Consider the following 144179-nt stretch of genomic DNA (forward strand, 5'->3'; position numbering starts at 1 on the left):
GCGCGTGTGCTGCTGAATGTGCTGTGTTTATCTCTCTTCCCTATCTTTCATCTCCCTCTCCCATGCACAGGGTAGCAAACCGGCTGCCTAAAGGCTGGTTAACCTCCCTGCCGTTCTTTTCCTCCTATTTCCCTTCCTTACTGGGAGGCACAGCACGTTGCGGTGTCCAGGGATTTGCAAATGCATGTGGTGCAGATAACGCAGTAGCAACCCCTGCCTAAGCTCAATGTGGTTACAAGCGCGCGAGATGGAGGTGTGGAATGTCTTATTATTAGCATAGCTGGCCCTATGGGGTGGTTTGAGGAGGGAGGGTGGTGACAGCAGTCTTTTTCCGCAGTGACCCCCCCCCCCCCCCTTAGTTTATCGAGTTCACGGCGTAAAGAAAACAATTTTTTTTTTTACATCGTGTCCCAAACTTTCCAAATAACACGGGCCGAAAAAAATCACGCATTCCGAAATCCACTAATATTTATTCGCTTTACAACACATATATTACACAATATTACAACACACATATATTAACACACATATTACAACACATATATTATTCGCTTTACAAGCGTCATGAAAATTCATTAGGATAAAGAGCCCTGCATGTTTCCATGACCTCTTATGATAGTCAGAAGAGTTCGCATGTCCCTTGGCATGATGGTGACGCGACGCGCGCTGTGCGCTATCGTGTTCGTGCCCTCTAGGAGCTGCACGAGGACCGCTTCGCTGGCTTCGTGTAGAGCTTCGAGCGCCAGTGTCTGCATGGCGAAATCGTGACCGTCCGTCGCGTGACGTTGCAGGATCTCGCGCACAACTCTGGCGAAAGCCCGTCTCGGTATGAGCTTGCGTGTTTTCGACTGAAGCCGCACTATTTCTCGGTACACTCGGTAGCCCGGTGGTACTCTCGCCTTCTTCATCGCACCTTGCTGCGGCCCTGGTTGGCCCGATGGCCGCGACGCGGACCGTTCCAGTATCTCCGAGGTGCCACCGACATCGGTATTTGCCTTGGTAACGTCGGACATCCTCGCCGGAGAAGTGGACGCACGGTTATCGCGGGGCTCTTTGGGGCGCGGGCTCCTAACATTTTCCGTCGATCGACTAGACCGCTGCGGACTAGCTTCTGGCTGTCGTGCACCGCTTGGCTCGTTGGATTCAGGCACTGAACTGGGCGCACTTGCCTTGGCACTGGGAGCGACGCCCTGTTGCGAAGAAGACGACGGCGACCGACGCCACGGACTGTCCTCACGAGGATAAGGCGCAGCCTCGAGTGACTGGCGTCCTGATGGACCTGGACTGTCAATGGGACCGGCGTGCATCGGACTGTCATCCCGAGGATGAGAGGCAGTCCGGAAAGACTGGCCTCCCGTTGACGCAGGACTGGAGACGCGGCCGAGGGGCCTCATGCCGTGCTCACCGCGAAGGTACGGACGACTCCAAAATGAACCTTGTCTCGTTGACCCCTGCGGTTCACCGGTAGGAGCGGCAGGCGAAGGTGCTGTTGATTCGGACGACCCACCGTGCTCGCGATGAGGCGTCTTCTTTGCCGGCCCAGCTTCCGACGACGAGCCGTCTCCTCTCCGTCGATTCAACTCCGCACTTTCGCGTCGACGCGCGCTGAAGCTTCCGTCGTCGCCTCTTTTAGGCTTACTTGTCCGTAATCGTCGCCGGCTTCTTGCATCCGGCTCTGAAGGGCCACCACACGTTCCGTCGGGTTCTTGGTCACTCGTTTTCAATATTGTTGAACTGAGCGACGTTTCCGTGGACGACGATCTATTCGCAGCCCATTGCGCTAGAGTGAACCACTGTGCCTTTTTAGGCTGCCCCGACGAAGACGAACTTGTGCCCGAGTGGTTGTCTGGTGATCGCCGAAAGGACATCTCAGCTGAGCACGCCACTGTCGAAGTCTCGGGCGAAGAATCAACTGTCAAAAACACTTTTCACTTCCAATGTAGGGAAACGTGTCAAAAACACTTTACACTTCCAATGTAGGGAAACGCAACTTCGGCGCGCTCAGCTACGTTCGTGGAGTTAGCGCCTATAACATTGTTGCCAGGTGCCAAGTGGTGACCCGATTAACGCAACGGAGCAACTCAACGTCGTTTGTTTACACGGCTTGCACTTCAAGTCGTCTTGCAGTCGCAGACAGACAACATGATGCTTCCCGAAGGCCGCGTGATACAGCCACTTTCGTTTGATGTAAAGTAATAACACGAAAGCAGCCGCTTTACACTTCCCAGCTGTGTAATGGAAGCGGTACCGAATGTACGGGTTTCCAGTTCAAAACTTCCGGTTTTCTTTAGTGCCCACGGCAAGGAATTCATGAATCGCTGCGAGCCTCTTTATTCCTGCCTCTTTCTAGACGCTTCTAGATATCTCAATCATGAAACCTCAACAAGAGAAGCGCGCATATTTTTTTGTGAAAACATTGTGCACGCATTCCCATCGAACTCGAAATCGCAGCGATGGCTCTTTCGGCATAGTTCAACAAACAGAGGAAGAAAAACATTTGGCTCACAAGCAGTAAGCGCTCATCTTACTTGTTATCATAGTTTCAATCACAGCCAGTCCAGCATTTGCGCAATAAACAACTCGCGTTATCGAGCAGGAATCGTACTTCGTCCAACGCCGCTGCATCTATATCGTCGCTGACCAATTCGATAAGCAGTGCCGAACGACTGAAGAAGAAAAGAACTTTTTGCGTACGCATGCAATGTTAATAATTGATATTCCAGCCAGAACTGCGCCCCAAACAATGCGATCGTTGTCACTCCCCTTTCCCTTACTTTTTGCCAAAATCACTGACATAAAAAAAGCTTGAAAGCAAATAACATATGCGTGCATAGCAATTGATCCCCTGTTACAAACGGCGCTTAGTTGGTAGAGGTAAAGGAATAGGTAATTTAGACGCGACTATCGTGCCGAACCCAAAACCTCCTTGGCAGAACCGTAGCAGACGACTACACAAACATTTCGCTAGTGTCGATCCTAGCAACAATAATCTAGCAACCTTAACGTATATATTTACATTTGTTTTAAGCTTGCGCTAAATACATTTTTTATTAGAAAGTATTTGTAGTAAAACGAAGAACACAAATATTAAAAATACGTTTTGCAGCCTTTTTGTGATGTTGGCAGCCAGCGCTACGGTGACGAAAAAACGCAACCGGTGACTGGCCTCACTGGCCGGCACAGGATTATGTTTTGAACGTGATTTTGGCTGCTGTTATCGGCGTAGAGTGCAGAGCGTGGCTGTTCAATCGTCGTAGCTGCCGTCAGGTCCGTTCGATTCACCTGCACCGGTCGGAACCGGTTCACGGCTGTGCACGCGAAGTTCAGAAATTGTGCAGTGTGAGTTCAGCGGTGCAGGCACAGCACGACACCCGAAACGAATGATGATGTGCCGACAAGGTGTTGGCCTTATTTCTTTTCGGTTAATTTACACCATTCAGCAAACACCGACCTATGGCGAAACTCACATGCGGACAGTTTATGAGGCGCTAACATCTTGGCAAAACACACCGCATTTGTAGAGGCGAGTACGGCGCCTAAGCCACCTACGTTTAAGTGCTGCGTCGTCTGCTCAGCTGCACGCGCGCCTGCACCAAGCCGGCACCGTCAGCAAAGGAGGTGCAAGAAAATTGTGAACCGGTGCTGCACCTCCTCTGCACCTTTCAAAACGAATGGCAGGGTTCAGCGGTCGTCAATGCTGCACCGCTGAAACGAATGGTAAGGTGCAGCACCTCGTGAACTGGTTCACGTGGTGCAGGTGAATCGAACGGACCTAAAATGATCGGTGGCGGCGGCACCGGTGGCGTGGAAAGTGAAACTACAATATCAAAAAAAAAAAAAGCTACTTTACTGTGTTTTCTTTGCCTATTTGGCCGTAAGTCAGTACTTTTGAGAGTAATGCATGAGAGAACTGCATGGAGATGTACGAGGACTGGCGAACGCGCTCCGTAGATGATTTCTTTTTCAGCATACATATTGAATATACGCTCTCTCAGCGCGCCCCGTTTATTCACATAGCTAGCACTGTATCACAAGAAATTTCATTTCTTTTCATTCTCACAGCGATGCTGTTATATGCGCTAGGTATTATTTCTTATTAACTTACACCTATTGTTTTTACTTCCAAGTAACTGTAATCTTTTATTTATTATCAAATGTACAACATGCCTCTGTAATGCATTCTGGCCTTGAGGCTACTAATAAAGAAATGAATAATGGAAGAGCTTCTTTTCAAAGAGTGAGTAGGGGCAAGTGGAACTCGCAGTCTTCGTGCGTAACGTACTGCTTTTTTTTTTTTTTGAGTAACAGACAGGTGGGCAATTTATATAGGTCACGATGGCATGTAGTGATTCCTGAAACACACGAGAAAGGCATTGATTCGTCTCCAATAAGGGGGCTCTGCTCAGCGACTTATGATGCAACTGCTACAACGCAACGAATACAAAAAGAACAAAATCAATATAAGACTGCATGCGCTTTTTTTTTCTTTGTTTCTATTTTCAAAGACTTCATTCTTGTAAGACGCAACGAGGTGCGCGAGTGGAGTGGGGTGAAGATCAGTGCTTGAGTCTCGGTTGTTTGTGAGACCCCTCTTTATCTACATACCAGCCCATACTCCCTCCCCCTTTCTTTCCCTTAAAAGGAGTACTGAAACAAAATTTTGAAAGCGAGATAACCTGTCAAATAGATTTGGGTAGATACACACATCATGAAATGTAAACAAATATTGTCACCCAGAACATATTCACAATTAACTTTGAATCGCGTGTCGTCCAACAGCATACTAATCGTGCCTTCGTCATTCGGGTAAACAAACAACCTCCTTTGCGTCACGTGTTTTGTGTTGGCTGCTGCTGGCAAACCATTTCAAGAGGGGCAGACTTGTACGGGAATACAAAGGCTGGTGTTGGAGCTTCAGCAGCGTTTTGCAAGGGGTCACGTATTTTTACAACGCCCGAGAGGAGATCACAGGAGCGGCAACAAAACCTTCGTTGAAAAGACTTGTCGGCATTGTGATTCACGTGCACGCGGTTTTCTGCGTCCACCTAGCCAGCTATAGGGGAGACCCGCTCCAGTTTGCCCGGCGACGCCAGCGCTTGCCTTTCCCCTGCCAGAAAAAGCGCACAATAGGAGAGTCTTCCGACACTTCCGCTCCCCTTGGCTTCCACACATTTGCGAAGCGCGCGATGCACGTGAAACGTCCCTCGTTCCGCGATGTCACCCCAACAGAAAAGGGGGAACTATTGCTGCGTCGTCAACTGTCACAATAGCCGTGCAAACACAAAGGGGTCGACTCCACCAGTGAAATTCTACCGATTCCCAAACCGATGGTACGAAACAAGCAGACGACAGGAATGGGTTAAAGCAGTGCGCCGAAGAAAGGAAGTAATCAATTTTTTCATGAAAATTTGCAGGCGCACAATGCATTCAAAATAATGGGTGTTAACTCCTTCGTCACCGTTCCTCTGATCTATCGAGTTACTGGGAGATGCACGTCCCCATCTTAAAAGTATAAATTTTCAAATCCCGTCTTTGGAGCACTGTAAAAAATAGCGAACAAATCTTTTATGCTGCTACTATTATTCGATATTGTTGGGGACGTAGTAGTTGAAGCTGTGTACACATGTGGTATTGGTGATGTGTTGTTATATATATTTTTATCTACGCAGAGCCGACGGAAGTGTGTGGTTGCCAAAATCTTGGACAATCATTTGTAGCAGACATTTTGTGGGAAACTGCAAAAGTGACTCAAGTCTGCACCTGTCGTATGTGCCGACAGTGTTTCCAGCGGCTTACAAGAAACGGGCACCTTACGCGGAAACGGCGCAGAGGTATGATAGGCAGTGAAGCGCATAGCTATCTATACATTTTAAAGCATTTTCTGAGGACCCTTGATTTCTGATTTCAAGCTCAGCGTGAATTCGTTCCGCGTATGCACAATTATCAAGTAAAGCGAAAATAGAAGGGATTTGATCAAACATGGCACTTTCGCGCCGTTACATTTTAAGGGTAAGATTGGAACGTGGTTAGTAACAAGCACAATTGTAACGAGTACAATTTGCTTCACATCGGCTACATGGCTGAGCAGACGCTGCCCTTTTAGCAAATTGCTCCTACGAAAAAAATCCTCAATTGCGGCGATCCTCTTAAACGTGGACAGAAGCGTGTACATCGTAACCGCACGCGACGCGAAACTCTCAAAAACACGTGCAGAACGCGTGCAGCGCGCGAGCAAAGAAACGCGTTTTCAAGGCAGGTTGAATGGGACAGCGGGGGTAGAGTGTACTAAAAGCTCTAGTACACTCTAGCGGAGGGGCGAAGACTCGAGTAACCAGTTTTCTCCCCGCATTGACTGACAGCGCCACGCTCCGCAGCGCCTCCTCCTCGGCGTGGGTCTCCTCAATGGCTTTGCACGAAAACCCAGGATTCCTTTCCTGCCAGCGAAAAACCCCCTCTGGGTCCCGACTCACTGAGGAAACAAGACTTCAACAATTAACATCGTGCACTCAAGCAAACGAGCTTTCCAGCCATGGGTTGCAAAAGAAAAAAAGCGACATTTTTAGCGTAAGTGCTCCTTTGCTCATAGACTTCTAAAGTAGGGACTATTTATGACGTGCAACAGTCTTTTCTCTTATCACAGTGCGTTGGGGACGGGGGGATAGAGCATTAATGTACGACTGGAAGTGGGGATGGTCGTAAACTAAATGGCTCCCTAAAAGGCTTTAGCAATCCTTCATTGCGCAAAAGATCCTCTCTTTTCATCTTGCTGTGCTATCTCCGTGCCTTCTCATGCCCCTCCCCCCCTTCAAGCTTTGTTGTGTGCTTGCCAGCTGTGGGTGAGGCGAGTTTTAACTAATCCCACCAGCCTCCCAGATCAGTTACTGCTAGCTTTCCTTGAAAAGCAACCATACACGCACAAAAATGTTCGAAATCACCTTTCTCGGGCAACAATAAAGTCTGAACAAACGTGAAAGCTCCAATCAAGATAACCAATCATCCAATCACCACTACAGTCACCACAGTGGTGGAAGGGAGAAAATAATCCGTGACCTGGGCACCAACGGGTATTTACAAAGGCGTTTATTCGCAGAGCCCTCCGTAAGATAAAAGAAGGGGGAAATACGTGACACCAACCGTGCCACAACAACGCCATGTGTCGATCTCCTACATCGTATGCGCCAGCGAAGGCAAGAGTCGACGTTGCCACCAGCCTTCCAACCCCGTCGGCAGTTTCATCCGCTGGTCCAAAAGACCTTGCACCTGCGGGAAGAGCGCAACGCGCCGTGTGCAGGATCACGTGCGCTGGCTAAACCAGGAACTTCCATGAAAAAATCAGGCCGCACCGGAAGGACTTCGGTCAAATGAACAGTGAACGGAGCACAGAGGCAGGCCATAGTGGGTTGGCCACCATACCCGTCCCAACAGCACGGTAATCCTCTAAACAGAAAGAAACTTTCGTTGGCGGCTCCCCGTTGAATCCTGGCACACTCAGCAGACAGTGCGAGACAACACCTGCACCACTGAGGACACTGCCCTCCCTCTACTTCCAGGGCCTGCAATGAATCGTGGAAAACATCTCGGACCTTCTCACCCCCCAAGAAAAAAAGACGATCAGGCTTCAAAACATTGGGTTTCTTAGTATAAATATTGACCGGGGTTTTCTGTTTTTCTATTTTTCTGTTATCCCAACCAAGCAGACTTCTGCCGAAGGCTCGCCTTTGAAGTAATACAGATATCTGTGCTGCACGTCCTAAACCCCGAGACTAGAACTCATTGCTGCGTTTTGTAGCCTGTCTGCATTCCTTTGGGCGTACAAAGAACGCAAAAGCTCAGGTATGAGTAACTTGAGCCTGAGAAAAGCCTGTGTCGTCAAGCTTTTCGCGGAATGGACTGGGCGAGCACAATGACGGGTGAGGAACCGCCGAAATTGCTTCCGCGTGTTAAACCTGACTATGAATAAAAAGGAGTTTGAATAAGAAAAAACGAAAAAATAAAACGGGCGCTGCTATGCTGTGTCGATACGAAGTCCTGAACTGCAGGCGCGCTGGCAAAATGTTCAGAAGCTCCTCAAGTTTTCAGGGGGTCACAAAAATCTGACAGCATTACAGTTTGGAGGAATTTGTCTTTGCCAGTGACAAGCGTCGCGCACGGCAGGAGCGGTGTGTTGATTCCTGCCCCCTTCCTTCTTGGAATCCACTCGGAAAGCTTTCAACGTGTCACAAGGCAGGCAATGATATCAAAGCTGATAGCACGTGTTGCCACTACATTTACAAAACTTGCGATTCGTCGAGATGTAAACTTGTTTGGCGTAAAATATTACATTGAAAGGGCATTCACTAGCACCCATCCCGTATCTCTTGTTCTTGCGAATATTTTGTTTCGCGCTCCACAGTTTTCCAATCGCCACATTTATTCATGAAAAAAAAAAAAAACAGAAGCGACATCTGAGGACAAGCAGTTCAATGCAGGAAAGAGCGTAGGGGCGCTCGATGCTCGCGAATCGTGCCGCTCTGTCGCCTTGGAAGCCGCATGATTTATGAAGGTGGAACACAGTGCTCGTTCTCCGTTGATTTGGTACATAATTGTAAATAAAACTCCCGGAGTTGCACATGTGCCAGAACATGCTGCACAACCCACTTCCATGCCCTCTTAAAGCCATGTTCATTTATTTCGACCAGTTGTGAATTATACTAGATACACAATAATGTAGTTACGGATAATTATTCAGTTTTTCCTTTCGTTATCATCGCAATCGAATATGCGTTATTCTCTCATCTGGGAAAAGATCATACGAGTTTTGTAGCACGCTGCGCATAATTTACTCATTCTACTTTGTCATAGTCTGCGAACGGTGTACTCTATAAACGCACTACCTCTTAGCACTAAAGTTGTAGCCAGTGCGATGCATAAAATCACTATAACATCACCAAAAATTAGGGTTTTTTTAGAAGAAACTCATAACGACCTGTTGTCAATTCTAACTTCAAATTGTGAAATCACGCCGACGCGAACGGCATTAGCTCCATGACACTGCAAACAAATTTATAAATAGTTGTTCACCTTCGAAGTAGGCAGTATACATTCGCTTCTTAGTCGTGTTAGCATTTTAGTGTTGATATCTCATCTCAGTGGTGCATTTTATGTCGCCATTTTATTCCGTGCCATTTTTATTCGAAAATATGAGCAAATCATTTTTATCAAGGACCTTCACTGGAACGAGTTCCAACAGTGTGGGGAATAGACAGATTTACAATTTGGAAAATCAATTGTGTGGCTTAATTAAAACTCAGCCGGATTCACTCAGACTCTGATTCACGCCTCCATCAGAGTCTTTCAATTCCTATGATAGACTCATCAGGGACTTTGCCGACTTATAATGGGAATACATCTCTCGTTCACGTCATGCGTTGATGAAGACTTTTACTGTGCGCTCACGATGGTGAAATATGGGACAATGAGGAAGGGTGAAAGTGTGGTTGCCATGCCCACATGACGATAATATATAGGGATGAACTCTACCGATCTACGTAAGAAGAAGCCAATGAAAAACCCGAATGAAGCATTGGAACCAGGAAAGACAAGTGCTGGACTTAAAACAAAATGTTATTAAAAAAAGCCCCTACAAAAATTAACCACAAGCACATGCTTCAAAAAGCTATCTAAAGCCCAGTTGCACAATTAACCGTAGATTTTTTTCCAACAAATGGTTCAAGCTGGTATGAAGCAGCCGATATCCATGACACACCAAATTATCAACGCCAAGTTTATCTGTGAAGAAAGCTGGGGGATCACTCACACATGAGACTTCGCTCTGTTTTCATTTTGAAGCCTTCACGGGTTTCACGTTCAACTGTTTTTTTTCCATTGCAAATGACATTCCATGATTTGAAAGAAATTCCTTTGTCAGTCGGCCTTGTCTACTGAAATCAGACAGGTCGACACTCTTCAGGCACAAAACTGACCTCTTCGCTAGTCTTTGCATCCCCAATATATCAGTGTCACCGGCAAAGGAAAAAATATAACGTGGACGTGAAGTGCAACGCATTTACAAGTGATCCTTCAGTTGTCCTTGCTACTATATAAGGGATTCGCGTTGCTAGATAGTGGGTGCACGGGGCGTTGATCATGAAAGTGTGCTGTTTGTACCATTTTGACACGCTTCTTGCCTTTGTAGTGCTAGGTGTGCAGCTGTGGAACGCCTCAGCCTATGTTTCATGAATGCGCTTCTGGTACATGGGTTTGTGGACTTTCCGCCATAAACATTTCTCTCGATGTCCTGCCAGGTTTAGCTCCTTAGTTTGTTCTTCCAAAAATATCATAAACCAACTCGCAGGGCAAGCTACATATGTGGTGTCCATTTTGAAACACGGTTGTGACAAATTGGCATCTATAAGTTGAATGAAGTCCGAGATAAAAACTGGTGAATGAAAGGTAGATTACTTGATTTGATAACGCGGCATGTAGCATCGCATGGTGGGCAGGACAAAACACGTTGAATATACAAGCCCACGCTTCAGTGTTTTGTCCGCATTCATATTTTGTGCGTTACTTCACAGTTCACACAAACTAAATTTATAGTAATCACCATTTTGTCCAATATTGTTGATCTTGCTCAACCTGCTCCACAATGGTGATTGTTTCTGTTTGATAGAGCATTTCGTATAGTAATTGTAATTTTACCCTTATTTGTTCATTAAAGGCCATGCATGTGGTCCAGTTTCTTAACTGTTTTTTTTTCGTAAATATGCCCTAAACCGCATATCCAACTAGCCCAAATTTCGATTCTGTTACCATGCCCTAAACAGCTTGCCCTTCGTCAGTCATAACATCTTCCATACGCATCGCGCTTCTACCCTGCCCGTCCCCAGTTCTGGCCCAACCCTTCGCATTAGAAGTGCCTTTGTTCTTCGTCTTGCTTGCGCAGTCATAATTACGAATATTGCAGTACTAACTTTCCACACCTTTACAACATTTTTCAAAGCCCGCCTCACAAATTGCATATTCTCGTCAGCTAGAATATGTCAACTGTCATTGCCAAACACCACCGTTGGCGCTGTCACTGACTGGGATCCGCTGAAATACAATGAACTCAAAAGTATTTTAAAATTCACGTTTTAATCTAATCCAACATCATTAGGAGCACTGGACAAGTTTTTGTTTTATATAGTACACTTATTTAACTTGAAATGACAGGTGAACCAGTTACGATGCCTGGACAGAATTAAGGTTTGATTGGTGACAGAAGGTGCAAAATAAACGTGGGTTAGCAGAAAAAAAAAATCTATTTAATTGGCGCGCTGAAAAAACACGTTGGCGGCGGCGGCGGCGCACCGATAGGTTGGCGTCGATGGCGGCGACGTAGCAGAAACACTTGGCGGCGGCGCGCCGCCCCTTCGGTGCACATTTTTCTCTCTTTCTCTCTCTGACGTGGCAACATACAAACACGAGCCAAATCCATCGACAGCCGAAGCGCCAAAGGCAAATTTGATTCCATGTCGTCTAGTAGTGCCTGGTCTCGTGTCGGTGACAACTTTCGAGGCAAAAAAAAAAAAAAACATTATTGAAGTGATCAAGCGCCGTCGCTGCCTGGTATTTTGCGTCATGCAACGATTGTGCGCGGTTCCCGTGCCCCTTGGAACGTCGGTCAAAGGAATCTGGCTTACAACACTCCACAGTTGATGGCCCTCGCCCGTCACAAACTACTGGCACTGCGAAAAAAACAACGGTAAGTGGCACAGGCTATTCGCACAGAGTATGCAACTCGGCAGAAAGCTGTTACCGCACTTGGTGGGCGCATTTAAAGGTGCAGGCTCATCTAAGCCTTAGCTAGCGCTGGACAATGTGCGCGTGATCGATTCGCTTTGTCTGCGCTCAGAGACATGGCCCGTCAGTTTCAGACCCTACCTTACGAAAAAAAAAAGCAAAAATGAATCCTCCATAGTGAACCTCGACAGGGACGGAGAACGGAGACACGCGCACGCAGAGCGCCGTGTGTGTGTCTTCTCTGTCCCTGTCGTGGTGCGCTACGCCTTATGAATGATGAACGCCAATCGACTAGCCTGCAACGTACCTTAGCGAAAAAAAAAAAAAACGATTCCGGACTCTCGAGGACGCGAGTTCGATTTCTGGCTACGTTCATCCTGGCTACGTTCATCCGTGACCTTAAATCTTGTATGCTTAGGTGCAGGTGCATGCGCTGGGGCAGGCCTCAGCGTGCCCGGAAACAGCCAGCCCAGCGTGCATGACATGTCACGTGAAATAATGAGGATAGTTAGTACTGAAGCTTTACCAACAGCTGAGTCGGGCTCCTTTTAACCGCGCACGTTGTATCCGTGGTGTGGCCCAAGTTATGTGGTGCGCATGGGGGTTATGTAAACGGGGGTGTGGGATGTGCATGTTAAGGTTTGTTGCATGTGCGTGGTCGGGCTCAAGCGCTACACAATGTGCTTGTGTGTGTTGACATTTTGTGGTCCCTGTATCGGAAGTTTGCGTTAAAGTATCGAGAATTCGTGCCCGGTTATTGCGTATGTGTGTATTTATACGCGGTTATCATGTGTTTTTGTGTATGAATTGTTTTTTTTAAGTTACGTGCTCCTTCGGCTGATGTTAGCTGGAGTGCGCGTATGGACGCAGCAAGTGTGTCTGACCTTCTAAATATTTCTTTGCGTGTCTTTCTTGTCCGTCTGAAGGAATCCACACAGGAAAGTAATGTCAGCCTGGCTATAACCACACCTTGCTATCCAGATTGTCCACGTCCTGCTGGTTTGGCCATTCTGAATTGTGAGGACTGCGCCGATTTGGAATGTATTCCTCTTTGAGCGGCTGAAGAGTTAAAAGCTGCTTTTTACTTGCTGGCAGTGTGAAATGATCAACAGAGTGATGGCTGAGACGGCACTGTTAGTAAAACAGCAGGCCGACGACTACACTCTGTTTGGAGGCATGTTTATAGATTGGGAGATGAGCATCAATGAGATCGAGTGTGAGCCATTGAGATTGGTGCTCTAGTCGGAGATGGAGAAGCACCAGGTTGTTTTGAGGCATGTCACCTGAAGGAGTTGGAGACGAGAAATGGGGAGGGTTAACGCTGAAACAGTTGCTTTTGGAGGAGTGGAAACAGTGTGAAGTCCTATGGGATGAAGTAGTGTACAAGCCCAGCCTGAGCTTTCAGAAGGAAAGTGCCTGCTGGATGGGAGTTGTGCTATTTCGAATAGCGAAGTCGTCTTGGGTAGACAGCACAACTTTTGTGTGATGTGTAGAGCACTGAGTGCGAAAAAAGAATGAGAAGAGACCCTGATATTTGTGCATTTACTGTATGAAAGAGGAGGTGGCAGAGGTGCACGAAAATAGTCTTGCCCATCAGCTGGACTGAAAAGGAGAGGACAGGACACTCTTTTGGAGTAGGAACCAGGCAGGGTCGTTCTTTCAAGCTATTCACCAATGCGAGGCCCCTTCTCCTGGGTGGTAAAGAACAAGGCTTGGTGGAGCGGGGGGCACAGATAGTGCTTCTACCACTGACCTGCCGCCTGGAAATGCTGGGTGTGTCAGCCGAGCAAGGTTAGTGCACCTTCATGTATGGACAGGAAAATGCCGTAAGTGTGCAGCACTAATGGGCCTTTCCGGGGTAAGTAGTCTCATGCTTGTCGGCCTCAAGGAGGCGCATGCCATGATTTTTGGTGGCCAAAACTTGATGAGTTGCGCGGACCAAGTGACGTGTGATGCCACAAACACGCAGATGTTTCCCCCAAAGAGAGGCGCAAATGCAGGGCTTTGAGGTTGCCTGCCGCCACGCAGCAGACGGAGTCGAAGGGCCATTAGTTTTGATTTTGGCGGTCCCCACTTCAGGTGCTGTTCTGACAAAGAAAAGGCCCATTGCTTTCGGCAGGAACGGAAATGTTTTGTTCCAGCTGATGGAAGGGCAGCTTTACGAGGGCTGTGCTCGGCAATGGATTTGGAGGACAACATCCGGCAGTCCCTGGAAGTCGTAGTAGTGCCCATGCTGACTCTTTGGAGATACCCAACGGCAGTCTTACCATAGAAAGCCCTATGGCGCAGCTTTGCGGCCTGTTGGCTTAGCGGCTGCTGAAATCACTGTGGTATTGTTTCTTTTTTCTTATGCATGCCTTCACGGATGGAGAATCTGGCAGCCAAACTCTCATTATAGGGTGTAGGGCATCTGATGGAGACAAATGGACAATAAGGCCAAAAAATGAATAAGGGACATTATTACTAGTAATCATGATATAAATATGAAGAAGTTAAAGTGGTCAAAAAGAGACAGCTTGCCATTGGTACAACCTTTAGACAATGCATCCAATGCTTTGCAAAGTGAGCTACACTGGCATTCGTCCCGCTGTTCATCGTATGAGGCATTTTTGTGCCTCTCGAGGGGGGAGGGTTAGCCAGTGGCACTGACTAAGACTCCCTGACAGAACTGTACATAGTAGAAGAATTGGGCTCATGGAGCACCTCCTGTGCAGTGCAGGGCAGAAGGTGGCGTACCTATGCATGTGTAGTTTAGGGTGTCTGTGTAAGACAGCATATGCATATGTGCAAAAACTTCTTTTATTAAGTGTACTGTTTTGTCCCGATGACTACTCAAAACACAGCAAGTGTGAAAGTTTGGAGAGCACCCGGAGATGGCACAATGCAGAGCCAGATTTCTTCCCTGCTTCTGGCGAAAATTGTTGTCGTGCTTCATGAGATGAGTGTTGAGGCATCGACCACTCTTGCTGATGTGCGTTCTCCTATAGGACATAGGGGACTTCATACACAACACTAACAGTACACTTTACAAATTGATGAGTGCGTCTTGTGCTGCACAGAGCATTTTCATGTCTTTCCGTATTCACAAGGTCACACAATTGCCATGGGTGCCGAAAATGCCACAGTTAGTTATGCTTGCATAACAATCTTCTTGAGGCCGAATGTGCAGACTTGGGATATAAATAGGACAAAGCATTCATCCTATTCCTGCTGTAGAACTTCCGCTTGGAATCTAAACGTCACGGCATTGGTGAGATTAGCTATTAGTTTTATTAAGGTCCTTGTTGGGTACACATATACATACCAATGTTGATCTCTGCTGATGGTTATCTCTCTTTTTAAAAATCTATGGCATTGAAGCTGTAGCATGGAAAATGTGTGAAGCCAAGTCTACTCTCATTTTTTGACAATTTATTTGGGAACATATGGGATTTCATAAGCTTTGTTTTGACTTTCAAGATAACACTATTGCTGTCTATTTTCCACATTGTAGATGCATGCTCCTAGTGTGCCAGAAAAATGTTTCATGTAGGAGTGTTATGGCTTTTTTTGCTGGTCATCACCACAGAGCAAGTTTTTGGCTCTGTGGTGACTAATTCAGACTTTACTTGTTGAATTGAAGGGCATATACACATATAACGGGTCATTTCCAATCACTTCACTTTTGCGTCAAATCATCTGCTCTTGCGCTAAGGCTCGTATTCGGGCAGAAGTAGCCTGCATCACATGTATTGTGTATTGTGCCAGGCATAGCTTCTGGTACCGGCTTGTGTCATGTGTTTGCGCACTGCCTTGAGCTTGAGGAGTGCAAAAGTGCCTGCTGGTAATAATAAAAAGCTTCTGTTTTGTGGGTGTTCAGATGCGCATGCCCTTGACAGGTAACATGATTCTCGTATCAGGAGTGTGAAATAGGCTCTTTGTCCTTTACAAATGTGGCGCGTGCATGTGACAGTAGGCGGGGTGCCGGGCCACATCTCCTTTCCTTAAGCGACTACCCTGTTACAGTTGGGCGCAAAGACTCTATGGTTAGAAGGGGTGGCTGGAGCCCTCGATGATGTCTGCAGTGAAGCATCGTCGCTAGCATGCGTAGTGAGTTATTGCTGTCGGTTCCGTACAGGTCACCTCATTAGCACGTAGCTCCATTGTAGAGGGCATCTTGCGGTTCTGCTACTCTCGACATCTCGAAATCTTTATCGTCAGTGTTGAAGAGTAATGTGAAGGGAGGTAGTTGTGTTTTCTTTTCTGAGGCCGGCAATGGAACGAGCATGTTTCTGTGACAACTCTTGTGTCCGTGTTGTGTTCGAATCCAGTGAGAGAGCAGGATGACGGCTCAAGAATTAAGAAAGTTTATTTCCAGCAGTAGTTGCTGGGGGTGAGCCTAGGCAAAAATAGGTGAAAGTGCAGCTTGAATGAATGTGCCTGGTGCCCAAACACAAGGCAGTTTTCACATAAATTTTTGTCTATGTGTACGTACATAATGAAGCTTATTTTGACTAACATAACAAACAAATTAAGGAGGCAAGAATACAGGTTATTGTGTTAAAACATATATATCATAGTGTATATTTAAACATACTTGCTTTTAACATTGCTACGTAAACTTATAGCGCATGTATTTAGAAGTTATTACGCTATACAGTGAATGAAATGTCTAGTGGTAGGAACTGATAATTCTGCTTAGTGTAGGTAAGGCGCCAAAAAAATCTTGAAACTTCTTTTTTTACCAGTGTTGCAAAAATAAGTACCTTGTTTCTGATATTTGTTTAAAAGATACGATACATTAAAGGCTGTGATTGTTTGCCATAAGTTGCGTGTCATGGCGGTACCAACCATTTCTTGTGGCTTCTGGTTCTAGAATTGCCAAATGCTTTTTTTTTAACTGCAGTTACTTCTTAAAAAGCTCTTGATGATTTCATTTGAAAAGAAAGATGAGGATAATAGCTGCTACTGATAAAACAGTGTGGCTTTTATTACTTGATAGCAAAGAAAGAATTCTGAAGGGGGATGAGTATCGGAAATGTGAGCGACGCATTGTAATGCTTTGACCTGTAACATAGAATTATGCACAGATTTGTCAACGTAGTTCTTCCGAATACACATGTGCGGTAGTTGTTGAGTTATCCCCACCGCGCATTTGAAGTCTGGCGCCCAGACATGGGTGTTTGGAGAGAGAGCTGGTAGCTCTTTGGCTGCATGATGATGGTTGAAATTTCGTCTCTGACATATTTTCACTTGGAGGTTCCTTTTCATTGCTTGTTGTTGAAATTCCCGGGAACGAGGAGGGTGGAAAATGTAAGAACTTGAGAGCATAGCTGGCATCTAATGAGCAATTTAGCTGGACTGAAGCCTGTCTGCCCCGGCGTGTCTCGTTAAGCCAGCAGGGCAGGTATGGATCGTTTTTCTGCAGCTGATGTTTCACTGCTCTAATGGTGTTTTCAGCGTCCTAAATGGTGTGTGGGTGACGAGGGATGCTTGTGGTGTGGTTGAAGCAGCATGATTTTGTGAATTATGTGAATACCGAATTTGAGAACTGCAGGTCGTTGTTGGATACCACTGTCACGTAGATGCCATGACAAGTGGAAATACTTTTGAGCTGGTTGATAATGGCATTTGCAAATGTAGAAGCCAGGTGTGTGACCTGAGGGTACCTTGAGTGATAGTTTGTACACATCAGCTAATTATTTCCCAGAAGTTGAAAGGAGTCGATCTCCACACTGCCATGGTGTAGTGGTCTGCAGCAGCAGTTTGGCTTTTTGGGTCAGTTCCTAGCACAGGTTCCTAGCGCAGCTGGAAACCATTGGCTCGATTTTCGATAAATATACAGGCCACTACACAGACTTTTTTGTCTGGTCTACAGCGTTCCATGCCTTGGTGATCCTCATGTAGGCAAGTGAGAATTTCGCTTCTCAGAGAATGACAAATCTGTAGATGCATTCTGTACAGCAGGTTGCGACCGATTTCAGACAGACCTGTTCCGTACTGCCAAAATGGAGTGAGGGGGGCTGGGACACTGTGTTTTTTCAGCCATCTGTGGAGGCACAAAAGGTGCTGACAGGCCTCATCTTCCTTTTGAGCTGTCTTCACGAAACTGATGTGTGCAAGCCCACGAGTACACTCTGTACATAGTTGTTCACTTCATCACACACGTGAGAGTTCCTACTGTCGAACTGATTTTTGCGGTTGCTGCTCTCGAGGGAGTGTCGGTAGTTGCAATGCTTTTTTTACCTTAGAGAAAAAGTGTGCCACACTCGCCGCCATGGCTACTGGTGGCTCTTTCTGATACTCCCACGTTTAATGCACATATATACCTGATAAAGTGTACGGGAGGATAGCCCCTGTGGTAGCTCAGTTGATAAAGCATCGCACACATTATTCAAAGGTCGCAGATTCGGTTCCTGGCCACGGCAAGGTATCTTTTCACCCACTTTTCTTTCTTCAGATTTAATTTACAATTAAATCTAGTAACATCTCCTATACTTTCTTTAGTGTGATTGTCTGTAAGATCCTATTAATATTGTGTCTAACAAAGAAAACGAGTCCTTAAATGTACGCTTTTCTTCATAATTTAGTCAAAGTGCACAAGGCGTGTGCAGAAGCATTTAATGTACGGTGGCAGCAGATCAAGAGCTTGCAAGAAGGGGATCAAAAGTTGATCTGTTCGAAAGGTTGGCATGAGGCCTCAAAGGTATTCTTCGAACTGTTAGGCTCCCAAGGTAAGAGTCAATGCTTCTTTTTTTATCTTAGCATACCGTGTTTTGCCTGGTGTTAGGGATCTTGAGGCGTAGGCTACTGGGCGGTTGTACTTGTAGCATTACTGTGCTAAATGCATAGGCTAATGCATCTGCTGAAGGTGTAATGGTATTTTCTGAATAGTATTTTGCCTAGCACTGGTCCAAACAGATGAAGTTTTGATGTTTTTGAAAACTTTTTCCTAAATGGGGCACCCTGTCTACTCCAATGTTTTCTTAAGAAGGATGCAAAGCGCAGCTGTCCTTTTGACGAGATTTGGCCGGAACCTTGCCAGATGGTCCACCATTCCTAAGACCCGGCAGACTGCGGCAGTGTCTGTAAGGGGTGGGGGAAACTTGATGGTGATTGTAGTTTCGTGCGGCACACGCACCGCACAGAGAACACAGGGCACGGCGCGGAAGCGCCGGCTGACACGAGGTACGCAGCAGCCAGTAGCCAAGCAGGAACTCCCTTTATGTACACATGCATGCTATTATATACACATGTACAATGCCCCATGGGGGCAAGCCGACCAGTTCCAAAAACGGAACCACGACACCACATCATTTCCGCCTTGAAGTTGCGGGTTCCTCCACACAACCAATTCACAATAATACAATGCACAGAATACACAGAAGAGTAAGAGATTTTGCAACATAACGCATGAAGAATTACACACGAAAATACAAAGGTCATGCACACTTGAGAAGGAATCGCTAGCACACACTGCACCTAGCACAATGTAAGATACGAATGTACGGCCGGCACACAACATGAAAGCACGCAACACGAAAGCAAGGCACAGTGCGCAATATATGGCCCATCATCCCCTCCCCCGAGAGAGGATGTCCGCATAGTCGCTGTCCTGTTTGTGTCTACGGCGCCGACGCCTGTACCGGTGCCATTCCCACAGGAGGTGGCTGGACTGTCGTCGCCCACAGCAGTCCGGTGGAGCGCGAGAATAGGCCCATGAACTCTGCATCCAGGGTACTTTCGGCATAGTAGGGGCCGGAACAAGCAGGTAACGATGCTCCGATGGAGCCTGGCTCGGCCCCACCGATGCAGAAGCCGTGCAGGGAGTAGGAACGGGCATGGTTGGCCTGGACGCGACCAGCGGAAGCACCTCCTCAGCAGCAATAGGGACTGACTCCGGAATCACGGCTGGAATGCTTGACGGATGCACTTCCGGTGGACACTGAATTGAAACAGTCTCGCTAAGATGATCGTTAGTCTGAAGAAGTACTGCCGGAGCAGCATGCAGAACAGCAGCAGGCACAAGCGAAGGATAGACAGCTGATGCAGGAAGAGTATAATCAGCAGCGGCAGACCGGATCAAAACAGCCATCCTCGCAAGAGCACTCTCAGTCAAATCAGGTGAAACCATGGTACGCTCAACTGCCGGCAACACGACAGGAGCAGGCGCCTCAGAAGCACGACGAGCTGGGACGCTAACAGGTGCAGCACAAGTGAGCACACTCTCAGTCCGAGCAGGCATCGTTGCTGCATGTGAAGTTGAAGTATGGCCCTGTAGAATTTGTGAAATTTCCGCAGACATCGGAGGGGCTGATGGCACAGCAGAGTTGGTAGCGCAACATTGTAGCAGTATGGGTTGAGGACGAACTCTGCGGCGTTGATGCTCGCATCGCGTAATCGAGTCGACCTGCATAGCAGCCAGCTGCTTCAACGCGCGGTCGACGCGCTCCTTTTCCTTGGCTTGTTCCAACGCTGCCTGGACTATGAAAGCGTTCCCAAGGGCATTGCGAGAATGAAGGTGGTGGAATCGGGGGAAACATGCTGCCGAGACAGACCAGATGCGGAAATAAATGTAGAGCCGCCCTACATATAAAGGTCCGCAGTCCCGTCAATCCGCCGAAATATCCTTAGGTAGCATCATGAATGTGAGCCGCACAGCAGAAAGTAGAACGAAGAATGGCTCACATTTCGGCAGGATAGACGCGGAGCAATGCAGGTATGGTCTCGGTGCGTCACAAGCATGTAATCTTCAGGAAATACTGCATCGGTGGGGTAGCTTGCACGGGTGCTGAGTTGATGGCATGAGGAAGAAGGCTCGATGCTCACCTTATTCGCATGATGCTTGTGGATTGCAGATCCTCATCGATAAAACGTAGTATCGTGCGGCAAACGCGCCGCACGGAGAACACAGGGCACGACGCTGAAGCGCCGGCCGACACGAAGTACGCAGCAGCCGATAGTCAAGCAGGAACTCACTTTATGTACACAAGCATACTATTATATACACATGTACAACGCCCCCTAGGGGCCAGCCAACCGGTTCCAAAACCGGAACCGAAACCACGACACTACAGTGATGGCCTTCACATTTTTAAGAGTTGAGATGTATGCCTTGAAAACTGATGACACAGCATAGGCAGGTCACCTCCTTCATGCTGAAAGCAGATTTAGAGAGGTTGAGGTTGATTCCAGAGGAAGCAAGCTGCTTGAAAGTCATGTCAAGGTTTCTATCGTGCTCGGCTTGATCGTGGCAAAAGACGAGGATGTCATTCATGAGAGTTGACAACTCCCATTAGTCTGCTCAGGATACCAGACATGTGTTCTTGGAAACATATGGTGCTGATGTTATGCCGAACGGAAGTCATGTGAAACAAAACATCCTACTGGCATTATGAGTGTTGTCAACTCTTGGCATGACATGGGGAAAGCAATTTGGCGAAAGCCCGAATTCGCATATAGTCTCGAGAAAACGGTTGCCTCACCCCACAAAGTGAGCATCTGTTCGGCTGACGAGAGAGAAGTCTTTCATGAGGAGTGAAGATTAAAGGCAGGTGAAGTCCACGCATATTCGGAAACCTCCTGAGGGTTTCACTACTGGATTAATTCTAGCGCACCAGTTTGTTGGGCCTTCTTGGGCGGATCACTCTTTATTAAATTCTGATGATCTCTTGCGTGGCTGCTTTTTTGTAGGGGCACAGGAATGCACCTTGCCATGGTCACAGAGTACAGCACAGCTGTAGGTTTGAGAGGAGGGCTGTATGCACCCAGCACCGCCGAAGAGTTTGGGGTGTTGTTCAACATGCTCTGTGGCACAAAGAAACTTAAGTAGTTTCAACTTTCTATGGCAGGTAATCAGAGGAGTTGATGTTTCAGCTGTTGCACTACACAGATCACCTTTAAGACCTCCACGTGATCATCGTATCAAATTTTCCAATGATCTGAAGTACTTTGCCACTCGGTCCTATGAGGGTATTTCTTGCCAGTCCAAGATATTCAGGAATTCTCGTAAAGATAGTCAGGACAACAAAGACTTGAGCATCGGTGTACATCTTTGTGATCAAATTATTCAGGTAGCCATTCAGGTCTATTTCGACAAGTCTAGAGTCGCGCTAAGTCTTAACAATTTGGTTTCTGACACCAAGAAACATAGCTGAGGTTCCTTGCTCGAGTGTTGAGATGTCTCTTGAGGAAACTTTTCCGCAGACACGCGTGAAATCGCAAATGTTGTTGCAATTAAAGCACTTATCTGTCTTTGGTGGGCACAGAGAACAAAAATGAGACAGTCCATTGCAGTAGCCACACAATTTAATACACCTATTTCATGGGGTTTTATGTGGGCATGGGAAGTTTGTGCCTTTGCTTCGATGATTGTAAGAGACTGTGTCATGCGAGCCCTGTGTATTCTGACTTGAGAGAGAATGGTCTCTGAGAGGCCTCGAGGAGGTGCTGCCACTGATGGTGTTTGGACTCCTTTTAGCATGCCTTAGTGAGTGCCATGGCTAGTGTGAGGTTAGTGTCCTGCTGTAGAGCTTGAAGGGTTTTTTTTTTTCTTTGTGGAATGCAAGTGCGAACCAGTCGCAGATGAGATGATGCTGCAAGTCACTGTAGTCGCATGCTTGTCTCTCTGCCACGTTGCATATGGCAATGAAGTACTGGTTGACTGCCTCAAAGGGGTTTTGTTCATGTCATTCGAAGTACGCCAACTCGTAGATGACCTATCTAACTTAGACAAAGTGCAACTGAAACTTTGTCGTGACAAGGATGAAGTTTCTGACGTCTTTCGTGGAGAGTGAAAATGTGTTGAAACTTTGTCTCGCTTTACAGCCCATTATGTAGAGCTGAGTTAGCACCTGCATTTCTTGCTCTCATTGGACAAGTCCAGATTGATAGCGGCAGTCGTCATCCACGCAGGTCACTAGGAGGCACGTTCAAACCGGAATGGTTGTGGATTTAGAGGGATGCCTGTTGTGGCGCTCATAGCTGTCATAGTAGAGTCTGTCATCATCCCCGCAGGGGCGCCTGCGCAAGTAGGCGTTTGGTGTGTAGCGACACCACGGACCCGAGCTAACGGGGGAGTTTCGATTCCCTCCCACGCCTAGCCGTGCGTGGCTTTGCCGTGTCCGGGGAAAAGGGGATCCTGGGGGTTGAGCCGACGCTGGGTGATTGGACCTTTAAGGCCCCCTGGCAGAGGCAACACACCCCTTTGGCCCCGGCTTCACGTAGACGGCACCCCTGGGCTGACCCACCCAGGGGAAATCGGCAGTCGCCTTTTCCTATCTCTCTCTCCCTACATCTTAGTCTTTATCTCTCAGTTTTTATCTGTCCTGTCTTCTCCTCTCTTCTGTTTACTTCCAAACTTCCTGGCGGCTAGGGTTAACCCTGTGCAAATAGCCTACCTTGGTCTAGGCGCATTGGGTTATAGTTGCGTTGTACGGCTGGCGTCTGCAGGTTTTAGCATCCACAAACATGTAGCGTCCCCTCGTTGGGCTCCATGGTGGGTGGCCGCCAACGCTTCTGAAGAAAATTAAACTGGCATGCATAGAGCATTTCCCTTATTAAATGATCGTACCGCCTTAAAGCGTGTACGCACAGAAGACTTAGGCTTTTTCAACCGATCAAGTGAAAACTTCCCTCATTTTCATGTTATACATAGTGAGATAAGCAGCAAGCAAGCCAGAACCGTATCACCCTTTGTAGTAGCCAGATGTCTCACAGAAACTCTTGGAGCCGGGTACAAAGTTACCAAAATGGCCAGTGGAGACCTCCTCCTTGAAGTTCGAGAAAAAGAACAGTTTGAAAAGCTACAGAGTCTATCTACTTTTGGTGACACTCCCATCACTGTAACGCCACACAGATCGATGAACACAACCCGTGGAGTAGTTTCTGATGCTGATTTGCTCGGCTTGACTGAAGAGGAACTTCTGGAGGGGTGGAAGAGTCAGAATGTGACCAATGTACAAAGGATCACCATTAGAAGAGACAACAAGGTAACACCAACGAAACACCTGATACTCACGTTCGCTTCCAGTAATCTGCCAGAAAGTATTCAAACAGGCTACACAAAGACGTCGATCAGACCATACATACCTAACCCACGTCGTTGTTTCAAATGCCAGAAGTATGGCCACGGCTCACAAAGCTGTCGTGGTCACCAAACTTGTGCACAATGTGGAGTGTCAGGCCACAACTCTGACAATTGCGAAGAACCATCACACTGTGTGAACTGTGGCGGAAATCATGCCGCATACTCACGGTCTTGCTCATTTTGGAAAAAAGAAAAAGAAATTATCACATTGAAAATTAAAGAAAACATCACATTCAAGGAAGCAAGACGAAGAGTGTCGCCATTTTATGGCGCTACATATGCTGATGCGGCGCGTCAGGGGGCAACGCCGCACCAGCCCTCGTCACTCCTTCGGCCAGCGCAGAGCGAGCCGACGGTTGTGGCACCTGCCCCCAAGGCGGCAGTAGTACAGTCTACTCCGCCGCCTAGCGAATTGAGGCCGGAGACTCCAGGGTCCTCTGGTCTCAAGGCCTCCCCTCACCAGGCGAGGCCTAAAATCCGAACCACCAGCTCGCATGTGCGGGCAACCAGTGCCTCTGGGGAGGCAATGGATACAACGGTACCCTTGGTACCAAAAGAGCGGCGCGCCTCCTTGGACCGCGTTAAGAAAAATAAAAAACCAATAACGGGGCCGGACGACCGTCCTGCCACCTGAATTAACGAGCTCACTCCAACACAGGATACTCTCTGTACACACAGCAGTATCTCTCTTGTTTAAATATGCAGACAGAAATATTACAGTGGAACATCCGAGGCCTTCTTCGAAACCTCGATGACTTACAAGAACTCCTCCATGAACACAATCCAAGAGTGCTGTGTGTACAGGAGACACACTTAAAACGAACTAACACAAACTTTTTACGTAACTACATAATCTTCCGAAAGGATAGAGATGGTGCCATGCTACCATCCGGTGGTGTAGCGGTTATAGTAAGTCAAGGTATAGCATGCACACAATTACCCCTTCAAACTTCTCTCGAGGCGGTGGCTGTCCGAGCAGTTATTCTAAACAAACTTGTCACTGTTTGCTCTTTGTACATACCACCGCACCACCGTCTCGAAAAACTTCAATTCCAGTCTTTAATCGACGAACTACTTGAACCTTATCTGGTCCTTGGGGACCTGAACGCACATAATGGTCTGTGGGGTGACTCTCGCTGTGATGCCCGAGGTCGTCTCATTGAACAATTCCTCATTTCATCGGGTGCTTGTCTGTTGAATAGGAAAGAGGCAACATACTATAACCTTGCCAACAAAACTTACTCTTCCATAGACCTCAGTATCGCATCTCCTTCACTTGTACCATTACTTCAGTGGAAAGTCATAAATAATCCATACGGATGTGACCATTTCCCTTTAGTTTTGAGTACACCAATAATAAATGAATGTCCTCCACATGTTCCCAAATGGCTGGTAAACAAAGCCAACTGGGAACGATTTCAAAAGCTTACTCACCTAAATTGGACTGACATATGCGGGTTAGGCATAGATGAAGCAGTGCAGTACCTCACGGCTTTTCTTACTGACGCAGCAACCAAGTGCATTCCACAAACATCTGGACTGCCCGGCAAACGACACGTTCCGTGGTGGAACACTGAGTGCCAGAATGCGCGAAAGGAACAGAACAGGGCATGGAGGTTGCTGCGGAACTCGCCGACAGCGGAAAACCTTGAGAGCTTTAGGAAAATAAAATCTCGAGGCAGGAGAACGCGTCGGCAGGCCGGCAAAGAAAGCTGGCACAAGTTTTTATCAGGGATAAATTCATATACACAAGAGGCTAAAGTCTGGAACATGGTTCGTAGGGTAGCAGGAAGACAAGTACACTCACTCCCACTCGTAAACACACAGGGTGATAGCCTGGAAGATCAAGCGAACTTCCTCGGTGCACACTACGAGCAGGTGTCTAGCTCGTCACACTACACTGAAGCTTTCCAAAGACACAAAGCAAAGATAGAAAAGCAGAAACTAGAATCCAAGTGCACAAATTACGAGGAATACAACCAACCTTTCAACTTAGCTGAGCTACAAACATCACTAAACTCTTGCAATAATTCCGCTCCAGGCTACGACCGTGTCACATATGAAATGTTGAAAAACTTGCCGCTCGAAACGCGAAAAACTTTACTCTCTCTATACAATGCTATCTGGCTTTCAGGCACCATCCCTGCTTCCTGGAAAGAGGCTATTGTTATCCCTATTTTGAAACAGGGCAAGGACCCTTCCTCAGTTTCAAGTTATAGGCCCATTGCACTAACCAGCTGCGTTTGTAAACTTTTTTGAAAAAATGATAAACCGCCGACTTTTACATTTCCTTGAAACACACAATTTGCTCGACCAATTTCAGTGTGGGTTTCGGGAGGGTAGATCCACCACCGACCATCTGGTGCGTATCGAGGCACAGATCCGAGAAGCTTTTGTCCACAAACAATACTTCCTCTCAGTGTTTCTCGATATCGAGAAGGCTTACGACACAACATGGCGTTTTGGGATATTAAGAGACTTGTCTTACCTGGGTGTGCGCGGTAGAATGCTTTCCATAATCGAGAGTTACTTGTCCAATCGGAAATTCCGCGTCCGTGTGGGCAGTACTCTCTCCCAAATATTTGTGCAAGAAACGGGAGTACCGCAAGGTGGTGTACTTAGTTGTACACTTTTTATTATTAAAATGAATTCCTTGCACCTGTCCATCCCCCGCAACATGTTCTATTCCACATATGTCGATGACGTCCAGCTTGGCTTTAAGTCATGCAACCTAGCAATGTGTGAGCGACAGGTTCAGTTAGGTTTAAACAAGGTCTCCAAATGGGCAGAGGAAAACGGCTTCCGGCTGAACCCAGGAAAAAGCACGTGTATCTTGTTCTCTCGAAAGAGAGGCATGCACTCGGAACCTGACATTCGGCTGAACGGGCAACGTCTGTCCGTCAAAGCCGAGCATAAATTCTTAGGCTTAATCTTGGACAACAAGTTGACCTTCGTACCGCACTTCAAGTATTTAAAAACAAAATGTTTAAAAGCCATGAATGTTATAAAAGTGTTGTCACGTACTACGTGGGGTAGTGATAGGCAATGCCTCATGAACCTCTATAGAAGCCTTATTCGTACCCGCTTAGATTATGGGGCCGTTGTCTATCAGTCTGCCACTCAAAGTGCCTTGAAGATGCTGAACCTCGTGCACCATTTGGGCATCCGCCTTTCTACGGGTGTTTTTTGCACCAGCCCCGTAGAAAGCCTTTATGTTGAGTCAAATGAGTGGTCGCTTCATCTGCAGAGAACTTACATGTCCTTTGTTTATTTCCTTAAGGTGAAAGCAGACAAGAAGCACCCCTCATACTCTACAATTAATGATTTGTCGAGCTCAACTCTTTTTAAAAACAGGCCTTCGATGAGGCAGCCCTTCTCAGTTCGCCTGAAGTGTCTAGCTGAAGAAACTGAAGTGTCACTTGAACACAGTTTAATGGCTCCTGTAGCATACCCGCCACCGTGGCAGTGGCAGACTATAGACTGCGATGTGTCTTTCCTAGAGGTTACAAAACATGCACCTATTGCCCATATCCGAACATACTTTCTGGAACTTCAACACAAATACACATGTCCTGACTTCTTCACAGATGCCTCCAAGACTAACTCCTCTGTGTCCTACGCTGCTGTCGGCCCATCCTTTTCGGATGCTGGCCCTCTACATCCACGCACAAGTATCTTCACAGCGGAAGCTTACGCGATACTGGTGGCAGCTAAACACATCAAACAATTACAAATACAAAAAGCAGTAATTTATACAGACTCCCTCAGTGTGGTAACGGCTCTGCACAGTCTTAAAAAACAAAAAAACCCAGTCCTTGTCTCACTTTACTCCATTTTGTGCACACTCTACACGCACAAACAACATGTTGCAGTGTGCTGGGTGCCAGGGCACCGTGAGATCCAAGGCAACGTGAGGGCGGATCAGCTCGCTGCATCCGTCCATGAGAGCACCGCCATTACATCCATATCAATCCCGGCCCTTGATCTTAAGCCGTCTCTCAAACTAAACCTCAGGGACTACTGGCAGAGCAAGTGGGATACACACACACAAAACAAACTACACGTTATCAAGCCACACCTTGGCCATTGGCCACCAGTATCAAAATCACGTCTAACAGAGGTAACACTAACAAGACTCAGGATAGGTCACACATACACGACACACACACATCTTTTATCCGGTGGTGATCCACCATTGTGTGATAAATGTGGTGAGGCTTTAACAGTTCTTCACGTTTTAATCCAATGTAAACAGTTAGAAACTCTAAGAAAACAACACTTCCCATTACCCTACCGACAACATATACCTTTACACCCTGCAATGTTTGTCGGTAGGGAACCACTTTTCACCCATAAATCATTGTTAGCTTTTTTAAGAGATGTTAATTTTTACCATGTAATATACCCAGGCATTGCGTAGCGTGACCTCTCAAGAGAGGTCGCTGCTGCTGTGATTACATTTAAAAGCACTTGCCTTGCAGCCCTTGGACACAAGGGCACTGATGAGGCAAGTGTGCTAATGCCAAATATTTTTACATGTTTTTATTATCAAAACCTTTGTCACCCTTTTTAATATGCATATCACGCCACTGTCATGTCTTTAATACTTATGTTTTTACCCGCATTATCGCGAGGAATTTTAAGGCCCCTATACAGCCACGCAACATATCATTGTCCACATCTCTATACTCATTGAAATGGCGCTCTTTGGCCATCAATTGGCCCTTGCGCCATAAAACACCACACATCATCATCAGAGTCTGTCATCATGGTTGTTGGAGACCGTTTTGGGTAAGAGCAGTGGCTAGAAGGGACAGCAAAAGTAATTCAAAGCAGAGAGGCGAGCGAGTTGGTTCTGATTTATTATATCGTAAAAGAGCTTGTGGTGTTCACTTTCTTGTCCTCGTCATTTTTTGGGCTAAATTTATGCTGTAATGAAGTATTGCACTTTCAACACCATGATGCGAGCTCGAGGAGCACAAAAAGAAGTGAATCTCCTCAAGGCTTGGTAACAAAAAGCGTTTATTTCACAGGTGCCGAGACACGGCTGCTTACAAAGTGTCATGCGAGCTATGCACCGAGAGGGTGCACTAGGCTCTTCGTTGTTTACACTTTGCAACTCACGTGCGTTAGAGTAGACGAGGCACCATGGAGACCGTTTTGGGTAAGAGCAGTGGCTAGAAGGGACAGCAAAAGTAATTCAAAGCAGAGAGGCGAGCGAGTTGGTTCTGATTTATTATATCGTAAAAGAGCTTGTGGTGTTCACTTTCTTGTCCTCGTCATTTTTTGGGCTAAACTTATGCTGTAATGAAGTATTGCACTTTCAACACCATGATGCGAGCTCGAGGAGCACAAAAAGAAGTGAATCTCCTCAAGGCTTGGTAACAAAAAGCGTTTATTTCACAGGTGCCGAGACACGGCTGCTTACAAAGTGTCATGCGAGCTATGCACCGAGAGGGTGCACTAGGCTCTTCGTTGTTTACACTTTGCAACTCACGTGCGTTAGAGTAGACGAGGCACCATGCCACATAGACTTTCTGTGAACTTCTCTTTGGCGCATTCTTGCTTTCTGCTGGTACATTCGGATTTGCACAATTCAAGTACTCGTTTCAGGGATCGCTCCAGATCAACCAACGAAAAATTGCACTAAGCAAGCACTGGAACTGTACAAGGGGCATGGCATACGTTGACAATACTTCACAGATAATGAAGGTAATAATACAGTGTCTTCTTTCATTTGGAGCGTTGAAGCCTGTTTTTATCACTGCATTTGGCACATATTTAACGAGATGCAGAAAATTTGACACGAAGTGCAGTAGTATCACTAGGATGCATTGTGTTGCACATTTTTGAAATTGTCTTGTAGGCCAAAGGCATTCTACATTAGTGGTTGCCAGGTAGCACCATCAGAGCAGATCGAATCTACATGAAGTGCCCTTTTATGCAGGATTGATACTTCTTAAAGAATTCTTGCTAGCACTCTGCTTTTCCCATTTCCACGAAATGGAAATACAGCACTGCAAAAATAGTGAAGGAAACCAGTTAACTTCTTCTACTCTGACAGCTTAATTGAACGCTCTATAGCTATAACTTAAGTCCATTTGCCTATAAATGGCTGCAGCATGACAACCAATTCACGATTTGCTTTGGTGTGCTTGCTGCAGTCGTCAGTAAACTTTCCTAAATCCACAAATCCTTCAATATAACTGAAATATCTGGTGTCAAGATGTGTAGAAAGTTTCGTTTTGTTTCCCTGCGAGGCCTCCGTGCCTTTTCATTCCATGTATTTCTCAATTTTACTTTAATCATCTTCAAAAGCCAATTGAAGCTTTAAATATCTGTGAGCAAAACAAATAATAACAATAAATCAGCTAGTTTTCATTGTATATGCCAACATATGCTATCAAATATCTTAATATACTTTCACAGGTAGGCATTGCTAGGGAAAATTTTGTGGGCTCACCGTTGTTCATTAGCCAAAGGCTTTTCATATGTTTAATTATGTACTTCAGAAGCCATGCACTATAGTAGTGGTATCCTCACAAGCGTCTCTGCTTATCAGCATCAAGAGAGGCCCTATAGCAGTTTGTTGCTTCCTTGGAAAGCAATTTAAACTCATGACGTTCGTTTGGGAAATAACCAGCTGCCACGATTTCACTCCATTTCCTACTTTCACTGTAATGAGGAAATCACGATTTCACTCCATTTCCTACTTTCACTGTAACGAGGAAATGTGACATTTCTGTTTCAAGAAGTTTATATGCTGTATCAATGCAGATGATTTCAGGGTAGTCGTCCAAACTTCTCTCTCCATGCCAATCTTCAACACCAGTGCTCTGACCCATCTGGCACGACACAAACGGTGCTGCTGTAATTATGTTGAAGTGACTTTGCCATCACCAGCAAGTCACTGTGGGAGCATCATTTATTGTTTCCTGCAGCATGGTTTCACAGGTATGATAGTGTTACAGCTATAATTAACTCTCCATCTTTTAGTAAGTGTCTGCATGAAGTTGAAGGATTGATTTTGATTTTGATAATCCACACTTGGCAGTGCAAGAGATGACAACATGAGTGGAAGAGAAAGGAGGAATGGTATTGTCTGTGACCGCTGCCTCCAAATGGAGACAGAGAAAGTTCTTCGCGGGTTCAATCAATCACGGTAGGACAAGATTGCAAGCAGTCTCATCCCAAGATCATGGCACGAGAGCAGCGAGGCAGAACGTTGAGCTCAATGTGGTAAAAAATGGCGTCTGCGAAAACATGAACCCAAACATGTTCCCAAACGATCGATGAGCTCTGCACTGGCTGTATATAATGAAAGCGCAGAAAACAGGTTCTGGAGTTTGCAGAGCTTAAGGCAAAGCTGGTTGGAATCACTGGTAGCTCTGCTGCCATATGTACAAGCACATGAACGGCAATATTTTCGGCATAAACTATAATTACATTCACGGGGAATAAATGAGGTTTTGAGCCATTCATAGAGAGGAAGTTCTTGCCTCTTAAACTGAATTTGTCAGTTTTCCCCTTGTGGAGCTTCAGTTCAGCGGATGAGAGGAGACTGAGAACGCCGAGGACGGGATAGAGATCGCCGTGTGCTGAAAGCTTGGGAAGCAGCAAGCATGACGCCGAAGTGCTGGGCGTCATTACCAGAGTGGAAGGCGTAGTTCGGACCATTGCTTTGTGGCCATGCACAGTCGGGAGACTTCTCTGCGTGACGGCGGCAAAACCATGCTACGTGGCCAGCGCTTCCGCATGGGAAACAGATGGGCCGGTTTTCAGGTGTGCACCACGGGTTGAAAACGGGCCACAGGCAGAGCGAACTATTGCTGAGCTGAGCAAAGAGGCTGCAGTAGTGGACCATAGTTTCTTGGTGTATGTTTGTAGACGAGGGAACAAGGGAAGGGAAGGTGGACGTAGGTGCGTATGACACAGGCAGAAACAGTGGTCTTGGCTACGATGGCACTATAAGTAACTGGAGCTGTTACAGGAACCGGTTGATGAGCAAGGAGTATGATGTCAGCCACTTGCTCTCGTATCACCTGCCAGACCTCGGGAGTCAAGAGCGACTTGGACGCCTAGGAGACTGGCAGAAGAAACAGTTGGGGTGCGACTTCTTGAACAAATTGCTTGACTTGATTGAGAAACGATGGGTCGGAGGGGGCAGCACAGGAACTGATGCCGTGTGCCAAAAGCGCGCCATGTGGTGCGAGATCTCAGTGCGTTGAAATGCGTTGCTTACGTTTTTCTTCGTAGCTGTTACAAATAGTCGTTACTTCGATAATCATCTCGGGGTTCCTCACCAAGAGCATTTGGAAGGCATCGTCCTCTATGCTCTTCATAATGTTCTTTATTTTCTCTTTTTAGGTCATGTTGGAGTTTATGTGATAGCAACTGTCCACTACATATTCAATGTAGTTGGTGAAGTTTTCAGCTCTATGTGGAGCACAGGTGCGAAGCTGATGCTCTGCCCGAAGCTTGCGGACTGCAAAGTGTCCAAATACATCTTGAAGTCTAGTAGTCTTGAGTGCCGCTCATGTGGAAACCTCTGATTCATGCACGTGGAACCACGTATTGGTGATTCCTGAGAGGTAGAAGGTGATGTAGTTGAGCTTATCTGGTTCATTCCACTTATTAGTCACACTAACTTTGTTGTACAATGACAACCAATTGTCGACGTCTTGATCTTCGGCTCCACTGAACATGGTAGGATCTCGGCGTAGTGTACCTGAACAGGTGGCCGCAGGCGACGCCTGTGGAGGCTTGCTCGGGGCAGTGTTTTCAGGCATGACAGGCAAGGGGGGAAGCGTCCGGTTTTGGAGTTCCAGGTCTGGAAATACCCAGCTCAACCACCAAATGTCACCAGGCGCTCTAGGTGACAAAGTCGTCAGATGGTAAAGTTGAGCAACGAGAAGTAACACGCAGGACAGCACCAGAACAGTGGCTTTATAACCAACCCGCTGGCCTCTTCTTCTGGAGCCACATCCCCACTGCCAATTTCTGTACAGTACATTTATACTGATTTCTAACAGTTATGATCCTTATTAAATTTGTGAATACCCTAATGTCCACACTATCATATCCAGCCGTTAGCTTAATCGATTTCACCCATTTTATATTTTTAAAAATTTTTATCAGGGTCTTTGGACAACTTCCACTGGCACAAGACAAGGTAGTCTGAAAGAGGGCATGGAGTGTCACTTGTTGCTTGTGGCACTAATAGGGGAATAAATTCTTGTTATCAGGCTGCTTACAAGGCAGGGCTAGATTACTTTGCTATTCTTCAGCAAGTACATGACATGATAACATTGTCTGATTCCAACTTCTTCATGGCAACACTGTCATGATTTTTAGGGTTGGTCCATGCGACAGACTAAGATAAGTTTGGCATAAAAGCACAAACTGTTTATCTACACTAAAAGCTGTCCTATTTCGCTGTTTTTTTTTTCTTTGAACGCAATACTACATCATCTATTTAGCTATGCTCATTGGAGGGAGTTGAGGCCTCTCCCATGTTTTGCCACCCTACCTGGCCCTACGCCTTTTATGGCCATGTTATTCCTACAAACCTCTTAATCTGATCTGCCCATCTGACTTTCTGCCTCGCCCTAGCACACTTGGCTTCTTTTGGTATCTAATCTTTTACTCTTAATGATGAGTGCTTATCTTGCCTTCTTGGTGCATGCACTACCAATGCCCATTTCTTGTTCTTGATTCTAAGTGAGACGTCTTACTCGAAATCAAGAACCGTTTGCTACTTGACTTACTTCGCTCTCTTTTTGTCTATCTCTTTTCTCTGTGTGGCATGCTGCATCTTCAATATAAGATGATCCCTTTTTGTAAGCCTCCAGGTTTCAGTCCTGTAAGTACCGGTGATATGCAACTGTTATCCCTTTCTCTTGAAGTATAGTGGTGAACTACATCTCGCAATCCGAGAATGCCTGCCTAGAGTACTCGATCTCTTTCTTAATCATCTAGTTACTTCACAAGAGCATCGATTTTTGGTTGGGTGTGTTTTGCATAGAAGAGAACTTAAGCACACACAAACAATGAAAAAGGGAAGTGATCAGTACACAAGCATCGTTTTAATGTGCTCGTGTCATAATTATCTCCATGTTCTTGTTTGTGTGTGCTCTCAAGTGTTCTGCTAGTTACTTCAGACCAGTGGTTCAGATCTGCGGCCACTGTTTCAAGAGGACAAACTTTAACTCAACAGACGAATTACAAACCATGATTATTGTATTGAATGGGAACAGCAGACCAGCAAATCAGGAAATTGGTGTACAGATAACTCAAGCAGTCTTTAACACTATTGGAAGATAGCAGTGCTTTGTGATACTTAGTGAGGCACTGGTAGGGGTAAAGGAGTGCTCTGCGTAGTTGGTTAACCCTGACATTAGAACCACCGATACAACGGGTTGATCTTGCCTGCTTCTGTCAACTTGATTGATAGCAACCTCAACATGCCCAAGGCTGCTGTCCACAATGATATTGAGATCTTGTGGTCCTTGCCACAGTTTAATGGATTGATTGTCTTTCATACTTTAAGTGTGGTATGTTGATGTGGTGTGTGGGCCCGTTAGGTCCGACGTTTTGACACTGCTTGGCCTATTGAGGTGCTCCACTGCTCCCAAGGCACTCTGAGGATTACCTACAGTGTTGCTGTGTGGATCCTTCAGGAGGTAGACTGTGTTGGTCGTGCCTGTACTCGGTTTGAGGGGCTGCTGCATCATCAAAAGACCTCTCTCTGAATTGCACCTGAATGTGCAATTCTAATCACCAGTGCGCAACTACCTTCTTCTGCCGAGCCTCGTAGACAATGACAGCTCAAATGATTTATTTATTTTTTGTCTTCACATATCGGGTCACACCTCTTGGTCCCCTTGTATCTCACCTGTGGACTATTACTCTTGTCGGCTCTTCCAAAGCACGACCTAAACACTGTTCAGCTAAGACTGCTCTCAAGAGAAGAGCTCTCTGAGCTTTTCAATGCACTGATAGTGTGAACAGTAATTATCATTATTGTGGAGCGGTACTCATTCACTTCATCCTCTTCAATTTCTGCCTTGCTCCTACAACATGTGCATCGATTTGTCGGGTATGAAATACAAGAACTATGATAGCTGAGTTTTCTATGTGACTAACAAATTGTGTAACATCATGTAACAACTAGTCAGGGTACTGAAATTGCGTAACTAGTCATGTGATTAAATATCATGCAATACTCATGGGACTGAAATCGGTCAACTAGTTACGCAACTAGAATAATGCAACTTTGTGTTACCAGTTCCTGGAGAAAGATCGCATAACATCACACACCATCTAGTCACATAACTAAATATTACGTAACATGCAGTCGTGTGACTAAAACTGTGCAACATCACGTAATAGGTAGTGTTCCTGCCGTACACTGAGGTCACTGAAAGCAATGTATTGGAGCACCAGCATGTAGGGACACAAGGTTTCTGATGTCAAATAGATGTTTGTACCATGTTTTGCCATCGATTCAGTTTGTTTGTCTTCAAAGCCGCCATAGTGTAGTCCCTGTTTTTTTTTTTTTTTCTTTTCAGAACCTGTGTTCATGACATCATGGCCAAGCCATCCATGAATCACGTAACAGATGGTCATGTGACATGCTCTCACCTACAACCGTGTAACAACTAGTCACATGACCAAAATCCCAACATCACATAGCAGGCAGTCATGTGACATGTCCAGCCTAGTTTGGCCATGCTTAGTACGACTAGTATAAACTTGGGGTCTCTACCAAAGACTTGACATTACTAACAAAGCCTTGCTAGGTTGAACTCTAGCTCTGCTGATGGTTACAGCCTTGTGCCCCTAGTGCAAGCGATGCACTCCTGTTTCCCAGCGTGTTCAGTGAACTCGATTGCAGCTCAGTAATCGGCAGTTATGTCATTGCTGATAATGGCACAGCGACTGATTTATCATGGGTATAAAAATTAACATTCGGACTGAAACATGCACTGCTATTTGCATTATGCAAAATATTATTGTACAAGGAAATGTTGAATGCTCCATTACAGTTCTCATCTCTCTGAAGCCATCTCGAATACAACATGTGTGGTGCTCTCCAATAGTAAACATCCAAAAAGAGAAAGCGTATGGGGTGTTCTTGCATGAATAAATTAAACAAAGTTAATTAATTAACCATGGTTGTACTAGGACCAGAGATACTTTTTTAGAGCGAAAGCTGCTACGAGATCACAAGAACTGATTTTGACGCTGTAGTTGTCTGCCTTTGCCAGTGTCTATAATGACTGTCGTGTGAAATAAAAAGAAATAAGTATACTGAGGACAGAATAGGAATCGAACCCAGGCCCCCTGCATAGCGAGCCAGTACTCTTACCGCTGAGCTACACTGATGCTTGAAACTCTATTGCAAACTTCATGGTTCAACAAACAGCACATTACTCAGTTCAACAATATTGAGGTATCCCCTCGGCAATCAGCATTCTCTTTTTAAGGAAGTGTTTGCTATTGTACAGTGTTACTTGCAATGTTGGCAGTGTCGTGAAGGCACTATTTGTGAGCAGTTTATCTGATCCTTAAATCTGCCTTCTTGCGAGTTTTGTCGTTTTCTGAATCAAGAGGTACATCACGTAAAGCTCACTGGTGGGCTGGGCAACTCAATTGGCATTCATGAGGACATGCCCAACAAAAATTCATCCACAAGTGTTACCGTTTTCAACTGCTGGCATTTACTCAAGCAATTGCTTACAGTTTGTACCATGATACACAACACCATTACCAGCACAGTATTGCCATGCAAAGTTATCTGCATTTGTACGCGCTTGCTGTGTCTCTACACCACGGGTCTAATGTTGTACCCTAATGGCAGAGTCGGAGCAGACGATGGACTCTGCGAGCAAGCGTGCGACTATGGCGTAGAGCGATGCCCCTGGATATGTGATTGGAACAGAATACGTGCCACTGGTGCAAGGCAGAAAGGGAAGATTTATCTTTCGAGTGATGAGTTGTCTAGAGTACTTCGCATACAGTTATTTTATTGGTTGCCGATTTCCTGCTTATACGCAGTAGATTCAACATTTCTGTCACTATTTGATGAATCGCATGCGTAAGAATTTTTTTACATGAAACTGTCGCTATTGAGCAGCGCAAGCAATGCCGCACAATTTGTCGACTCAATCATTCTTGTTGTCCACCATTACCACCAAAAGAAGCGACTACCGCGGTGCTCCCAAGAAGGCAAATGTGTTAAAGGAACTACGTTACGCCGAGTTTCAGTCCATTCTACAAATTTCGACGGGGTAGCTTCTCATTCTCCACAGAGTGACTCCCGCTCTGCATCTACACTGATTCTCTCCTTGGAACTCCTGACTTCCACGTTCACTCTGCCGTTGGTACACACATAGCCTAAAAGTAACGAAAAATCTTGCTTTGACCATGCCATTGAAATTCAACACAAGCTCATGGCGTCGGACACCTTCAAGCATAGATGTGTGCACGGGGGTGAGAAGGGGGCAGTGGCATAGCCAGGAGGTGGCACACCAGGCTCGTGACCCCCGTTGTAATGATTATTATTATTATTATTATTATTATTATTATTATTATTATTATTATTATTATTATTATTATTATTATTATTTTTGCAGTGGCATACAGAGCCCAAAATGACACTCGACCACATCTGCTGGGCCACCCCCACTTCAGATGAAGGGTGTTCGTCCCCCCGAAAATTTCTGTCTACATTCCTGGGGGAGGGGGGGGTCTGGGATAAATCTTAACTTCTATCTCCCTGAAGGGAAACCCTGCACATGCGTATGCCCTCTAGCCTATGTTTGCATGAATGAACTTCATCCAAGCAAAATGAAATTCTAGTAGTTGAAATGATGCCCGGGATCAGAAGCTCTGAAGCACCTCAACAGCGTCTATTCGGAATTTCGGCTTCTCAATGACGGCACAATTGCGGCAGTAAGAGTTGCGGCAGTAAGTAGCGGTAAATGTCTCAATGCAACTCGTTGCACTGTAGATTGGCTATAGTGTGTTGCATAGTTGGCAACGCACTGGGATAAATTGAAAGCATTCTTTCCAGCATGCATGCCACATTGTCAGAGATGACAAGAGAAGTGAAGAAAGGAGAGCAAGACAAGAAACTGAATGGGTGAGATCCCAAAAGAGAAAAGCTGCGAGGGGAAGGACGAAGTGCACGCGGGGACGCCATATTGGACGAGTGCGTGCGCGAGAAAAATGTTGGCACGACGGAGAAGAGAATGGCGAGTGATAGAGACAGCCTGTGTCCTGTGCCAGGACTGCAACGCGTCGAGATTCGCCCGAGTTGCCACTTCGGCGAGCTACAGTCTTTGCGCTCTTGTCGTCCAGCTGGCGGGCGGTGCATTGAGTGGCTGGGACAGGTCAGCGTCACGCCACCGACCTTCAATGGGTTCGGGTTGGCAGACACCCGTTGGAACCGTCAACCGCGCACGGGCCAGAGGGTCCTGGAACACACATCTTTAGGCGACACACATCTTTAGGCAACACACATCTGGACACCCATCTTTAGGCAAAAGTGGAAGACAAGCAATATTTATATTAATTGGCTTATAAAGCAGAAAAAACAATCAACACAATGTTCTGTTTATAACTTTGATAGTGCAAAATTCAGATGCACTACAAAACTGCACTTCATGTAGAAGCGATATTGGTAAGCCAAGAAATTTTGCTTATTGGTAACCATTTGAACCTTTCTTTTTTAGGGGAAACCATCAAATCCTCGGGGACAATTAGTGTTCGAAGGAGGGCATTGTCACAAATCCTAAGTGTTTAGTTTGTTGTCTTTTTGATTACGTGATGTTACTTTATGCAGCTGGCTGTATTTCGTAGTCATCTTGCATTTCTTCAATCTTTGCTTAGAATTCAAACTAAGTTTATCTTTTGTATTGTGTACATGTATGTGTTATCTCTGGGCTCTAGCATATTCACTTTGCAGAGATTCTATTGTTCAGGGACTTGATGGGAGTGGTGCTGGCTGTGTTTTAATATTCATGTATTGCAAGCATCATTCATTATTCAGGGTACTGCTTCAATTGAGATAAACCTCTGAAAAGCGTCTTTTATTAGGTATTTCTCAAATTCTTTTTTATTCTTATCTTTCCTTAGTTATCTTTGGTGCCCCTTGAAGCATGGAGAAAGTAAAGTGATGAATCAATGTAGACAGATAAATCACATTATGGAAGCTTTATTATCATTAATCTTGGCATAATAGCTTTATTAACTATATTAAAACGGATAATGAAGGTCAAAGTGTCATTTTTAAATTACACGCCAAAATCTTAGCCTGCCGATGCCAGCGTGGCCTCGCTGATTTCGAAGTGTTTCTTTATTTTCCTGCCTTGTTGGCTAAAAAGTATGCTGAAACTCCATGGATTTGCTTCTGGCCCTCTCATTGTTCAACTTGCTTAGTTTTCACTGATTAAGGACTGCATAAGCTTATCGTAGGTGCTGCCCAAATGTACGACGTTGTAGCGAGCAAGTGTGGGAATCACGAGGTAGCATTGTAATTTTGGCATTACGTTTCCAGATTTCCTTCTTTACCAAGCATATTTTCAATGCTATTGTTGTGACTTCGTTATTGTCAAAAGGTGATTTACAAAGATGAGAAAAGTAGTTTTTCTCTCCAGTGTTCCTTCAATGCAGGCATCCCTTTGCCATTTCAGCATCACCACTGAAGAAGTAGGAATTTATATTTCTGTTACCACCATTTAAGCTATTCAGAGTGGCATAGTTTTTGTTACAGCATTTTTTAGGGTATGCTTGCATGTGTAAAGATATGTAAAAAATATTTTTATACAGTTGCAAGGAAGTAGAAAGTGAGCGATTTCGTTGAATGTATATTTTTGGTAACTGCAAACGTATTTAAATAACCTGGCATTGTTTCAATCCCAGATGGGCACAGAGTAAATCTAAAAGGCAGATCGGTGCCGCTTTGGCTCTTAAATTGCCCTGATGACTTTTTTACTGCGGAATTTATTAATAGGTGTCAGTCTCCATTAATTTCTTTGCCATTTCGAATTATGACTCCAGTGGCTGAGTTTTTATAGGAATGAAACACTTGGGACATCATTTAACCATGCATTATGTTAGCAGCTATTATAAGCATTACAAATGGATCACTTAGCTCTAACATGATGCTGTGCATTCCAAAGCACTGTACATTTTCTAATATCTTTAGTTTTTTCACTGTCTTTTAAAAGTACAGCATTTGACCTTTTTTTTTTTGATGAAATAACTAGTGTACCAGTGTTTTGGTTAACTAGATCAGTTCAATTTTTTTTTAGGATGCTAATTTCTTCTGATTACTTATTTGAATGTTTGTTCTAATGATGTATCAAATCATATTCATTTCAGGCACTTTCAAGCTGTATGGTGCAGCTTTGGACCTGATGGACCACCAACAATTTCGTTGAAAAATTGATTTTATTTGCTTTTATTGAATTCTCACATGGAGCCTGATTGATGTTCATTTATTGTTTTGATTAAATGTAGTTGCTATGACAAATTGTTACCATTGCATTATGAGCTAGGTTAACTGCCGCACGCAGGTGGACATTAATAAACATCGATCTGAGTTTTCCAATTTAGGATCAGCTTCTTCAATGACCATATATCGAGCAAGTGTATAAGGTTCACCTGCCGTTCCTTGTTTCATAAATTGCCCTTGAAGCATTTTCAAGAAATATTTAGTGTTGAATAGCATTAGTCTCATTTTGTTTCCCTGGTCTTTTATAATAAGAGCTAGTCACTAGATTTAAATAAGGGTGAAATTCTGAAACACTTGTTGGATTTAAGTATACATATAAGAACCCTAGGTAGGTCTAAGTTTACCCACATTTTTTCGCTTAGACGTGGCATAACTGTGTAGTGACTAGTAAAACTCCATAATTTAATTGGAGTCACCTATCTTGTTTCCCTTGTGCAGCAATGATGGCCAGCATTCCAGCTACTACAGATGGTGGGAAGAAGCCACGTCAGCAAGGCTGCCACCAGTGTTACATGTGTGACTATAGCACTTGTTATATAGGTAACCTAAACAAACATATTCTGGTTCACACTGGTGAGCGGCCTTATAAATGCCACCTATGCCCCCAGAGCTTTACATGCTCTGGGTGCACTGAAAATCCACCTGCTCACTCATATAGGCAAACGGCCATTTTAGTGCCCTTTATACCATCAGAAGTTCCGGCGCAAAGACCACCTCAAAAGACATCAGCAAGGTCAGCATGAATGTCAGTGAACATTTCAAGAACAACTCTCCTGTTGGATCCTTTCTTTTGTTGTTGTAAGAGAACGATTTACTGATTTTCGGGAGCTCTGTAGCATTGCCAAGCTTCGTAGGGCTGCAAAAGACATGAATGGAGTAGTCCTTGCACTGCTTCAGTATTGTCGCCAGGGCATCAAGGTGCCCGCAATTAAATTCTTTGACCACGTTGATATCCTTCTTAATTGCCTCCTTTGCAGAGTTCTTGATCGATCATTCAAACACAATGTGTGCTACGAGCATATGCTCTCCAAAAAAGTTAGGTTCATGATGTTTAGCTGGCACTCCTCTACATGGTCAACTTCAAATCTTTTGTTTGCCGATTACTGTGGCATACTGCAATTTGGTTCTGTGGAATCTCACAAAGAGGTGGAAAGAGCAAGAAAGGGGAACTGACAACCACCTCTTTGTAGCGTATAGCGTCAAGGCCATACAGATTTCTCAGAAACAAAGCATCTCAATTGCCAAAGAATTTATTTCATTCCTGGATCGGGACACTAGGACAGGCACCGACTCTCAAGTGAACATTTTATTGAAGAAACGAAGCATATGTAGATACAGGAAAGCATTAAAAAGATTGGGTTACAATTCTAATCATTTGCGCGACGTGAGATAGTGGATTTTCTTGTCTAACAGATCAAGTGACGGAATGCACGCACATTGCTTGGCTCTCTGGCAGAGAGCAAAGGCCTCGTACATCTCTCTTGGATCTCTTTGACAAAAGTTGACAAGGACCCATAAAAGTTTTTCGTGCACACCTTTCATGAGAAACTTGTATGGGATTCCTTTTGGCTTGGGTACTACATATGGGTCGTTTTTAATTTCTTAAGGTTTCTGCATATATGAACTTTTCTTTGTATTAAGAAACGTTGTCGTGAGCTTGAGAAAGGTTATTGCATATTATTTTTTTTAAAGTGCTTGTATGCTTGCTGGTGAAAGACCTCTTTGTCTAGAGTCAAAGGAAGACTTAAGTGCTTTCTTGTGTGTGAGCTTACAGGAAGGAGTCGGTGTTTTCAAAGGACTGCAAGTTGATGGCTGTGCAAATTGAGGCACCAGTTTGACTGCGAATGGGGGTATTTTTCATGCTCCTTGAGCTTTCATTGAAGTTAATATTGAAATGCAGTTGGTGCCTCCCATCGTCTTGTATAATATTTCTCATGGTATTTTTATTAGAAACCCATCAGAACACTGACCTGTCATGTGTTGTTCATTTAAGATTTGTCTTTCTTATGGAACAACACAGTAGTTTGGTCACACTTGCACAACATTCTGGTGAGGACAGTATGAAATCAGAATCTCAATAAGAATTGCACTTCATTGCACCTTAGGATGCCCAGTTTTAACAGTGCTTTCACAACACTCATACGAGTTCATTCAACCTAGCTTGAGACAGACTTGTTGCCTGCCTATTGACATCCAGTAGATTGCAGCGTAGTTTCCCATAAGCACACACATGGAATGCTTGCCCCATTGTAACGGAAGCTACAATGCATGACACTTAGCCAGGATGGCAATGATTGGTAGTAGTATAAAGATTTGTCTAGACTTTGTCTAGGCTTGCATTCACTCTGTTGCAAGACTAAATTCAACGCAGAAGTTACACTTCACCTTGACCTTTGCCGGCTCACTAATTTAAATCTGCTCGTTAAGTTCACAGCAATCCATTGTTTTATCTGAAACAAATTCTATCTGTGAATATCTGTGAAGAGTGTTGCATTGCATTAAATGAATTTTTTTTTACTTCTTTTTCAAGTTGTTCTGCTTCTGCGTTGCCGCAAATGCCTAGTCGTGATTTTTTACCCATGTATCCTGTTACCGTTGATGCCGTTGGAGTGCAAAATTTAATTCACAAGCTTAAGTTATCCTCTTCTTGTGGCGTAGATGAAATCAACTCAAAGTTTCTAAAAAACACTGCATTGTATTCATCAATTTACTTGTCCTTAATCTTTTCGCAATCTATTCAGACCTCCACTTTGCCGCTTGACTGGAAGGTGGGGAAGGTGGTCCCTCTGCACAAATCTGGTAACACACAGTCTCCTCTCAATTACAGACCAATTTCCCTAACCAGTGTTCCTTGTAAAATGTTAGAACATATAATTTACTCCAACCTTGTCTCATTCCTAGAATCAAATTCTTTTTTTACTCCCTACCAGCACGGATTCCGAAAAAGTTACTCATGTGAAACCCAACTTCTTTATTTTACTAATGACATAGCATCGGCTTTAGATCGCGGCTCACTTGTGCATTGCATTTTTCTTGACTTTCAAAAAAGCTTTCGATAAAGTACCTCACCAATTACTCCTCCTGAAAATTAGTGCCTTAAACATTGACCCGAACATACTTAAATGGATTGAATGCTTTCTGACTAATCGCACTCAGTTTGTAACAACTAATGGCTATAACTCGCCTCTTTCTAAAGTAACATCCGGCGTACCCCAAGGTTCCGTATTAGGCCCTTTACTTTTTTTTATATATATTAATGATCTCCCAGACAGCATTAACTCCGCTATAAGGTTATTTGCAGATGATTGTGTAATTTACCGCGAAATAAACAATGAATATGATAACCAATTTCTACAGTCAGACCTTGACACTGTCTCAACCTGTTGCAATAAATGACTTATGACTCTCAACTCTAACAAATCTAAATGCATGTCAATAACCCGGCGATCTATTTCTCCCCCCTGTACCTACAGAATTAACTCCGTTCCCCTCCAGCATGTCTCTTCATATAAGTACCTCGGCGTTTACATTACCAACAATCTATCTTGGCACACGCATGTTACCTACATCTGTAATAACGCTAACCGAACGCTAGGATACTTACGCCGCAACTTTTCTCGCGCTCCGCTGTCCCTCAAAATTCTATTATACCGATCACTAATTCGCCCAAAGCTTGAGTACGCGTCCGCTAAATGGGATCCCGTGCAGCAAAATTTAATTAACGCGTTAGAGTCTGTTCAGAACCGCTCAGTTCGGTTCATTTGTTCTAAATATTCCCGTACTGCTAGCATATCAGAAATGAAATCTAACCTTGACCTACCCAATTTAACTGTCCGGAGGAAACTGGCGCGACTGCATTTTTTTCATAAGATATTTTTTCACAATCCATCAATGAAGCGAGACCTCATTTCACAACCGTCATACCACTCATCGCGCATTGATCATCAGCATAAGGTTGCCATTCCGTTTTGCCGCACCAAATTCTTTTCAGCAGCCTTCTTACCAAAAACAGCCGCCGATTGGAACCACCTTCCCTCTTCCGTTGTATCAATAACAGACCCTTTGTTATTCAAGACTGCAATTTCTCAGCAATGCTTGTAACTATACGCAGTTTCCATTATCTATCTTTGTCTTGTATGTGCTTGAATTCTTATACATTTTTAGTTGACTTATGTTGCCTTCCTGATTTGCGCATCTGTTACTTGTTTCTTTATTTTGTCTTTTTTTCTTGTGTGTTATATATGTTGTACCCACCCCCTCTGTAATGCCCTACGGGCCCTGAGGGTATTCTAATAAATAAATAAATAAATAAATAAATAAATAAATAAATAAATAAATAAATAAATAAATAAATTCCAAAGCAAAACAATAAACGAAGCCACAAGTGTGTTTGAAGCCGCCTGCACGAAGACTAGGCAAGTCCGTGTACTACCCATCAGTCTCATGGTGACTCAACGATCGTGGCACCATATTTTCCTCTATTAAGTATTGTAGGAAACTGTGCTTTGCAGTGCTGATCAGACTCAAGTAAGCCTTCTCACAATGAGAATAATCATCTCTAGAATTGCATTTTGACATTGACAGCTAATTCGCTTGAGATATATGTGAATTAACATCAATGTAGTTGCATTCCATTAGTGCCTGTCTTTTTCTTTTGTTTTTGCACAGGAGTTGTATTGCGACACTGTTGTAGGTCATTATTTGGTAAAATAGAGTACAGATATATAATGCTTGTATGTGCAGCTATTGTTGTGAGAATTGAGGCAAAAAGTATAGTACCTTTTTCAGAGTTCTGAAATATTGTATTTACCCAAAAAATGACAAAGTGCATATTGTACGTTTATTTTTTGGGGCATTTCAACTTATACAAATGTGGGAAATCCGAAGGGACATGACAATATACTCAGATGCAACCATTTAGGTTTCTTTCTGTCCTTGTGTTCACTGCAGTGTTTTGTGCAACATATATGTGATGCTCTTGAGACAGCATACCTGTTGGTTTCAACTGTGGTGTTTTTGGATATATTGCACGCTTGTAACTCAGAGTCCCAGCTCCTTGTGCGATTTTTGAACCACCTCAAAGGCAATGTGCTGCGGAGACTCTTTGACGTATATTGATGCTCATACACTCATTGGTGGTCGCCCAAGTGTCGTTGAAAATTCACTGTCAGGGTAAACTGATTCGTGTAGTCCCAGCTGCAGGAACTGAATATTCTATAATGTTCTGAAGGCTACAATTTTAGCTGCTAATGTTATTCATGTTCATGTTGCAGTTGCCACAATAGCACTTGTTGATACTGGGGCTATTGTTTCTGTCATTTACGAGAATATTTGCTGTAAGCTAGAAAAAGTGACTACCTGTATTTATGATGTGGTGCCTTCTACTGCTAGCGCGCAGCATATAACCTCTGGCTGTGTGTACATCATGTGTTCTCATCCAATACCTACCGTACATTATAGAGTTTTTTGTGCTGCCGTCATGTGTTCATGACCTTGTTCCAAGTTGAAACTTTCTGTCGCATTATAACACTCATTGACTGCTCCGAGAACGAAGTATTGCTTTTCTCCTGTAACTTTTTATTTTTATTTGTATGACTCCCTCACTCATTATTGATACAATCACAATAAGATGGCAGTTGTTACCATGTCGTGATGCTGCTTTAGTGTTTGCACCATGTGGCATGTTTGTTCAGGGCAAGTCTCTTTACTGTTGGACTGTGTAAACCAATGTGCTGCTCACTAACTTGTGCCTGTACACAGCACATTCACTGATTGCAACAGTGTTTGTCGCCGTTAACCCTTTACGGTCTGTTGTCGGGCCCACCTGACACTGCAGCGCGGCCGCAGCAATTCGTGCTCGGGCATTGCTGGACAAATTTTTTTCATAATTAGTTCACGCATATATTTGCAGTACATGTATATAAAAGTAAGTAAACTAATTTTATTTGAGCTCCGAGTCTGTTACTTCTATATCAGACTAGACGGTAGGGCGGTAAAGGTTTCGGACCACGAAAGGCTAAAGAATAATTGACACAAAAATTTGATGTCTTAGTTTTTAAGTTGCTATATTTAGCTAGCAACCGACTTATCACAGCGGAAAACTTCATTTGCTTGAGCGTGGAATGGCGAATTATTATGGCACCCAGTTATAACTTTGGTTTTAGAGAGCACCTAGAGAGGGTGGGACTCGGTGTAGTTTTTGTTTAAACACTTCTGGCCTTGTGTGCACACAATGCAGTGATACACTCGCCACACATATCGTGTACACGTGAGCACCACGTTAACAACTGCAGGATGGCATGTGCAAGGAGAATGGCAGCCGACACGCACTCGTGTTTAAATTGTAACCAAGTTGGACTTTACATCTTGAAAGGCTCCATGTCGTACGCACTTAAATGGCACTGATCACTTTAAAATTAATTTTAAACGTGTTGTAGGCAATACTAGTCACAGATATTTTGTAGGTGGCATGTGTGTGTTCACAGAAATCTATTCCACTAGTCGGTCTCACCTTCAAGATTTTGTCAGTAGTCCTTTAATGACATAAGGTCTAGCACTGCAGTGACTGTCGGCAAGACTCAATCATTCTCGCTAGCGATTGCGGCATGACCCTTTGTCTTGATCTTCCAGGTGCTCATGCAGGGGCACATTTGCTCCATGATAGAGCTAATAAGTTATGCATTCCAATGATAAAATTAATTGGAATGTCTCTTATAAAATTTTTGGCACAATTGAAATCCCTAAAGAATGTGATATACATTAGATTTTGATGTTTAGGTGCTCAGAGGTACTAGAATTAATGTTTATTTTCTGTACTGTATGCATCAACAGTTGGTACATTTTCGATTAGGGGACTTATCATGACAATAGAAATGGTGCTGGTTGTATTTGTAGTGTTTCTTATTGTCTTTTCAGACTTTTGCTTGATTTCACTTAGTAAACAGTTCTGCCTATTTTGTCTGTGCAATCACAGCTATGCTAATGAATTTTAATTCAATTTTTTTTAAAATTAAATTTTGGGAAAATCAGGTTTCATTGTAAAACTAGTATTTTACAGCACTGTAATATTGGTGTTTGTATTGTGTGTATCTCATTTCATCTATCTGTGTTTTCAAAAACTTAAATTTTGCACTGACAATTGACAAGTTTTCTCATTCGTAGCACAATTTTCTGTCATATTTTTCATAATGAGTGGCGTTAAATGTTTTGATAACATGGTATGTTGTAGGAGGAGGTGAGGATTGAACTTTATTCGCAGAAACCAGCAAGTTGGGGTGGCTGGGCCTGGGCTTCCCACGAGGGGGACACCCTGTGCTTCCCTTGACGCCACCGCATGAGCATGCTGAAAAGGCAAATTTTTTACAGCATGCACACAAAACTTACAAACGAAGACTTGAAGACAGAGAGCCTTTGTATTAAGGGGCTCTCAGGGAAAGAAATTCTTCACACATTTAGTGTGATGAATTACATCGAAGTTGTCTGATTTCAGTGGCAATTAGAGTTAAACTAGAAAATGTGGAAGCATGTTTTGGCAGCTGGACTCCTCTGGAGAAGGTTGGTCAACGAATGGTGCCTGTGGATAAGCCAGCAATGGCTTACCGTACATTCACGGCTCCATTGCACTGCCCAATCCTTGCAGTACAAATGCTCAGATTTAAGCATTTAAGTCGTTTAAATGTACACATCTTATTTAAAGCATAGTTTCTTCGTGCTTGTAAAGAGGCCAGCTGAAAAATAATATACTTTCAGGTTTTTCATGAACAAATTGTTTAGCATTGGCCAATGAGATGAACATGAGCTGTGCGTAAAGGGAAAATAAATGCCGATGCTTTAAGCAGTGCTCAGAACAGCTCGAAAAGTACACAGCTTGCTTATATGTCTACCAGGTTGCTTTGTACAGATGTAATCACGTTACACATGTATTGGACTAATCAATCCCATATTGGAGGCTTTTGGTTACATTGGCATGATGGTGAAAAGTAGAGCAGTCTAAATCTAGTAGGCCAACCTGTGCTAGTAGGCATGAACATGAATTAGTTGGCAAACCTGCACCCAATACGCACATATGTACCACCACAAGCACAATGATGGCTATAAAAATGCTTGTCAAATGGTAAGTTTCACGTCTAGAAAAGTGTCTGCCCTTTATACACTCGTCATTGTACATTGCAGGGTAATCAGTGGTGCTTCAGTAAGTTCTAGAAAATACACAGCAACATTACTGTCCTCTGATAGCACTGCGAAAGGTACCAAAGGAAGCAGGTTAGCATCGTCTTTGTAAGGTTGGCCTTCTAGATTGGCATAGTGAAAAACACCTCATATTTTTGTACCACGTAAGTGCTGCTAGTGGTGCATGAAAAAAACTCTACTCCTTTTGTGTGGGCTACAATTCTGCTGAGCTAACCTGTTGCTTTCTTCATTGTACACAGAATACAAAATAATTTGTTAAATTTACTGACACGATATTTCGTTACAAAGCAGAGTGTGTCCAAATCACATGGTTGCAACTCTATCAAAGTGTATATAAACAGTGCTAGATCAGGATCTTGGTGTGAAGCCTTCGAGTGTTTTTATGTTTTAGGCAAAAATGAGAAATGACCCTGTACTGAAAAAGATAGCTTTTAAAAAGCCGTAGTGTTAAAGCAAAAGTGATATGATGAGGAACTATAGTTTAACAAGATTCGTGTGGTATGTGCTGTGAAACGAAAATAGCTACTAGCGTGAAGACTAATTGTGACTACGTAGCTGGCTTGAAATTCAAGTGCAATCCAGAATTGTAGGCCTAATATTTATGCTTATTGGTAATTTTTCCTCCCTGTTTCTTTACAGGTTTGTCACCAAATATCAAGAGAGACTGATGTCAGTGTTTGATGAGAAACCTTTCATCGTGAACTCCTGCTGCCTAGATTTTTTTTTCAGTGTAACATTATTTTTTTAAGCGGTTGCATGTCTTAATAGTCTTGCATACTTGTGCCTGATCCCTTTTGTGGTTTTCTTTTTATGCAGCAGTATTTCATCTTTTCTGTTTTTCTCTTGTGCTATTTGTTCTCTCTATAGGTTGTAGCATCATTACTTCTTTGTGCCTTTTTGTTATTACTTTGATATTACTGTGTTCTGCTTAGGTGCTCCTAAAGAGTGGAGTTCATAGCATTCGCTTATCTACGTATTTCAACCATTACTTAACAATATAACTACTGAAAATCAGAAAAATCAGTGAAAAGTGTCTTTTAGTAAACGCTGCCCGAATTTCGTCTTCTTTATATTATTTATTCACTTTGGCCTTTATTTGTACATATGCCGGGCCATGTCCAGGTTCTTTCTATGGGAACTAAAGTAGTTTTGGGGGATCCACCAGATGTTGGTTCGTCAGTGAACACTTGGGGAAGGCCACTCGCGATGTAATTAGTGACAGCTAGAGGCAGTTCACATTAACAATGATAGATGAATTGTAATTTAGCAAAGCTGACCGTGATTTCAGGTACATGCAGTGGTACATGCAGGGAGTAGAGTTCGCAAACTCGGTTAACTGTGTTGACATCATGATAACGTGCATTTTGGCGGGGCTGGTTTGCAGATGCTGAGCAACAAAAGCGTCAAATATGTTATGTATGTTTGCTGGCACAGGGGTGCAGAGAGTGTTGAGAATGTGTGCCACGGAAATGAAAAGCATCTCTTTTGCGATGGATCAAAATTGGATCAGTATGTCTTCATTGCTATTAGTTTTTATGAAAGTAGAGCTGCCATGACAGCTAGTATTACTGGTTAGAATATTTCATTATAGCTATATGGCCCTTACTTTATGGATACCTATTGTATGGTTAGCTAAAATGAACCTGTATATCGTTGACCTGGTCCTCCTAGTAATTGCATTGAGGTAATCTCTGAGGTTTACCAGCTATGCGTTGTTTCTCATTTTGCCTTCAGCAGATTTTCAGGAACTTCTATTTATCAGCATAACTTTCATAAAATTTGTGAGGCACTTCATAATTGACTGTAATTTTTAGATCTCAAAAGGGGAAAATGCAAAAACTGTTTAAAGTTTAGATGCGTGCACTAAGGACTCTTAGGTAGTTTTGAATCATTCTACACTTTTTCAGTATGCCATAAGCTGTAAGCGTTGAGTGCTGTTGTGCGGAACTGCATAATTTAACGGGCTCCTTCAACACTTTTTCAGCATAGTCAGAAAACGCTGCCAATCGACAGTCGAGGGTCCGGAGAACACGCAGGCCGAATAATATAGTGCAACATGTGGCCTCGAATTTACAATAAATTTTGAGTTGGCTAAATATCGCTTTCTATTCTCACAACAAAGGACACTGTAGGTTCAAAATTACTACGTCCCAGGCCTGGTACTTATCAGCCATTGGACGATTTGAGCTTGGCCTGCTTGGTCAATACTGGGCCTGCGGCGGGAGGCTGCAACTTGTCCACCCGTGTACGCAATCGCACTGAGAAGCTGTACATTCGAAGAAAAAAAAAAAAGAAAAAAGTGCCCAAAGCCACGAGGCGCATTTTATGCATTTTTTCCCCCCATGTCATTCCTCCTTGGTTAGCTTCCAGCCCTTTTGTCGGGATGAGAGAAGAGGGAATACGATTGAGCATGCGATAAATTTTTGTATCTCCACTCTTACTGGATGGATCCCGGAACATTTAGTGGCGGTGAATTTGTAAGGCAATAAGCTTCTTTAGTGAATCCATTTCATGGGTACTTAAAAAAGTGTTGCAGAACCCCTTTAAATTCATACTTTTATTTAGTGAAGCCCCACCGCGGTAGTCTAGTGGCTAAGGTACTCGTCTGCAGACTCACAGGTCGCGGGATCAAATCTCGGCTGCGGCGGCTTCATTTTTGATGGAGGCAGAAATGCTGTAGGCCCGTGTGTTCAGATTTGGGTGCACGTTAAAGAACCCCAAATCGTCGAAAGTTCCGGAGCCCTCCACTACAGCGTCTCTCACAAGCATATGGTGGTTTTGGGACGTTAAACCCCACATATCAATCTTCTTAAGTGAACAGCAATACCTGTGTAACCTAGCCAGTTTTTTTTTTTTTTTTTTTTTTTGTGCAGGATTGAAGTCCTCAAGTCAGCAACTACAGACAAATTCAGTGAACTCATCGACTACATCGCATTCAGCGACTACAGACGATAAGAATCTGCGCCAGGTGCACCGCCACCGCTGTGACCACTGTGATTATGGAACTGACAAATCGTCTGCTATGAAGGTACACATCAGGGTTCACACTGGTGAGCGGCCGTACAAGTGCCACATATGCTCCAAGCGCTTCACCCAAACATCCTCATTGAAGACTCACCTGTACGTTCACACCAGCAAGCGACCGTACGAGTGCCACTTGTGCCCCCAGAGCTTCAAGCAGAAGTCTGTACTGCACGGTCACGTCCGCGGTCATACGGGCAAGCGACCGTATCCGTGCTCATTGTGCCCAGAGACGTTCTGGAAGAAACACTACCTTGAAAAACACGAAAGTCAGCATGAACGTTAGCGACAATCTTAAAGCAGTCTGTCTTGTTTGGGTATTTTTTGGTATAGGATCAGTTGGCTCATTATTGGAGAGCTCCGTGGCAGTGCTGAGTTGTGGAGAACATCAAATGTTTTGGTCTAGTAGTAACAGCATTGCTTCATAACTGTCGCTACGGTATTGGCGTGCATGCAGACAAGTGTGGTTACCATGCTGAACAACCTTGTTCTGTGCTTTAGCTTCTTAACTGACCAGCCAAATGTGCTATATGTTTTAATCTCAGGGATAATTGTGTGTTTGTATTGATTAGCCAGCATTGACATGTGTGTCTTTTGTAAAAGCCACTGGAAAGCACATCTCCGTCCAATACCATCAATCCCATAAGCGTACCTGAATCGAAAATCGACGTGCATGTCAGGTATGTTCAGTGGTGTTCTTGTTCTGGGTCCTTGATCTATCACGCGGTCATTTTCCTTTTATTCATGCAGACGACTACCTATTTCTTTGCAATAAGAGATGTCTGTGTAAGGAAAACCTATTGATGTTTTTTAATGTTTGTTTGCTTGCATGTAGAATTGTCCTGCTTGGCTGGAGTACAAGAAATATTTTGTCTTGTGTATAAGTTAAGCTGTAGTGTGATGTATTTTATAATGTCTACAGTGTGGACATGTAACTGACTGCTCATAATCTGTTGTGAATGAGAACGTTTTCTCGTTGCAACACCCACTTTTCCTAGAACTGTTCTGAAGTGCAATAAGGTCATCCACTGCTCCTGTACATTATTGTTGTTTGTATATTATATCTTCAGTATTCTGTATAATGAATACATCAGTACACTTTTATCACACTTGTTCTGATGTTTCCCTTATCAAAGAAACGAGTAAAGTTCTGGTCACACTTTCACTACACCCTTCTAGTAAGGCATAAATAATTAATACGAAGGGTAGTGTTTCTTGTCATAAGCATCCCATGGTGCCTTGCTTATGGTGATGCTTATTCTATATGAAATGTTTTTTAAAAACACCCTTACCATATCGTCTATGTTAATGGCTGTAGGCATGGGCTGCTGTGATAACTTAGTGTTGTTTTAGGCTCTAAATACTGACTTATACTAATTCCAGTCTCGAACATTTCATAGCTTCAGTATATTTTCTGGCGAATTTTTCAGAAGTGCATTTTAGCACTGACTGCTTTAGGTTGACATTACCTTAAATTAATTGATAAATCAATGTGTGCAGTTCGTGTGTCTTTTTTAAATGAAAATGTGTGGTTGCATTGTTGTAGGATGCAGAGATTTATACACTAAAACAGTGTGCAGTTGCAGACAGTCTTGATGTGCAGCTGTTTTGAAAACGAACGAGTTGAAAATGAAAGTGACTCGGTCTTGGTTGTCAAGAATTGTAGCTGCGTGTGCTTGACCCCAGTAGTGACCGCACTTGTGCAGTAGGGTGAATGGCTTGTGAGCAGTGGCAGAGTGATGATGCCCACCACGCCGAGTCAACTGGAAAACTTCTCCCTGTGCGATTTAGTTGCTTGGGGTTAGTTCTTGAAAAAGCCCTTGTCATCGCAATGTCATGATCTTGATGTCAGCACAATGTGATTACCCTGACTGTGGTGACGTTACTGTTTTCAGCGACATTATAATTGCTCTCTCGAATGCTATGTTAGCATAACTTTTTTTTTCAACTAGTGGCAACAAGTTGCATTACAGTTTCTCTGCATTCCAAAAACAGTACCCTCTGCAGTACGTACCAAATCTGGCTTGGTCTGGTTAGTAACCACTTAATTTTCATTATTTAAGAAGCCAGGATATATATGCAAGACATTAAGCTTGTTACTACTGGTACACAGGGCATCATATTTTGTGCCTCGTAGCAATGAAGTGCGCTATAATAATGCATATGAACAAGTTTCCCATTGCAAAGTATGCTTTTTCTTTATGTTGCTAGTAACGGATTTTTTTTTGGAAGGATTGGGCCTGCATTTGATCTCATTTTTGTGATGTGCCAAAGATCATTTCTTTTTTAAGTTTCTTTTTTGGATGCTCAAAATACGGCCCCATGCTCATTTTGGGGATGTATTTATTGCCAAAGCAGCGAATGCTGTCATTTGTACGAGCGGTGTGCTTCATTGTCTTGTGGGAGTCTGCTTAATTTGATCTATTCGACAATTTTATCAATCCCACAAGAATAGTGTTCTAACTGTTCTTTTATACTGCGAGATTTTAAAAACTCTTGCCTTGTTGCATCATTAGTTTTTATTTGCCTTGTTTAGGCCACTTATGTGAAGTGCCCTGACTGGCCAGTGAAGTGTGATTTGCAACATGTTGCAGAGAAACTGAATAAAAGCAGTGATCAAATTTACATGCAGGGTTTACTGTGTTGAGCTGTGCACAGCCTCATGCCATGTGCTTTGTAAGCAGGTGTCATGATAAAAAAAGTCTGCACAAGCAGACCATGCAAACATACCATGGGCTCGAACGCGTGGAGGTCAGACACCGCGTATCATTGTATGGCTGAGTTCTACCAAAGCAAAGCAAAATTCTTGTAGTTGAGGTGATACTTTTGATTTTGGCCTTTAAACGACATTCATCAGACAATTCACAAATTACTTTCCTCTATGATGGCACAGTTAACTGTTTATATTTGCTGAAGCTAGTGGCTGTTATAGACCCCTTGCAAAAACGATGGCAACACTTGGCGGCGGTGTCCATGGTAAATGAAGAAACGACTACAAAAAGTGTGCGTCTGCCAGGCTCGGTTCTTTTCTATTCTGCCTTAGTTATGGCAGCGGCGTCCCACGCGTTTCTACGCTGAAGTTGTAGCTGCGGTCGCAGGAGCGCTCTCTTGTCGACATGCTTCAGTAAAACCCGGCTAGCCTCTCTTCATTTGGAGACAGAGGGCAAAAAAGATCACTTTCTCACCCGTTCATGCCGAAAACAAACGTGTGGTACGCCGCTGCAATAACGAAGGCGGGATAGCCAAAAATAGAGACCGGCAGACGCATGCTTTTTGTTGTCTTTTCTTCCTTTACCATGGACGCCACCGCCCAGTGTTGCCGTAGTTTTTGCAAGGGGTCTATTTACCTCATCATAGAATATTGTGCAGTTTTTATAATAAAGCATGTTGGGAAAAAAAATGGCGAAATTTGTTTCAGCTTGCACACTAACTTTTTGGGCCAAGGTTGGAAGACACGAGATACTTGTTTTAAAGAGCTTTAAAGATTGATTGACTTGTGGGGTTTAACATCCCAAAACCACGTTATGATTATGAGAGATGACGTAGTGGAGGGCACCGGAAATTTCGACCACCTGGGGTTCTTTAACGTGCACCCAAATCTGAGCACACAGACCTACAACATTTCCGCTTCCATCAGAAATGCAGCCGCCACAGCTGGGATTCGATCTTGCGACCTGCGGGTCAGCAGCCAAGTACCTTAGCCACTAGACCACCGCTGCGGGGCGAGCTTTCAAAGAAGAAAAAAAGTATCATGTATAGTGTGTGGTCAATTATATAGCATTTGTAGCTCTACAAACTCTGTTATGGCAGCAAACAAGTCGGGAGCTGTGAAAATCTGGCGTTAGGCAATATAAACTCGAATGGTATCCAGTGGCAAGTGAGCTCTTTGAGGTGACGGTGGGCAATGTGAGAAAAGCTTCAAGCAGGGGAAAGGCTTACTGGACTCGGTGCAGTAGGAGTGTATGAATAATCAGGATTGATAAGGTGTTAAGAAATGGAATTTAAGTTGACCTAAAGTTGACTCACATGAGAAATAAGGTTGATTAAATGTGAATGAACGAGCTAACGGTGCAAGTATATGCAAATGAATCCCAAGTAAATTAACAACTCAGCAACCAAGTCTGGGCATGTAAAACCAGTGGTGGTGTCTAGTGCACCTGAAAAGGAACATGCAGTGTCAAATTCAACAGCTGAGAATACCGAATTGATTCAATAGTGACTAGATGCCTTGTTATTAGCTAATGAACTCAATCGTTCAAGTCTAGATAAGTAGCATTACATTAAATATAGATTTCAGAAGATAACTTTTTAAAGGTTGCAGTGTTAGTGGAAAGATGATGTGCAGAGAAATACTAGTCTTCGATGTCTTATGGAGAAAATACTTGCTAAACAAAAAAGCATGTAATAAATGGCTAGCTCTAAACTCCAGTGCAATTCAGAACTTCATAAAATATACTAGCAATATAGGCCTGATAAGATGGCTCATTAACAATTTGTGCACTTCTTTCTCTTCTTAGGTGCATGTCGACAAATATCAAAGTGACCGTTGGGTGAAAGCATTACAGTGCCATATTCTGCTGTCTGAATTTTTTAAAGTGTATACAACGCAACATAATTGCTGTAGCTTGTAGTCACCTTGCCTCTGAATAACTGATCATTTTAGTGGTTTGTTTGTGCACAGTATGATTTGATGCTTACCTGTTGGGCTGATATTGCACTATTGTTGTTTAGGCATTTAGTATGTGCAATTGAGTGTACTCCAATTCTTATGTACTGCAAACATTATTCATTGCTAATGCAACTGCTTCAAGGCAGCAAAATTACTGAAACATAGTCCTTGATTCTCTAAGGACTTTTTAAACTTATGTTTTTATTTCCTTGTTCTATTGGTCGTCTTTGGTGCGTATTTTAGCTGTTAGCACTAAAGAAATGAAAGCAAGTTTGTCATTCTTCATGCTACGCAGAGAGTAGCACGCATTCCAGTGTACTGTTCCTTTAGGGCATGCTTATAGGCACAAACAGATCCCAGTACTACTAAGGTGCTATAGCTACACGGCAGAGGCCAAGGTATGATGAGGAATATCTATTATAATTACATCAAGTGTGTTTCATTCATGTCGTCCTTTAGCAGTCACACACACATATATATAGTTGCAAAGCACTGGCCAGCTGTGCTATGCTTCATAAATGGTCTTCAAGGCATTTTCATGAATAAATAATAGAAATTAAAATCTCTCTCATTTCATTTCTTTCCAATATCCTGACTATGTCTACATTGTCTGCATTTTGAAAGGGGTAAATGAAAAAAAACTAAAAAGCAGCACTTTAGTATGCAATGTTGTTTTTTGTGTGCAGCGTCAAGGTTTCTCACACGTCTAGCTACTAAAGATGGCAAGAGGCCACATCAGGGGCGTCGCCACCGCTGTGCATACTGCGACTATGAAACCGATCAATCATCAGATCTGAACAAACACATCAGGGTTCACACGGGCGAACGACCGTATCAGTGCCACCTGTGCCCACAGCGCTTCACGCAAGTGTCCGCATTGAAGAGACACCAGCGCCTCCATCCCAGCAACCAACTGCATAAGTGCCACTTGTGCTACCAGGGCTTCACAGACTCATTCACATTGGTTTCTCACATGCGCACTCACTTGGGTGATCAGCCATACCAGTGCCCTTTATGCCCTGAAATGTTTGGGTGCCAGGACTACCTCGAAAGACACTTGTGTGAGCATGAGCACCAGTGACCCTTTCAAAGCAAGTTCTCCTGAATGAGCTCTTCTTTTTTTTAGACTCTTTTAATTGCTCACTGCAGAACAGTGTGGCAGAGTTGAGTCTTGAAGAAGAGCGACATTAGAACTTTGGGCGGGGTAGCAATAGCATTGAATGTATCATATTTTGTATCATATTTATCAGTTGGGATGAATCGATAGCAAACATTATCCACAGTAGCAATCTAATTGCCACTTCCAGATCATCTTCTCCTGACCCACTCCTGCTGTGATCTGCATTTAATTGTCCTTCTCCACGGTCACCCAATAAAGTATATCCATTCTCTTGTTTCTATTCTTGACCATGTTGGCTGAGTGCAGTATTTTTGGGTTTGGACAGGCCTATGATGTAGCTCTTCTCGACAAAGTAATTTCCAAATTAGGGCTCCCTAGCTTTATCCTATGCTCAATTTCCACCTACTTAGCCGGTTTACAGCAGTGCAGAATAACTCAGTGGTGGTGGTGAGGATTTTTTCCACTAATCACTGTTATGCCAAAAAGCAGTGTGCCAGGCCCACTACTATTCCTCATTTTTGTAACATAACTTATGTAATAGGCGCCCTCATTGATATCTACCTCTCCACTGGCGGCTATAACTTTTAACATTGTCTGCCGTGCTGGTATAGTAGTTATGGTGCTCGGCTGATGGTCACAGGTTTGATGCCGGCCACGGCAGTCCCATTTCGATGGAGGCAAAATGGTAGAGGACCGGGTACCGTGCTGTGTAGGTGCACGTTAAAGAACGCCAGACGGTCACAATTTCTGGCCCTCCAATATTGTACCTCATTGTGGTTTTAGGACGTTAAATACTAGGTATTAATATCATAATTTTTAACTTTATTGCAGTCAATGATACTGCAATAGTAACTCTACTCTGATGCATCTTTGCTGCTTCTCAAGTTTTTTTTTATTCCATTGGCCCCTTGACTGAATTAGGCGTGTCTTAGAATGACAACCATGAACACCCTACATAGTGGCTGAAGGGATGGCCGCCACCATAGATCAGGGGTAAAGCATCGAACGCGTTATTCAAAGGTCGCAGAGTCAGTCGCTGCTGGCGGCAAATTATTTTTTAATCCACTTTTCTTTCTTCATATTTACATTACAATTGCTTCTAATAAACTCCCCTATACTTTCCTTGGCATTATTGTCTGTTATTTCTCATTAATACTAAACTATAACAAGCATATAACCAACACTGCCTGTGTTGCTTTTAAAAAAAACTTATGACGCCAAAAGCTTAAAGTGGTGCTGACACCATTTTTCCGAGATGTGTTTACACTACTATGCAGATCTCCTGTATACAGAGATGGCTCTTAGCAATTTTCAGTTTGAGCAAATGCTACTGAGATACTTTATTTTGATATTAAAGTCACTTTTTCCGTGGCGCACCTACTGACATCGACACTAGCTCGACACCAGAATACAGTACGAATCCTGGTGACTTCACGCAGCAGCCCTGCTGGTTGTGATGACATCAGGCACCAAAAGTTCCAAAATTACCGCTTGTGTGTCGCCAACGTGCAGAGCAGAGCAGCCTCAGTGCAGAGCAGCTCGTCACGCTCTCTTGAACGAGTGCAAGACCAGAAGTTTTGACGTTGGGGTACAGTAGGCATTGAAACTAGCTTGAAAAAACACACTGAGCTTACTTTTTTAAGGTGCACTAATGCTTAGAAGTACATTTCCCGAGTCTCTTCAGGGCTTGGCCTTTCATTTGATGTTTGAAAAATGACAGCTGAAAGTTTTCGTGTCAGTACCCCTTTAGGAGTGCATCATCTGAGGTGAAATCATAAGCCTAAGCACCTTTAATCGTTGTGAACTAGAATAGTCTTACAGTGAATGCTGTAGGCAGAACGTTATTTCAATTAGAAACTGCACGAATATTTTTGCACAACTCCAGGAACATTCGAGAAAAAAAAAAGGGAGCTTACAATGAGTTATCGCATGCATCTGGTTGTGACCCCATTTTCTCGAGAAAATGTGTTATGTATTTGCTAAGGGTGCTGCGTCTCCAAATGTGAAAGAACTCTGACGGCACTGTAAAATGGAGAGCACTATATTGTCTCGTAGTTGTGACCGTGAAGGCGACAGTCGAGCTGTAAAATATGAAATACTTTGTGCCCTAAAAATTAGTCAAAGTACGAGCAATACACTCAGTACACTCATAGTGATGATCACAGTAGTCAGTTGTCAGTAATCAGATAGTTCGTGAAATGCAGTAGCTTTAATGCATGCCTGATCGAACTTCCCAGCCCTGCTGTTGGTGTTCGTGTTAGATCCAGAATAAGCTTGGCTACTTGCATTACGCCCTAAACTTGAGAAAGCAATCTCAAGCAATCATAAACATTCACAAAAAATGTAACCCAATAGCTTGCACCAAGCAGCGATTAAACATGTAGCAGGTCGTTTGGTGGCACTCAAAGCGTCCATACTTAAAATGCCGAATTACTGGAATGACGAAATTCAAGACATTGAAAATTCAAAAACCAAATTGACAAAAAATTGAAAATTTGAAATGTAGAAAAATCAAAACACCAAACATTGGAATGCCAAAGCTTTAAAATTCATGCATTACCATCTATATAATGGACAATAAGAAGTCTTGCCAAAATAAAGTCTTGCTTCGCTGCGATGGTCTAGGAGCTAAGGTACTCAGCTGCTTATCTGCAGGTCGTGAGATCAAATCCCAACTGCGGAGGCAACATTTTCTGGAAGTATTGAAATAAGGCGGCAGTGTGCGACACGGTCGAACGCCTTGGAAAAGTCAAGAAAAAAACAGCCAGTTTATAGGTTCTTGTTCAAGTTTGTGTGTAAGTCTTTCATAAATTTAAGCGACTGTTTCACATGATAGACCCTTTCTAAAACCATGCTGATTATGGAAAAAGAAGTTGTTAGTCTCAAGATGTCTGTAAATCTGCGAGTTGATAATGTGTTCGAGTAACTTACAAGAAATGCAAGTCAAGGAGATTGGACGGTAATTTTTGTTAAATGATTTATTGCCATTTTAAATACCCATATAATCTTTGCAATTTCCCAGTCCAGTAGGCCAGTTGTGAGTGACTGCTTAAATATGTGAAGAAGAATTTCACTTGACACTGTGACTGCATTCTTTAACATCTTTGAGTTTATACGATCTACGCCGCATGAAGATGACATCTTAAGGTTATTTATGAGTGATGATAATATTCCTTCCAAAGAGATATCTGTCGGTTCCATGCGTTGGTAGCTGAGATCAGGAACATAACGTATGCTTGAAGTGTCTTCTTTTGTGAATTCTGAACTGAAGAATGAACTAAGAGCTGATGAACATTCACTACCTGGGAGGAGAACATTGCTGCTGCCATGCAAGGTTATATCATTAGATTCATGAGTAGAACCCAATACTTTTCAGAACTTAGCTGGATTGTTTCTAAATAGTATCGGAAGGTCGTTAGAGAAATATTTGTCCTTGACCTGTCTTAGAGCTGAGCAATACGTTTTTAGATAACTTTTGTAAATCTGCCATTACAACGATGTTCGAAGGCTCTTAGCATTATTATACAGCTGTTTCTTCCTGTTCCTCATGTGCTTCAGCTTTTTTGTAAAGCAGGGACTTATTTTATCATTCGTTATTGCAACTAGTAGAACATATTCATTTACCAAGTGCAGAGAGTATGTTTAAACAACAGCCAGTTCTGATCCACGGATATTTCGTAAAATGACGGTCACATTGTATTTAAAAAAAATGTTCTTAGTTCAGTGTTTATTGCAATAAAATTGCCATTGTTATAGTCACAAATTTGTTTTGTTATTGAACCTGTCGTGGGTGGTGTTAAGTAACTTGAAGCAGATCGTGATCGCTAAAATCATCAAGGTGTTCCTTATGACCAATGGTTTTAGGAGCGTTCATGAGAAGAATGTCAAGAACATGGGTGCCACGGGTAGGTTTTGAAACAGTTTCGAATAGATCGAGATCTAAACACAAGATGAGGAATTTGGTTGGTGTATCACAGGATGATGTTTAGTTTCACCAATCAATATACAGATAATTAAAATCACCCAAAAGATAAGTTAGTTCAGCCTGAAAGAATTCCAATGCTCTGTTGATGCTGTTGTGCAGAGCATTTACGAACGACCTGTTCGAATCTGGAGGACGATAGCAAGTGCCTATCAGTAACCTAGGGGACAAAGTCATGCAGACCACCCAAATGATCTCAAGGTCAGAATTTGTGTAGATCAAAAATGACGTGATAGTTTTTAATGCCAATCAAGACTCCACTTCCTCTTTTTGAAGAGTGGTCACGGTCTATATATGTTCTATGCGTTTGAAAACGAAAAACTTCCATCTTTTATTGCAGGATGAATCCATGTTTCTTTGAATGCGATAATGTCTGAACTACTATCTTCTAAAAAGGAAGAAATGAGATCACGTTTTGATAGTATGCTTTGTATGATAGGAAAAGATAAAGACAAGGATTGTGAGATAAGGTACAGCTGTAGTGCTAAGAAATTATGTGCGCATGCTTTCAACTGGAGTTATCTATTCAGTGGTACAATTGCCTTTTCAGCACTATTATAAATATAAGTTGTCGAGTTGATGCACAGTTTGTCCACGTAGCGCCTATATGCTTTATTTTGCGCTTTAGTAAATTTTATTAGTTTTCTTCCAGCATGTCGAGTTTCCGGGGAGAAATATTCACAAATGTAAGTTGACGTACCCTTCAGTTTGTGCCCGCATGGGAGAATACGTTACTTGTCCTTAAAAAGGGTCAACTTGGCTATAATTGGCCTCTGCTTTTTGTCAGTATATTTACCCAACCAATGAACGCGTTCAAATTGCTGTTCATTTATTTTAAGCCCAAGCTCATCTGCACAAAGTGTCCAATTAAGCCCAAGCTTATCTGCACAAGTTGTGTTCAATTCCTCGCAGAAAACTTTAAACGTCGACATTGCACCGCTTGCACAGAAAAGCTGCCAAACGATTTCCATGTAACCCTCAGCCATTGGTCTTTGAGCGATGCGGTCGACCTCTAATCGCTCCCTCGATGTTAATAACAATATCTGGAGTTTTATGTCTCAAAACCATGACATGATTATGAGAGACGTCGTAGGAGAGAGCTCCAGAAATCTCGGCCATCTGGTGTTCATTAACACGCAGCATTGACATCGCACAGTACACGAGCCTGGAACCTGGGATGGAACCTGGGACAAACGGCTCAGCAGCTGAGCACCCTAGCCACTGTTTCACGGAAGTGAACACTCCCTCAGCGTTGTCTTTGAGCATAGTTTGCTTTTTTTTTTTGAAGGAGGCGATGATCCGAAAGAGCCTTGACTCGAAAGACCACTGTCTTTGAGAATACTAGGACAATACTCTACGGGAAGCTCGATAATCACTGTGACGATGCGTTCTCCTCGCTTCCTACTTTCTTGTCTAGCACATAAAACAACCATCTCTGCAAACGAAGCTCAGCTTTGCCCTTGTGGGAGCATATCACACCGCATCTTCGTCAATTACCCTCCAAATAGATGGAATTGCACATGGTTTTCGGTGTGGTTCAAGTGGTTTTCAGTGTCATGCTATTCAACCTTTTCATAATTGATTGATTTGTGGGGTTTAACGTCCCAAAACCACGATATGATTATGAGAGACGCCGTAGTGGAGGGCTCCGGAAATTTTGACCACCTGCGGTTCTTTAACGTGCACCCAAATCTGAGCACACGGGCCTACAACATTTCGGCCTCCATCGGAAGTGCAGCCGCCGCAGCCGGGATTCGAACCCGCGCCCTGCGGGTCAGCAGCCGAGTACCTTAGCCACTAGACCACCGCGGCGGGGCAACCTTTTCATAATTCGGCCTATTAATTATTGGCGTTTTGATAGGGACCCCAGGCCGGTCACATGAAAATACAAGAAGTATCGCATGCGGCAATATGAACCCCTTCCTGGTGCCCACTTTTTTTTTTTTTTTTTCATATAGAATGCTTTTTCTTGTTATAGGTTGTGTTTTCTAATCATCATTCACCCTTGCAACAGGTTTATTCAGTAGTTCACTTTCTACACAACTCAATTTCGTCTTTTTCTATTATACCTCTGTATGGGTATCAGTACTATTTTTGGGTGCTAAGCAAACATTAAAACATGTGTGTTGTATTTAACAAAGTTGTTGACGTGTAGCGAATTGGTTTTCGTTTGTTGTATTTACTGCACATGATCTTCAGATATGCTCTTTCTGCTGAATGTGTGTGGTGCAATAAAACAATGTCAGTTGAGAGAAGTGTTGTGTCCTGTTGTTTTGTGTTAAATGTTACTATGTGCAAGCACTAACGAGCCTATCAAGACATTGTGTTGAACCTTATGACGTCATGTAACCTTGCCAGGAGGTGGCACCGTCATTTATTGTGTGCCTTGACGAGCGCACCTTTATTAGGGTTTGCAAAGTTGATGCAACTACTGCGCTGCAATGTTTTGGCCAGCATCCTATGCCTTTCAGTGGAGCCACTGTAAAGCAGTGAGCCACCATTATTGCAAATATGATAGCCGTGCCATAGTGAACGCAGCGGATGACCTCACCCTAGTCATCATGGAAGCACAGCACCAGCTCTTGCTCGGTGGTGACTATTAGTGCGACACCACCTTTAGTGCATTGCTGTTGAACTGGCCCTCCAGATGCGTTGGTGCCATGACGCAAAGAGAACTTTACAGGAGGTGCGAGAACTTCACAAATTATTGCCCTCCCTATCATTGTTCAGATCAGTAAAGACCATTGAAAAGGGCTACCCGCCATGGTGGTCTAGTGGCCCAGGTCACGGAATACTGTAGTGGCCGCATTAATGAAGACGAAAATGCTCAAGGCCTGCTGCCTGTGTACTTGAATTTATGTTAACCTCAAAGAACCCCAGGCGGAAGAAATTTTCAGAGTCCTCCAAAACGGCATCTCTCATAATCACATTGGGGTTTTGGGGTGCAAGACCCCAAATATTATCATTATTATTATTGAGAAGGGCTGAGTACTAGAAATAAAGCTTAGAATAATGAAGACCCGAGCTAGTTGGTAAGTAGTGATTCTAAAAGACAGGGCATGCAAACATGGACTCAAGAAGTCAAGACATCGTCAACACTGACTAACAGCTGCAAATGTGCACAACGGTAGAAAAAAGGCGTGACAACTTATATGTGCATGCCCAGGCAGTAGGTGAAATGATCAATCCAACATGCATGGGGGTGTGCTGAAAGATAATTGTTAAGGCACCCGATTGCTTCTTTATGCAAGTTATTCGATGGTTGACTCACACATGCTATTATTGATGCCGCATTTATTAGATGCCGTTTTTCAATCCTGTGCCTGTACAAAACTGCACATTCATAAAATTTTGGTGCGCACTTGCACTCTTAAAGAAAGTTGACAGAAAGGCAAGACTCTGATTGATGATCTCTTATTCTTCAATAATCTCTGGTTATCACAGCAGCTCATCTGTCTAAGATAGAAGCGGCCGCAGCTAAAAGGAACCTCAAGCACCACACCAGTGCAGTCGTAAGTGAATTTGTCAGTGTGTTTTACAAAACATGTCTGTTCGCTTCTTGTCAATTACTTGCTCATTCTTTCTCTGCACTGCAGCACAAATCTTACCAAGTTTATTGGCAGCTGTAAAAGCAACATTAACACCTTATCTACTTCTTAGTTTATTTAGTCTGTGAGATAAGCTAGGAATGTAAAGAATACCTACGACACATTTTTTCTCCATTGCTTTCTGCAACCAAGCCCGCACTTAACAAAATGAACGTCTTTAAACATTCAGTGACAGTGGCCACCATGACACTAGGACAACCTACATTTTGAAAGACGCATAACCTGTACATTAAAGCTGGTACTCTTTTTTTGTGTTCACAGGACTTTGTTAGAAAGGACTTATGGCATGGCTATGCTATTTTTACGACAATAATTATTGGACTAGAAGTATGACAGCAGTTTTAAAGACCTGGGATAATACTGCCAACAGATGTCGTTCTTCTGATAAGATTGAGAAATTTCTGTAAATTGTATCCCATTACTGTGATGCAGCTCTCTAGTACAGTTCAATTCTCCTCCTCTTGATTTAAAATTTCCACTCACCGAGGAACTACAGGTTCAAAACCCTCGCCACTACAAAAAATCAAGTTATCATTCACATCATAAAAAATGTTGACAGTTTTATTATTTCAATATAATAAGAAAACGATTTTCACTGATAAATCAGGTATTTCATTGATGGCTTTCCTAAAAATTTGTTTCTATGTATGTAAAGTTGACGCTGGTAAGTTTGAAGGAAGGTGTTTACATGCAAAAGTAAGGATTTATAGTATTCCTCAGGTTGCTCAGATTCTAAAGTGGTCCATAGCTTAGTGAGGCCGACAAACATTAACAAGGCACCCTAGGCAATTGTGCTTTAAAGGTTTATGCTATCCCTTTTCTCCCATGCCTTTTATAAAGTTTTTTTAACTTTCTTGCCAGATGTCTGGTACATACTTGTCGAGTGAGAATTTTTTATGGCTGTCTACAGTGCTTCCTTTAGCGCTATGTTCTAATTCATTAATTAGGCTGACAAGAACCCCACTCAAAGTTTTGCTTTCCTTCCTACTTTTAATCACAGAAAAAATCCCCTGGACGATCTTTTGAAATGACTTGGCTCTTACCTTTCAGATGTAACCTGGCATTTTGTACCCTTCCAATTGATTTCCTCCTTCATCATGTATAATATGTTGTTTCATTGTGAGACTTCCTACCTAGTGTTCGTAAGTGGCCTCAAGATACCCTAGGAGCAGACTTTTTTTGTTTTGTGTGAATCCATCATTTTCACTTTTATTTTTGTCTCGAACAATTTGTGTACAATGGTTTTCTTTTTTTTCTATACATACTTTGTTCACTTCGTCCCGAGGCCACTTCTCCTTTCTTGTCCGTCTACGCTCACACGATGCTTTACACTGCTTCCTTAAATTCTTTGTTCCACCTGCTTTTTGACTTTCCTTTCCAGCAAACTGTTTTCTTCTTTTTCCCTGTCTCATTTGTCTTTACGCGTAACAGCTCGCTATACCCCAAGTCCTAGCATGGTATTTTTCAATGATTTTTTCTCGACATTTACGACTATGCTTGCTATTTGTCATTTAAATACGAGCTGCCAAACTGATTCTGCACTTTTATTTCCAATTTTATATCCCATTTGTAATGATGATCGCTACCCAAGCTTGCCCCGCCGCGGTGGTCTAGTGGCTAAGATACTCGGCTGCTAACCCGCAGGTCGCGGGATCGAATTCGACTGCGGCGGCTGCATTTCCGATGGAAGCGGAAATGTTGTAGGCCCGTGTGCTCAGATTTGGGTGCACGTTAAAGAACCCCAGGTGGTTGAAATTTCCGGAGCTCTCCACTACGGCGTCTCTCATAATCATATGGTGGTTTTGGAATGTTAAACCCCACATATCAATCAATCACTATCTCTTCTTCTATTTTCATTTCTCTCAGTTTGTGACAAATTCCATCAGTCATGGAACGATAATCAATGTTTGATTGCTTATTTCAGACTTGCCCATGTAATCTACGCATCACATCACAGATAGTTAAAATAGCACGTGTTTACCATCTCAAGACTATGTTGCTCGCAGAGATCTAGGGATAACTTCCCATTGTGTTTTGAGTATCTGCCAAGGTCGTGTGTGGGGGCATTCATCTCCCCTAGCAGGATTTCAGCTTAATTACCAATTTGCCTAATATCCGTACTCGCTCAATTCACTACCTCCCAATGCTTTTCACTGCTCTTATTCCCCGTCCACAAGTAAGCTACCCATAGCCACATTTTCTTTCCACTTATTGGGTCTGAAACCCAGAGTTGCTCTGTATTTATTTGCTTTACTCTTCAGCACTTCTGTGGTGGTCTTTGTTCCTTCGTTGTTTTTGTTCTAGCCATGTTGTTACATTCTCTGCCTTGACAAATCTTTGTTCAAGACAATTTAGCCCTCCTGCATTTACCATAGAATTGCACCCGTGGACTTTCACTGCAAGTTTTCTCCTCGCCTTTCCAATGTATGCCGCTACAGAAAATTTTATGGCCTTTCACCCTTTTCTTAATTGCCCTTGTGCATCGAATGGAATTTGATAAGGTGCGGCACCTGAAAGGGGCAGGGGTGGGCCCTGCCAAAATTTTCACTTGCCTCCCTTTATCTTCCCCAAGAGCAAGCATAGTAAAAAAAAAGTTCAGCAGATCACACGTATCATGAGAATGCATGCCATGCAAAGCTTGCGGAGCGATGGTGACCGCGTTGTAACCTTATTTATTGGGTGACCTGTTAAGAAATGATGGTAAATGTATGTAAAAATGTATGCATTGACATATGTTGAAACATTCACACGTTTTATATAACCACTTGTTTACACATGCGCAACGATGCCAACAGCAACATGAGTATCAGAACTCGTGTTGCTGAGAAGCTTAACGCTGATATGTAACGCTGGTGCTTTCGAGCTGGTACATAAATTAACTTCAGTGGATGGCACTTAACTACAACTGACGTTAACTTGATGACATGACTGTATCAGAAGAGTACATATGTAATGTTTATAAATATGAACAGCCAGCATCCCACCTGTATTTAACTATGCATCAACTAGCAAAGTAAAACGTTTTATGAGACATAGGCTACAGTTTAGACAAAGGCAGTTTTAAAATCTCTACATTGGGTAAATGTGCAATGTAAGTGGGCACTATATTGCAACTACAATTGACACAAACATTGAACCTGAACAGCGTATTTTTCGAATGCAGCACCAAGACATGATGTAGCTTCATGGTACAATACTTGATTGCCCCGCAGAATGCTTGAGTTTGCTGGGATCCTGATGTTTATTGGTTCAAGGCTGCTGATCTCACATTTTTCTTAGCGCACTCGCATTTACAGTATCAATGACAGTTGTCACCATTACTGGGTACATAGAAACTGTCAATCACCTGTGGCGCATAACTGCATACCAGTGGCACATACCCGCCAGCAGGTATGTGCCACTGTCTGGGGGAAAGTGTTTGACCCCGTACATGGCATTTGGTCACGAGATGGTGACAATCCTGTCACAACCAGTGGGTCATATTCATCAAGCCATTTTACCCTTTCATACCAATTTGGTTCACGCCAAGTTAAGGGGGTGGTCATGAGAGCACCCAAACGTAGTCGGCTAAATAGATACGCAGATAGATGCCAAAAGTGCTTGCAGTAGGCAATAAAATGCTTCCCATTTAACACAACGCACAACTTCTGTGCTTCCCTGCCCTCCTCAAGGAACAAAATTGTCTTCGGTGCTGCCCTAGAAAAAATGGTACCACCCCTGAATTTACAGTAACGAGCAAAAACAATCAGTGGTGAATCCAGGGGGGGGGGGGGCGATTGCCCCCTCCCTCAAAGCCTCTCAACACCCCCTTCCTTCAGTGCTTGCCATCCACTTGTAATCACCAGTTAGGAACGAGTGGGACCACTGTGAGCACACAATAACAGTATTTACAAGGCCATTACAGGGCTTTTGTGCCAGTAAAAACAAAAAGTAATGACCACGGCCCCCTTTTGTGGTGTTAATTCAAGCGACCGCCCCATCCCTCTAAAATGAGTGGCTGGATCTGCCAATGAAAACAATGTACACAGGCTTTGCTGCTGAAGTAAAACTGCAGCTGGTTAACTTTGTGACCAGTGCAGGTCATGGCCGCTGCTTTGTACCCTGCCTCTCTCAAAACTACATCCCAAATTCTGGGCCCTGCGATCATTTACCTGCTTTTACCACGGCCCCTTTTACCTCTCGCACGACTGGGGCTCAACGTTCTATAGTTTCAGCTGTCTCTTTATACTTATCAATGACCTTCGACAGGCTTTCCTTAATTGTTTTAACTTTCTCTCATAGCTCATCTATTGTTTCGCCCCGTTACCACAGCATTGTCAAGCTCTGAGACTTTCATCGCAAGTTCATTCTGGGTAGCCAGAATTTTCATTTTTGCCTCGGCCTCCCGTTATCTGCACTTGGCATAAGCTTCGTCTGCCTTGTCACTCAAACAAACCTCCATCTTCAAACCTACGCAACACACTGAACACCTTGCGGTCATTTTGACCATGGCTACACCAGTTTACTGGGGCCCACGTGTTCCAAAACAGCCACGTCAGATAAGAAAACCCAGTACACTACCTACGCGCTAAGCCAAAAGGTAACACAGCACTTCATTGTTAGCCTACACTTAAAAGAAAAACCCACACTGTCACTACATAATCATCCCACCACCTGCCAATAAACTCTGTCAACTGTTGAACCAAAAGTTAAAATCTTGTATTTAAAAAAAACTTTTCTTTTACACTTAAAAATACCACACATTACAGCCACTACAACTCTTCGCAACTTGAAGAGTCTCTTTGGGGTGAGGTTGTTCTAAAATATGTAGAGCCAATTAAAAATTAAGAGTAAAAAAAAATTAAAAGTTCTTGGCGCGCAGGGCTTCCACGACGACACTGTGAGCACGTGACTTGTTGCGCAGCAGGCTCTGGATCTCCAGCACAAAAGGCATCAGGTCGGGCAGCTCCGAGCAGCTGGGAATGTTCAGGAGGGTCGAAAAGAGTCTGTTCCACAGATCCTGCTGCCAGTACCTCTTGAACTTGTTTCGGATACCCCAGGTGCCGTCGGACCTCTTCTCGATTTCCATGTAGTGCCCAAAGAGGAGCACGTGCAGGCAACCCAACAGGCCGAACCAGTCAGTCTGAAATGTCCACTGGCGATTGTCGCGCATCTCGGTGCAGACGAACCCTTCTGTGGTGACCACATAGGAGAATGCCGTGCCAGGCGGCAACTGGCTCATGTCGATCGCACGCCCAAAGTCAATCAACTGCAGGCAGCTGGGGCCCTGCTCGGAAAAGCTGTCCAGGAAGCCTGCCTTGCTCGGAAGGTCTATGATGAGGACGTTGTCAGGCTTTATGTCTGCGTGGATGATGCCACACAAGTGCACTTGTTGCAGGATGGTGATGAACTCGAGGGCAAAGTAGAGCACCAAGCACTCGGGTACGGAGCTGCGACAATGCTTTTCGAACTGGGTCACCAGATCCAATAGAGTGCCATGGGGGCTGTAGGGGAACACCGAGATGGCACCATTGCTAAAGAAGCAGGCCAGCTGCAGGTCTACCACACACTTTGTAAATGCTCCAGAGGTTTCGCTGAGGCGCCGGTGCAGTTCGCAGCATATGTAGGACTCCCAGCAGGCATTTCCATTGTTGTCGTCTACTTTCAGCACAACCTTCACCTGAGAAGGTGCTTCAAAGCTTTCATCATCATCCAAGTAGGTCTCTTCGGATTTCACCATCTGGGCCAGATACACTCGTGCATAAGCACCCGATGCCACGTGGCGAAGCACCTTCACTTCGTGGTCCCCCAGAGTGATCTGCGCATCCCCCTTGAGAACTGGACGCTTTGCAGGGGACTCCAACAGCTTTCGTTGGTCGCTCTTCTGCGGCTGCCACGATGCCAAGATAATGCTTCGCATCTCCTCTGAGAATGGGTCTTCACAGGCCACAGCACTTACTGCTTGCTCCGTCTCTTCGCCCTGTTCCTGGGACTGCTCTGGCATGGCTGCTGCCACCAAGGAGACACCACCATCGTTGTCGGGTTCCTCCTGGACAGCAGGCAGGGTGCCACCTGTGGGGGGTCGGGCTGTAGTACTCAGTGTGGACCCAGCCGCCAAATGGTGAGACGAGGAGCTGCTTGAACAGGTGCTGCCTCCACTGTTGCTGCTCGATTTGCCTTCCTTGCTGCACTCGTAGATAGTGCTCAAGTCCACAGCAGCTGCAACGGAGAATCGGCGAGTGGCAAGAGGTGCAGCAGTGTCTGTACCAGGAGGAAGTGGCACACCAGGATGGCTGGGCTGCTGCTGCTCAACTTGTTGAGGTGGCTCGGCAAGCGGCTCTACGGGGGGTATCTGTGCAGCAGAAAAGGCAGACGGATCGCTGATGGCAACATCCTGGACAAGGGCAGTCAAACCACCCACCGTGAAGTCCTCACCCACCTTGGGCACTGTGCGGTCAGTTGCGCAGGGTGTCGAGGTCACCTTGAGGACGAAACTTTTGGATGGTGCATAGGTGAAGTTATCATCATCAATGGGTCCAACTCCAATGTCATCTTCCTCATCCTCTGAAGCTTCATCCTCATCCATGGGCAGTTCGGCGAAGGGCACCCTGTGCTGAAGTGACTTCATCTTCACAGAAACCTCTGGCGGGCTACAATCTGCTGGCAGCCGGTTCTCATCGTTGTCACCCTCTTCAGGAGCATCATCGTTTGGTGGCAGAGGTGCACCACAGGCAAGCACTCCTGTCTCGGTGGGCTCAGAGAACACCTCAAAAGGTGCTGCTGGAACACCCACCACGACAGCAGAGTCTTCAATGGCAGACTCAGTTCGCACTTCATCTAATACCGTGTGTTTTGAAGGAGCCTGCAGCGTGCAATCTTGCTGGCTCAGGTGTGACTGGCCCAAAGTGCAGTTCCAGAGGCTGCGTACAACTTTGGACACATCAACTGTGCGCAAGCTTCCACCACTCTGGGTGCTTTCGGCACTTGCAGCCCCGCTCGCCTGGTGAGCACTCGGTGTGTCAGGCGGCATGTCCACTTCGTCAGGTTGTCCACAGGCTCCCTCCTCTATGCTGCTGTTTGATACAGGCTGGACAAGGATGGACTGCTCAGCAGCCAGGATACTCTGTTCCAAACGCACAATCTGGCTAGTCACCACAGCGTGGTCCCTACTGCCACTCCTGTTCTTGGCCAGCTGGCGGTGCAACAGCTGCAGCTCCTTACGCATTTGCAGCACCTCCCGCTTAAGCGCCTTCACCTCTTCCCGTTCGCGCTGCTCTCTCTGCAGACTCTCTAACTCCAGCTGCGCGCGTCGATTTCGCTCTGCCTCCAGTTGCTGTTCCAAGTCCATCTGCCGTTGCTGTGCCCGAATATGGGCCATGCGGATCTCCTCAAACTGGAACTCTGTGGTGCCCCTGTACACACTCGCCTTGTCATACATTGGCCGCACCGGCAGACCTTCAGGGTCGGGACGACAAAGCGGGACCACCCACCGGTCCCAGCTGAAACCATCGTACGCTTCTGTAGACTTCTTGCGCTCGCTGAGAACTTGCCGACTGCCAGGGACCAGGGTAGGCGTGCAAGAAGGAGGCTGGCTGTCTTCTTCTTCCAGAACCTCGAACCCCGGCCGCGGAGACGCTGACGGAAGCCGCTGCTTCGCCGTAACTCCAGACCACTTTCCAGCTGTACGGCTATTCTCCTTGGTCAGCTGGGCGGCGGCCACAAAGGGTGGTGCAGCCACGGGTTGAATGAGCAGGGCATCGCCATCTTGTGGAGCGTTCTCGTCGGCCTGCACGCGTACCTTCGTGTGGCCTCGGTTGCCTGCCGCTGAGCCGGCTGTCACTATTGCCAGGCCACGCTGCTGCTGCTCGGCTGGCCTGGTGACAGGTGCCGACCGCGTCACAGGGGCGGTGCCCTGCTTCTGTGGACGCAGTGGAGCCAGAACAGATCGCGCATCCCGTCTTGGGCCACCAACTAACGCCGCTTCCTGGCACTGCTGCTGCACGTCGAGAGCGACCTGGCGACTGACACGTGCCTCCAGGTGCCTCAGAGCCGCTTCGAGCCGGCTGGTGGGCGCAGCTCGCCGACGGATGCCTCCCTGGAGAACGCGTGATGCACCACAACTATCGCCAGATGCTTCGAGCTGCTGTGCCCAAGTGGCGTAGAATTCAGCATGCTGATCGCCAATACCAGTCTCAAACATGGCTTTGAACGTTGCGAGGGGCTCTGGTGACATCATAGCATAGCGTATCCAAATGCCGACGTAGCGTACGTCGTTGAACAGTTCAGTGTTTGTCTTGAACTGCACAATGGCCTGCTCAAGCAGCTGGGGCATGTTGACACTAGTCGTAACGTGGTGCTGCTCCAGCCACAACACATACCGGTGGTACACGTCCAAAAGGGCGACACCGGACGAGGTGCGAAGCTCTTCTTCGAACTCCCGCCGTTTCTGTTTGAGGTCTTCCTGGCACTGCGGGGCGAGCGCTGCCTGAAGCGACGACATGACACGGCCCTGTTTCAACGGCTGTATGTTTTCCTTGGATAGCTCCCAGTCGCCGTCTTCCATTGTGCGCACAGTAGACTATGGCCGTTACGGCATCCAACAGCCACGCACAAATGTCCGAAACACCACTAAATACTACAGTGCCTCACAAGCGAGCATAGCAAAATAACGTCGTCAGCATCGTCAACTAGTACAGCACCTCACGAGCCAGCATAACAATACAATTTCGCGCAGCCAGTCGCTTTAGCCAACATCCACACGCGCTCGTTCAGTTCAAATTACGGCGAAATTACGGCGAGGTGGCGACTGGAGCGCTACCTAATATTTCAGTCGACGTCGCGGTGCTTCTGACCACAAATGTCTCTTCACAATTTATTGTTATTAAAAATGTTATGTTACTGACAAGTCTAAAAACACAAAATATTGCTGCTTTTATTAAAAGGGGAAAAATGGTTCATTTTGATGTGCATGAAGTGGATCTAGTAACATAGTGAAGCAAGCGATTGAATATAACTTCATTGCGTAGTTATACAAATAAATAAAATAAAACGCTGTATATACTAGTTATTTGTGCTAAATATTGCATCAAATATTTTTTTATTGATAAAGTTTTGTTCTTTTTATATATTTAGTCTTTACGGTCAGCAAGCCTATCAGCATTACTATCTTACATGACGTCATGTTTTTTTTAGTATTATTTGGTATTATTTAAAATGCGCAGCGGTAAAGGTGATTGTGGAGTCAGCTTGGACATACAGCTTCGCTGGAAGGAAGAAGCCTTTCTCTTCATTTGATTGTGACCGGGTGAGATAAGCTCGATTGTCTGGTCTACTCAAAATTTCTGTCTTCCACTGTAGTATTACCTCACCTTTTCTCTTCTTGATTCAATCTTCAATTATTTGTTTAGTTTAATATTCCTTTTTAGTTAATTATTATTTTCTATTACATCATTAGTTTTTTCATTAAGGATAAACCTTTTAATATATCTCATATAGGATACTTCTAGATTTCATGGCCAATCCCCCATAGTGGGTATGTGCCAGTGCGAAGGGGCAACAACAACAACAACAAAGCCGTCGTTGTCGCTGTGCACCTTCTGTACCTGTACTGTGAAGCTCGACTGTGTAGAAGCTGCCCGGGCTCAAGATCGGGCGGCAGTATCATTATTGCTCTTTGAGAGTTCGTTATTTTTTGGTAACTGTATCGGTACTTCTCAGCTGAAGCGAGTCATTCGATCTTGATCTCATTTTCTTTGCCTGGCCTAGGGCACTCCCCTTGTTTAGCTTCAAATCCCGCCAAGGATTGGCCGATTGACTATTTGTTATGCAGTGGGGCGAGCAGTGTACCTGTAGCTCTGGTACCTACAGATGGGGGCAGTATTCCGATGAAGATTCAAGTGGAGCTTCGAAAAGCCACTTCGCATTTCCAGGAGATCACTGAGGTCCACCAGTTCGGTCACGGAGGCATCCTGTGCTGTTCCGCAGATCAGGAATGCATTCGTGAACTCCTGTAATGTTCCGAATTCGCAGCGCATCCGGTAAGCCCATTTATTCCGGCACACCTCGCATGCTCGAAATGATTAGTCCGCGGTGTAGACACAAGCCTGACACCTGCAGAAGTGTTCGATTTGTTTTCGGTGGCGGGTGTAATTTCAGTGTACGGGTGCACCCGTACAATTGACAACATGAAATCCCCAACGGAGCCCCGCCGCGGTGGTCTAGTGGCTAAGGTACTCGGCTGCTGACCCGCAGGTCGCGGGTTCGATTCCCGGCTGCGGCGGCTGCATTTCCGATGGAGGCGGAAATGTTGTAGGCCCGTGTACTCAGATTTGGGTGCACGTTAAAGAACCCCAGGTGGTCAAAATTTCCGGAGCCCTCCACTACGGCGTCTCTCATAATCAAATGGTGGTTTTGGGACGTTAAACCCCACAAATCAATCAAATCCCCAACGGAATCGGTGATAGTGAGCTTTTTAGGAACAGGCCGACATTCCGAAATTAAGGCATGACCACTGATCAATAAGGTAGAGCCACTTTCCCCCAAACACCTGCAGTGTTTGAAATGTTGGCGATATGGACATAGCGTCAGAGGGTACCGGTCAGTTCTTAGATGCCGTCGGCGGGGTGAAAATAATGACAGCCGCAAGTGCAGCTCTAAAAAAGAGCTGTGCTGCTTATGTTATGGGGTGCACCCTGCAGACTCCGCAGACTGTGCGGCAAAAGAAAGGGAGCTTGCCATATTGGATATTGTAGAATGCAAGCGGTGCTCTCGGAGGGAAGCCATTGCAAAAATGCAGGAGGGATCTAAAGGATATGCAGGTGTTACAGCACGTAATACCACCGCCATGGATGCATCTCTCGCAACATCTATCGCAGAGGCCATACAGAAGGCTACAGAAAAGGCTATGGAACGCCTCGCAAACAACCTTTTTGAAAGCTTGGCACAATTGGTTTCGAATCAACCATCTCAAATTCTAGGTGAAGCATATACGAACGATTGGGATCCTCGGGCATCAGTGGTATCGCAGCGTATGGAGATAGACAGTGCGACAACACGTCAGCGATCGGTTTCTCCTGAGGCAGGGACTTCCAAAACAATAGAAGAGGGTGATCTAACGGATGATTGGGAAGCATTTGCAGATATAGATACGGACTCTCATAAGGCTCTGAAGCGAACCCGATCTTCCCATAACAAAATTCTTAGCATGATTCGAAATCTAAAAAGTATCTGTCCAAAAAAGAATTTTTTTTGAGAATATGTCTAAAAAAGACTTTGCGATAGGAAATTTTGGACGAAGCAGTTTCTGCTATGGTTCTGTCATCAAAATAGGTTCACTAATTATATTACAGTGGAATTGCAGATCTATATTTTCCGCAGCCACAGACCTATAATAGCTTTCTTCACAACTTTTCCCGGATATTATATCACTGCAAGAAACCTGGCTTTCAACCGGCCAGAAGTTTTACCTAAAAACTATCGGCTATTTCGATTGGACCAACCTAGCAGAGGTGGTGGACTCGCTGTCTTGATAGCAACTAAGTTTAGTCGCAAAGCTAAGATCTCTTATCGGTGTGTAACTCCCAATTGTGAAATTTTGATAGTAGACATAATATTACCCGATGGTTTTCCCTTCTCCTTTGTAAATGCATATTTCCCAGCCGGGGTGCAAGACACACGAAGTCTAGACGATATGTTCTCTGCCTGCAGAAAGGATATATTAATCACTGGAGACTTCACTTCACATCTTGTGGCTTGGGGTTTCAAAACAGATTTAAGTGGAAAACGCTTGTGGGAATGGGCTATTGACAAGAATTTATCTTGTTTAAATTTGCAGTCTGCTACTTTTGTCCGAGGTCTCTCTAAATCTGTAATTGACTTGACATTTTCAACCTCATCTCTTAACATATGTTCATGGCAAAGATTAGATTGTGCTACTAACAGTGACCACTTGCCTATTAGTTTTGTACTCAAGTTTCCGAGAATACTTGTCGCCGAAAAGGCCGGCTCATTCCTCAACTATAGAAAATTAGAAAAAGACTTGAGGGTTACTTTTGATCGCCGTAAGGACATGCAAGGTGGCATTAGGGCTATGAGTCTGTGTGCAGTGTTAAAAAGATCAGTAAAAGACGCAACTTTTAAATTAAACTCTGCCACAAGAGGTTCTTTTAGTCCATGGTGGACTGAAGAGTGCATGAGGAGCTATAGAAAACGGAAAGCTGCATGGAAACAACTGCTGGTCAACCAATGTCCAAAAAATTGGTGTGATTACAAATACACAGCAGCAGACTTCAAACGCACAATAAGTACAAAAGATGGCTATAACACAAAACGATATGATTATCTTTCTAGGGCTAAAAACAAAAAAAGCGCTCTTATAATACGAAACGATATGATTATCTATCTAAAAGGGCTAAAAACAAAAAAGCGCTCTTCAAATTTTTAAGATCGCAAAAGATGTTACCGGCCGCTGAAAATATTGACTCTTCCGTTCTTCCCCCCCCACCTGAACTCTCTGATTTAGTAGAAAATATTGAGAAACAGCTCCAAAATAGATTTATGTCAACTATACCACTGCACATTGGGAACCCAATGGCGGGCGAGGATTTTGAGGAGGTTACTTAAGATGAGTTGGTAGAGATAATAAAGCACTTATCTCCTTCAGCACCTGGACGATAAATGCAATGATAAAAGTAATATTCGAGATTTCTCCAACTGAAGTACTTAGTCTGGTAAATTTTTCTTTGACAAAAGCTTGGATACCTGCGGAATGGAAGCTGTCTAAAGTGATTTCACGTCTTAAAAAGCAGGAAAAAGGATTTGCCTTAGACAATGTAAGGCCGATATCACTCACGTCGAATCTGGTTAAGCTAATTGAAAAAGTTTTGAATGCCCTGGTAATGAAATATATTGATAATAACGCAATATTAAAACCCAGTCAAATTGGTTTTAGATCTGGTTGCTCAATATGGTGTGCGCATGTTGATTTAGAGAGCCGAATACAACTGGCTCGGCGTCGGGGCCAATACTGTGCATTAGTTACTCTAGATTTGTCTAAAGCATACAATAGGGGTGAGCATTCAATTTTATTAAAACAGATGGAATATCACCACTTTCCCAACTCCATCACTGCGTGGTTGTTGGAGTTTTTAAGAGGGAGAGAATATTACTGCTTTAAGGATGGGTACTCGTTGAATAGATATAAGCAGACACGTGGCGTACCGCAGGGGGCTGTCCTGTCGCCAGTTTTATTTAACATCTTAAGCTCCATTCTATCAACTAAGGATATTCAGTTATATGTGTACGCGGACGATATTGCTTTCTTTGCAAGTAATACCGACCTTCAATCCCTATACTAGAGTCTACAAAATTATCTCAATATGATAGAAAGATGGCTCAAAAATATTCATATTACCCTGAACGTAAAGAAAAGCGCGCTTCTTCCATTCTATTTTCTGCAGCCTATCAAGATCTCGTTAATATACAGTAATGAGCTAATTCTGCAGGCAAATTCTCTGAAGTATTTGGGCATCCTATATAATGACACATTAAATTGGAGAAGCCACATTGATGATGTGTACTTCAAGGCAACACGGGCCATGTGGTGGCTACGGAAGCTCGCAAACCGTAAAGCGGGTTTAAGAAGAGATGTGCTACTAATGATATATAAACTTTATATGCGGCCCATCATGGAATTCGGATGTGTATCATTTTCTGGCAGTGCAGCTTATAAAATGAGACCCCTAATACTGCTGGAAAGAGAAGCGTTGCGTTTGTGTTTGGGTCTACCAAAATTTGTTGCAAATAATGTGTTGTATATGGAAGCTCGCCGACCTTCTCTGCTAAATAGGTTTAAAATTCTTACTGTGCAAGCATTCTTAAAGATATACAGTTCACATCAACGACTCTCATTTTGCGCTTTCATTCAAGAACCGCTTTTATTTTTTCAAACACATTGGTCGCGACTACACAACCCGCAAATAATATTTGCACATGCGCTACTACAACAACTGAATGTAAAAATTAAACATATTGGTCCAATACACTACCTAAATTCAATGCTTAGCATACAATTTGATGATATATTTCCTCATAACGCAAAACAATTTGTACATAGGTACTTAAATGACCAGTTAGCAGATTATCTAGCTCGCCTAGAGATAAGCAATATCATTGCGACTGATGCATCTGTGTCAAAAGAAAAGGCTGGGGTTGGCATCTTCTCTCCTTCTTTGAACTGGTCCTTTTCGATTCGCCTCCCAGATTTTATAGCCCTGTATACCCCTTATTCATTGCAGAATTATTGGCTATTGTTCTTGCCCTACGGAAATTGCCTTCCAGCGAATCATTAGCAGTTATCATTACAGATTTGTTATCAGTATGTAATGCACTTTCTGCGGCAGCAAATGCAGAGCTGATGAATATGTTTCGGCATTTAGTAATGAAAAACTAAAAAAAAATCTGCATTTGCTATGGGTACCGGGCCACCGTGGATTATATTTGAATGAAATGGCGTACTCTTTAGCAGCAGTATCCCTGAGTGGGCCCACCATCCCAGTTTTGCCAGATACGGCTTACGTGACAGCGCTAAGGTTCCTAAATGCTTGTCTGCAATGGGAATGGCTAATTTGGATAAATTTCAAAGATTTTGAGCATTTGAGGTAATGCTGGAACAAACAGTGGTGTGTATCTCGCCAGTTAGGGGTCACTTATACCAGATTGCGCTCTGCAGTTTCACAACTAAATTATTACCTTAACAAAGCTCGACTCAAGGCGTCACCGCTGTGCACTTTATGCAACAAAATTGAAACAATTGAACATTTCTTTTTATTCTGTCGTCGTTACTCTTATCAGAGAAAAAGATATTTAGTAGCCCCATTACAAAAGCTAGGAATACAAGTAAATCTACCAGTACTTTTATCACTTGGCGGCATTTCATTTGGTTACTGCCACAAGGATATATGCTCCACTGTGTTTGATTACATCAACGCAACTAAAAGATTACCGTGCTAGTGAACCCTAACCTTTTCAGATCTCAGTTTATAATTCGTAGCCATGTCTGTCAAAAACAAGAGATGGTTTGACCGCTTGCTCAGCAAACATTTTTGTTTATTGGTAGTATTATTTCTAAACTAATTTTTCAGATTGGCTTTAATTTCATTTTAGTTTTATTTAATTATCCTGCCACCTGGCTCTTGGCCCATCCCCCTCTGTGGGTGAGCGCCATCCATCTGAGGCCATCGGCATCAAATTGCGGCATGATTGCGGTGTGTTCGGGCCATTTGGGCTGTGTAACGTAAGCTCGTGCTAGTTTGTTTCACCGTGAATAATTAGTAAAAGTTTGGAATTACCCTTTCGAAGTGCCTCTGCAGAACGAAGACCCGAAGTGGCAGGTGTTCTCCGCGCTACGCTGAAACTTGCACAGGACTAGTTTCGAGCTGGATGCGCGAACAGGTGAACATAACCATTGGCTTTGCTTGCGAATCACACACACGCGACGCACTGAAACTGCGAAATTTCGATCTCTGCCTGCGATGAAAATCGGCCTTTTGTCCGGGTCGTGGCATTCCGAAAGTTTATTGCTTGATAAACGTTATCATGGACCGGTGACCCCCCAAACCAGGCCATCGCGATGACATGATTGAAAATACACTTCTGGCGCATCGCATCAGGAACAATTCCATTTTGAAAATATTTAACGTAAACAAGGAGGTCCATAAGCCACAGGTTGCAGTGGGGCATCCTTCTCGATCGAATAAACAGGCGGCAGCTATCTTTTAAATCTTAAAATGGCTATATGAGATATATATATGATATGATATATGATATGCACTGAGGAGCAATTGTTTTTTATATGAGCTGTCTCCTATAAGCAGGGTACCACGTATGCATTTTGTTATCAATCCTTATTTCAGTGCAGGCATTCTGGTGTCTCTTATACTCATTTGTCTGTTACATCAGTGTCCCTTATAAAGGGGTTCAACTGTATTAGGAAGTGGGCAAACGAGAGGTTGAGTTAAACATCAAGAAATAAGCCGTGTAAATGACATGAAACACAAAGTGTAAGGCTTGAAAACCCATATGTTTAACATAGAATGATATTAGTAAAAAAAATTGTGTAATATAGAATCGGATGGCTGCAAAAAAAAAAAAAAAACCCTTCTTCATGACAAGAATATTAAACAGCAATGTATGGTGTTACAAAGCAACCAATTGCACCAGACTGCAATAAATGATAGGACACTGGAGGAATGGTGTGTGGTCAATATGGATTGGATGTCGTCATTGAACAAAATATCCTGTAACTAGCCCCTGCACTGGTCCATATATCATGGCAAGAAGCATATAATCAAGTTGTGAAGTTTGCAGTGGCCTCGTATGAGAGGCAAGCTTAGCGACTTAGTTCTTTCCCGCTGCTTGAATGCATTTACTGTAACAAATATTTCTCATGGTTATCAGTGTACCTCTAGTCTAGTGTAGAAAAAAAAGGTATTTTATCCTAGATTTTATTTTAATTTTTTTTCATAGGCATGGATTGCATCTCAACAACAGGGACCGCACACTTAATTGTTACCTAGAAAAAATATTTCGAGCTTTAGAAAGACTGCCTTTCAATCATTTGCAATGTTTAGTTCTTGATAATTTTCACCTCCCAAATTTCGCTTCTCAATATGTGATGTTGTAAAGTCAGTCTTCTCAGGAATTCCATATAATGACGCCTGAAAGTACAGTACAGGTTACTGTTATAGGGAACACTTGAACAAGCAAGTTTCAGATTGCTAGATCCTTAACTGCAAGTGGATCTAGAAACATGGTTTGTGCACAGCTCTAATCTGTCGAGAGGAGTCACAGCTGTCAACCATCAGTAAGTAGTGTTGTGAAAATCTAAGCCACTATGTTTTCCCAAGACATAAAAATTTGTATAGGCACTGCACGCAAGTATTCGATTTAGCAGCGAACCTATCTGTTCATTACACAAGCACAATGAAGCGTCTGAGCCTCTATGGCGACAGGTTTTCCCAAACGTCACCCCTGTCATGTAATGCCAGGCATCTCAGGAGGCTTACTGATGATCTTCAACGAAAATTGGCTGCACTGTGCATTAAAATTTATTCTTTTGTTAATTTATACCAATGGTTTTCCTACTTTCTTTTCTCCAACTGTCCAGCTATTCACAGATGACCTTAACAGAAAATTATTAACCATGCCCATTATGGACGAGTTGATTGCTCCCTTGATCTACATACCTATTATACTAACCAACAATGTAGTATTCAAATGGGGCCCAAAAATGGATCAGGGCACATAATAAGAATAAATGTAAGAGCAAGCAAGTTTTATGCCTCCCTGATAAGCATCAGGTGTATATTTACTTCCTCGTTAACAGTACTTTACCATCTATTAACAATTATGAGCATATATACCTCATTTTCAAAAAACTAGTTAGGTTGCGAACACATGGCACACTCGCACTGCACACAACCAGGCACCAAACACATACAGTGCTCGCTTCTAACTATCTATTGCATCAATGCTTTGGACATAAACATGTGTCACATGTGCACAAACTCCATAGAAGCCAACAGCACATACTATCAAGACATACACTTGTCTTTCCTTTTTTCTTCTTACAGCCTAGAGTCCATAAAATGAATTTCACAAGGAAACAAATATAGCGAAACTGCGCTTACATAGCGATGCCCATTTTTTTCTATAAAAAATGCCTCTAACACTTCACATGCAGCACGTGAAGTGTTAGAGTAGGAAGTGAGCGCTGTACATGTTTGGTGCCTGCGTGGCACCCTAATTATTAAAAAAAAAAAGAACAACCAACTTGCCCAACAACTTTTTTCATCCATACATCGGTGTTCACATCTCTTCTAATCTTTTACTGAACATGCATGTAGTAAATTTTGCTAATAAAACAATCTACATGCTTGCTCATGTGCAACAAAATTTTTTCTCTGTCCTATTGACTTTGAAGTCAAAATTACTGTAGATTTTAAATTAAAAAATGTGTGATGTGATCTGCGCATGAAAGATTGGCAGTGTTCCCGCAAGACGTGAAATAGAAGACGACGATGCTGGTTGTGCTGGTGTGGCGAAGAGGGAGAGAAAAGAAGACTTGCGTGTGGACACGAGGCCACAGGAGGAAGCATTTGGGCACGTGGGGTGGAGTGCCACGCAGTTCGCAAGGTGGTGGTCCTTGGGGCGGAAGCAGGTGAGAGGCTGTTCGCCAGCGTCACGGTCGTGGTTTGCCCCGAGTGCCTGGCAGAGATCATAAGTTGAAGTAGCCTGCTTCGCTTGACCTCTACCTTTGACGGTACACGGAGCCAGCGGGAATATACCGCAGCCTCCAGGTCAAGGTCGTGGGTTGTCCAAGTGCTTGGTTGTGGTCCCTGGTCCGCGCGTTCGAGAATAAGACTGCTTGACTTCGTCGGCCCTGTCTTGGGCACCCACCTACTCCGTCGAGCCTACGTCTGAGCGTCGTCTTGCTCTTCACCGAACCGCTCCGACGACAGCATCCTCATGCTCGTATCTGTTCGCTGTAGACACCCCCGACACCTCAGTAGTGGTACTCACCGGTGAAACTGTTTCGGTCAAGTTTTGACTAGACTTGTTTGTGTGTCTACTTAAAGCTCTTTGCATAAGTTGTAGGATGTTTTGTTACCGTTAGTGCATATTGTGAGTATTATTTTCGTATATTTTGATAAAGTAAGAGAAACGGAAAACAGCCTTGCTAATTTTATTAAAAGTGTTACTGTCCTCGACGCAACGTGCTCTTATATCTCTGTCTATTCTAAAAAACCTCGTCACAGTATGCCGCACTGCATCATTTTCATTCCAATCTTGTTCACGCTCTCAAAGCCATTTAGAATGGCACAAAATGTTCTAGCTTGTGAAAATACTCATGTCATTCCAGTTTCGAGTTCACAATCATTTGCCTACATTTGTTGGCCTGAAAATCGTCTCATCTTAATATTTTAACAAAACGTATCTTTATAACAGCTCTTTGAAGGAGGACACACTGTTTCATCTTTCCCCGTTACACATCGCCATGGATGGACATATAAGGTGGGCTCAAATCAGCGTCAGCTACCGTTTGGTCACATGATATTGTGTAATGACTTGTTCTTAGGGCAAGCGTTGCCTGGCACCACCTTCCCAACTCAATTTTTTGCATAAGTGAAGACCATTGTTTTAAAATCATTTTGGTGCCTTGTGTGTTTCTCAGTCGCATTTTTTTTGGTTTTTGTAACTGTGCAAGTAACTTTCTCTCCACTTATTTCTATAGTACCCTTTGGCTCTGAAAGTGCTTTAAATAAATAAGAGAAATACACAAAAATGCATTGCATAATAACATTGAAGTTGAATATTAGCTGTACATCAGTTACAACCAAACATTAAGGCAGTTCAGAGAAGTACGTGTAAAATCCTTCCAATGCTTTTTTATGATACAGAAAATGTGCCACAAGCATTTCTTGTGTAAAAAAATTACTATAAACCGAAGAGGGCTGTGTTAAATTGAATTAGCTTTTTCACCTATATAAAACAAGAGGTTTGAATGGGGTGTATGCTACATGCAATAGACAAAATGTCAAGATTTAAATATTGAGTGGCGAAATTTCGGGTGCAAAGCAAATTCAAATATTGAAGTGTGAAGGCAAATTGAATATTTGTTGAATATTTCTCAAATATTTAGGGAATATTTGTTAAACAGTTCAAATCAAAATTGCGGAAAAAAGTTGGAGAGGATTCCTAAGCATATTTTTATGAGATATAACAACACAAAAGTGTTTCTTTTCGCTAGCTGCTGGCAGGTTAGTATTTCAACATTGTCATATCTAGAATGAAGTAATGCAGAGGCTGAATTGCATTTATGTACATTATTTGGTGCAACCAAAGTGTTGTCTCTACACATTAAAGGCAAAGATGCTATTTTCTCAGCCTCTCCTTCTCTTTTAACTTGTGTAGATGCCCAACTAATGTTGAAGACAAAGTTGTACTCCTTTCAAGTTACAAGTTCCTAATCTGCTTCGTAGATGTCAACTTATAGAAACGTAAATTTGGGACGCTAAAAATCTTCAGTGTCCGATTTTTCGTACTTCCTGCCCAAATTTCAGGCCCAAAACAGAATGAATTGAGCCCCCACCTCTGCTACATCTATCGTCTCTAGGCTGGAACCAGTGTTTTATCGAGTCAGTACACTTGCGACCAGTCATGGCACGTTACCAGCAAAAAGTTAGTTACGTAAGCCAAAAAAGTAACCCTGTTACAGTTACACTTACCGATTTTCCTAAGGTAGCATCATTATTTTTGCATTACTGTTTAAAATAACTTATTATTTACATAATGAGTGGATTGATGGAATAAATTCATTTGTAGTGCTGAGAAACGCAACTAGCGCGCAGTGGGCTTCTCCCACGTTAGAACGGGCAGGCCAAGTCTGACCACTGCATCATCGGCTTTCAAGACGGTTCAAAGCTGATTCTTCTTGTTAGGGCTTTTGACGGTGGAGAACCACTTGACCTGGTTGGCTTAATTGCTGCCCAGTAACGAGGGGCATCGCCAGAGAATATGCTCTAAGTTAGCTCCTTCCCCACAACAGGGACACGAGCTAGTAATGCAAGTATCAGGGTAACACTCGTGGAAGAAGGCCAGATTTGGGTATGCATCTATTTGTAACAGTCGCAGTGCTATTGCCTTGGCTCTGTGTGATTCTGTGAGGAGGGAGTATACCCTCCTGCTTAGGTAGAAGTGCTGGGTTAGCTCATTGTATGTCGTGGGCTGGGGAGAACCATTGTGGGTGCGGAACGTCATACCTCACGCCTTGGAGTGGACCAGCTCGTTGAGGTTGGTGGGTCCTCCTTCAAAATGGCCCATGTGAGCAGGGAACCATGTTAGGATGTGGTTCAAAATGTCTTTTTCGTTGAGAATACCACGTGCTTTTTTGACAATTGTACTGACGACGAAGGCACGGACGGCTGCCTGGAAACCACTGAATATGTTCACACACTTACTGTTCTGTTGAGGAGAGCAGTGGCAATGATCACCTGCTCGGCAGCGCTCGATAAGGAACATTTTTTTTTTTCAATCAATCTGATTTTTATTACAAACCAAAGAAAAGATTACAAGATATCTGGACCGTTAGCCTACATTGGCTAGTGATCGGTCCATATCGGAGTACATAAAAGCAGCTTAGTAGAGCATATTTAGCAATAAACACATATATACACAATTATTTACCCATATAACTATTCACATATGCACATACATACTACATACATAAGCGCGTGTACATATATGCATTTTCACAACATGCCCAAATATAGTTTGTTTCATCATCATCGTGATATATAATAAGTGACTGGGTAAAAGCACTAATTAGCACAGGAGAAAGTGAAAAAAAAACCTATTTATATGTCTTAATGCTGCAAGCAAAATAATTTCACACTGTGCTGAAAATTTGTGGCCACTTTAACTTCTAAGGGTAGTCAATTCCAAATTTTAGTCCCATGAAATTCCAATAAGCGTTTTCCATATAAGTTATAGCTTGTAGGTAAGTTAAAATTGCCATTCGATGCGTGTCTAGTGTTTCGCGATGGTATTGTAAATAGAGTGGAGGAGAGGGGAAAGCTAGTGCCTATAATTTTCTGAACAAAAAGGGCAACCTTACAATTGCGAAGTGCCCAAACTGATAAGATTTGTTGTTCCTGAAATGTAGTTTTATATGAATTTCCATGTTTTCCACCTATTATGCTTAGGGCTCTGTTTTGTAGTCGTAGTAATGGCTCTAGGTATGTCGTATACGTTACACCCCACGATTCAATACAGTAACTAATATGTGAATGACAGAAGGAAAAATACAATGTTCGAAGCACGCTGGGGGGAAAGCATTCGCGTGCTTAAATTAAGGTATAACAACCATAAGCCACCTTTCTACAAACACTATGAATTTGTTCTTCCCAGTGAAGGTGCTGGCCAAAAAACACTCCGAAATATTTAAAACAAACCACTTGTTCGATAGGACTGTTGTTCAGGTAAAGTTGCATAGACGCCGTGTCAGTATCCTTTCGCCTTGATCGAAAAACAACATACTTCGTTTTCCCCGAATGTAGTGTCAATTTATTCTGTATAAACCAGTTGCTTACGTGTGTCAATTCAGACATTATGTTGGCTTGCAGTGTTGAGAGGCTATCTCCTGTGAATACTGTGGCGGTATCGTCCGTGTACATTAATGCTTTAGAGTACACTAGTGTTTTGGGGAAATCATTTATGTACAGAGAAAAAAGTACCGCGCCTAATACGGATCCCTGGGGCACTCCACACACTATTGTGCTGTATGCTGATTCGTTATTGTTAATCACCACTTTTTGTTTGCGCGAGGACAAGTAGCTAGAGAAGAACTGGAGTGAACTGTCACTGAAGCCATAACTTTCAAGTTTTTGTAATAGTATGTCATGGGGAACTGTATCGAATGCCTTTTTAATATCTAGGAAGACTGCTACTGCAATTTCACCGTTGTCGAGCGTGGTGATTATATTGTGCGAGAGGGTTAGAATGGCTGAAGCAGTAGACCTAGTGGGAACGAATCCGTGCTGTTGTGGGCATATGATGTCGTTGTCAACCAGAAAGCGTTTTAATTGAAGGACAATTATCTTCTCGAAAAGTGTATTAAGACAGCTTAGAACCGAGATCAGTCTGTAGTTTTCAGGGTTGTTTGAGTCTCCTGATTTGTATACAGGAACTACTTTGGCGTTTTTTAAGCTAGATGGATATATACGACAGGTAAATGCATGGTTGAAAATATGACATATCGGAATGCAAAGAAGGTTAATGTTATCTTTAATAACCTTAACTGGTATTCTATCATCACCAGTGGCTTTATTGACCGGCATCTTAGCCACGACAGATTTGATTTCATCTGTCGTGACAGCTGCAAGGTTGCAATCATTATCAATTGATTTGGGGAGGGAAGGAGCAGATATCGACGAGCAAAACTGTGAAGCAAGGTTAGCGCCAATACTAGTGAAATATGCATTGAAATCTTCTGCAACCTTTGAGGAGATGTTATCTGGAAGAATGCGTTTTGTCTGGCCTATGCCTGTAACATCTCTGACTACTTGCTACACCTTCTTTGCATTGCTCCCGTTCCGTGTAATACTGTTTGTATAATACTCCCTCTTCAATTTACGTTTCATAGCAACTGATTTATTCTTATAGAACTTGAAGCTTTCACGGTAATATGTGTTGCTTTTATTGTTTTTCCACCTATTATAGTATGAATCCCTTAATTTCAATATTTCTAAGAGGTCGTTAGTCATCCATGGACAAATGGCGTGACTGTAGTTACGACGCGTACGTTCACGTGTCGACTGCCTAATCAAATTGCTTACCGACTCCAGGAAGTTTGCACATTCCTTTTCTATGTCATTATCATATATGCTCTCAAAGTCAACATCCTGAAGCAATCGGTTCAATTGAACATAATCCACATATGCCGAACGCTGCAATCGTGATGCACCGACCTTCGATAGGTATTTACATGGAATAAAAATAAATGTTGGGTTATGATCGGTAACGCTTATGTCATAAACCCCAGCACTCACGTCCCATTCGGCGGGACATAACATGTGATCAATAATGGATTCAGATTGGTCAGTGACACGAGTCGCAGTTGAAATGACGTGTGTGTGTAGGTCGATGAGGCAGTGATGACTGAACCAGGTTGGTCGATGGACACCATGGTGTATTTGTTGCTGTTCTCGTACCGTGCTGTGTCGACAAAACAGCTCCCCCAGAGATCTCTGCTGCCCTGCGGAAGATCGTCGCCACCCTGGTTTGTCTTCTTCCTATGCTTTGCAGTGGATGGATACTGAGGGGAAAGAGAAAAGCGATGATTTGTTCACATTGTTGTCTTGCCAATCCCTGGTAATTGTTGTCCACCATGGTCGGCGGGATACCCATGTCCGTCAGGAGTCACCTCCCAGCTTTCGTGTCCGAGAGTCTAATGACCTCTGCCCCCTCCTGTGCCTTCGCAGCCTCCTTGAGTGTACTGTGCATTGCCAGCTGAAGGAGGTGTTTTGTTTCTGTGCAGTTCGGGACACCAAGATTGCTCTTGACGGCTCTCCGGATCATGGCATTTAGTTTACCTCGCTCAGCTCTCTGCCAGACATGCAGGGCCGTGACGTAGGTAAAGTGGCACAATAAGAATGCATGGATTAGCCTGACCAGGTCGTGTTCTGCAATACCACATAACAAATAGTAGAATTTATTTAATAAATGTGTGCGGAGAGTAGTGGGGAGTGTCTAATGAGCGAAGACATGGTTCATGGAGTCTATCACTTATATTCTCTAAAGTGTGTCAGCAAACGCTGTTCGGAAAGCTTTGCTTCTGCAAGGCATACAAACTGTTTTTAATGCCCCTGTCATGTGGCCAATCTAACTTCATTTAAAATGAATGAAATTAGCTGAACATAATGTCATTTTACCTGACCACTCTTATATGATGAAAATACCACTTTAAAATGATGACCATGACCTTAGGCCATCTAAACCATGACTTCAGGGGAAATAGAAATCTTAAAAACTTTCACGATACATGTGTGTATCCTCGAAAATAATTTTTTATCATGAAGAGCTGCTGCTAGATTATAATCGCAGTCGTTCTACATAACTTGCCACAGCCGAACGACAGAAACGAAAAACCAATACAAAACCAACATGGCTGATGATATGATGGGCCGTGGCATGGTTCATGGACGGCGTGCATGGTTGCAGTCGAAGCAGGGGAGCACTAGCACTACGGCTGCAGAAATGAGATGGCGGCAGTTAATTCATGTAGTCACCACCTTGATCACCCAAACACGAGTAATCAAACAGTTAACACCGTGATACAGGCAACAACAACAGATCACAAATAAACATGACCGGCGTCCAGCTGCAGTGGTTGAGTAGCCTTCTTTGAAAACCTTCCACCTGAGCTAGGTATACGTCATGAAACGTCATAAGGTAGTCTAGTAAAAATTACAAAAACAGAAGCTAATAGTAATATAATACATGAGGCTTTGCATCCCGAAAGCACGATATGATTATGACAAACGCTGTAGTGAAGGGCTCCGAAAATTTCAAACCACCTGATGTTCTTTAAACGTGCACAGGCATCACGCAGTGCACGAAGCTGTGCGATGCAAGCAGTGCATTTTGCCTCCACCGTAATGCGACCCCGGCGGCACGGATTGAACTCGCTACTTTCACATCAGCAGCCGAGCACCATTTCGAGAACTCATTCACGTGAGATCCTGGAAGGACATAAATCATGTCATTCTCTTTGAATGGTATTAGTTTCCCCGTGTGAAAGCAAAAGAGTGGCATTACAAAGAAATGAAATCCACTGTGATAATTGGCATTAGATTTTCCATGCAATAGAAGTATAATTTCTGCTATAGCTTGGCACACATGTTCGCAAAACCCAAAGACCACCTACCTGTGTGTGACGCATTTTCACGGAGCTTGAACAATGTTGAACAGGGCGCAGCTTTGACCTAAACAATGCGACGGTGCTGGCTCATGAACGAAAGGTGGAGGGGTGCGACTTCTAGAAATGTGTTTTATTTGTCATGACGCATTGGCTACTGCAAGGGTGTGTGACTAATGGACTTGTCGATGTCCACTCTGTTTTTATTTTCTGCGTCGTCAGTGTAATCTGAGCATGTCATTCGCATAGGGACAGAAAGACTAATTTTGTCAAGTTGGATTAGATATTTGACAATCAGTTACAAAGAAGTCTTAGCACTTCACGCTTTCAGCCGTTTTCTGTTGCTGTTTCCTAGCCACCCGTCAAACACGATTAGCTCGGAGCCTCGGGCGAAGGAATGCTCCACCGAAACACAAAGAACAGAGCTAGAAGCTCAAGTGACAAAAAAGCATAGGTTCCCCCCACCCCCAAGGGAGCAGGGACGTGAACTTAGGAAGCTATTAATTTGCAACACAACTTATTTGCGATGTATAGATTATGTAAACTCCAAACACTGTCTTCTACATAGAAGATATCCCTCTTAACGATCTCTTTTCCTAGACTGTGAGGAAAGCTCTTTCTTTTTTGAAAGGGGGATAGGATATTGAAAGTTGAAAGGGGGATAGGATATTATAAAGAAGAAAGCTCAATAAAGAGAAGAGCATTTAACATCAGCATTTAAGGGAAGTCGCAATTGGATATTAAAAATAAGTAACTGTAACTGCGTGTTACAGATAAAGAGTAAAAGAGTAACAGTGTTACAGTTACAAGTTCCTAAAAATGAAAAAAAATAACTATAGTTGCAGCTACAAGTGGCTAAAGAAGTAACTATTTACTGTTAACAAGTTAGTAGTGACTAGTTACTGTCCAAGACTGCTTGTAACCATAGCGAAGTTTGGAAGGTAGCTTTGCCACAATACGGGAATGTAACAAGGCAAAGCATTTAAGAGTTTGAAGAGGCCACCTTCAATCGAGGGCTCACATAGGGCCATAAATAGAGGGGGGGGGTTGAGGGGGTTCTAACACCACCCCCCCCCCTCGAAATTTTTAATGCTTTCACGTTTTAGATGATAATAAAGTATTCATGCGCTTTCGCATCAACAACCAGTTGCCAAACTTAGCCGTTCTACACAAAAGCACCGTCTCCCCTCAAAAAAATTTCCTGGCTACGGCCCTAGGCTCACCTCTGCTGAAGGGGCCACCACCTCTGCTGAAGGGGCCACCACCTCTGCTGAAGGGGCCACCACCTCTGCTGTTGAGAGAATACCCTGAACTGAAACTAGCTGGTGTACTGGGTACTCGTCTCAAGAACAGGGGTATATTCAGCCACTCATATTATGAGTGGCAGTCGCTCAAAGTGCAACTAGGGCAGTAGAGGTCTTTTTTTCTTATTTTTTGGTAAGGGGTTACTATAATTACAGTACTCATCATGTTACCATTTTTAGCCTATTCAGGTTTACAGCAGGACAAGGTCTCCTGAAGGTCTCAAGTTTGCTCTATCTTGTGCGAGCTGATTACATTTTAGTCTTGAAAACTTTTTAATTATGTCACCATTCTACCTTCCTCGGCTATGTTTCTTGTGTAAACACATTGTGTCTCTAAATGAGCTCTGGTTGTCTATTTCATGCATTGCACAGCCAGCCTACATTCGTTATGGTTGTAGATGTCAACTGGAGCATCGACTACCTCTGTCTGTTCCCTGATTTATTTTGCCTTACGTCGATTACTCCTGCCAATTTTTGTTTCATTGCACACCATGTGATCCCTAACGTTTTGTTAATGAGAAATGACAGGCAATGAGGCCAATAAAACAATAGAGGATGTGTTTAGAAGTAATTGTAATGTAAATGTGAAGAAAGAAAAAGGACAAAAATATAAAGTGTCACTGGCAGGTATGGTCCCTGTTATCTTTTCGTCCACTTTTCTTTCTTCACATTTATTTTACAATTACTTCTAACAACATCCCCTATACTTTCATTGGCCTCATTGCCTGTTACTTCTTATGTATATTGTGCCTAACACAGAAAACAAGCCTTTGAATTTACAGTAAAAGCTTGTTAATTCCAACCGCAAGGGGAATCCACCTCAGTTTGAATTAACGAAAGTTCAAACTAAGGAAAGTGAAGAACAACAATAATACACTGCGAGTAGGGCATAACAATTTATTTTTTGAAAAAATCTGTGATCGCAGTCTGCTTTCTTTTCTTGAAGGCGACAGCCAGCACTTTTTGCTCAAACGAGCAAATTTGGTGGAAGGCCTCTTCTCCGTCTTCTTCAAAATTTAAGAAAAGATGAGCGGCATTCAATCTGGCCATGACTTCTGCAGCTGAGGGCTGCACTGGTGCTTCGTCCTCCTTATCGTCACTGGCAGCGACAGGTTCTGCACTTCTCACCTGACATATTATGTCGCCATCCGTGAGTGCACCACACACCACTGCACTTGAGTCCACATCGACGTAGTCCGCAAAGCAGACGTTTTCCAAAACGTCCGCCATGGGGGTGGTGATGCTGTGTTCGAGCACTGGTGGCTCGTCAGCTTGGAGAGCTTTGGTGCTGAAGCCACAGTGGCGAAAGAAGTTTGCTATCATAAGCGCTGTCACTTGCTCCCAAGCACGCACAAGCATGTGTAGTGCACTTGGAGCGTCCCTTGGCAGTTATTGCACAAAATAATTCGTTTCAAAATATGACGCCGATAAAATGATTTTAAATTTCTAATTATACCCTGGTCCATGGGCTGCAGTACCGCTGTCGTGTTTGCTGGAAGGAAGTGTTTCGGCACGGTATTTGCCGCGGGTACACGCCATCAAGTCGGAGCAGCATAATCGCGACAGACGGGAAGCTACTACCGGTGCTACCGCAACAAACGTTAGCCGAGGCCTAACACCAACACAGAATCGCAACAGTCGGAAGCTACTCCCAGCACCAACAACCGAGGTGTACGACGCACGCCCGAGACAGAGACTGCAGAGAAGGCTGGGCGAAGCTACGACACACCCGATTTGATGATGATGATAGGTGGCCGTTCCCTTTGAATCGGGTGGTCACATGTAGTGTGACCTAGCTGGTAAGAAAAGAAAAAAAAAAGAAAGAAGAAGGAGGCGAGAGATAGAAAGTCTCGGAAGAGACAGCGGGGCACACACTTGTCACATAAGTCTTTTTGCACTATATAAGTGCCGTGTCTGTCCTGTCAGTCCTTATCACATCGTAGCCTTCCACCAAATTTGTAGACGGGCCTTTGTTGTCGCCATTGCAGTGGCGCCGTTGGCGTCATGATCTCCTGCTGCAAATGCAAGCGCTTGAGGCAGAGTGGTGCCCTCTGCTGGCCGTGGAGAAAGACGGGCGCAATCCAGAATCAGGTGCTCAGCCGTCTCGTTCGTTTCGGAGCAGCAGCGACAAATAGCAGCTTGAACCTGTGGGTCCTGATCGAAATGACGACGGTACGTGAGCGTACGCAACGCTCGTGCACGTGCCTCAAACAGCCGAGCACTGTCTACGCTGTTGTCATAGAGTTGTACCCTGCCTAGTTCAGCCTTGTATTTGCCATACATCCACAGGGTAGACTTACGCAGCACTCCTGATCGCCATTGGGCGCTTTCTACCTCTCGGACTTGAGTGCGCACCGAACGTGGTGTGAGGCCTTCGGGTGAGCCCCTGTCTGTTTCGCCAAAGAAGCCGAATTTCCCATGCAGCCGGTGAACTCTATTCGATCACTGGGTCCGAATACCCTTAAAGGAGAAGTACCGGAAAATGCGCCTGGCCCACCGTGAGTCGCTCATACACCGGAGGCGGGCCTCAAACGCTATTTTGCTGCACACCTTTCTGGCTTCGTATGATGACCAGCCGATGTCTCCCTGGACTGCCTTCGTGGCCACCCTTCCATGACAGCCGAAGGCCATGCGGCCCACCTCTTTCTGTGCACGCTCAAGCCATTCGCGGGTGCTCGTCGATAGGCCCAGGGCAGTGTTTACGAAAGTCGGGCAAGGCACATGTATCTCCTTCCATAGCTCGCGTAGAACTACATACCGGTTGAAACCCCACAGGCAGCACTTACGTAGCGTGCCAATCGCTCCTTGTGACGACTGCCTCATCTTGGGCTCGTGGACGTCGTAACACTATCACAAAGTGCCACTCCGAAGTATCTGTACTCGGTGCTGCGAGGGATCGGCTGGCCATTCGGTAGCACCAGCTCGCGTTCGTCCGCTGGCCGGGAAAAACGTAGCACCGCTGATTTTTTTCGCATTGAATGTCAGTTTCAGTGACGCCAGGTGGTGGGTGAATATGTCCATGAGGTTCTGAAGCTGCTCGGTGTTTTCCGCTAAGAGCACCAGGTCATCTGCGAAGACCAGTTCCGGTAGTGTCCAGACCTGTGGCGACCCGGCATATTGGAACTGTAGCGCAAAGCCAAGGCCCGAACAAATGAGGTCCCGCTCTAGCCCCGCAGTGTAAAGCATGTATAGTAGTGGAAGGGGGCACACCCTTGTTTCAGACCTCGGCGAACTGACACTGGCTCCGTACTGGTCTGGCCAAAAGTCGCAATCACCATGTTGTTGCTGTAGAGAAGCTGGAGCAGGTCGATCCACGTTGGTGGCATGTCGATATTCTGCATGCGGCTGAGCAGTAGATCGTGTGGAATGCTATCGTACGATTTAGATGAATGGATGGATGTGGCTCTACCCTTTAGATCGGGGGGTGGCTAACACACCTAGCCATAATACTTGGTTAACTAACCACTAGATTTATCTTTTTTTTTCCTTTAAATAGTGAAGTTGAAGACTGGTACTTTGAAGTGAAGGATTTAATTTTCACTCAAGCATTGACATTAGCCGCCAATCAGATAACCTTCTTCTAGTTAATTCTACCCGCTTAAAGTCTATTTTGTCCTCCCTGTCCCTAAACCCCAGTGCTTTGAAAAACTCTGCGCCATCATCCTGAACTATAGGGTGTAGCCCTTTACAGAACGTTATCAAGTGTTTGGCAGTTTCCTCCTCCTCTCCACACACACTGCATACCGTGTCTACCCCTTCGAATTTGGCCCGATATGTCTTGGTTCGCAATACTCCTGTTCTAACCTCAAACAGTAGAGAACTACCCCGAGTATTATCATAGATTCTTTCCTTGGCGATTTCCTGCTTAAAAGTTCAATAGATCTCTAGTGCGGACTTCTTAATCATGCCGATTCTCCAGATGTCAGTTTCCATTTCCTTCACTTTCTTCTTAACCGATAGTTATTTTTCGTTTGGCCGCCTGCTGTTTTTTTAATTATTTACCAGTCAATTTCCTAGTTAGCTTCCTCCATTTTGTATTGACATTCTTCATGTACAAGTAGCTGAAAACCTCCCTAGCACAACGCTCCTCCCCCATTTCTCTCAATCGCTTCTCAAATTTTATCTTGCTGCTAGCTTCCCTGCCCTCAAATGATGTCCATCCCGTATCACCTTGTACTCCCTGATTTGGTGTATTCCTGTGAGCTCCTAAAGCAAGCCTACCTATACCACGTTGCTCAATTTGTAATCTTGCTTGAACTTCTGATCTCATGCACAAGACCGCATTGCCGAATGTTAGACCAGGAACCATGACCCCTTTCCATAATCCTCTCGCAACATCATACCTATTGTAATTCCACAGTGCCCTATTTTTCATCACTGCTGCATTTCTGTTACCTTTAGTGTTCACGTATATTTCGTGTTCCCTTAGATACTCGGTCCCATTGCTTATCCATACACCCAGATATTTGTATTTATCTGTTATCTCCAGCATGACTTCCTGTATCCTAAGCTCACAATCTTCATTATCATTAAAAATCATGACTGTTGATTTTTCTTTACTGAATCTGAAACCTAACCTATCTCCCTCATTACCGCAGATGTCTATCAATCTCTGCAAATCTTCCTTGTTGTCGGGCATTAGCACTATATCATCTGCGCACATTAATGCTGGTAGTGCCTGATCAATGAGTTTTCCTTGTTTGACGAAAGAGAGCTTGAAGCCAAGTCCACTTCCCTCTAATTTGGCTTCTAATCCTTGTACGTACGTCATGAATAACAAGGGTGACAAAGGACACCCCTGCCTAAGCTCCCGTTTCACCTCTGTGGGCTTGCATACCTGTTTTTCCCACTTTATAGCTACTTTGTTACTTTTATAGATTTCCTCTAAAAGATAAGTGACTCCATCTTCCACACCTAGTGTGTTCAGTATTCCCCACAAGTCCTCTTGAACCATGCTATCGTACACTCCCTTGATATCCAAAAATGCTAGCCACAGGGGCCTTAGTTCCTTTTCTGCTATTTCGATACACTGCGTCAGTGAGAACAGATTGTCTTCCAACCTCCTGTGTTTCGGAAACCCATAATGCAGTTCTCCCAGCACCCCCTCATCCTCTATCCATGCCTGCAGTCTTTATAATCTGCATCGCCAGCCTGTAGACCACTGATGTCACTGTAATAGGACGGTAGTTGGTTATGTCAGCTTTGTCCCCCTTTCCTTTATAGATCATGCTCATCCTGCTAAGTTTCCATTCATCGGGGACTTCACCATCGATTATTGCTTTGCCCACTGCCTCTCTCAAAGTCTCTTTCGAATTCGGACCCAATGTCTTTATCAGCATGATTGGAATGCCATGTGGGCTTGTTGATGTACCATTGGAACCCTCTTCTCAGCCCTTTCCCACTCTAGTTGTGAAAATAGAGCCATTGCGCCACTTGATCCATCCTTGTCTATTGCGGTGCATAAGGCACTTCTTTGCTGAAATTTTTCAGTCACCCTTGTTCTTATTTATTCAATAGCTTCGCCCCCTTCTGGCCTATAGCACATTGAGCTGTAGTTATAAACCTCTGCTCTAGGCTTGTTTCATTTCTTAGGGAGTTTAGATGGTTACAAAATTTTGTAGCTGCCTTTCTGTCCTTTTTATTTACTCTCCCAGCCACTGAGAACCCTTTCTTCTAATCTTTTCATTGATCAGGAGGGATGCTTCCCTTCTAGAGCTTAGAAAGATGTCCCATTTTTCTTTCAACATCGTCTATCGGTTCACCCCGCTGCTTAGCATGTCTGTGTTCCCTAGAGGCTTTCTGATGTTTTGCTATGGCTCTTTTAACTTCCTCATCCCACTAACTCTTGGGCTCGTGTCTTCTTTTCCGGGGTGAATTGTCACGTGCTTTAGCAAGCTCTAGCTCAAACAGTCTAATTAGATTTGTGTATGTCTACACTGTTTTATTATCCTCAGTGATTACTTTCTCAATTCGTTTAGTAGCAATTGCTATTTGCCTTTCTGAATGAAAATTTTTTGTAGTTGCTCATCTTGTCTCCTTCCCACTCTCACTGCTCTTCCAAAACTTAGCTTGATACGTTTGTGATCACTACCCAGACTTCTGGAGCCACCTTCATCTATGTGCATTCCCCTGAGGTTATCATACATCCTATGTGACATCAGTGCGTAATCTATCGTCGACTGCAGCCTTCCTACCTCCCATGTTATTTGTCCTTCACACTTCTCAGTACTGTTGCAAATGATCAAATCATGCCTTGCACACATATCTATGATCATTTTGCCTGTTGAGTCAGTATACCCATCTATATCTTCTATGTGCACATTCATATCTCCTAGTATAATTATCTCGCACTCTCCTCCTAATTCCTCAACGTCCTTTGATATACACTCGACCATTACCTGGTTTTCCTCTTGGGCCTTTGCTCCCGTCACAAGTACACCAAACCAAGAAATGTCATTTGCCCTGCCACTTTCCCTTTTAGCCATAAATGTTCCTTGCACTCCTGCTTGATCCTTTGCTAGTCTGTACTTTTATGAATGAATGCCCCAATACCACCCCCATTTCTGCTGCCTCCTGTTTTATTACGATATTCCCATATGTAGTCCGGATTGCAAGGTGGTTGCTCCATGTCCCGAAGATGTGTCTCCACAACCTCATATGCCATCAGTTCCTCCTGCCTCAACTGCTCTTCTATCTCTTCCCACTTTAACCTATTCATGCCACCCTGCATGTTAATATAGCCTATGTCTGACTTAGCTTGGCCCTTGTGCTTACGTCGATTTCTTCTCCCACGGACTCCGTGTGGATCGAATATTTGTGCCCCTTTGGAACTGTCTTCGGCTACACTGTTGGCCTCAGAGCTCTGGGCCCCCCTAAAAAAGCTGTGGCTTGACGCCCCATCCTATTACCAACCCTCCTGCCCGTCGCACCACTGTAGTGAATGCCATCCTGTGTAAAGGGGCGAGCGCCGGGCTCGTACACGTCTTGGTTCAACTCCATTACGCTGTATCCGAGTTGCCGTCTCATACCCTTGATCACACAGTTGGCCTCCACTACCCTCCTTTCAATCCCACGAGACTGCCCCCAGACCTCTCGGACTGTGCATATGGTCACATGCACACTCCCAGAGGCTTCTCGGAGCTTACACATCCCATCTTTTAACTGTCTTTGAAAGTTCTGGTCCTTGCCCTTCAACACATCATTGAGCCCAGCATGAATAGTGACGAGATTTTCGCCCTCCATGCTGTCCTATACAACCTCCTGAGCTTTGGCCAGTGCATCCACCATGCCCTTCCCTGACTGGGCCTCCACCCTCACTCTCCCATCTTCCTTCACTGTCTTGAAAACGCCATCCCTAACCCTGGCCACGTTAGAGTCCCCCACCATCAGGACCCTCCTATGCTCCAATCGCTGGCTTCCTGTTTGTGATGGCGCCCCTGTTTGCATCACCTGTTTCTTTCTCTGCCGTCTGTCCTGTGTTCCTGCCCTGCTCGAAGACTGCCGCGCCACCGAGCTGTATGTTCTCGGGGCCTCCGTGCTGTGGCCAGACACTGCGGCCCCCTGACCTCCCTTCTCACCTGTTCCTTCCTGCCTGTCACCTTCTCCGCTACCCATGCCTTCCGTCTCACACCGCTCGGGGCCGGGGCAAAGCGCCATCAGCTCCTTTACCCGCTGCTCGAGCTCAGTCCGCCCTTCCCGTTCTTTTCGAAGGTCACCCTTTATTTGCTTTAATAGGCTGGCGGTAGCCTCCTTCCGCTCACGCGACGCTCCGAGCTGTTTTTGGAGGTCTATCCTCTGCTCCCGTTCCGCCCTAAGCTCCCCTTGAAGCCCGTCGATGCTAGCCTCCGTGCGCTGCACGGCCGCCTTCAGTGCCTCGCACAGCCTGCACACGAAGCTCGCCTTCTGCGCGTCGGCCAAACTCGTGAATGCTGTCTCATCTAAGTAGCACCAGCGCTTGCATTCTTCGCACTGCACCAGCTCGCTCTCGCTCGTGGTTTTCCTAGCCTCCTTAGTTATCGCCCGCCCGACCATCGGACCGAGCACCCGAGAGCCCTACGTTCAACCCCAATCCCGCTATCCAGCCACCTCCGTTAACTCTCCTACCTCAACAACTGTTTGAAGCTGCCGCCTACACCGCACACATACGTGTTCAATTTCGCTAGTAGCCTCTCACTAGGTCCCCTTTATGTTCGGCTCTAGCTGTTTAACAACTAACCGGGCGCTCCGAACTTCTTCAAAACAGCCGCCTACCCCGTTCAGGTGGTCAACGTCACTACAGCGTTGCCCGTGTCCCACACCTACAATACTCGCAACGCTAATTATTGATTAGGAGAGAAAAAATAATAATGGTGTTCACGAACACAAAGAAATGAAGAGAAACTTATCTCTCGTTGCGCGCTGCCCCTGCACCAACCGACCTTGCACAACCTTGCACGTTAAGGTCCCTAAATGAAACAAGTGCAATTGCACGTGTGCTGGTCATGCCATCTGTCGTCTAACAGCGACAACTATGCAGGATTTTTGAAGGCTCCGAGATTGGCGCTTAAAAAAAAAAAAAACTGATCTTGGAGGTTACGTAGGATGGAGAGCAGGCAGCCAACGAGAGAGAGAGATTCTAGGGCAAGGTTCCATTTGGCGTTGCATAAATTTGTTGCCAGACTTTGGGGTGGTTGTTGCCAGACTGCCGCTAAATTTGGCAGAAAATTTTTCTTCTGTAGTTGTGGCTTTTTCGTAAGAGTTTGGTGCTATCCGCGGTGCACTTCTTGGCTGAAAATTTTTCTCCTGTAGTTGTGGCTTCTCCGTAAGAGAGACAGCAAGAGAACGCGCTTCGACTTCTGTAATGGGAGGTTCATTCCGTTAATTAAAACGGCCTCTTAATTGCGCAGCAGCGCCGCGCTCGACTTCTGCTAGGCTCGGTTCCTTCCGTTAATTAAAACGGAATTAAAACGGCCTCTTAATTGCACGGCAGCACCGCGCTCGACTTCTGCTAGGCTCGGTTCCTTCCGTTAATTAAAACGGAATTGAAACGGCCTCTTAATTGCGCAGCAGCGCCGCGCTCGGCTTCTGCTAGGCTCGGTCCATTCCGTTAATTAAAACGGCCAGCGTCGCTCATGCACTCGCGAAATTCACCGCGGATAGCACCAAACTCTTGCGGAGAAGCCACAACTACAGAAAAAAATGTTCTGCCAAATTTAGCAGCAATCTGGCAACAACCACCCTTCCAGTCTGGCAACCACTTATGCAACGCCAAATGGAACCTTGCCGATTCTAGGGGGAGGGGGTGTAAGTGGTGCTATTTTCTGCACTCTGGCCTCTGTGCCAGTTTCTCCGTTTTTTTCCCCGCTCCTTGTCAACGCCACCTCGTAACTCGGCAGCCGCCCTATCGAGTGACTAGCCAAGCCGCCGGCGCGGTGGCGCGTACTTCGGATTATCCGCGGCGGAACCTACTCACGTTCGAATTAAGGGGCTTTTTTATTCATAGGCTTGAATGGAGCTTTGCCGGAGCATAACTTACCCTTCGAATTATCCATAAATTCGAATTATTGAAGTACTAATGAATGAGCTTTCACTGTATAATTATTTCCTTAATTCATAGCTAGGCTCTCATTCTGGCAGACTGGATGCCTTCAGATAGTACGCGAGTGAATATTTGTCAGCTGCCAGCTGGTAATAAGACCACATGCTACATTACTCCAAACAGGTAAAAGAGAATGGCGCTCCTGGCATGGCGCTCCTGGCAGCGGTGACTGACGCCGTAGCTCAGTGGCGGAACGTTGAGCACGTCATACAAAGGTGACAGGTTCGGTTCCTGCCAGCGGCAAGTTATCTTTTTGTCCACTTTTCTTTCTTCACATTTATACATTACAATTGCTTTTAATAGCATACCCTACACCGTCTTTGGCATCGTTGTGTGTTAGTTCTGAGTAATCTGTTTCGTTACACCGCTATTGCTTTTGGCTACCCTGTTGCAGATGTTGCTAAATGTTTCGCATCTGCATCAGCTGACGAGGGGCTTCAACCGACACCAAGAGACGTGACTTCGTTACTTGCAAAATTTGTTTCAACTCGACTCTCTCGGAGCAACAAAAGACCAAGCTACATGAACTGCTATATCAATTTCAAAATTGCTTCGCGTCCACCTCCAAGGTTCATCAGACGCGGATAATCAAACACCCAATAATTATGTATACCGATACCTCGCCCACAAAACAGCACCCTTACCGCGTTTCGGCAAAAGAACGTGATGTCATAAAGTCGACGAAATGCTGCAAGATGTTATACAACCCTCCAAAAGTCCCTGGTCTGATTCTCGTGAAGAAAAAGATGGAACGCTGCGATTCTGCGTGGACTACAGAAAACAGATAAGATGGCTAAAACAACACAACTACTAGGAGCGCCTGCTGCTCCAGAACATCTTCCATTTTAGCGAGTAGCCATGCCTCACACTCGCCGTACCTATTGAGCAAGGGGCATTATTGTGTCTAACAAAGAAAATATACCTTAAAATGTACACTTCTTTCCTTAACCTTTGCAGCAAAAGCTCTTATTAGAACACAACAAGGGTTGTTTCTGGTGCTGTATTTGTCTGCCACTGCCATTTGTCACCACCATCACACAAAGTAAGAAAAAACTAACGAAATTATATATACCAAAAATAGAAAGGAAATTGAACTCGGCAGCCCAGTACTCTACCACAGAGCTATGCCAGTGCTTGAAACATTATTGCAAACTGACCCTGTGACGCTTCGTATTGGATAAAGAAACGAGTCAACATGTGTAATAAATCGTTTTAAAACACTAAAGTAACAAGCAGGTGTCAGACAATATTAGCTGCATAACGAGCTCATTGCTGAATGCTCTAACACATTACAAAAGCCTCAGGTGTAAATCTTAATCGTCGTCAGCCACAGCATCAACAAAGTGCATATAATGCCTCACAAGTGTGTAGCGGGTACCACACGTTTTCAGAAAGTTAGAAACAATGGCATTGTAGATGCCTCCCCACTCCAGCTCATTCCCGCTCGTCTTTTAGTCTACAAGGAACTTCCTTTTTATTAGTAAACTTCTCTTTCAGTAATTGAGTATGGCATGCCTGCTCTTTTTCAGACTCCAAAAGTTGGCTGCTTGTCACGAACCCATTCCCGTCCATTACTTTTGTCTTCAGCATATTTATATTTAGTGCTACTTTAATAATTTCTTGGTTTAGGTACGCAATCTCTTTTGAAATTGGTTGCCATAATGGCAGAAGAGTACTACATCATGTGCAAATCATAGGTTGCTGAGATGATTTCAATAAGGGTTGAACCCTGCTCATAAGAGACGCCTCATATAAAAGACTAGAATTGCTTCCCGGTGCATGTCTCTTATGAAGAAGTTCAACTGTACTTCTAGGCATGCAGTGAACAGCATTAAAGAGGCAGTATCTCTCTCTCTGACCCATGTCGTATTGTAAATCTGTTGCCTTTCTCATGAACGAAGAAAGTTAAGTAGCAGTGGAGTCATCGTGGCTAAAGTGTTTAACATGACCCTGGTATTCCTTGGTGATATAATGTTTCCGAGACTGCTTCATAGAACTGACGGCATTTTCATGGTCTATAAATGTTATACAAAAGGGTTCCCTGTAATCATCTCACTTCTCAATGACCTAGTTGATTATGCATATGTAATCCATTGCAGAGGACCCCTTTTGAAGTCTGTTTTCTCACTAAGTTGATCAAAGTCATGCGGTTTTTTATACCATCAAAAAATTACCTTCATAAATATTTTGTGTAATACTGAAAGTAAGCTTATGGATCTTTAATTCTTGTCTTTTATACCTTTCTTTCTGGGCAGAAATATAATATTGGCATTTTTCCAGCTCACTGTTAAACTGCGGGTCTTAAGACGTGGTGTGTGCCCCGCCGCGGTGGTCTAGTGGCTAAGGTACTCTGCTGCTGACCTGCAGGTCGCGGGATCGAATCCCGGCTGCGGCAGCTGCATTTCCGATGGAGGCGTAGATGTTATAGGCCCGCGTGCTCAGATTTGGGTGCACGTTAAAAAACCCCAGGTGGTCAAATTTCCGTAGCCCTCCACTACGGCATCTCTCATAATCATATGCTGCTTTTGGGACGTAAACCCCATGAATCAATCAATCAATCAGGATGTGGTGTGAAAGGCGTGGAGTCACAAATATGAAGTATGAAATGCTTTATCAAGTTCGCTGTTATGCCGCAATCTCCTACCAGTTGTCTGAAGTGAATGTGGCATCACCCTGAGTGGAAACTGCAGTTTAAGCACATGAAGAAACACTAAAGAACAGAGTATGCATCGTGCACCTAAACTACGGTTATACCATGCATATTCAACTAGCCTAACTTTCGATTCTCTCCAACCGGTTCTTAACCTCATAGGTAGTTATGCACAGAACTTGAGTGTCTTGTTCAATTTCGATTTTTATTGAATGTTGGATTGTTTATCTCTGAACTCTGTGGTATAGTCTTGGCCACCTTCATTTACTTCATCGAAATTGCTAAAACACATTGTCCTACTTATCGTTTATTGCATGCATTTTCATACTTTTAACATGTTCTTATTTTAGCCACATGTGTCGCACTGAAATAAGCTATTGAAACTACAAATAAAAAGAACTTGTTTGACGACAACAGCAATCGAAAAGCAACACTTTTCTCTACTCATTTGAGAGCAAATAGATACACTTACTGCTTCATCTGAAAACAGGACACATGATGAAACAAAACGTGAGCACTATAAAGAAGCACTGATGTGCTGCATTAAGGAAAGGCTCATTTGGCATACCTGCTCACAAAACGTGAATTGTCTGAAGTGAATGTGGCATCACCCTGAGTGGAATCTGCGGTGCATTGATTATCTGGCACCAACCTGTTATATGGTGAGAGCATCAGTATTGTTTGCTTTATCTTTGCACATTAAGGTAACAAGGATTATTGTGGTTTCACATCCCAAAGCCTGTGTATCATTGTGTCGCATGCCATAGTGGAGAGCTCCGGAAATTTCGACCCCCTGGGGTTCTTTTACACCTAAATGTAAGTACCTATACGGGCTTATCACATTTTTGCCTCTGTCAAAATGCAGTCGCCGCAGATGTGATCTAATCATGTCAGCAGTCGAGCACCACCACTGCGGTGGGTGTTAGTACATATTGAGCATGCTGTGATGTATTGAGAAACAAATTGTCAAGGTGGCTGACATGTTTACCGTGGGATTATGCAAGCGGACGAGTCCTTGTTCGTTATTCTCTATGAAAAATTTCGAACGTGAAAGTTGGATGCTCTGAACATATTTATGGCATACATATGCGACATTGGTATTGCAAGCAAGTTAGCCATATTGGGAATTTAGTCTTTCAATGTAGCTGGTGCGAGTCACTTAAAAGTTGACCATCATGTTATTAGATTGTTGGTTAGTACACAGCAGAATGCAGTCCCCTAATGTGAGATAATTTGCTTAAATAAATGTTGTTTGCTACGCAGCGGGATACATTCCCCAAAGGGGAGGTAGCGTTTGTTTGATTAACACTAGGTAACTGAGTCTGCCAAATGAATGTCTGCTTGACTTGTCACACTAGTGGCCTAATGAGAACTCACTGGCAACCAAGCCAAGAAAAGTATAGGGGACGTTATTTGTAGTAATTATATTATATAAATGTGGAGAAATTAAACTGCTTGAAAATACAGCTTTTCTGTTGGTCTCGTTACATTCTTGACTACAAAAAAGAAAAATGAGCCCTTAAATTCCACTCTTTTCATTGATTCATTTATGCTGAGAGTCTCATTCTGGCAGACCTGATACCTTAATAGTATGCAAGGGATTATTGTTCAGCATCTAGCTCACTAAAGATTACATGCTAGGTGATGCCAGCAGGCCAAAAAAGAGCACTTAACACCTCACTTGTCATTATGTTTGGAGCACTTGTTGTGATGGTTACAAGTGGCACTTCTTAACACTCCCATGTTTAAATGCACAGATATAGCCATATAAGTGTACGGGAGGACAACCACTGATGTAGCTCACTTGCGCATGGTGAAACATCGAGCATGTATTCTAAAAGTTGCAGGTTCAGTCTGTGCCGGTAACAAATTGTCTTTTCATTCATTAGAATTTCTTCACATTTCTAAGATAATTACTACAAATAATGTTCCTACACTCTCATTAGCTTGTTTTTTTTATTGGCTCTCATTAAGGTTGTGTCTAGCAAAGAAAAAAAAAAGCGATACAATTCCACTTCTTTTGTTCACATTGGTGCTTGCTGTAGAGTAGCGTGTGTCTTTTGAGATGTTGCTGTCGGCACATTTATGTACTTTATAATCGTGAAGAGTAAAGTACTAGTACTTGCCTGCTTTTCACTGGGTGCTATGTGTGTCCTTTTGATGAGATAAAAAATTCATGAACGTGGGGTGTTGCTGGAGCCGATGTTTCAACAAGTGGGCTTGTCATCTTCAAGGGCTAATGTTCATTCAAAGCAGCCTTGAAGAAAAGTCTACTTGTCAAAAAATTGACTTCAGCGATGCCCCATGTTCACAAATGTTTCATCTGTTGAAGCTTCCATCTTTCTGAGAAGTTATGTTTCACAGTGCAACTGGACTCATTGAGCTCATCTGACTTTTATCAAACAACTGGATGTGGCTGCCCATGTTTCCACCAAATTATGTTTACTGGGTTTACAATCCAACATCTCAAGAACCAGTTATATAGTTTAAATCTACTTACACAAAAGTGGGGGAAAGTTGGATGGCTTTTTTATGACTGTTTTGAACCCTGTTGAAAATCTCATTTTCACAGAACCCCCAAATGGCACATGAAAGAAATCAAGTGTTTAAGAGAGGCAGGCTTTCCAGAAAGTACTATCAGGGTGAACTTGCAGAAGCTAATAAAATGCATAAAATTTGGAATGCTCATAAAAGAAAGTCGGCAGAAAAGAAATATTCGTATTAATTTCATGTGCACATAGGTTGTTTGCATGTGCTAAAAAATGTAGCTGGTTAGTATAAGATATGTGTTGTCCTTTCTACTCCTAGAAAATGAATGGCATTTCTGGTGTAGTCAAAGGGAAATTGGTGCAGATAAACTCGTGTGTATTGAACACGGCTGCATTGTAAAGCACAAATCATCCTTCGTATTTTTCAACAGGAGAGTTTTATGCCACTTTTTTTGCTGCTGTTATGTCTACATTAAGCCTGGTGATTGTTGCCTGAATATCAGTTTGTTAGATCACAAACGCTCACCGGAAGGCCACACTTACTCGCACATTGTTTGGCAATGTTTGCAACGTAGATATACACGTAACTTTATCGAAACCGTTTGGATGTTCAAGCATAACAATCGGGCTAATAGAAAGGTTGTTTAGGCTTATTACATCAACGAAAAATGCGATCCGTGTATAAGCATGGCTTCAGTAGCATTGCATGACAATGAAATTTCTTTCCTAGGTCTTTTCATTTCACATGTACATGCGTACATAGTTTTGATCTTTTGTAACCTTTTGTAATCTTTGCAGGACGACGTATTTTTGGCTATCAGTGAGGTAAGAACAAGTGGTGTTCATGATTGTTTAGTGCGAGCTCTCTCTAATAATTTTAGTTGTGAAATTGCGCTGTGTTAATGCCGTGGTGTTCACTACTTATACCTTGTACATCGTTTTTAAGCTCCCCATTTATAAATAATGTCAACTCCAGCTTGCCCAAATGTCAGTCCTACTGCAGTATGCTGTCGCCTTATGTTGTCGTTTGGCGCCATGCAGGGAAAGCCATCTATGGCTAGGAAGCAGGAAAGTGAAGCAAGGAGAGAAATAGAGAAAGGGAGAGGACAAACCATAGCATAATCACGCATGGCATAACCCAAGCAAAAGTATGTGCAGCATAGCCATGTATAGCTAGTGGGTGGGTAAGGGAAGTGAGGGTGAGAAGGTAAAGCATAGCGCACTCAGGTATGGCGCTGCACGGCCAGAACCACGTGCTATAATAGCACAGTGGCCGTTAGGCATTCTAAGGCAGTAAAGGGAAGTCATGGTGAAGAGGATGGGAAAAAAGGAAGGGAAAGGGTAGAGAATAGCATAGCCATGTATGGTGCCATGCAAACAAAAGCATGGCAAAAGCATAGTCATGTGTAGTATGGTACAGTAAAGGTGGGGGAAGAGGCAACTGCGTGGGAGGAGGAGGGTAAAGCTAAGTTTGATGTAAGTTGTCATGCAGGCAAAACCGTGTTATACGGTCATCTATAGCACAGTCAATGGAGCAGGGGGGTAGAAAGGAGGGTGGGAGTATGGGAATGAGAGAGGGAGAAGGCTGAGCATAGCATAGCCATGTGTAGTATAGTACAGCAAGTGGTGGGAAAAGAGGTTATGGTGAGGAGTGGTGTGAGAGGGAGCTGAGGAGGGAAAATACGAGGGAGAGAGCGAAACCTGGCATAACACGGGGGTGTAAAAGGTATGTGAAGATGTGGAATCAGGGGTGCAGTATATCAAACTGTCGCAGTGTATATTTTACTATAGCACGCAAGTAGAAAAAGAAAGTGAGAAAATGAGATGTGAGTGAAATAAAGGGAGAGGGTAAATCGTAGCATGGTCATGTATTGTACAGTGTAGCCCAGAGGGCTTAGGAAGTGACAGTTAGGAAGATAAAAAGTGTATAGGGAGGGTAGAGCTTATCAGCCATACAGTAAAGCAAGAGGGTGGAAAGGAAGATTAAAGTGAGGAGCAGGGTAGAGAATAGCACAGCAACTGGGCAGAAAAGGGAAGTGAAGGTGGGGAGGAGTGGTGTGAGGTCGGAGAAAGGGCACCACAAATACAGGTTTTCTTTCTTGCCATGGAGAGCGAACAATCGTTGCAGGTTTGGAAAGCCAATGTGCCTAGACGTGAACGCGATTGTTGCTGAACTAAAGAAAAACAGAGAGGTGAGCGAGTTGGTACTGATTCATTATGATGTAAGTGTAGCGCACAAAATGACGAGGACAACAAAGCAAGAAAGTTATCACCACAAACACTTGTGGTGTTCACTTCCTTGTTCTAGTCTTTTTTTTTGCGCTGCATTTACGTTTTAAAGAAGCATTGCTGAATGAATGCAAATCCTATGGTGACGTTCAGCAGTCCTGGCACTTATTACTGGCATTGCTACCTGGTATTTCTTAGACAGACACTTTCCCCTGTCTTTCACTGTACAGCGGTATTTACCCTGCCATCCACACACCACCATGCAAGGCGTGTGGTGCACCCAGTGGTGCAAGAGCAGCGCCGATTAGTGGCACACTCTTCATATATACATTACATATATACATTACAATTCGGTCTAATATCTTCCCCTATACTTTTCTTGGCATTATTGTCTGTTAGATCTCATTATTATTGTGTAAAACGCATAGAAAAAACAAGCTTAAGTATACACTTCTTTCCTTAATTCATTAATGAGGGTCTCGTACTGGCAGACTTAGTGCCTTTAGGTTGTATACGAGGGACTTTTGGTCAGCTGCCCACTCGTAATAAGTTCATGTGCTACGTGACGCAAAACAGGCTCAAAAAGAGTGCCACACTTGCCGCCATGGCTACTGGTGGCGTTGACTAACACTCCCACGCTCAATTCACATACAAACCCAATAAATGTGTCTGGGGGGATAGCTGTCATGGTAGCTCAGTGGTAGAGCATCAAGCGCGTCATTCGAAGGTCGCAGGTTCGGATCCTGCCCACGGCAAGTTGTCTTTTCACCCACTTTTCTTCATATATTCATTACAATTCGGTCTAATATCTTCCCGTAAACTTTCCTTGGCATTATTGTCTGTTAGATCTCATTAATATTGTGTAAAAAGCACAGAAAAAAGCGAGCCCTTAAGTATACACTTCTTTCCTTAACACACATATATATATATATATATAGTCCAGTAGATCCTCCGTGAGCGGTCACAACGTGGTTTATTTCGACGTTTCGGCCTAGAGTCTAGCCTTCATCAGGATTGAAGATACAGTTTGTTGGTGCTCAGCTTTATACAATCTCAAATCAGAGGGCAAGGAAAGAGGAAAAAAAGACATTAAAGAAAAAAACAGGGGAAAAAAAAAGAAAAAGGAAAGAAAAAGAAGAAAAAAAGAGAAGAAGAAGAGAAAAATAATTTACGGTGGACGCCCCTCGGGTGCCCCCCTTCCACTCTTCCTCCACTTCCCCCCTCATCTCTCTCCCCCCTCTCCCCTTCACCTTTCTGATGTTAGCCGTCTGTGTATGTTTCTGTTCACTAACGCATTCCTCCCGATCAGACGGCCCCTCCTGGCACTGACGGTTCCGTGTGGGGCAAAAAAGAGCTTTTTAGGAAGTCCTAAGCCTTTAACTACTCGGGGTTCCATAAACAATTCGTCGTAGAAGGAGGGGTGCCGCGTATTGTGGCAGAGGCTGGTAAGCGGGCATTTTAGGAAGTTCTAAGCCTTCAACTACTCTGTGCCCTGTCAACATTTCGTCGTAAAAAGAGGGGTGCTCCGTATTGCGGTAGGCTGTGCAAGCGGGTGCAATGCGAATTCCTTGCCCGCTTCTAGATTACGCGTATAGTGGGGGCCTCCCGGCTGTGCACAGGGTTGCTGTTGGCCATGTCATGCATGGCACAATTGATTGGGTAGTAAAATAAAACAAAAAACAGACGACAGCTGCACTTAGGAAGAGTAGTTACACTTGGAATTGTTTTGGGTTGTCCAGTGCCCTTCGCAGCTGCAGTGCCGTGAACTCAGTTACTATTTTCATTGTTGCCGTTATTGTTTTCTAATGCTTTAATTGCTGCAAGTGTACCAGGATTCTCATTTATTCCTCTATCGAGGGTGTTAAATCGGTGGATAAGGTATGACTCTCGTTCACGTTCTCGATTTGATTTAAATCCCGTCTCTAAGAGCGTTACTGATAGTTTGTCGAATGCATGGTCGGGAAGATTGAGATGTTTTGATAGAGGTAGACTTGGAGCTGATTTCGCATAAGCTCTGTGATTATTGAAGCGAATTCTAAATGGTGTTTCTGTTTGTCCGATGTACTGCATACCACACACGTTGCATTCGTGTAGGTATACCACATTAGAGGAGTCGCATGTTAGGTTTCCTCGTATGTTAATCGAAAACTTGGATTGCGTGCTGGTTGCTTTGTCTGTTTCTCGCATCGCCTTACATACAAGACATCGTGGCTTTAAACAAGGGCGGCATGAATTATTGGGGGGTGATGTGTTAATTTGGGAATGGACAAGGGTGTCTTTGAGGTTACGTGGTCGTCGGTAAACGACGCCTGGAGCGGATGGGAATGCGCGTTTCAGACGTTCACTTTGTTCCAGAATGTTGTAATGTCGTTTAAGGATTTTGTTTACATTGGGGAAGTTTGTGCTGTAAGTCAAGCAGAGGTTTGTTCGTTGTGGGTCTTCTCGTGGTGGGGGTTTCATAAGTAAGTCTTCACGCTTTAGTTTCTCGCTTTTTGAACTGCGTCATTAATTACATGTGGGGGGTATTTTTGTTTCTCGAGCATAAGTTTTAGCCTCTGTGAGCTCGTGTCAAAGTCAGCGTCTCTAGAGCAGATTCGCTTAAACCGGTGAGCCTGGCTGTATGGAATACTGTTTTTACAGTGGCGTGGGTGATCGCTTTGGTAATGGAGGTATTGTTGTTGATCCGTTGGTTTGCAATATAGGGTTGTAGAGAGCTTCTCTTCTTCTATCGTTATGGTAACATCAAGAAAATTTACGGTAACTTGCGAGTATGTGTGTGTGAAGTGTATGTTGGGATGTACAGCATTGTAAGTGTCGATAAAGCTGAGAAGTTCGTCCTCGCTGTGGGTCCAAATAAGAAAGATGTCGTCTATGTATCTTCTCTATAACATTGGTTTCAAGGAACTTTGTGCAAGAAATTCAGATTCTAGCTTTCCCATAAATATGTTGGCATAATTAGGTGCCATTTTGGTGCCCATAGCGGTCCCGCTGATTTGTCGAAAATACTCTTGGTTAAACTCGAATGAATTTAATTCGAGGACCATCCTCGTCAAAGTTGCAATGGCAGAGAAATCTGGGGTGTTAGATTGTCTATGGTTTGTGTACATGTTTTGTAATGCAGCTATGCCGTCATCGTGAGGAATATTTGTATATAATGAAGAGACATCAAGAGTAACCAAGTACGAGTTTTTCGGCACACAGATACCTGCAATGTCTCGAAGAAAATGTGTGGTGTTTTTTATGTACGACGCGAGGGTGCATGGAATGTGGCTTATTAGTTTGTCCACGTACCCTGATATGGGTTCAGTTATTGTACCGATGCCTTATATGATTGGTCGACCTGGGTTACCGGGTTTATGAATTTTTGGGAGGATGTAGAAGCGACCTGGACGAGGGTATGCTGCTTGCATCAGTTGGTGGTCAGTGTTGGTTATCTTTTCTGCATCCAACAGTTTCTTTAGTTCTGTTGATACGATACGTTTGTATTCGTGTGTCGGATCACCTGGGAAGCGTTCGTAAAATCTTGAGTCGTCTAGTTGGCGGTATGCTTCTTGTAAGTAGTTGGTTGTATTAAGCACTACAATTGCTCCTCCTTTGTCAGCGGGTTTTACTGTTATGTCTGTCCTAGATGCCAAATTTTTCATACTTATTTTTTCAGATTTTGTCAAGTTTTCTCGGTTTCCTTTCTGTCTGTGGTATTCGTGTACTATATCTTTCTGTACTGCGGTGATATAAAGGTCCAAGCACTTGTCTCGATTACTGTTCGGTGTCCAATCATTTCATTTACGACGGTGAATTGTTTCGTGGTTAGAAGGCCTGTCCAAGAAATATTCGCGCAACCTTAAGCTTCGAGCGAAGTTGTCGAGGTCTCGGAGCAAGTGGAATTCATCGAAAAATTTTGTGATCGGGCAGAAGCTTAGTCCCTTAGATAGCAGTTTTTCTTCGTCAGGTGACAAGCTCGTGTCCGATAAGTTTACAACCACAGTGTCACAGGGTGTGTTCCTAGATGGGTGCTCGTTTGTACCATTAGTGATTTCCTGGGTGGTGGTGTTGTAGTGATAAGGAACTATATCAGAGAACACGGGTTTGGGCACATGGTCTCTTTTGAGTTTATGAATTTTTGTGGTCATGATGGCTTGGTATTTATTCTGTTCATCGCGTGATTTCTTCGTTCGATAAAGTGTTGTGGCGGAGAATGGTGTTGGTCATAGCGACCAGTTTCTTTACCTGCTTATTACTGTGATTAAGAGCGATTTCTGTTAATTTAAGAGATGCCTCAAGGAGGACGTTTTTCCATGTTATTTGGTCGTGTTCATCTAGATTTGTAGCGGCTGGTGTGAGGGAGAGTGTCATACCCTTGGGGGCTATTCTAGCACGAAGGTACACTTGCAATGTTGATTTATGCATTTCATGTCTAATTCCTTTGGGAGCAAGTTTTCGTACTTTAAGGAAAGTGGCACTGCAACTGGGAAGCGATGAGCTGGACTTGCATTTCAGAAGTCAATCTTCTTTTGAGTGCGGGGATGGCACTGATGAGGTGCGCAGGCTGTAGTTATGTCCGGCACGCCTTCGTCGTTGTGGGGAGGATTTCGGCGTTGGGCTCCCGGCAAACGTGTTCGTTGGCAGTTCCGGGGTCCGTAATAGGGGGACGCGGTTTCCTAGTTCGGCAGGCTTCCCTTTGAGGAGTGGTGTAGTCGTGCTGTCGTGTAGTGCTTTTGGTCTCGACATCCGCGATGGAGGGACGCGTGTTGGCTTTTCTGCAGACTTCCCCCCTAGTAGTGGTGCGCTGTTTATGATGGTGAGGGGTGCTTGTGGCTCGCGGGAGTCACAGTTTCGTTGATCGTTGGGAACTCATCTGTGATGTTGGGTGGGTGTGGGCTCCTGGTGTATGTTGATATGCAGAAGTCTTCTCGTGGGTGTCTTGTTGTGTTGAACGTATATTCACGGGAGCTGCTGGTTGAGTCGACCACCCCGTGGTAGCTTCGAAATCTCCACGACCGAGTGCTTTCTTGAGGGTTTCGGCAATCAAAGCGACACCCATAAAACTCGGATGAAGCCCATCCGCAGCAAGAAAGCGTCTTGGTGGCAACTGCTCGAATTGGTAGTCAATGTATGACACCTTGCTGGGTCTTCGGCAGTAGGCCTTGACTGTCTCGTTGAATTGACGAGCGTCCCGGTTGAAGCGGTGCACGAATTGTTCGTTCGATCGTTCCAGGTGTAGGTTGAGGTAACGGGGTACCACGCATGAAACAACGAGCCTTTCGAGTTCCTGGCGTGTCCGAAGCGTGTTGTTCACTAGGCGGCGAAGGCGGCGTAGTGATTCCTCTAGGCCGTACGACGCCAGCTCGCTCGTACCGACGTGAAAAACGAGCGTGGTCACAGATCATGGTATGCCAGCAAGCTCTTTCTCGATGTCGAATGTAGAGGCTCCGCGGATGGAAATGATTGCTGGTGTCGTCTTCTCATGCGGGTTGAAATGCCGATGTAAATACCTTGTTTGCGAGTTTCCGATGATGGCTATAGTCGGTGCGGGCAAAGCATCCCGAGATCGGCGAAATCGCATCGTTATCGGTCATAAAAAGTGGACATACTGCTCCTGGGATGACCCGAAACGTCGCACGTGCAAAAAAAAAAAAAAAAAAAAAACGCGCTGAGGAAGCACAAGAGGTGTCTTTTGCTGAAAAGCTGGTTCGTTTACATCGCGAAGCCCGCCTACATGGACGCCGCCATCTTGTTTGGGTGACCAGTGAGCTGGATAGGCTTCAAGCGGAAAACAACTGCAAACTATTTGCAACAAATGACTTCAAAATCATGCCGAAATTATTTTATTAATAATAGACGGCATTATTTGGAAGAGAGAAACTGTTTCTCTGTAGTGGAAAGACTGTTGGTTCGACTCCACGCCTTTCCGAAGGCCGCCATCTTGAAAGGGACTGTTGCCTTCAAGTGAGAAAACAACAATTACTTTCGATCTACTGGACCGATTATGAAAAATAAGGTACCATTTGATTTGAAAAAAATACGATGATAGTCGTACAAAAACATCGAAAGCGGTGTTGGACTGTAAAAGCACAAATTGTCATACATCAACAAAAGTGGCAGAAGCATTTTGTTGCTCGATTTACAAACTGAGATCTGCTAAAATTAGCTCGATCCTTCCTAAATGTTGTTTTTGACTTCCCTGGGCACTTGTGGTTATTTAGCCACAGTTTGAGGAAGTTTTGACGTTAACCATAACTCCTAGGGGCAAATCTACGACACACTGAGGCACCTTGACAATGGCGAACAAAGATTTCAGGAAAGAAGACTTTTGGGCCAAGAAAACCAAAGAAGAAACCAAGACACCAGGAAAATCAATGGAAGGAAGTGTGAAACCTGGAAAACAGGTTGCTTCGTCGTCAATGAAGACTAGAGAAGAAAAAGGACAAGGAAACATCCCTGAACAGCTGAAAGCAAAGGATGACATCTCTCAAAGGGAGGGAGAAAAGCAAAAAGAGTCCACAAAGAAGAAAACAGAGAAAGTAAAACACGACAAAAGAACAGAAAACCTGGGAGGAAGCCAGGACGATGTACAAGAGGAAACTGAAGATGAACTGAGTGGAGCAACACCCGGTCTTCATGAGCGAAAGCTCAGAAAAGATGAAACTCCCTGGTATGAGGCTTCAGATCATGAGGGCTCGGCTGAACCACACTCAGCCGAAAAGAAAAATCAAGGAACAGATAAGAACAACAGGAGTAAAAGCACGGAGAATTTGAAGAGAAATGAAAAAGAGAAAAAGACAGAAGTGGAGGATAGAGCAAAAGCCATCATGGAAAAAGCTGATCATCCAGTCCTGTCAAAGATGGCAAAGATAGACAGAGATTTCACAAGAGCCTTGATGAAATTGTCAAGGATTAACAGTGACAACAACGAGGCAACTGACCAAATGAACACCCTTCTGTCAGAGTACACAAAAATCAAAACAATGACTTTAGAATTAAGCCATAAATTGGAATTTCAAAAAGGAAGAATTCAAGAGCTTGAGGAAGCTGGAAGAAAAGGAAGAAGCTATGCTGACATTTTGGGGGCTAGTCCAGAAAGGGATAATCAAGAACCCATAGTGCCAAAGACTTCAGCCCTTATAGTCACATCAGCGAAAATGAAGAACAAAGAAATTGAACAAGCTTTGAAAAGGACATTTGACCCAGCAACTCTGGGGCTAACAGACCCGGCGCTTCGGCCTGGAAAAGAAGGAATGGTGGTCAGCAGCACTTCCAAGGAAGGCATAGGAACCCTGGCGAAAATAATCCAGGAAGTCTCGGACCTTAAAGACCTTCAAGTAAAAAAACCCAAAGGGAGAAACCTCGAGGTTAAGGTTGTCGGCATTGATGACAACTTGGACGTAAATAACCTCAGTGGAACAATCGTCAAGCAGAACAACCTAGACTGTGCACCAGCAGACATAGAAGTTAAAAGAACATGGAATGGAAAGAATGGGACCACGGCAGTCTTGGCCTTGAACAATAAAGCATTTCATGCGATAAAGAACAAGAACAGGCTGACCATTGGGTGGACGAAATGCCCAGTCTATGGCAATATACTCATTGCAAGATGCTTCAAATGTGCCTCATACGGACACATGAAGTCAGCATGCAAGGGGGGCAACGCATATTGCCACAACTGCGGACAACAGGGTCACGACTACCAGGATTGCTACAATAAAGCAAACTGTTGGATTTGCGAAAAAGAAAAAAAACGACTCCCGCAGAAAGAAAACACTCCATGATGTCCTGGAACTGCCCAGTTTATCAGGAAAGAGTAGCAGCGGAGAAGAAGAGGATTCTCCCTGAAATCAACTAAGCGAAACCATGGCTCCCCAACATGAAAAACAAATATCACGACAACAAAACAACACTTTTAACAACACATCAACAGATACTATCAACCCCAATAATAACAAAAATACACTAACAATTATACAAGCCAACCTGGAAAAGTCATTTAAGGCCTCGCAATCATTAAGAAACCTTAACGACAAAGAAAAACATGATATCTCTGCGATTCAGGAACCGTATGTGTCAAATAATAAAATAATAGGTTTTGCAAAAAACATAAGATAATCGCACACAACAAAAACCCCAAGACTGCCGTAATAATACACAACGAAAAGATAGCGGTGTTCCCAATTTTAATAGAGGAAAAAGTAATAGCAATAGTAGTTACTAATGATAACAACAAATATTTAATCATAAACTGTTACAGTCCACCTCAAGAGTCCATATCATATATTCTAAGTAAAATAGAGAATGTTATCCAAGGTGTAGCACATAACAAATTAATAATATTAGGAGATTTTAATGCTAAAAATAAAATATAGAGTAGCAAGACTTGTGATGAAAAGGGTGAAGATCTATTAGAATTTATTATTAGACATGATTTAGTATTATTAAATGATAAGAATTCATCCCCTACATTCAAAACAGCAAGAGCAAAAGGATGGATTGATTTAACCATTGTAAATCAAGAACTAAAGGAAGACGTTCTGAATTGGCAGGTGCTAAAACATTTTAACAACAGTGATCATAGATATATATATACCAACATAAGCAAACTTGAAACCCAACCTGAATACGGCCCAACATTAAAAGGGAGGACAAAATTACTTGAGGACATAAAGCATGACTTGTGGTTTAGTGAAATACAAGACAAGATAACCAACAAAAATGACATCGAAAAAACAGTAAAGCAATTTTATAATAAAATAGAGACACTTTTTAAAAAAATATAAAAAAATAAAAAAAATTCAAACAACAAGAAAAACTCATGGTGGTCCCAAGATTTAGAAATTCAACGTAAAAGAGTAAGAGCACTTCGTAGGGATGCCAAAAGTGTAAAGGAGAAATGAGACCTGATTTTAAAAAAGGCTTATTATTTGGAACATGACATTTACAACAACATGATAGAGAGTGCCAAAGACAGAAGTTGGCAAAAAGTTTGTGAAATGGTGAGGAAAAACCCATTCACCCTGCCATATAAAATAGCACGGGATCAAATTAAACAGAATAATATTAACGAGCATGAAAAAAAGATGACGGTGAAATGACAAAATCATTGGAAGAAACAGTGCACTACGTATTAGATAAATTGTATCCTATTGCAAACGAAGAACACATTACGGAAACAGAAAAGGGTAAGCAAAGAAAGGAAACAGATCAGATACCAGGAACAAAAACACAGGACAAAATATTTACTCAATTAGAATTAAACATTATAATAACAAATCTTCGTAAATATGTTACACCAGGTCCAGATGATCTAAACACCATTTTAATTCAAGAAATATATAAAGCACATAAGAAATTCTTTCGAAACTTATACAATGCGTGCCTTAAAAACGAATATTTCCCTAAAGAGTGGAAGTCATCAAAAGTTATACTAATCCCAAAGGAAAAATTTGAAGATAATTCAGGAGTAAATAAATATAGACCTATAGCTATTAATTCAGTATTAGGAAAATATTAGAAAAACTTCTGAAAGATCGTACATATCACTTCTTAGTTACAAAAAATTTATTACAGAAGCATCAGTATGGTTTCAAGCATAATACATCAACTACAATGGCCCTTCAAGAAATTAAGAAGAGAGTTATGCAGGCTAAAATCGACAGACAAAACGTCTTAATTGTCTCATTAGACATTAAAAACGCCTTTAACTCGATTAGACCGACAATTGTCAAGAGAAAACTAGAAGAACTAAAATGCTATCAAAATATCACAGAATTAATCCACAATATTCTTATAGACCGCACAATCATCTATGACCGTGAGAACAGAAAAATTTTTAAACATTTAAAAATAGGATCTCCTCAGGGTTCTCCTCTCAGTCCACTTTTGTGGAACTTAACAATAGCAGATCTTCTTGAAATAAAATTGCCAAGCGATACACATATCCAAGCTTTTGCTGACGATATAGTTTTAATATATAAATTCAAATCTAGGAGTGACGCAGAGTATAAGACAAACGAAGCCCTTAAAGTTATTCAAAAAATGGTCAAAAGACAAAGAAATAAATTTTAACCCAGACAAGTCGCATTGCTTAGTAGTGGGTAAAAAATACGAGAGTCACCGACCACATCTAAAGATGGGTTCACAAAGAATTACAATGGTTAAAGAAATGAAGATTCTAGGAGTGGTATATGATAGCACATTTTCTTTCTTACCGCACCTGCAATATGTTAGAGATAAAGTCGCTGCATTAACCTATGAAATAAACAGAACATTTAAACAAAGAAACAATGACAACTCGAAGCAATTAAGCAAAATATACGTCCAAAGTATTGAAAGGATTATTGTCTATGCATCACCAGTTTGATACACGAGAAAATGTATCATCCTCAAAAAGCTTAACGCAATACAAAGAATACCTTTACTAATGATCACAAAAGCATTTAAGACAACATCAAACATTGGACTAACGATATTAGCTAATGTACCGCTAGTCTACCTTACAATAGAAAAAGAAAACGAAATGCACCATATAATACATGGTCAGAAAAAGTTTAAATGGAAAGATGAGTTTTTCACGAGGAATGAAATAATGGTAAAATATGATCGTTGGCAAGATCATCCAGCAGACAGAGTAGAGTACTGCTTTAGCAAAGAGGCAGATAACACATTAAAGAATAAAAGATACACAGACGGCTCCAAGGCACAAAACAACGTAGGAGCGGCATTTATAATATTAAATGACGAAAACTGTATACTAGATAGTAAACAATACAAACTACCCCCCTGCGCGAACAATTTTGAAGCTGACACAATAGCAATTCTGAAAGCAATCAATTATACAAAAACTTTCGAACACTCAAATAATTATCAACTATTCACTGATAGCCTGTCAGCTCTTCAAGCTATTAGTAACCCTGTAAACAATAATCATTTGATTCAACAGATCAAAAATGAATTAGCAACTTTAAACTCGGAAATTAAATTAACATTCATTAAAGGACACAGCGGAAATTATGGAAACGACTTAGCTGATGAACTAGCGAAGGAGGCTGCAAAACATGGTGAAGAAATAAAAATCCCAGTTACAAAAACAGTAATTAAAAAAGAACTTAAGGAAAATTTATCTCAGGAATGGAATTAAGTTTGGACAGCAGAGGGTAAAAACAGCTACATATATCAATGGATTAAAAATATAAAACAAATACCTGATCACTTTCCAACCAATTTCTATACATCACAAGCACTTTCAGGCCACGGCCGATTTCGACATTATTTCGAAAGATTCAAAATACACGAAAGGAACACATGTCAGTGTAAAGCACGCGTTGAGTCATTTGATCATTTTTTGGAAACGTGTCCTATGGTAGGCTTCGAAAGAGCCAAAATGGAAGGAATACTTGGAAAACATTTATCTAAAAGAAAACCGGAAATTATTAAAAACAAAACAACAATAGCGATATTAGAAACAATGATTAAAAAATTAATGAAAAATTTTACAGCTGTAATCCCATGTCTTGACACAGCTCTTGAAATCCTAAGCGGGAGATTCTCCTTGCTGGAAAGCTGGAGGCCGAGTCTGCTTTCGGTGCTCAAGAGTCCAAGCACTATTTCAAAGCAAACACTAGTTCACGATATACACAAACAAAAAAGCAGACGAAAAACAAACACAAAAAGGAGCAAAACATAACAAGGCACAAGCAAGCCCCAATAAGAAAAAAAAACTGTTCGTCATGATGAAGACGAAAACCATGTGAAGAGTCTGTTCGTATTAATAAATCAACCCGCTGCCGTGGCTCTCCCTTGGCTGTGGTTGCCGATGATGGTGGGATCAATCTCTCCATTTCTTTTCTGATAACTATTTATCCTCCTTCCTCCAATTCCCTATTTCTCCTCTTCATCCCCATCTACCCCTTTCCCAAGCCTATAATTCCTCTCCTTCTACCTGTGATACCTTTGTGGTGCAGGATGGGCAATCTCTCTATGCCCTTCTCACATACTGTAGTCTGTGCATGTTTAGGGAAATTCCGTGAGACCTGCTCGACTGGAGGTGCGCCTGTGGCCGGTCTTGTGTAGGCAGGCATGGTGGTTGAGTGGCCGTAGCGTTGCATATAGTCCAGTAGATCCTCCGTGAGCGGTCACAACGTGGTTTATTTCGACATTTCGGCCTAGAGTTTGGCCTTCATCAGGATTAAAAATACAGTTTGTTGGTGCTCAGCTTTATACAATCTCAAATCGGAGGGCAAGGAAAGAGGAAAAAAAGACATTAAAGAAAAAAAGGGGAAAAAAGAAAAAAAGAAAAAAAAAAGAAGAAAAAGTGCCGCCATATCCACGAAGTGAATGATGATGAGTGGGCGAAGCTCCGGAGGTAAACCTGGTAAACCATGAATCCTCTGTACATTTTGCCCACTCGATTTTATTACATCGCTCCCCCTAGCGTACGTCGCCGCACTAAATCGAACGATTGCCTTCAACCAATGACACGCGCCATATGTGACATCATTCCTATTTTAAAGATCTCGCGTCTTTCATCAACTACAAGTACCGCTTTCTAGTTTATAACATCTTGCATCTTTTCATCATCAGCTACAAGTACCACCATCTAGTAAACACTACAAGAACTAAACGAGAGGTGGCTACATACAGGAGACGGTACCGCCATCTAGTGAAAACTGCAAGAACTAAACTAGAGGTGGCTACATACAGAGGACGGTACCGCCATCTAGTGAACACTGCAAGAACTAAACTAGAGGTGGCTACATACAGGGGACGCACAGCCCACGCCCTAAGGAGCTCCGCCCCTAAAAAGAGAAGAAGAAGAGAAAAATAATATACGGTGGACGCCCCTCGGGTGCCCCCCTTCCACTCTTCCTCCACTTCCCCCGTCATCTCTCTCCCCCTCTCCCCTTCACCTTTCTGATGTCAGCGGTCTGTGTATGTTTCCGTTCACCAACGCATTCCTCCCGATCAGACGGCCCCTCCTGGTACTGGCGGTTGGGTGTGGGGCAAAAAAGAGCTTTTTAGGAAGTCCTAAGCCTTTAACTACTCGGGGTTCCGTAAACAATTCGTCCTAGAAGGAGGGGTGCCGCGTATTGTGGCAGAGGCTGGTAAGTGGGCATTTTAGGAAGTTCTAAGCCTTTAACTACTCCGTGCCCTGTCAACATTTCGTTGTAAAAAGAGGGGTGCTCCGTATTGTGGTAGGCTGTGCAAGCGGGTGCAATGCGAATTCCTTGCCCGCTTCTAGATTACGCGTGTAGTGGGGGCCTTCCGACTGTGCACAGGGTTGCTGTTGGGCATGTCATGCATGGCACAATTGATTGGGTAGTAAAATAAAACAGAAAACAGACGACAGCTGCCCTTAGGAAGAGTAGTTACACTTGGAATTGTCTTGAGTTGTCCAGTGCCCTTCGCAGCTGCAGTGCCGTGAACTCAGTTACTATTTTCATTGTTGCCGTTATTGTTTTCTAATGCTTTAATTGCTGCAAGTGTACCAGGATTCTCATTTATTCCTCTATCGAGGGTGTTAAATCGGTGGATAAGGTATGACTCTCGTTGTTCACATTCTCGATTTGATTTAAATCCCGTCTCTAAGAGCGTTACTGATAGTTTGTCGAATGCATGGTCGGGAAGATTGAGATGTTTTGATAGAGGTAGACTTGGGGCTGATTTCGCATGGGCTCTGTGATTATTGAAGCGAATCCTAAATGGTGTTTCTGTTTGTCCGATGTACTGCATACCACACACGTTGCATTCGAGTAGGTATACCACATTAGAGGAGTCGCATGTTAGGTTTCCTCGTATGTTAATCGAAAACTTGGATTGCGTGCTGATTGCTTTGTCTGTTTCTCGCATCGCCTTACATACAAGACATCGTGGCTTTAAACAAGGGCGGCATGAATTATTGGGGGGTGATGTGTTAATTTGGGAATGGACAAGGGTGTCTTTGAGGTTACGTGGTCGTCGGTAAACGACGCCTGGAGCGGACGGGAATGCGCGTTTCAGACGTTCACTTTGTTCCAGAATGTTGTAATGTCGTTTAAGGATTTTGTTTACATTGGGGAAGTTTGTGCTGTAAGTCAAGCAGAGGTTTGTTCGTTGTGGGTCTTCTCGTGGTGGTCGTTTCATAAGTAAGTCTTCACGCTTTAGTTTTCTTGCTTTTTGAACAGCGTCATTAATTACATGTGGGGGTATTTTTGTTTCTCGAGCATAAGTTTTAGCCTCTGTGAGCTCGTGTCAAAGTCAGCGTCTCTAGAGCAGATTCGCTTAAACCGGTGAGCCTGGCTGTATGGAATACTGTTTTTACAGTGGCGTGGGTGATCGCTTTGGTAATGGAGGTACTGTTGTCGATCCGTTGGTTTGCGATATAGGGTTGTAGAGAGCTTCTCTTCTTCTATCGTTATGGTAACATCAAGAAAATTTACGGTAACTTGCGAGTATGTGTGTGTGAAGTGTATGTTGGGATGTACAGCATTGTAAGTGTCGATAAAGCTGAGAAGTTCGTCCTCGCTGTGGGTCCAAATAAGAAAGATGTCGTCTATGTATCTTCTCTATAACATTGGTTTCAAGGAACTTTGTGCAAGAAATTCAGATTCTAGCTTTCCCATAAATATGTTGGCATAATTAGGTGCCATTTTGGTGCCCATAGCGGTCCCGCTGATTTGTCGAAAATACTCTTGGTTAAACTCGAATGAATTTAATTCGAGGACCATCCTCGTCAAAGTTGCAATGGCAGAGAAATCTGGGGTGTTAGATTGTCTATGGTTTGTGTACATGTTTTGTAATGCAGCTATGCCGTCATCGTGAGGAATATTTGTATATAATGAAGAGACATCAAGAGTAACCAAGTACGAGTTTTTCGGCACACAGATACCTGCAATGTCTCGAAGAAAATGTGTGGTGTCTTATATGTACGACGCGAGGGTGCATGGATTGTGGCTTATTAGTTTGTCCACGTACCCTGATATGGGTTCAGTTATTGTACCGATGCCTTATATGATTGGTCGACCTGGGTTACCGGGTTTATGAATTTTTGGGAGGATGTAGAAGAGACCTGGACGAGGGTATGCTGCTTGCATCAGTTGGTGGTCAGTGTTGGTTATCTTTTCTGCATCCAACAGTTTCTTTAGTTCTGTTGATACGATACGTTTGTATTCGTGTGTCGGATCACCTGGGAGGCGTTCGTAAAATCTTGAGTCGTCTAGTTGGCGGTATGCTTCTTGTAAGTAGTTGGTTGTATTAAGCACTACAATTGCTCCTCCTTTGTCAGCGGGTTTTACTGTTTTGTCTGTCCTAGATGCCAAATTTTTCATACTTATTTTTTCAGATTTTGTCTAGTTTTCTCGGTTTCCTTTCTGTCTGTGGTATTCGTGTACTATATCTTTCTGTACTGCGGTGATATAAAGGTCCAAGCACTTGTCTCGATTACTGTTCGGTGTCCAAATATTTCATTTACGACGGTGAATTGTTTCGTGGTTAGAAGGCCTGTCCAAGAAATATTCGCGCAACCTTAAGCTTCGAGCGAAGTTGTCGAGGTCTCCGAGCAAGTGGAATTCATCGAAAAATTTTGTGATCGGGCAGAAGCTTAGTCCCTTAGATAGCAGTTTTTCTTCGTCAGGTGACAAGCTCGTGTCCGATAAGTTTACAACCACAGTGTCACAGGGTGTGTTCCTAGATGGGTGCTCGTTTGTACCATTAGTGATTTCCTGGGTGGTGGTGTTGTAGTGATAAGGAACTATATCAGAGAACGCGGGTTTGGGCACATGGTCTCTTTTGAGTTTATGAATTTTTGTGGTCATGATGGCTTGGTATTTATTCTGTTCAAATTCTGTTAATCGCGTGATTTCTTCGTTCGATAAAGTGTTGTGGCGGAGAATGGTGTTCGTCATAGCGACCAGTTTCTTTACCTGCTTATCACTGTGATTAAGAGCGATTTCTGTTAATTTAAGAGATGCCTCAAGGAGGACGTTTTTCCATGTTATTTGGTCGTGTTCATCTAGATTTGTAGCGGCTGGTGTGAGGGAGAGTGTCATACCCTTGGGGGCTATTCTAGCACGAAGGTACACTTGCAATGTTGATTTATGCATTTCATGTCTAATTCCTTTGGGAGCAAGTTTTCGTACTTTAAGGAAAGTGGCACTGCAACTGGGAAGCGATGAGCTGGACTTGCATTTCAGAAGTCAATCTTCTTTTGAGTGCGGGGATGGCACTGATGAGGTGCGCAGGCTGTAGTTATGTCCGGCACGCCTTCGTCGTTGTGGGGAGGATTTCGGCGTTGGGCTCCCGGTTAACGTGTTCGTTGGCAGTTCCGGGGTCCGCAATAGGGGGACGCGGTTTCCTAGTTCGGCAGGCTTCCCTTTGACGAGTGGTGTAGTCGTGCTGTCGTGTAGTGCTTTTGGTCTCGACATCCGCAATGGAGGGACGCGTGTTGGCTTTTCTGCAGACTTCCCCCCTAGTAGTGGTGCGCTGTTGATGATGGTGAGGGGGTGCTTGTGGCTCGCGGGAGTCACAGTTTCGCTGATCGTCGGGAACTCATCTGTGATGTTGGGTGGGTGTGGGGCTCCTGGTGTATGTTGAGATGCAGAAGTCTTCTCGTGGGTGTCTTGTTGTGTTGAACGTATATTCACGGGAGCTGCTGGTTGAGTCGACCACCCCGTGGTAGCTTCTAAATCTCCACGACCGAGTGCTTTCTTGAGGGTTTCGGCAATCAAAGCGACACCCATAAAACTCGGATGAAGCCCATCCGCAGCAAGAAAGCGCCTTGGTTGCAACTGCTCGAGTTGGTAGTCAATGTATGACACCTTGCTGGGTCTTCGGCAGTAGGCCTTGACTGTCTCGTTGAATTGACGAGCGTCCCGGTTGAAGCGGTGCACGAATTGTTCGTTCGATCGTTCCAGGTGTAGGTTGAGGTAACGGGGCAGCACGCATGAAACAACAAGCCTTTCGAGTTCCTGGCGTGTCCGAAGCGTGTTGTTCACTAGGCGGCGAAGGCGGCGTAGCGATTCCTCTAGGCCGTACTACGCCAGCTCGCTCGTACCGACGTAAAAAACGAGCGTGGTCACAGATCGTGGTATGCCAGCAAGCTCTTTCTCGATGTCGAATGTAGAGGCTCCGCGGATGGAAATGATTGCTGGTGTCGTCTTCTCATGCGGGTTGAAATGCCGATGTAAATACCTTGTTTGCGAGTTTCCGATGATGGCTGTAGTCGGCGCGGGCAAAGCATCCCGAGATCGGCGAAATCGCATCGTTATCGGTCATAAAAAGTGAACATACTGCTTTTGGGATGACCCGAAACCTCGCACGTGCAAAAAAAAAAAAAACGCGCTGAAGAAGCACAAGAGGTGTCTTTTGCTGAAAAGCTGGTTTGTTTACATCGCGAAGCCCGCCTACGTGGACGCCGCCATCTTGTTTGGGTGACCAGTGAGCGGGATAGGCTTCAAACGGAAAACAACTGCAAACTATTTGCAACAAATGACTTCAATATCATGCCGAAATTATTTTATTATTAATAGACGGCATTTTTTGGAATGGAGAAACTGTTTCTCTGTAGTGGAAAGACTGTTGGTTCGGCTCCACGCCTTTCCGAAGGCCGCCATCTTGAAAGGGACTGTTGCCTTCAAGTGAGAAAACAACAATAACTTTCGATCTACTGGACCGATTATGAAAAATAAGGTACCATTTGATTTGAAAAAATACGATGATAGTCGTACAAAAACATCGAAAGCGGTGTTGGACTGTAAAAGCACAAATTGTCATACATCAACAAAAGTGGCAGAAGCACTTTGTTGTTCGATTTACAAACTGAGATTTGCTAAAATTAGCTCGATCCTTCCTAAATGTTTTTTTTCACTTCCCTGGGCACTTGTGGCTATTTAGCCACAGTTTGAGGAAGTTTTGACGTTAGCCATAACTCCTAGGGGCAAATCTACGACACACTGAGGCACCTTGACAATGGTGAACAAAGATTTCAGGAAAGAAGATTTTTGGGCCAAGAAAACCAAAGAAGAAACCAAGACACCAGGAAAATCACTGGAAGGAAGTGTGAAACCTGGAAAACAGGTTGCTTCGTCGTCAATGAAGACTAGAGAAGAAAAAGGACAAGGAATGATCCCTGAACAGCTGAAAGCAAAGGATGACATCTCTCAAAGGGAGGTAGAAAAGCAAAAAGAGTCCACAAAGAAGAAAACAGGCAAAGTAAAACACGACAAAAGAACGGAAAAGCTGAGAGGAAGCCAGGAAGATGTACAAGAGGAAACTGAAGATGAACTGAGTGGAGCAACACCCGGTCTTCATGAGCAAAAGCTCAGAAAAGATGAAACTCCCTGGTATGAGGCTTCAGATCATGAGGGCTCGGCTGAACCACAGTCAGCAGAGGAGAAAAAACAAGGAACAGATAAGAACAATAGGAGTAAAAGCAGGGAGAATTTGAAGAGAAATGAAAAAGAGAAAAAGACAGAAGCGGAGGATAGAGCAAAAGCCATCATGGAAAAAGCTGATCATCCAGTCCTGTCAAAGATGGCAAAGATAGACAGAGATTTCACAAGAGCCTTGATGAAATTGTCAAGGATTAACAGTGACAACAACGAGGCAACTGACCAAATGGACACCCTTCTGTCAGAGTACACAAAAAGCAAAACAATGACTTTAGAATTAAGCCATGAATTGGAATTTCAAAAAGGAAGAATTTAAGAGCTTGAGGAAGCTGGAAGAAAAGGAAGAAGCTATGCTGACATTTTGGGGGCTAGTCCAGAAAAGGATATTCAAGAACCCAAAGTGCCAAAGACTTCAGCCCTTATAGTCACATCAGCGAAAATGAAGAACAAGGAAATTGAACAAGCTTTGAAAAGTACATTTGACCCAGCAACTCTGGGGCTAACAGACCCGGCGCTTCGGCCTGGAAAAGAAGGAATGGTGGTCAGCAGCACTTCCAAGGAAGGCATAGAAACCCTGACGAAAATAATCCAGGAAGTCCCTGACCTCAAAGACCTTCAAGTAAAAAAACCCAAATGGAGAAATCTCGAGGTTAAGGTTGTCGGCATTGATGACAAATTGGACGTAAATAATCTCAGTGGAACAATCGTCAAGCAGAACAACCTAGACTGTGCACCAGCAGACATAGAAGTTAAAATAACATGGAATGGAAAGAATGGGACCACGACAGTCTTGGCCTTGAACCATAAAGCATTTCATGCGATAAAGAACAAGAACAGGCTGACAATTGGGTGGACGAAATGCCCAGTCTATGGCAATATACTCATTGCAAGATGCTTCAAATGTGCCTCATACGGACACATGAAGTCAGCATGCAAGGGGGGCAACGCATATTGCCACAACTGCGGACAACAGGGTCACAACTACCAGGATTGCTACAATGAAGCAAACTGTTGGATTTGCGAAAAAGAAAAAAAGGGACTCCCGCAGAAAGAAAACACTCCATGATGTCCTGGAAATGCCCAGTTTATCAGGAAAGAGTAGCAGCGGAGAAGAAGAGGATTCTTTCTGAAATCAACTAAGCGAAACCATGGCTCCCCAACATGAAAAACAAATATCACGACAACAAAACAACACTATTAACAACACATCAACAGATACTATCAACGCCAATAATAACAAAAATACACTAACAATTATACAAGCCAACCTGACAAGGTCATTTAAGGCTTCGCAATCATTAAGAAACCTTAACGATGAAAAAAAACATGATATCTCTGTGATTCCGGAACCGCATGTGTCAAATAATAAAATAATAGGTTTTGCACATAAACATAAGATAATCGCACACAACAAAAACCCCAAGACTGCCGTAATAATACATAACGAAAAGATAGCGGTGTTCCCAATTTTAATAGAGGAAAAAGTAATAGCAATAGTAGTTACTAATGATAACTACAAATATTTAATCATAAACTGTTACAGTCCACCTCAAGAGTCCATATCATATATTCTAAGTAAAATAGAGAATGTTATCCAAGGTATAGCACATAACAAATTATAATATTAGGAGATTTTAATGCTAAAAATAAAATATGGGGTAGCAAGACTTGTGATGAAAAGGGTGAAGATCTATTAGAATTTATTATTAGACATGATTTAGTATATTAAATGATAAGAATTCATCCCCTACATTCAAAACAGCAAGAGCAAAAGGATGGATTGATTTAACCATTGTAAATCAAGAGCTAAAGGAAGACGTTCTGAATTGGCAGGTGCTAAAACATTTTAACAACAGTGATCATAGATACATATATACCAACATAAGCAAACTTGAAACCCAACCTGAATACGGCCTAACATTAAAAGGGAGGACAAAATTACTTGAGGACATAAGGCATGACTTGTGGTTTAGTGAAATACAAGACAAGATAACCAACAAAAATGACATCGAGAAAACAGTAAAGCAATTTTATAATAAAATAGAGACACTTTTTAAAAAATATGAAAAAAAATAAAAAATTCAAACAACAAGAAAAACTCATGGTGGTCCCAAGATTTAGAAATTCAACGTAAAAGAGTAAGAGCACTTCGTAGGGATACCAAAAGTGTAAAGGAGAAATGAGACCTGATTTTAAAAAGGCTTATTATTTGGAACATGACATTTACAACAACATGATAGAGAGTGCCAAAGACAAAAGTTGGCAAAAAGTTTGTGAAATGGTGAGGAAAAACCCATTCACCCTGCCATATAAAATAGCACGGGATCAAATTAAACAGAATAATATTAACGAGCATGAAAAAAAGATGACGGTGAAATGACAAAATCATTGGAAGAAACAGTGCACTACGTATTAGATAAATTGTATCCTATTGCAAACGAAGAACACATTACGGAAACAGAAAAGGATAAGCAAAGAAAGGAAACAGATCAGATACCAGGAACAAAAACACAGGACAAAATATTTACTCAATTAGAATTAAACATTATAATAACAAATCTTCGTAAAGATGTTACACCAGGTCCAGATGATCTAAACACCATTTAATTCAAGAAATATATAAAGCACATAAGAAATTCTTTCTAAACTTATACAATGCGTGCCTTAAAAACGAATATTTCCCTAAAGAGTGGAAGTCATCAAAAGTTATACTTATCCCAAAGGAAAAATTTGAAGAAAATTCAGGAGTAAATAAATATAGACCTATAGCTATTAATTCAGTATTAGGAAAAATATTAGAAAAACTTCTGAAAGATCGTACATATCACTTCTTAGTTACAAAAAATTTATTACAGAAGCATCAGTATGGTTTCAAGCATAATACATCAACTACAATGGCCCTTCAAGAAATTAAGAAGAGAGTTATGCAGGCTAAAATCGACAGACATAACGTCTTAATTGTCTCATTAGACATTAAAAATGCCTTTAACTCGATTAGACCGACAATTGTTTAGAGAAAACTAGAAGAACTAAAATGCTATCAAAATATCACAGAAATAATCCACAATATTCTTATAGACCGCACAATCATCTACGAAAGTGAGAACAGAAAAATTGTTAAACATTTAAAAATAGGATCTCTTCAGGGTTCTCCTCTCAGTCCACTTTTGTGGAACTTAACAATAGCAGATATTCTGGAAATAAAATTGCCAAGCGATACACATATCCAAGCTTTTGCTGACAATATAGTTTTAATAATTAAATTCAAATCTAGGAGTGACACAGAGTATAAGGCAAACGAAGCCCTTAAAGTTATTCAAAAATGGTCAAAAGACAAAGAAATAAATTTTAACCCAGACAAGTCGCATTGCTTAGTAGTGGGTAAAAAATACGAGAGTCACCCACCACACCTAAAGATGGGTTCACAAAGAATTACAATGGTTAAAGAAATGAAGATTCTAGGAGTGGTATTTGATAGCACATTTTCTTTCTTACCGCACCTGCAATATGTTAGAGATAAAGTCGCTGCATTAACCTATGAAATAAACAGAACATTTAAACAAAGAAACAATGACAACTCGGAGCAATTAAGAAAAATATACGTCCAAAGTATTGAAAGGATTATTGTCTATGCATCACCAGTTTGATACACGAGAAACTGTATCATCCTCAAAAAGCTTAACGCAATACAAAGAATACCTTTACTAATGATCACAAAAGCATTTAAGACAACATCAAACATTGGACTAACGATATTAGCTAATGTACCGCTAGTCTACCTTACAATAGAAAAAGAAAACGAAATGCACCATATAATACATGGTCAAAAAAAGTTTAAATGGAAAGATGAGTTTTTCACGAGGAATGAAATAATGGTAAAATATGATCTTTGGCAAGATCATCCAGCAGACAGAGTAGAGTACTGCTTTAGCAAAGAGGCAGATAACACATTAAAGAATAAAATATACACAAACGGCTCCAAGGCACAAAACAACGTAGGAGCGGCATTTATAATATTAAATGACGAAAACTGTATACTAGATAGTAAACAATACAAACTACCACCCTACGCGAAGAATTTTGAAGCTGAAACAATAGCAATTCTGAAAGCAATCAATTATACAAAAACTTTCGAACACTCAAATAATTATCAACTATTCACTGATAGCCTGTCAGCTCTTCAAGCTATTAGTAACCCTGTAAACAATAATCATTTGATTACACAGATCAAAAAAGAATTAGCAACTTTAAACTCGGAAATTAAATTAACATTCATTAAAGGACACAGCGGAAATTATGGAAACGACTTAGCTGATGAACTAGCGAAGGAGGCTGCAAAACATGGTGAAGAAATAAAAATCCCAGTTACAAAAACAGTAATTAAAAAAGAACATAAGGAAAATTTATATCAGGAATGGAATTAAGTTTGGACAGCAGAGGGTAAAAACAGCTACATATATCAATGAATTAAAAATATAAAACAAATACCTGATCACTTTCCAACCAATTTCTATACATCACAAGCACTTTCAGGCCACGGCCGATTTCGACATTATTTCGAAAGATTCAAAATTCACGAAAGGAACACATGTCAGTGTAAAGCACGCGTTGAGTCATTTGATCATTTTTTGGAAACGTGTCCTATGGTAGGCTTCGAAAGAGCCAAAATGGAAGGAATACTTGGAAAACATTTATCTAAAAGAAAACCGGAAATTATTAAAAACAAAACAACAATAGCGATATTAGAAACAATGATTAAAAAATTAATGAAAAATTTTACAGCTGTAATCCCATGTCTTGACACAGCTCTTGAAATCCTAAGCGGGAGATTCTCCTTGCTGGAAAGCTGGAGGCCGAGTCTGCTTTCGGTGCTCAAGGGTCCAAGCACTATTTCAAAGCAAACACTAGTTCACGATATACACAAACAAAAAGCAGACGAAAAGCAAACACAAAAAGGAGCAAAACATAACAAGGCACAAGCAAGCCCCAATAAGAAAAAAAAACTGTTCGTCATGATGAAGACGAAAACCATGTGAAGAGTCTGTTCGTATTAATAAATCAACCCGCTGCCGTGGCTCTCCCTTGGCTGTGGTTGCCGATGATGGTGGGATCAATCTCTCCATTTCTTTTCTATTAACTATTTATCCTCCTTCCTCCAATTCCCTATTTCTCCTCTTCATCCCCATCTACCCCTTTCCCAAGCCTATAATTCCTCTCCTTCTACCTGTGATACCTTGGTGGTGCAGGTTGGGCAATCTCTCTATGCCCTTCTCACATACTGTAGTCTGTGCATGTTTAGGGAAATTCCGTAAGACCTGCTCGACTGGAGGTACGCCTGTGGCCGGTCTTGTGTAGGCAGGCATGGTGGTTGAGTGGCCGTAGCGTTGCATATAGTCCAGTAGATCCTCCGTGAGCGGTCACAACGTGGTTTATTTCGACATTTCGGCCTAGAGTCTGGCCTTCATCAGGATTAAAGATACAGTTTGTTGGTGCTCAGCTTTATACAATCTCAAATCGGAGGGCAAGGAAAGAGGAAAAAAAGACATTAAAGAAAAAAAGGGGAAAAAAGGAAAAAGAAAAGAAAAAGAAGAAAAAGTGCCGCCATATCCACGAAGTGAATGATGATGAGTGGACGAAGCTCCGGAGGTAATCCTGGTAAACCATGAATCCTCTGTACATTTTGCCCACTCGATTTTATTACATCGCTCCCCCTAGCGTACGTCGCCGCACTAAATCGAACGATTGCCTTCAACCAATGACACGCGCCATATGTGACATCATTCCTATTTTATAAGATCTCGCGTCTTTCATCAACTACAAGTACCGCTTTCTAGTTTATAACATCTTGCATCTTTTCATCATCAGCTACAAGTACCACCATCTAGTAAACACTACAAGAACTAAACGAGAGGTGGCTACATACAGGAGACGGTACCGCCATCTAGTGAACACTGCAAGAACTAAACTAGAGGTGGCTACATACAGGGGACGGTACCGCCATCTAGTGAACACTGCAAGAACTAAACTAGAGGTGGCTACATACAGGGGACGCACAGCCCACGCCCTAAGGAGCTCCGCCCCTAAAAAGAGAAGAAGAAGAGAAAAATAATATACGGTGGACGCCCCTCGGGTGCCCCCCTTCCACTCTTCCTCCACTTCCCCCGTCATCTCTCTCCCCCTCTCCCCTTCACCTTTCTGATGTCAGCGGTCTGTGTATGTTTCCGTTCACCAACGCATTCCTCCCGATCAGACGGCCCCTCCTGGTACTGGCGGTTGGGTGTGGGGCAAAAAAGAGCTTTTTAGGAAGTCCTAAGCCTTTAACTACTCGGGGTTCCGTAAACAATTCGTCCTAGAAGGAGGGGTGCCGCGTATTGTGGCAGAGGCTGGTAAGTGGGCATTTTAGGAAGTTCTAAGCCTTTAACTACTCCGTGCCCTGTCAACATTTCGTTGTAAAAAGAGGGGTGCTCCGTATTGTGGTAGGCTGTGCAAGCGGGTGCAATGCGAATTCCTTGCCCGCTTCTAGATTACGCGTGTAGTGGGGGCCTCCCGACTGTGCACAGGGTTGCTGTTGGGCATGTCATGCATGGCACAATTGATTGGGTAGTAAAATAAAACAGAAAACAGACGACAGCTGCCCTTAGGAAGAGTAGTTACACTTGGAATTGTCTTGAGTTGTCCAGTGCCCTTCGCAGCTGCAGTGCCGTGAACTCAGTTACTATTTTCATTGTTGCCGTTATTGTTTTCTAATGCTTTAATTGCTGCAAGTGTACCAGGATTCTCATTTATTCCTCTATCGAGGGTGTTAAATCGGTGGATAAGGTATGACTCTCGTTGTTCACGTTCTCGATTTGATTTAAATCCCGTCTCTAAGAGCGTTACTGATAGTTTGTCGAATGCATGGTCGGGAAGATTGAGATGTTTTGATAGAGGTAGACTTGGGGCTGATTTCGCATGGGCTCTGTGATTATTGAAGCGAATCCTAAATGGTGTTTCTGTTTGTCCGATGTACTGCATACCACACACGTTGCATTCGAGTAGGTATACCACATTAGAGGAGTCGCATGTTAGGTTTCCTCGTATGTTAATCGAAAACTTGGATTGCGTGCTGATTGCTTTGTCTGTTTCTCGCATCGCCTTACATACAAGACATCGTGGCTTTAAACAAGGGCGGCATGAATTATTGGGGGGTGATGTGTTAATTTGGGAATGGACAAGGGTGTCTTTGAGGTTACGTGGTCGTCGGTAAACGACGCCTGGAGCGGACGGGAATGCGCGTTTCAGACGTTCACTTTGTTCCAGAATGTTGTAATGTCGTTTAAGGATTTTGTTTACATTGGGGAAGTTTGTGCTGTAAGTCAAGCAGAGGTTTGTTCGTTGTGGGTCTTCTCGTGGTGGTCGTTTCATAAGTAAGTCTTCACGCTTTAGTTTTCTTGCTTTTTGAACAGCGTCATTAATTACATGTGGGGGTATTTTTGTTTCTCGAGCATAAGTTTTAGCCTCTGTGAGCTCGTGTCAAAGTCAGCGTCTCTAGAGCAGATTCGCTTAAACCGGTGAGCCTGGCTGTATGGAATACTGTTTTTACAGTGGCGTGGGTGATCGCTTTGGTAATGGAGGTACTGTTGTCGATCCGTTGGTTTGCGATATAGGGTTGTAGAGAGCTTCTCTTCTTCTATCGTTATGGTAACATCAAGAAAATTTACGGTAACTTGCGAGTATGTGTGTGTGAAGTGTATGTTGGGATGTACAGCATTGTAAGTGTCGATAAAGCTGAGAAGTTCGTCCTCGCTGTGGGTCCATATAAGAAAGATGTCGTCTATGTATCTTCTCTATAACATTGGTTTCAAGGAACTTTGTGCAAGAAATTCAGATTCTAGCTTTCCCATAAATATGTTGGCATAATTAGGTGCCATTTTGGTGCCCATAGCGGTCCCGCTGATTTGTCGAAAATACTCTTGGTTAAACTCGAATGAATTTAATTCGAGGACCATCCTCGTCAAAGTTGCAATGGCAGAGAAATCTGGGGTGTTAGATTGTCTATGGTTTGTGTACATGTTTTGTAATGCAGCTATGCCGTCATCGTGAGGAATATTTGTATATAATGAAGAGACATCAAGAGTAACCAAGTACGAGTTTTTCGGCACACAGATACCTGCAATGTCTCGAAGAAAATGTGTGGTGTCTTATATGTACGACGCGAGGGTGCATGGATTGTGGCTTATTAGTTTGTCCACGTACCCTGATATGGGTTCAGTTATTGTACCGATGCCTTATATGATTGGTCGACCTGGGTTACCGGGTTTATGAATTTTTGGGAGGATGTAGAAGAGACCTGGACGAGGGTATGCTGCTTGCATCGGTTGGTGGTCAGTGTTGGTTATCTTTTCTGCATCCAACAGTTTCTTTAGTTCTGTTGATACGATACGTTTGTATTCGTGTGTCGGATCACCTGGGAGGCGTTCGTAAAATCTTGAGTCGTCTAGTTGGCGGTATGCTTCTTGTAAGTAGTTGGTTGTATTAAGCACTACAATTGCTCCTCCTTTGTCAGCGGGTTTTACTGTTTTGTCTGTCCTAGATGCCAAATTTTTCATACTTATTTTTTCAGATTTTGTCTAGTTTTCTCGGTTTCCTTTCTGTCTGTGGTATTCGTGTACTATATCTTTCTGTACTGCGGTGATATAAAGGTCCAAGCACTTGTCTCGATTACTGTTCGGTGTCCAAACATTTCATTTACGACGGTGAATTGTTTCGTGGTTAGAAGGCCTGTCCAAGAAATATTCGCGCAACCTTAAGCTTCGAGCGAAGTTGTCGAGGTCTCGGAGCAAGTGGAATTCATCGAAAAATTTTGTGATCGGGCAGAAGCTTAGTCCCTTAGATAGCAGTTTTTCTTCGTCAGGTGACAAGCTCGTGTCCGATAAGTTTACAACCACAGTGTCACAGGGTGTGTTCCTAGATGGGTGCTCGTTTGTACCATTAGTGATTTCCTGGGTGGTGGTGTTGTAGTGATAAGGAACTATATCAGAGAACGCGGGTTTGGGCACATGGTCTCTTTTGAGTTTATGAATTTTTGTGGTCATGATGGCTTGGTATTTATTCTGTTCAAATTATGTTAATCGCGTGATTTCTTCGTTCGATAAAGTGTTGTGGCGGAGAATGGTGTTCGTCATAGCGACCAGTTTCTTTACCTGCTTATCACTGTGATTAAGAGCGATTTCTGTTAATTTAAGAGATGCCTCAAGGAGGACGTTTTTCCATGTTATTTGGTCGTGTTCATCTAGATTTGTAGCGGCTGGTGTGAGGGAGAGTGTCATACCCTTGGGGGCTATTCTAGCACGAAGGTACACTTGCAATGTTGATTTATGCATTTCATGTCTAATTCCTTTGGGAGCAAGTTTTCGTACTTTAAGGAAAGTGGCACTGCAACTGGGAAGCGATGAGCTGGACTTGCATTTCAGAAGTCAATCTTCTTTTGAGTGCGGGGATGGCACTGATGAGGTGCGCAGGCTGTAGTTATGTCCGGCACGCCTTCGTCGTTGTGGGGAGGATTTCGGCGTTGGGCTCCCGGTGAACGTGTTCGTTGGCAGTTCCGGGGTCCGCAATAGGGGGACGCGGTTTCCTAGTTCGGCAGGCTTCCCTTTGACGAGTGGTGTAGTCGTGCTGTCGTGTAGTGCTTTTGGTCTCGACATCCGCAATGGAGGGACGCGTGTTGGCTTTTCTGCAGACTTCCCCCCTAGTAGTGGTGCGCTGTTGATGATGGTGAGGGGGTGCTTGTGGCTCGCGGGAGTCACAGTTTCGCTGATCGTCGGGAACTCATCTGTGATGTTGGGTGGGTGTGGGGCTCCTGGTGTATGTTGAGATGCAGAAGTCTTCTCGTGGGTGTCTTGTTGTGTTGAACGTATATTCACGGGAGCTGCTGGTTGAGTCGACCACCCCGTGGTAGCTTCGAAATCTCCACGACCGAGTGCTTTCTTGAGGGTTTCGGCAATCAAAGCGACACCCATAAAACTCGGATGAAGCCCATCCGCAGCAAGAAAGCGCCTTGGTTGCAACTGCTCGAGTTGGTAGTCAATGTATGACACCTTGCTGGGTCTTCGGCAGTAGGCCTTGACTGTCTCGTTGAATTGACGAGCGTCCCGGTTGAAGCGGTGCACGAATTGTTCGTTCGATCGTTCCAGGTGTAGGTTGAGGTAACGGGGCAGCACGCATGAAACAACAAGCCTTTCGAGTTCCTGGCGTGTCCGAAGCGTGTTGTTCACTAGGCGGCGAAGGCGGCGTAGCGATTCCTCTAGGCCGTACTACGCCAGCTCGCTCGTACCGACGTAAAAAACGAGCGTGGTCACAGATCGTGGTATGCCAGCAAGCTCTTTCTCGATGTCGAATGTAGAGGCTCCGCGGATGGAAATGATTGCTGGTGTCGTCTTCTCATGCGGGTTGAAATGCCGATGTAAATACCTTGTTTGCGAGTTTCCGATGATGGCTGTAGTCGGCGCGGGCAAAGCATCCCGAGATCGGCGAAATCGCATCGTTATCGGTCATAAAAAGTGAACATACTGCTTTTGGGATGACCCGAAACCTCGCACGTGCAAAAAAAAAAAAAACGCGCTGAAGAAGCACAAGAGGTGTCTTTTGCTGAAAAGCTGGTTTGTTTACATCGCGAAGCCCGCCTACGTGGACGCCGCCATCTTGTTTGGGTGACCAGTGAGCGGGATAGGCTTCAAACGGAAAACAACTGCAAACTATTTGCAACAAATGACTTCAAAATCATGCCGAAATTATTTTATTATTAATAGACGGCATTTTTTGGAATGGAGAAACTGTTTCTCTGTAGTGGAAAGACTGTTGGTTCGGCTCCACGCCTTTCCGAAGGCCGCCATCTTGAAAGGGACTGTTGCCTTCAAGTGAGAAAACAACAATAACTTTCGATCTACTGGACCGATTATGAAAAATAAGGTACCATTTGATTTGAAAAAATACGATGATAGTCGTACAAAAACATCGAAAGCGGTGTTGGACTGTAAAAGCACAAATTGTCATACATCAACAAAAGTGGCAGAAGCACTTTGTTGTTCGATTTACAAACTGAGATTTGCTAAAATTAGCTCGATCCTTCCTAAATGTTTTTTTTCACTTCCCTGGGCACTTGTGGCTATTTAGCCACAGTTTGAGGAAGTTTTGACGTTAGCCATAACTCCTAGGGGCAAATCTACGACACACTGAGGCACCTTGACAATGGTGAACAAAGATTTCAGGAAAGAAGATTTTTGGGCCAAGAAAACCAAAGAAGAAACCAAGACACCCGGAAAATCACTGGAAGGAAGTGTGAAACCTGGAAAACAGGTTGCTTCGTCGTCAATGAAGACTAGAGAAGAAAAAGGACAAGGAATGATCCCTGAACAGCTGAAAGCAAAGGATGACATCTCTCAAAGGGAGGTAGAAAAGCAAAAAGAGTCCACAAAGAAGAAAACAGGCAAAGTAAAACACGACAAAAGAACGGAAAAGCTGAGAGGAAGCCAGGAAGATGTACAAGAGGAAACTGAAGATGAACTGAGTGGAGCAACACCCGGTCTTCATGAGCAAAAGCTCAGAAAAGATGAAACTCCCTGGTATGAGGCTTCAGATCATGAGGGCTCGGCTGAACCACAGTCAGCAGAGGAGAAAAAACAAGGAACAGATAAGAACAATAGGAGTAAAAGCAGGGAGAATTTGAAGAGAAATGAAAAAGAGAAAAAGACAGAAGCGGAGGATAGAGCAAAAGCCATCATGGAAAAAGCTGATCATCCAGTCCTGTCAAAGATGGCAAAGATAGACAGAGATTTCACAAGAGCCTTGATGAAATTGTCAAGGATTAACAGTGACAACAACGAGGCAACTGACCAAATGGACACCCTTCTGTCAGAGTACACAAAAATCAAAACAATGACTTTAGAATTAAGCCATGAATTGGAATTTCAAAAAGGAAGAATTTAAGAGCTTGAGGAAGCTGGAAGAAAAGGAAGAAGCTATGCTGACATTTTGGGGGCTAGTCCAGAAAAGGATATTCAAGAACCCAAAGTGCCAAAGACTTCAGCCCTTATAGTCACATCAGCGAAAATGAAGAACAAGGAAATTGAACAAGCTTTGAAAAGTACATTTGACCCAGCAACTCTGGGGCTAACAGACCCGGCGCTTCGGCCTGGAAAAGAAGGAATGGTGGTCAGCAGCACTTCCAAGGAAGGCATAGAAACCCTGACGAAAATAATCCAGGAAGTCCCTGACCTCAAAGACCTTCAAGTAAAAAAACCCAAATGGAGAAATCTCGAGGTTAAGGTTGTCGGCATTGATGACAAATTGGACGTAAATAACCTCAGTGGAACAATCGTCAAGCAGAACAACCTAGACTGTGCACCAGCAGACATAGAAGTTAAAATAACATGGAATGGAAAGAATGGGACCACGACAGTCTTGGCCTTGAACCATAAAGCATTTCATGCGATAAAGAACAAGAACAGGCTGACAATTGGGTGGACGAAATGCCCAGTCTATGGCAATATACTCATTGCAAGATGCTTCAAATGTGCCTCATACGGACACATGAAGTCAGCATGCAAGGGGGGCAACGCATATTGCCACAACTGCGGACAACAGGGTCACAACTACCAGGATTGCTACAATGAAGCAAACTGTTGGATTTGCGAAAAAGAAAAAAAGGGACTCCCGCAGAAAGAAAACACTCCATGATGTCCTGGAAATGCCCAGTTTATCAGGAAAGAGTAGCAGCGGAGAAGAAGAGGATTCTTTCTGAAATCAACTAAGCGAAACCATGGCTCCCCAACATGAAAAACAAATATCACGACAACAAAACAACACTATTAACAACACATCAACAGATACTATCAACGCCAATAATAACAAAAATGCACTAACAATTATACAAGCCAACCTGACAAGGTCATTTAAGGCTTCGCAATCATTAAGAAACCTTAACGATGAAAAAAAACATGATATCTCTGTGATTCCGGAACCGCATGTGTCAAATAATAAAATAATAGGTTTTGCACATATACATAAGATAATCGCACACAACAAAAACCCCAAGACTGCCGTAATAATACATAACGAAAAGATAGCGGTGTTCCCAATTTTAATAGAGGAAAAAGTAATAGCAATAGTAGTTACTAATGATAACTACAAATATTTAATCATAAACTGTTACAGTCCACCTCAAGAGTCCATATCATATATTCTAAGTAAAATAGAGAATGTTATCCAAGGTATAGCACATAACAAATTATAATATTAGGAGATTTTAATGCTAAAAATAAAATATGGGGTAGCAAGACTTGTGATGAAAAGGGTGAAGATCTATCAGAATTTATTATTAGACATGATTTAGTATATTAAATGATAAGAATTCATCCCCTACATTCAAAACAGCAAGAGCAAAAGGATGGATTGATTTAACCATTGTAAATCAAGAGCTAAAGGAAGACGTTCTGAATTGGCAGGTGCTAAAACATTTTAACAACAGTGATCATAGATACATATATACCAACATAAGCAAACTTGAAACCCAACCTGAATACGGCCTAACATTAAAAGGGAGGACAAAATTACTTGAGGACATAAAGCATGACTTGTGGTTTAGTGAAATACAAGACAAGATAACCAACAAAAATGACATCGAGAAAACAGTAAAGCAATTTTATAATAAAATAGAGACACTTTTTAAAAAATATAAAAAAAATAAAAAATTCAAACAACAAGAAAAACTCATGGTGGTCCCAAGATTTAGAAATTCAACGTAAAAGAGTAAGAGCACTTCGTAGGGATACCAAAAGTGTAAAGGAGAAATGAGACCTGATTTTAAAAAGGCTTATTATTTGGAACATGACATTTACAACAACATGATACAGAGTGCCAAAGACAAAAGTTGGCAAAAAGTTTGTGAAATGGTGAGGAAAAACCCATTCACCCTGCCATATAAAATAGCACGGGATCAAATTAAACAGAACAATATTAACGAGCATGAAAAAAAGATGACGGTGAAATGACAAAATCATTGGAAGAAACAGTGCACTACGTATTAGATAAATTGTATCCTATTGCAAACGAAGAACACATTACGGAAACAGAAAAGGATAAGCAAAGAAAGGAAACAGATCAGATACCAGGAACAAAAACACAGGACAAAATATTTACTCAATTAGAATTAAACATTATAATAACAAATCTTCGTAAAGATGTTACACCAGGTCCAGATGATCTAAACACCATTTAATTCAAGAAATATATAAAGCACATAAGAAATTCTTTCTAAACTTATACAATGCGTGCCTTAAAAACGAATATTTCCCTAAAGAGTGGAAGTCATCAAAAGTTATACTTATCCCAAAGGAAAAATTTGAAGAAAATTCAGGAGTAAATAAATATAGACCTATAGCTATTAATTCAGTATTAGGAAAAATATTAGAAAAACTTCTGAAAGATCGTACATATCACTTCTTAGTTACAAAAAATTTATTACAGAAGCATCAGTATGGTTTCAAGCATAATACATCAACTACAATGGCCCTTCAAGAAATTAAGAAGAGAGTTATGCAGGCTAAAATCGACAGACATAACGTCTTAATTGTCTCATTAGACATTAAAAACGCCTTTAACTCGATTAGACCGACAATTGTTTAGAGAAAACTAGAAGAACTAAAATGCTATCAAAATATCACAGAAATAATCCACAATATTCTTATAGACCGCACAATCATCTACGAAAGTGAGAACAGAAAAATTGTTAAACATTTAAAAATAGGATCTCTTCAGGGTTCTCCTCTCAGTCCACTTTTGTGGAACTTAACAATAGCAGATATTCTGGAAATAAAATTGCCAAGCGATACACATATCCAAGCTTTTGCTGACAATATAGTTTTAATAATTAAATTCAAATCTAGGAGTGACATAGAGTATAAGGCAAACGAAGCCCTTAAAGTTATTCAAAAATGGTCAAAAGACAAAGAAATAAATTTTAACCCAGACAAGTCGCATTGCTTAGTAGTGGGTAAAAAATACGAGAGTCACCCACCACACCTAAAGATGGGTTCACAAAGAATTACAATGGTTAAAGAAATGAAGATTCTAGGAGTGGTATTTGATAGCACATTTTCTTTCTTACCGCACCTGCAATATGTTAGAGATAAAGTCGCTGCATTAACCTTGAAATAAACAGAACATTTAAACAAAGAAACAATGACAACTCGGAGCAATTAAGAAAAATATACGTCCAAAGTATTGAAAGGATTATTGTCTATGCATCACCAGTTTGATACACGAGAAAATGTATCATCCTCAAAAAGCTTAACGCAATACAAAGAATACCTTTACTAATGATCACAAAAGCATTTAAGACAACATCAAACATTGGACTAACGATATTAGCTAATGTACCGCTAGTCTACCTTACAATAGAAAAAGAAAACGAAATGCACCATATAATACATGGTCAAAAAAAGTTTAAATGGAAAGATGAGTTTTTCACGAGGAATGAAATAATGGTAAAATATGATCTTTGGCAAGATCATCCAGCAGACAGAGTAGAGTACTGCTTTAGCAAAGAGGCAGATAACACATTAAAGAATAAAATATACACAAACGGCTCCAAGGCACAAAACAACGTAGGAGCGGCATTTATAATATTAAATGACGAAAACTGTATACTAGATAGTAAACAATACAAACTACCACCCTACGCGAAGAATTTTGAAGCTGAAACAAGAGCAATTCTGAAAGCAATCAATTATACAAAAACTTTCGAACACTCAAATAATTATCAACTATTCACTGATAGCCTGTCAGCTCTTCAAGCTATTAGTAACCCTGTAAACAATAATCATTTGATTCAACAGATCAAAAAAGAATTAGCAACTTTAAACTCGGAAATTAAATTAACATTCATTAAAGGACACAGCGGAAATTATGGAAACGACTTAGCTGATGAACTAGCGAAGGAGGCTGCGAAACATGGTGAAGAAATAAAAATCCCAGTTACAAAAACAGTAATTAAAAAAGAACATAAGGAAAATTTATCTCAGGAATGGAATTAAGTTTGGACAGCAGAGGGTAAAAACAGCTACATATATCAATGAATTAAAAATATAAAACAAATACCTGATCACTTTCCAACCAATTTCTATACATCACAAGCACTTTCAGGCTACGGCCGATTTCGACATTATTTCGAAAGATTCAAAATTCACGAAAGGAACACATGTCAGTGTAAAGCACGCGTTGAGTCATTTGATCATTTTTTGGAAACGTGTCCTATGGTAGGCTTCGAAAGAGCCAAAATGGAAGGAATACTTGGAAAACATTTATCTAAAAGAAAACCGGAAATTATTAAAAACAAAACAACAATAGCGATATTAGAAACAATGATTAAAAAATAAATGAAAAATTTTACAGCTGTAATCTCATGTCTTGACACAGCTCTTGAAATCCTAAGCGGGAGATTCTCCTTGCTGGAAAGCTGGAGGCCGAGTCTGCTTTCGGTGCTCAAGAGTCCAAGCACTATTTCAAAGCAAACACTAGTTCACGATATACACAAACAAAAAGCAGACGAAAAACAGACACAAAAAGGAGCAAAACATAACAAGGCACAAGCAAGCCCCAATAAGAAAAAAAAACTGTTCGTCATGATGAAGACGAAAACCATGTGAAGAGTCTGTTCGTATTAATAAATCAACCCGCTGCCGTGGCTCTCCCTTGGCTGTGGTTGCCGATGATGGTGGGATCAATCTCTCCATTTCTTTTCTATTAACTATTTATCCTCCTTCCTCCAATTCCCTATTTCTCCTCTTCATCCCCATCTACCCCTTTCCCAAGCCTATAATTCCTCTCCTTCTACCTGTGATACCTTGGTGGTGTAGGTTGGGCAATCTCTCTATGCCCTTCTCACATACTGTAGTCTGTGCATGTTTAGGGAAATTCCGTAAGACCTGCTCGACTGGAGGTACGCCTGTGGCCGGTCTTGTGTAGGCAGGCATGGTGGTTGAGTGGCCGTAGCGTTGCATATAGTCCAGTAGATCCTCCGTGAGCGGTCACAACGTGGTTTATTTCGACATTTCGGCCTAGAGTCTGGCCTTCATCAGGATTAAAGATACAGTTTGTTGGTGCTCAGCTTTATACAATCTCAAATCGGAGGGCAAGGAAAGAGGAA

At 43.3% G+C, this 144179-nt stretch overlaps 2 protein-coding genes and 3 long non-coding RNA genes across 5 annotated transcripts; 2 read left to right on the forward strand and 3 right to left on the reverse strand.

The window, feature by feature from the left end:
* Nucleotides 1-450: 450 nt before the first annotated feature.
* On the reverse strand, nt 451-2434 carry LOC142796298 (uncharacterized). The gene is made up of 2 exons (XM_075886590.1): nt 1950-2434; nt 451-1912 (listed from the first exon to the last, which is right to left on the reverse strand). The coding sequence occupies exon 2, from the start codon at nt 1866-1868 to the stop codon at nt 576-578; it is 1293 nt and encodes a 430-aa protein (XP_075742705.1). The 5' UTR covers nt 1869-1912; nt 1950-2434; the 3' UTR covers nt 451-575.
* An 8952-nt stretch (nt 2435-11386) lies between these two features.
* LOC119169458 (uncharacterized) lies at nt 11387-41038 on the forward strand. The gene is made up of 3 exons (XR_005109616.2): nt 11387-11725; nt 29444-29542; nt 40220-41038. It is a non-coding gene; the product is annotated as an uncharacterized LOC119169458 (long non-coding RNA).
* On the reverse strand, nt 36842-54832 carry LOC142796299 (uncharacterized). The gene is made up of 3 exons (XR_012893717.1): nt 54294-54832; nt 51661-51800; nt 36842-38323 (listed from the first exon to the last, which is right to left on the reverse strand). It is a non-coding gene; the product is annotated as an uncharacterized LOC142796299 (long non-coding RNA).
* Nucleotides 54833-67677: 12845 nt separating this feature from the next.
* Nucleotides 67678-73741, reverse strand: LOC119186856 (uncharacterized). The gene has a single exon (XM_037435230.2). The coding sequence runs from the start codon at nt 73482-73484 to the stop codon at nt 69783-69785; it is 3702 nt and encodes a 1233-aa protein (XP_037291127.2). The 5' UTR covers nt 73485-73741; the 3' UTR covers nt 67678-69782.
* A 706-nt stretch (nt 73742-74447) lies between these two features.
* On the forward strand, nt 74448-91190 carry LOC142796300 (uncharacterized). Its single transcript, XR_012893719.1, has 2 exons — nt 74448-74958; nt 82959-91190. It is a non-coding gene; the product is annotated as an uncharacterized LOC142796300 (long non-coding RNA).
* Nucleotides 91191-144179: the final 52989 nt, after the last annotated feature.

Source organism: Rhipicephalus microplus, chromosome 2 (genome assembly GCF_043290135.1).
Source record: "Rhipicephalus microplus isolate Deutch F79 chromosome 2, USDA_Rmic, whole genome shotgun sequence".
Lineage (NCBI taxonomy): Eukaryota > Metazoa > Arthropoda > Arachnida > Ixodida > Ixodidae > Rhipicephalus > Rhipicephalus microplus.

What these genes read in the sequence shown, in the direction of transcription:
- LOC142796298 (XM_075886590.1), bottom strand. Translation starts at nt 1,868, where the DNA reads ATGTCCTTTCGGCGATCACCAGACAACCACTCGGGCACAAGTTCGTCT.
- LOC119186856 (XM_037435230.2), bottom strand. Translation starts at nt 73,484, where the DNA reads ATGGAAGACGGCGACTGGGAGCTATCCAAGGAAAACATACAGCCGTTG.